General features: G+C 42.2%; 1 protein-coding gene across 7 annotated transcripts; it reads left to right on the top strand.

Moving 5' to 3' along the window:
• Positions 1 to 603: 603 nt before the first annotated feature.
• Positions 604 to 77,724, top strand: ERCC6 (ERCC excision repair 6, chromatin remodeling factor). Of its 7 annotated transcripts, none has more exons than XR_003608367.2 (22): positions 604 to 689; positions 4,148 to 4,583; positions 6,449 to 6,569; positions 8,452 to 8,563; positions 12,114 to 12,831; positions 27,824 to 27,949; positions 32,973 to 33,131; positions 40,063 to 40,198; positions 50,674 to 50,844; positions 51,300 to 51,476; positions 56,221 to 56,337; positions 64,550 to 64,645; positions 66,579 to 66,794; positions 67,238 to 67,348; positions 67,745 to 67,864; positions 68,292 to 68,386; positions 69,908 to 70,053; positions 70,139 to 70,840; positions 72,365 to 72,569; positions 73,165 to 73,243; positions 73,369 to 73,579; positions 74,345 to 74,428. XR_003608367.2 is itself a non-coding variant. In XM_088020137.1 (22 exons), exons 2-21 carry the CDS (start codon positions 4,162 to 4,164, stop codon positions 73,498 to 73,500), a joined length of 4,161 nt encoding a protein of 1,386 aa, XP_087876263.1. In that variant the 5' UTR covers positions 604 to 689; positions 4,148 to 4,161; the 3' UTR covers positions 73,501 to 73,537; positions 74,345 to 74,397. The 7 variants fall into 7 exon arrangements, 6 of the variants coding, with proteins under 6 accessions (XP_087876263.1, XP_027954474.2, XP_027954476.2 ...); XM_088020137.1 differs by having other exon boundaries at positions 73,369 to 73,537; positions 74,345 to 74,397; XM_028098673.2 differs by lacking the exon at positions 73,369 to 73,579 and having other exon boundaries at positions 74,345 to 77,724.
• The last annotated feature ends 52,747 nt before the right edge of the window (positions 77,725 to 130,471 follow it).

A 130,471-nucleotide genomic window follows, 5' to 3' on the forward strand; every position in this document is an offset into this window, starting at 1 on the left:
AAGCTCCAAGCAAAAATTCTCATTTGGCTCAAAATCCTTCTTACCTTTTTGATATGAAGACAGATAGTAAATGACTCACTAATGCAATCAAGACATTCATGTAGGCCCACTACACACACACACACACCATCTCCACCCAGATATGTGTGTAGGAGGTGGAGGGGCAACAGAGATAAATAAGCCCTCTCCCTATTCTTTGCGTGCCAACAGCCGTACCAGAGGACCAAGAGGGAGCAACAACGTCTACCGCACGTGGCTATTGAAATATGACATTCAAGCCGGCTCCCTCCCCAAGCTTATTTTCTTTGGGGTTCACGGAACACATGTACTTCTCTCCCCCTCTCTTTCTTTCTGGAAACACGTCTTTTAATTCTTATGATCGCTTTACTAAAGAGGTTTTTTTGACCAGGACTGAATCGCTGCCCCAAGCCCCACAGCTGGTCACCAGCCCTTACAACACTCACACAAATCGCAGAGAGAAAGGCGGGGCTACACGCATCCCGCCAATCACGTGGCCGCGCACACTGTGCCAGGGCAGCCTGGCGCATGCGCTGTGGTCGGGTCACCCTTGGGGGCGGTGCTTACGGCGGACAAAAGACGCATGCGCCGCTCCGACCCCTGTTCTGCTTCCACGGCTGCTGGCGGCGGTGGCGTCTACATTTCGGTACGGGTGGCCGCGCGGCCCTGGGGTGAGTGTTTGGGCGGCCGGGCTGAACGTCAAGCAGGGGATGTGTGGGCCCCGCTCGGACTCCCGGGCGCCCATGGCCTCGCCTCGGGCATCTGGCCACCTTGAGGAAGCCCATCCGCGGGGCCGGGAGCTGGCCCTCGAATCGGGAGCGCGCCTTCCGTGCCTGCGCACCTGCGGCCGGAAGTGACGAAGCAGCGCGCTCTCACCTGGGGCGGCGGTGGGTCCCCAGCCTCCGGCTGGCGGCACACTGACGTGCCCGCCACGAAACTTCAACTTCTGGGCTTTGTGTCGGCCCCGGAGCGCAGAATCAGCGCGGCCCTGTTTGATTTCGATTAAAAAGCTGGAGTTGTTTGTTACTTGGAAGAGAGAATCGGGGTAAATACCAGTCAGGTGCTTTGGGCATTGTTATTGTCAAGTGGGAGTGTGTAAAGGAGGATTGAGCAGTCCGTATACGAATGCTGTAACATTGATTTCCTACGTAGCATCCATCTTCACCCTGTTCCAAGCTGCAATCATTTTTCACTCGTGTGTCTTCCATCATTTCCTTGTTGTACTGTTTCCTCCAATCCGTTATCCATACGGTAGCCCAGGTGGTCTCTTAGGAACTTGAAATAGGTCATGCCACCATCACCCAGTTTAAAACTCTTAAAAATCATTCCATTGTAATTGGAATAAAATCCAAGTTCATGTTTTCCTAGGTCCTTTGTGATCTTGACTACCCCTCCATCTTCACTTATGCTGCACTCCCTCCCCAGCTAGGCATGTTTACAGCCAAATCTGCAAACCGGAATCCAGCTCCTCCCACAGAAGCCCCAGTGCTCAAAGGGGAGGACAGTGAAGATACTGTTTTTCCAGATGATTACGCCTTGCAGAGTGTTAGAAGGTATTCTGTAAGATTTATACAATGAATGGAGTCTTTATCAGCAACTTTAACTCAGTTATTTGTCTAGGATAAAGTAAAAAATTCTCACCGCGTTCCATCCTTCTTTCATTTTCCCAAGTACACCAGCTCTTACCAGCCTTAGAAATTACACGTTTCTTTGCAAAATGTTCATTCCAGTTTTGGCCTGATTAATCCTTTTCATCCTTCAGATACTGGTTCAAGTATCACTTTATCAGAGAGATCTCCCTTCTCATACCTACCTCTGCACTGTCAGTTAGGTTCCTCTGTTATTTTGTCCTAAAGAATCCTGTATTTTTATAGCAGTTACCATAATTACATTTGTGGGTATAACTTATACATGAATATACATATTTAAATGTGTAAATATATATGGATATAATTCTTAAAATGTATGTCTTCCCCAAGAGACTCTAAGCTCTATGGTGACAGAAACTAGTTAACCTAGTACACTGGCATAATTGACTATCAAGTATTTGTTGAATGGATGATTTATTTCACTTCTGAAACTGTTTAGCTTCTGATGAGAACCTCCTGCTTTTCTGCTCTCATTCCCAGGAGACTTGCCCTTTGGTCCATGGTCATGCTCCAAGTGGCTTTTTGATGTCTCCCTCTCTCCTTCCCTCCCTTCCTATCCCAGTCCCTTCTGGCTTTTTTTTTTTTTTTTAAATCTATCCAGCTTGGACCCAAAGTTCAGTTACTTGAACTACTCTTCTCAGCATTTGTATCCATGCCCTTTTGTCCTTCTGCTACTTCTGCCTGAAAACTCCCAACAGTGACATTTCCCCTGGGGCTGTTAATTACCAAAGGAGGAAATTGTCCAGCCTTGGGGATTGTTGGCAATCCGTGGTTTTGGGGGGCCCTCCACACCTGTCACCAGTGTTTGTTCCCCATCATTTATTCCAGATTCCAGATTCTTACTCTTCTCCAGCCCCTCCTTCTGCTTCCCATCTGCTTCCTTTCTGAGATTCTCATTTTTATGACTGAATTCACCAGTGACTCAGTTGTCCACATCAGATCTGTTATTTTAGACTCTGTGAACCTTACTTCCCTTCAGCATATATGGAGTATCTTTTATGTATCAGATCCTGGGCCAGGGGTTCAGATCTTAGCTTGTATATGTTTCTTTAGCTCCAGACCCAAAGCATTGTCCATTCCTCTGTTTCCAGGTGGCCTCTTGTTGGTGCCTCTTCTACAGGCTTGCCCTGCTGTGTTATTATTGACATGTCTCTCCTCCCCTAGAGAATGAGCTGCTCTGGAATGGATAGTGCTAAGTTCCTGGAGTCTTTGTATCCTAGTGCTTAGTCGCCAGGACCAAGGTTTTATTTAATGAGAAATCAGTGGGGCTTATTGGGAGAACTTCTGGTATTTTTATATAAATAAAGTTGCGGTGGTGAAAGAAACCTTACTCAGTTAAATAAAAAGCAAGGCTGTCTCTTGGTTATTGCATTGCTTTTTAATGTATTTATTGGAGTTACACAGGCAATATAGTGAATACATATTCACTATTTTCATTAGTATTTTCATTATTCCCCCCATTCCTTCTGCTTCCTCCTCCCCAGTGGTTGCAGGTTTAGTGTGTATCTCCAGATCACTTTGAATGCATTCCAGACACACAGATGCAGATATATATTTTTTTATCCAAGATAAATGTGTTCATACTCTGCGATATTTTTTCAGTTTACAAGACTTTTATATCAGTGTCACTGAAAATACTTAATCCCTATACTAAACTATTGGCATGCTACAGTGAACATCCTGTATGTACGTGAGTATTTCTCTGGAATAAATATTTGGTCACATGCATTTTAAATCTTTATAGATATTGTTAAATTGCCTTCCAAAAAAGTTTTAGTAATTTATATTGCCAACAGTATTGTGTGAGGGTGGATCTTCCTTGTCTGTACTGGGTATCATCAGGCCCAACCTGTTTTTGCCAGCCTGATGGGCAAGAAATTGTATTGCACATTGAAATGGGGTTATTTTTGAGAGTACTTAATCTTTCTCAGATTCAGATTTTAGTGGTGATGCTGTGTCTCGTTCAGAGTTTGTTTATTAGAGTAAATGTTCAACCTAAGTTTCTACTGGTCAGATTTGTAGAGAAGCTTGTTCCTTACTTCACTAAATTTGTATATCACAGTTCATCATGCCACGCTGTATTGTGAATCTTTTGTGCCATAATGCAGTGAAGATGTTAACTTGGAAAGTAGTCAAATGACTTCAGTTGATTTGGAGAAGACTCTTAGGGTGTCAGTCAAGATTTTGGTTGCCAGTTTTCTTAGCTGGCTCTCCATATGTCCTTTGTTATTGATACTGTGTTTTTTTCTTGTTTGTCTTTTGTTTCTGTTTTTTTTTTGGTTAATTTTTTTTATTTATTATCAGAACTCAAGAAGATGTATAGCTTGTGCCCTTTTAAGAAAAGTAACACTTGAAACATCGAATTTACCTAATTGGAGGATTATTACTTGATCTTTCGAGAAATCAGTCTTCTTTAGTTATAATAATTTTAAGGAACTATATAAATATCAAAGGCTTATTACATTTTTTTTCCCTTTTAGATAGTCTGTAGAGGATGCAAAATGCGAGAATCCCCCACTCAAGTCAAACTCAGGAACAAGACTGTTTGCAAAGTCAGTATGTCAGTGATAGACAAGAAATGACAATCAAGCAAGAGAATGATGACAATGCAGAGGTGGAGGAAAGCCTCCCCTCTTGTTCCTCTGCTAATGGACCATCCACTTCTGCTGAGGGGTGTTCATCGGAAGTTCCGAGGAGAGGGCCGGCTCTGCTGCACATCGACAGACATCAGATACAGACGGTGGAGCCGAGTGCGCAGGCCCTTGAACTGCAGGGGTTGGGTGTGGATGTGTACGACCAGGACGTGCTGGAACAGGGTGTGCTTCGGCAAGTGGACAGTGCCATTCATGAGGCCAGCCGTGCGGCCCAGCTTGCAGATGCGGAGAAGGAGTATCGATCAGTCCTGGATGACCTCACGTGAGTGTGGACCATCTTCTCTGATTGCAGAGTTTGTGTTTACATGTAATGGAGAAATTCAGATAATAGCTGTGGTATTCCAGAAATTGAGGCGATTTATAGAACCTCTTATTTGGAGGATGGAGTCAATTAGGGCAGTCCTTGACCCTGTGTGTGAACCCCAGCCCTTTCCCTCAGGAGCAGCACTGAACGTCGTAGTCAGGGTCTCAGGCCAGCTCACAACAACCTGTTTATGCATAACGTCCTAGAGAGAAATACTATTCTGAGTACCCTAGAACTCGCAAGCATGTGCCCAAAATGGTTTGGAGGAGAAGTGAACCTAAAGGTGTGACGTGTGCTGCTTGAGATACCAGGAACACATCACCCTCCCTCCCCTCACAGTTTTCTCTTGTCCTGCAGTTTCTTTCCAGTTTCCTGTGTCTAAACCAAGTGTCAGTGTTTTGGTAATTTTTCGATTTGTATTTCTGGAAATAATGTGAAGCAACTCCTTGCTTTTTCTTCCTTCTGTCCTACTTGTGACTCTACAGGAAAGATGAAGTCCCATGGAAACTTCATTTGTGTGTTAGAGGAGAAGCAGGCTCTGGACCTGGGCTAGAAGGCTGGGGCAGGTGAAGATTGAACTCCTTCCCTATTGCCAGTCTGCCCTGTCTTGGCCAGTGTTCCAGGCTGTGTCAGGCAGGCACAAAAGAGGAGAGTAATGAGTGGAGGAATGGTGCAGTCTCAGATGGGGATGGCTGGGGGAGGGGAGGAGGGAAGAATGAGGAGCTATTGGCTACCCTCAGCCAAGGAGACTGTGGTACAGATGGCTGTTGGAACTTAAAGGACATGTTTTCTGCCAGCAGCTTCCTGGTGTGTTCTTTTGGCTGCTTGAGTAGCAGGTATTCTGGAATACTTGTAGTATTCCAGGTGTGAGGAGCTTGACTCCTGATAAGGAACACACTTTTACATTTGACCTTGGAAATGTGCCTACTGCTTGCATAGGTGACATTGGAGTGCTGCAGGATTACCACGGAGATGAACACTAGATCCATGGTGACACATGGTTAGACTGCCAGTAACTTGCATTGATAACATCTTTTGTCCTGAAATCCACAAAGGATACAAAGAGCAGATTATACAAGTGTCAAGATTGAATTTGTCTTTTGAAAATTGGGAGTTACCATTCTGTGGTGTCTGTTTTAGGAGCATTATATTAGAGATTGTTTTTTTTTCCCCTTCAAACTAGAAAATATTATGCTACAGCAAATAAGTCTTCCAGTATTGTGAAAGAAAAATATTGTCACAGATATCTGACTTATATAAAAAAAAAAGTGTCAGCATTTTTAGTACTTTTCCAAACTTTGGGTGACTTCCAAATGAGCTTTAAAAACCCATGTATGGGTTGTTGATAATGGGGGAGGGTGTATGTGTTTGGGGAAGGGTATATGGGAGTCTCTGTACCTTCCTCTCAGTTTTGCTGTGAACCTAAAACTGCTCTAAAAAAATAAAATCTTAAAAAAAAAACAACCAAGCCATGTATATACATTTTTTTCATCTAAAAGGACAACTTATTGCACATTGTTTTAGCACAGTCTCTTGAATCTGGTACACATTTAAAATGCTTGTAGAATGAATGAAACAGCTTACAAATGGGAATGTGCTGATTTCAATCAGCCAGATCAAAGAAAACACTAGCAGTTACCTTGAACTTCTAATAACCCTTCAAGTTGTAGATGTGGCCAACAAGAATATGCATTCTGGTTTAGTGTCTTTTATCTTTTAGTTAAAGAGGTAAAAGGACATCTTTGTAGCATTTCTGTCTTCACATTACACTATTAACAAAATGTTACCAGAGTGGAAAATAGACATTTTATTTTATTTTTCAGGTCATGTACAACATCCCTAAAGCAAATCAATAAAATTATTGAACAACTTAGCCCTCAAGCTGCTACCAACAGAGACATCAACAGGAAACTAGATTCTGTAAAACGACAGAAGTATAATAAGGTGATTCCAAATAACACATCTAAGTATTGCATTTTTGAAAAAGTCATCAGTTCTGTTCATTTAATATTTGGGAAGTATTCTGAAAAGTAGTTAAGACGTGAAGGAAATAGGTATAATAGAAAATTTTGAGTTCCTTTTTTTACGTTTAGTATTGCAGCTATTTCCCTTTAATATCTTCTGTTAAAGAATATCTTTTAAAGTACACACATACACATACATTTGAGAAAAGGTTCCCTTGTTGGCTTTGCATGCCGCCTTATTGATGTTTACGATTATGGTCTTCCTTGCTGTGCCATTTTCTTTTACCCAGCTTAGGCTCCTGTTTGGCATGCCGGCCTCTCCTCAGTCTCTGTGTGTCGTGTGAACTTACTTTCTTTTTTGCTTGGCTCCTGCTTGTCCTGATTATATACACTGTGTTTCCTGTTGCTATAGCCATCACCCCTCACACACTCATGCTCACTGTTCTTAGGTATTCTGGTCGTCACCTGGACACAGTGATGGGTCTGCACTTAGGGTTATACAACTTCAGGGTAGGGAATATCTGTTAGTTATGACACTGTTTTTTTTGAGGTTTGTAACATTTTTTAGAATTTGTGCTTTAATATCAGAGTAGACAGGAATGACTAGTTTTGATCATTTTATTTCTGTCATCCAAAATGACGAGCAGATATCCTTGTGCTGGCAATTGACCCACTGCAGTGAGTAAAGTCCTTGCATCTCTTATTTAAGCTTCACTAATGATGTTTATAGACTCGGTGCCTCCTTTTGCTTTCCACACACCAGTCCATTATCTTCACCATCCCATCTTCTGTCCCCTACCTCCAGAATAGCAGCCCAGAGGTTAGAGCTGGCAGTGGCTTCAGGAAGCTGGGGTCTCCCCAAAGCAGAGAGAGGACATCTGGGCTCTTGTGGGAGCATGTGAATGAATGTTCAGAGACCTCTGACCTTGGGCTTCTGGTGGGCTGAGGTTTCAGCAGTGAGGACCAGACTTTGGGCCATTTTACGTACTAGTCTAAGTCAGTTGTATATTCCTATCTTTCTAAAACAGCCCTTTGATGGTTGGAGATAGAGTATTCAGAGAGAAAGGCTGTTTAAATGAGATGAAATGAGGGAAAATGGAAAAAAAAAGGAATTGCAGTTTAGTATAACATGGCATTTATACTCAGCATTTCTTCTCATCCCACTCTCATATTTGGTGTTTAAACATTCTTGACCTTGGGAAGAAGAACCAGGTACCATAGGCCTAGTTAATTGGAGAGGCCCTGGGAATGGCTGCATAGCTGAACTCTCATGATGTAGAGGGAGACAAGACAAAGAGGGGTCTGAGGTGGGTAGGGTAAAAGGGTATATCCAAATGTATATTCCTTTTAGAGTCTAGTAGTTGGGTAGAATACTATAAAAGACTATAAAGGACAATGGTAAATATGGTAGATGATCAGAGGAGGCTTTTTCAAGTGTTTGAACATTTGTGTTTGTTTCTTATCCCTATAGCCTATTGACCTCATAGCGTGTCGTTTGCTAAGGTCAGAAACAAAAGTTTAATAATTTACCCAGTGTGCAGTGGGGAAAACCAAGTAGAGCAGTTCTACCACCTCCGTGGAGAGTCAGTACATGTGAACTTAAGTGCTCAGGCACATAGAAAGCTGGGCCGCCCAGCCAGGAGAGTGGGTGGGGACAGCGATGCCTGCCTGATGGAAATGCTTTTAGGCCTACATCCTGCTAGAAAAGTGGCAGTTGCTCAAATAAGGTGCTCTATAATAATAACATATGGAATTTCTGTTTTATTTTGCTCTTGATTAAAGTTTTTAAATTTATCTTTTGTATTTAACAATAAATCACTCACTTCATTGTTGTTTTCTGTATTCAATATTTACCACTCAAGGAACAACAGCTAAAGAAGATCACAGCAAAACAAAAACGTCTCCAGGCCATCCTTGGAGGAGCGGAGGTTCAAGTTGAACTAGATCATGCCAGTCTGGAGGAGGAGGGTGTAGGTGAGGATACTGGGAGCAGTGTCTCTTTGTTCTTGAATTGGTGCCTGATGCCTGTAGTGGGGGAGAGTATCTCCTCTGTCCTGGCCTGGGTTTTAAGAAAAATCCCTTTCTTTGCCTTACTGTTAAAACAGATTTAGGAAAATTTTACTCTCTACACCTACAGAACCAAATATCTTCAGTTATATGGGGGGTTTTTTGGAGAATGAAAGTAAATGCTTAACTCCATCTACTAGAGGCTGGTGGTGCACATTTGGTATTATGTTTAATAAATTAGGGAGCTTAACATTCTTGTGTAGTTAATTTTGTAGAGACAACTAACATCTTGATCAAATTATGTTTTTAAGCCCAGCATCATCAGTCAGCATTCATAGAATTGCTTTTACATATGTTTTTGGGATATATTTGGCAGGTTTTTCCAAGCATCACTTCTTTTGTTTAAGAAAAGCTATCTTCATTCAGGTTATATTATGGCTCTGATTTTGTTTTTATTACTGCCCAGGATGGGTGTCTTTTGGAAAATGTTTTGAAAAAACTAGTAAGCTCTGAAACGAAATACCTTTGTAGTCTGTGTGTGTGTATATGTAGGTGCGTGTTTAGAAATTGTTGGTAGCTGCTCAGTCATTTAATACTTGAAATATAGACTAAGGCTTCTTAGCATTTAAGCTTTCCAAGCAAATATTTTCTACTAGCTCCTGAAGTTTATTCAGTAATACAGGAGAATTACTATGAAGAATTAATTGAGGCAATAGAAAAAAAATATCAGAGAGTTGGACTTTTAAATTTCAGTCTCTCAGAATTCGTTTGGCCTGCGACCAAGACTTTCACTGCTGAGGTGCCGTGTTTCTCGTTCCTCTCTGGCTGCCTGAAACCTGCTACTGCGTTTTACCTCCTCTTGCTTTGTTGGTAAAACTTTGCCCAGGATTAATGGTTACTTCCCCAATTCCAGAAGCCCCTTTTTCGTCCTTGCTCCACTTGGCCTGTCTGTAGCAGCTGATACTTCTGTGCCGTCCAGGATCCCAGTCTCTCCTGGTTTTCCTTTTGGCCCTCTGACCGCTTCAGTAGGTTGTTTGTTTGTTTGTTTTTCTTTTTTGAAGGAGAAAGTCTGGCGTGGGAAGTATAGGGTGAGGGTGGGGCCATTAACAAGCTGATTCTAAAATTGATATAAAAATGTATTGGGCCAAGAAAAGTTAATCTTGAAGAAGAACAAAATATCAAGACGTGTTATTAAGCTACAGTAATTAAGACGGTGAGGTATGGGCACAAGGAAAAACAAATAGACCAGTGGGACAGAATATAGGGTCCAGCGAACAGACCCACCCATATGTGGTCACTCGGTTTGTGACAGATAGGGCAGTGCAGCGCTGTGAAGAAGTATCATCTTTTCAGTAAGTGGTGCTGGGTTAATTCACACGAAGGTAAAATGAATCTTGGCCCATTACACCATGTACAAAAATAAATGACAAATAGATTTTAAATACATATGTGAGCGGTAAAACAAAGCTTTTAGAATATAGCATAGGAAAGTATTTTCATGATCTTAGGGCAAAGACTTAATGAGACACAAAAATACTCACTTGTAAAGGAAAAGGTTTGATAAGTGAGCTATATCACAACTAAACTTCTGTTCAAAAGATAGCATTAAGAGAGCGAAAAGGCAAGCTGCAGAGTGGGAGAAGATATTTGCAACACATGTATTAATTGAAGGACAGGAATCCAGAGTGTATTAAAGAACTCTTTGGAAAGGGCTAAAGACTTGAACATTTTCTTCAAAAGAGGCTATTCAGAAGGTCAATAAATCTATGAAGAGGTGCCTTAGTTCATTAGTTTATAGGGAAATACAAATTACAACCACAAAGTGGTACCATTACACACGTACCAGAATAGCTAAAATGGCAAGAACGTAGACCAGTTGAAACTCTCAAACACTGTTGGTAGAACTTAAAATTAATAGGACCATTTTGAAAAACTGTTTGGCAGTGTCTGCTAAAGCTTAACATACCCAAAGAATTATGTATAAATGTATTACTGAAGGATGTGTACTGGAATATTCATAGCAACATAATTCATAGTAGCTAAAACCTGGAAACTACCCAAATGTCCATTAACAGTGGAATGGAAAAATTATAGCGTAGCTATATGATAGAATACTAACAGCAAGGAAAATTAACAACTACAACTATGTTCAACAATAAGGATGAATCTCAAGCATAATGTTGAGCAAAATAAGCTGACGCAAGTGTACAAACATTTCCATTTACATAAAGCTCAAAGCCAGGGACAGCTTGTTTGTAGTGTTAATAGTGTGGTCAGTCATTATTTTTGGGTGGGGTAGACTGGAAGGTGCCATGAAGGGTGCATCTGGCAGTGCTAGTAATTTCAGTTTCTTGGTCTAGATGTTGGTGTACAGGTATGTTTTTTTCTGAAAATACAGTGAGCTGTACACTTAGTATTTGTGCACTTTCCGATGCGTATTTTTCTTCACTGCAAGTTCAGTGAAAAACTGGCTGCGGCATTACTGGACTATAAGAAATGTAGATTTTAGAATATGGATTCCTCGTGTAATGTTGCCAGAGATTAAGTTCATAGATTTCTGGGTGACTTTATATTATTATGACTGAACTTCCAGTTTATGTCCTCTGTTCTGTCAGTTTGCACATCTAACACAGTGCTGTCCAGTAGACCTGTTTGCGTGATGGAAGTGCTGTCTGTGTTGTCTGTTGTGGTTGTTCTTAGCCCCACAAGGCTCATTGAGCACTTGAAATATGGCAAGTGCATCTGAGGAACTGAATTTTCAACTTAAATTTGAATAGCCACATGATGACTATTATATTGGGCAGTGCAGAGCAAACATTTAAGTTTTACCTATTTAGGTACATGTTGATTCTTTATACATTTGCAGGTTTACTGTCTCTTGAATTTTAAGTCTGTGTGGTTGCTGGTATTCGAGGTGACATGGAAACTTGGGAGTTTGCTTCCTTGGGGGCTATTCTTTGATAAGGAAACAGATACATTTGTCTGTATGTTACATATGAGTAGGTCTGTCTTTGGCTGCCCAGAGAGTATATTTATAATGCATTATTTTAGAAAAAGTTATTGAAAATTCACCTTTTTGAATAGGAGTATATTGAATTTGGCATGATGAATGCTATAATAAATTCATTCTTTTCTTTATATACAATATGCTTTCGTATATCCATGATATGTTTTAATTTTTTAAAAATTTTAATTTATTTTTTTTAGAGAGAGAGCACGTGCAAGTGGGGGGCGGAGCAGAGGGGGAGGGAGAGGGAGGGGGAAAGAATCTTAAGCAGACTCTGCACTGAGCATGGGGCCCGCCATGGGGCTCAGTCTCACAACCCTGAGATCATGACCTGAGCCGAAATCAAGAGTTGAAGACCCAAGAGACTGAGCCACCCAGGCACCCCCATCCATGGTATGTTTTTAAAATGTGAGTTAATCGTAGGTGCTGTTCGTTGAAGAAGTGACTGTTTGTGTTGTACTCTTGGAAAGGTTTACACTAGTGCCCACTGCATTGTCATCCCTCTTTCAGAACCGGGGCCGTCCTGTCTCGGCAGCATGCTCATGCCTGTCCAGGAGACGGCTTGGGAAGAGCTCATCCGCACGGGCCAGATGACACCTTTTGGAACCCAGATCCCTCAGAAACAGGAGAAAAAGCCTAGAAAGCTAATGCTCAATGAAGCATCAGGCTTTGAAAAGTATTTGGCAGATCAAGCGAAATTGTCTTTTGAAAGGAAGAAGCAAGCTTGTAATAAAAGAGCAGCTAGAAAAACCGTGGCCTCGGTCACTTCGGAACTGAGCGCAACACTCCCAGAAAACAAACCAAATGAGCGAAGCAAAGTTCTCTCAAAAACAGATAAGCGCTTGAAAAAACACATCAAGAAGCTCCAGAAAAGGGCTCTTCATTTCCAGGGGAAAGTGGGCTTGCCAAAAGGAAAGAAACCTCTGGAGTCTGACATGAGGCCAAAGGCAGAGGGTGACTCTGAGGGTGATGAGTCCGAGTACTTACCCACGGAGGAGGAGCTGGAGGGGGCGGGGGGTGCCGAGCTGCCGGGAGAGGGCACACACTATGACCTGAAGCCCGGGCTCACGCCCCGGAAACGGCAGAGAAAAGTCACGGTACAGGAGATCGAGGATGACTTTTTTCCAAGTTCTGGGGAGGAAGCAGAAGCCGCCTGTGGTGGAGGAGGTCGGAAAGTAGTGAGATGCCGAGATGATGGAGATGAAGATTATTACAAGCAGCGGTTAAGGTCAGTCTGCAGATTGTAAACAGATTGCGCCACTTGCTTTCTCTTAGGCCACAGGTTTATTAAATAAGAGTTCTAAATTCAGCTTAATGTATTAGACCCCCGTTTATCCAAAGGTTGGACTTCCTTTAGCCTTAGCCTCCTTGAACCAGCAGAGCCCCAGTGGAACTAATCCCCAGTGCTTCTAACTTCTGTATCTTCATTCAGATTTGGGGCAAGTCTCAGAAGAAAAGCTTAGGGGAAGGGCTGGGGCAAGAGGCTTGTGGAGGACCAAAGGCGGAGGAGCCGTATGCCTTTACACTCAGGCCACCTGTAGCCAGGGGCAGGAAAAGGCACAGGCCAGTCTGTGTGGTGTATGCTGCGTGGTTGGTTTTTTCTTTTGAAGCAGGAAAGTAATTATCCAGGACGTTCCTCTGAAAAGGAGCTGAAATTTAAGCTTTAGTGTATAAAAGAATAAGCTTGTTTTCTAAATTCTGCCTGCCTTGTCTTGAGAAGGCGGCCCCTCCGGAGTTACTAACTCCTGTCCTGCTGCGGGAAAGGTGTTTCACACGCACCGCCAACCCTTCCTTTTCTCTCTTGGTTTTGAGGTTTTGATGCCGGGCACTGACTTTGGCTTTTCTTGCCATGACTCTCTCAGTAGATGATGCAAATAAGATGAAAAGGAAGGTGATCATGTTCCTTCGGGAAGTCGATTGCCACATTTTTTGTAAGCCCTGAAAAACTGGATGCTGCAGGTGCCCGGTGTGCCCACTGAGCACAACCCTGCCGCATCTCTGGCCTCTCACATGAGCTCACGCAGCACTAAGAAAGTCCAAGGGAAAGGGAATCTGTTTAACAGATTAGTTTTTAAGTATTTGCTCCCGGGATGGCTTTTTCCCAGTCCTTAATAGTTTTTTCTTATTTTCTATGTAGGGAGACCTCATTTATTGTGTTTCTTGCAGCTTTCCACTGACCTTCGTGAATGCAGATTGTCCTGATATTTTTTCCTTCTGTTATTTAGAACTGATGACCCACATTCACACTGTCACATAATTCCCTAACCCTTTAAAAGCAGATGTGGCATAGTTCTTTTCACACAGAGCTTGAGGACCTGTGACCTAAACCCAGTTCTTGAGAGCTGTTACACCCACGCGGTGGTGACCTCTTGTAGCATAGTTGAGGAGTGGCTTACATTTGTTACTTCTCATTGCAACTTTAACTTTATTTTGCACAATTAATATCAGTAGAGCTGTTTGAGGGATATCAGCAGGATACTCTTGAACCCTGAGCAGTGTCAGTCTCTTTCTTAACTAACTGTAGAGAATTAAAAAAGTGTTAATCTCAACATACTGATTGTAAATGGAACAATATTTTCTTCTCATTCAATATTAAATTTATTTTAAATGTATTAGTATCTTGATCAGAAGCAGTTTATTTTGATTGAATTTTAAATACGGGTTTAATTTAAATTCATGGCAACACTTTTTTCTTAATAATCTCAAGACTGTAGAATAGTTATTTCTAAAGCCGTATCAAAGCCAGTTTTTTGCTGAAGTTACAGTAAAATCTCAAATGAATTTCAGAAATATCAATAACTCTAATTGCCACCAAAATACTATAGCTCTTAAAATTTTATGGCCACAGTTATTAAGGCTGTTAAACAGCAGATAACACATTGAAATGTTTGTATTACATCTCCTTTGGTACTCTTTGGATTGGGGGATGGTAAAAGAAGAGGCTCAGGACTGAGAAGCATTATTAAGAACATTTTAGAACTGCCAGTTGCTTTTTTTTATTTTCTTCTTGTTGCTGATCTTTGAATACAGATTGAAATTGTGATGGTATTCCCTTGAGTGAACCAAAAAAAAGACTTTAGTTTCCCTTATCTTAGCAGTGGTTTGATGATCAGAATAAAGCCCCATAGAGTTTGCAACATAGAAAATGAGTTTTTCTTTATGGTTAGAGCTTAGGATTATGTACCTAGGCCAGGTGCCTTTTATTGAGCTTGTATTGGTTATAGCCCTGTGAATTATAAGGCTCATTTAGACTCAGAAGTGAAAGTGAGTCACTCCTAGAGATCTCAACTTCTTTATTCTCTCAGCTGGAGCATCAGAGGTCTTGCCTTAGCTCTAGCTTAGTCCCAACTATGTATCTTTGTTTTTAGCTGTTGCCAAGTGTGGGAATTTCCTATCAAGCCTTTTCTATAGCTTAACCTTTTCTGGAACAGGATGATAGCATTTAGGATCCTACTTTCTCCGACTTAACCCAAGACCTCAGATCAGCCTTGGAAGTGTTACCCGTTTTTAAATGTGCCCGTATGTTTTTTGCCTTTCCCACATTTGTATCCTGCTTCTGTCTCTGTACTAAGTTGCATTTGGAGGCTATCTCCTCAGTGGTGTTCCTTGATTTTCATACCTCTGATAATGTACCAGGATGGATGAGCCAGTTCGTAGACGTACATATTCTGTCGGTTCTTACTCGTGTCCTTAGTATGCAGATCCTAGAAAACATCCCTTATTTTTTAATTTTCATTTTGTAGCAGCAGAGTTTCTATTAGGGTATTGCTTTTAGTTGTGAGGTTCAGCTTTTCTTAAAATACATTGCTGCTTTAGAAAGCTAGGGTCTGGGAGCTCCAGGAGTCAAAGACTTCTTAGGAATGACACATGTTCTGTGTTTGAGCGATAGGTGTCCCTGGTGAACACTTGCGTGTCACTTATCTCATCCAGTATGTACAGCCAGGACAGGTCAGGGTGGCCCAGAAGACCAGACATTTCATATGTGCACCTTTTTCCTCAAAGTGATCAAAGATCAGCAGTCCTTGTTACCTCAGTGTTTCTGATTGATTTCCACATGAGGTAGGAGGCAGCTCTCATTGCTACGTCCTTGCTCTCGCTGCTTGAATTCATGTGTGTGCTCCAGGACCAGGACTAGGGTTTCCGGCAAGGAATTTGCAGTCTTTTAGGGGACATGGGCACCAGTAGGCCCTAACCAGTGTGAAGGGAGTAATGAATTCAGACAGATATTTGGGGGAGACTGTGGAGGAGATTCATCCGAGCATGGGGCCTTGTCTGTTGAGTAGTTCAGATATGTTGAAATAGACCTTAGGGTGCAGGTTATTGAGAAGGAAAATCCTTGCTTTGCTTTGGAGGCACATCATTTCTCATTTGGATTGCCTTGGATAGTGGTGTAGTGGCTGTGGCGTGCAGAGATGCCTGGTTTCTAAGCCATCCGCTGTAGGATAGGCAGGGCACAGGCCCTTGCCTTGCCGGACAACACTTGGGCAGTGGCCGTCTGTTCAGGAGGAGACCGAGGCCCAGTGTGGACTGTCCGGGAAAGAGTGCTGCAGTCCGTTAATGATGTCTACCATGGGCACGGGGGCCTCGGGGAAGCAGCAGCAGCATTCATGCCAGGTGTTTGCCAGTCTTGAGATATAGCACAAACAAAAAATGTCACCAACCCTGGCCTCCTCTGGCAGCAGTCGGCGCTGCTTGGGCCAGGCTTGGGCTGTAGGTCAGTTTACGTCCTGAGTGAGAAGATGCACTTCCAAATAAGTGTCGTCTCCTCCTGGCACAACTAGGGCTAGTGTTAAGACTTTGACTTAAACCCATCCTGAAGCTCTTCTTTCTATTTCTGTTTGCCAGACGTTATTGTTTTAGTTGCTAACCTGACAGGCAGTATTCCCTTGGCAGTGAGCATAAACTAAAGCAGAGGTTCCCAGCCTATGGGCTGATTCTGCAGAATCACCTGGAAGCCCTACCGTTGGAGGTGCTGATTCAAGAAGTCCAGCGTGGGGCTACCAAGCAGTAATTTTTAAAAGCTTTTCTAGGTGGTTCTGATGCACTGTCAAGTTTGGGAACTACTTGATGTGTATAAATAGATTTTATATACTGTTTTTCCTTTTGCGCTTATGGCTTTTGGCAGATTCAGTTTGTGTTTGTTTCTCTAAAATCCTCTTATATATACCCTGCACAAGTGTGTTTATATAGGGGAGGGCTTGAAAAGGAACTTTGAGGTTAGGTCATTCAGCTACATGCTGTACATAATAGGTCATCTGCTTCTTATCAGAGCATATGTGTCAGAATCACCTGGAAAGCATCTTCAGGACTCAGCCTGGAGTGTCTGAGGCAGCAGGTCAGGGGTGGGAGGACCTGGGCACTGCGTGAGTGCTTTGACTGAGCTCCAGCTGATTCTGAGGCAAGGGTGGTGGCATCCCTCATTATTATAGGCCCTTACTATGTTCCCACTTAGGAAACCCTGGAGGTGATTGGAAAGAACTGTGGGTAAGGATATGGGGGTTTGAAAATCAAATGTTTTTTTTTTCTACTCTAGCCCAGAGTCAGCTTGGTATTGCTGCTGCAAAAAACTCCCTCCTGCATTCCACTCCCACCTCAGTGAGTGAAACACAGTAGAATTCAGAAACAGACTCTTGAGTAGGTGGTGCCTGAGTCTCCTCAAATAATCAGGTACTAAGGGCCAAGCTGCTGAGATCACAGCCTGAAACCGATTTGAGTTGCTGCCTGCCAATGGTTTGAAGGCTTTCCACACTCCCCACCTTGCACTTTTGGTGATTTGTTTTTCTCTTTTTCAATGGTGAATTTATGATAACATTAAGATAAAAAAAAACTGCCTACATCTCTGTTTTTCACCTTATTTGTCTACATTTCATTCCAGGCTTTGATCCTGTGCATACATATCTTTCAGTTATTATAGTTATAGTAAGCTGTTCAAACATTTGATCGTGCCCTGTTCAAGTTAATCAACTTGCCTGTGATCTCACTGTTAATAGGTAGAGGTGGGATTTTTTTTTTTTTTAAGATTTTATTTATTTAGGGCGCCTGGGTGGCTCAGATGGTTGAGCGTCTGCCTTCGGCTCAGGTCATGATCCCAGGGTCCTGGGATCGAGTTCTGCATCGGGCTCCCTGCTGGGTGGGTAGCCTGCTTCTCCCTCTGCCTCTCTCTCTCTCTCTGACACTCATGAATAAATAAATAAAAAATAAAAAAAACATTTAAGATTATATTTATTTATTTGAAAAAAGAGAGCACAAGCAGGGGGAGCAGCAGAGGGAGAGGGAGAAGTAGGCTCACCGAGCAGGGAGCCCGATGCAGGGCTTGATTCCAGGACCCTGGGATCATGACCTGAGCTGAAGGCAGACGCTTAACTGACTGAGCCACCCAGGCTCCCCTGGAGCTGGGATTTGAAGCCAGGACAGGGTTGTGTAAATGTCATTTTCCTTCCATTTGTGGAATTGGGTGGAATGTGCAATATCTAGATGTGACCACAAGGTGGCCCCAAGAATCAGCACATACCTGCCTCCACCTCCCTACGATGGAAACCAAACCAAAAACCTAAGCCAATTGGATGGGGACTTGGGGAGATTGTAGGGAGTCTAGAAGACTTGACAGGATGGGGATAGAATTTGCCTCATGTCTTGTATAACCTGCATCTGTAGTTATGATGCCTGTTGGTGTAACTGGTTTCTAATCCATTTAATAAAATACCTTTAAGCCTTAGAGATTTTTCTTTTCTGCCTCCCTCCTCTTCTTTTACGTAACTAACTTTGAATGACTCCATTCATTATGTAAATCTTACACAGTGTCTTCACACTGCAAGGCTTAATCATCTGAGTAAACAGTATCTCCGTTGTCCTTCCCCTTGAGCACTGGGGCTGCTGTGGCCAGGGGCGAGTTGGATCCTGGTTTGGAGGGTTTGGCTGTGTACATGAAGAGAAAAAGAGAAAGAGACTGAGAAGAGAAAGGCTGTCAGCATTTTCAGATGCTTAGAGGGGTCAAGCCAAGTAGGATAAATGTTGAAAAAAAGTCTCTGGTTTTTGAAAATTTGGAGGCTTTGATGGCCTGAGCAAGGGTGGCATATGGGGGATGGAAGGAGGTTCTCTGAGAACTGAATGCATACTACTTGGCAGTGTTTCATGTCAGGTGGTCTCATTGGTTTAATCCCCACAACCCCTGAGGAAATAGGAACTGAGAGCGGAAAGCTGACATAATTTGCCCAAGATAGCATACATGGAGGAGGCTGGGGAAGGGGTCTGAAGGTGGATTGGGGTAGGCGGGAGTGATCTATCACCTTGGTCAGTGCAGTGGACTGAGAAGAGCATTGCTTCAGCAGGAGGTTTCTGCTGTCACTTGATGGGGACCACCTCCACACTTTTTGTGGGTCCCATTCCTTGCCTGAAATGCTGTGGAAGGCCATGCCTCCTAGAACCACTCTCCTAGCTGCCTGTCTCCATCTTATTGTCCTCACAGAGCCTCTTTGTCTTGTTTTGCCCAGAGCTGGCTCCCTTTGCCCTGGGATTGTCTTGTTTATTCTTCAGTTGGATCTTTGTTTGCACTGGATGACGATTCAGCACATTTGGGAAAGTTGCACATAGGAAAAGCCAAATTACATTGTAGAGCTTGTAACTTTTTAAAAAAAATCACTTGATCTCTAAAATCTGAATTTGTTAGAAGTTTAACCTAGATTTGATCAAGAAACCTAAACCTAATTTGATCAAGAAACCTAATGATTTGAAGATTGTTCTTACCATCGGTTTCTGGGAGTTAATTTCTCAAGAAGTAAATCTGTGTTCTCCCTGGCCCCCCCCCCCCCAGGAGTCTGTATTTTAAAGAGAGAAGAAAAAGTTATTCCCTTAAAGAGTTTTCTTAGAGAGAATCTTGGCTTCTTTTAAATGACGAAGCTAAGACACAAATGAAGACTAATTCTGCTTCGTGCTCTGCACACACCTCTCATTCCCAGCTCTTGTGCATAATTGTCTGCATCAGTCTTAATTTACTCTGTGAGATCTGGACTCCTCACTGAGGGTATTTCATCTGCTCAGATGTGCCAATTAAGTCCACCCAGATAGACCATAAAAAGGCAGATAAGAAAAGTAAAACACTGAGTATCTCAATTTAGCAAATTAGACTAATCTGTAAGGGATTCTTAGCTGTCTGAAATAGAAAACCTACCGCACTACAGAAATGCAAACTATATTAAATACCCAGCTTGGTGCCTTGAATATATTTTTAAAAATCAAATTGTACTCATTGTGCTTCTGTTGTAGAATTTCTTTCATGGATATTGCAATAAATGGAGAATGAGCCTGAGATTGAAACTTCACCCCGTATTGAGAATGGTTTAACTATATGGTGTGTGACTTTTTCCTCATAGTGCAGATCCAAACTCTGGGCTTGGTGGCCCTTGCAATGTGAGAATGAAGGCAGAGAAGTTAGGTGACTTTTGAATTTCAAGCAGCTCAATATATATGACTTCCTTGGAGTTTTGGAGTGGGCATGTTCATTTTATTACTATATGACCTGAAGCTACTAATAATTGACAATTCTTATTGATCGGTATCTTTTGCCTTTTTTGTGAGTTGGTGTAGGCATTGGTTTGTTTGTTTATTAAATAAATGTATCCTATGTGTTTGTTCAGCCCAGATTATTTGTAGTGAAAAGAATTGCTAAACTGATTTTACTGTTAAAAGTTGGCAGGTGTACAGTGAAGAATGAGGTTTTTTTTTTTAAGATTTTATTTATTTATTTGTCAGAGAAAGAGAGAGCACAAGCAGGGGGAGCAGCAGGCAGAGGGAGAAGCAGGCTCCCCACTGAGCAAGGAGCCCAATGCGAGACTTGATCCCAGGACCCTGGGATCATGACCTGAGCCAAAGGCAGACCTTAACCGACTGAGCCACCCAGGAGTCCCGAAGAATGAGTTTTGACTCACTCTGTGCAGTATTGAGGTAGGGAAGGACATCTTTTGAGACAAATTTGAATTGAAGCTTTAGAATTTGGTTTGTCTTGTACAGTTGTTTTCATTGTATAGTGCTTAAAGAGGTGATTATTGACTCTTTGGCTTACACTATGAGACAAGAGGTGGTTTTAGGTAGTTTGGGAAAAATATTTTTGAGAGGCGAGATTATGTAACAGGAGTATGGATTCTGGGGGCCGATTATTTGGGTTTGAATCTTCATGTTGGTGATCTTGGCCAGGCTACTTCACCTCTCCCTGCCTACTTTAACTGTGAAAAAGAGATTAAAAATAGTATCTGCCTTATAGGGTTTGTAAGGAGTAAATGAATTAATACAGGTAAATTACTTAAAACAGTGCACAGCACACAGTGAACATCGGTAACTATTCTTGTTATTATTAATATTTGTTTTTTGACTATAAATTAAAAAACCATATACATAATGTGGATGTTTGTATGTGTAATTTCAAAACACAGCTGGTCCAGAGCTGGCAGAGGTTACTCAAGAGGCGATATGTAACATAGGGGTTAGAAATCACAGACCATGGAATCGAATGCCAGAGTCTTACCTAGTAGCTGTGAGATTTTCTACATCTCTTCATCTGTGAAATGGGGATCATAGCAATGCTTTCTTCAGGGATGGTATGGGGATTATAAAAGATAATATATCTAAGCTATTAGGCATATGTCAGGTACTCAGTAAGTATTAGCTATTCTTATTTGCAATGCCCACTAGGTAAAACATTTACTACAGAGATTTCATCGAGCCAGTAGGAGGATCTGTGAGAATCAAGAAGAGCCTATAAATATTGATATATATGAAAAGGTGTCCTCCTTCCAAAGTAAAAGGCCATTTTACAGTTGGTATTAGTATGCATAGCCAGATCATTAGCTATTATAATACTTAAGTTTTGTTGATGTCAGCCTTTTCTCACCTTACACATTTTTTTTATTAATACGATAAGGTCCACTTAGTGATAAAATATCTGTACAAATAGGAGCACATTATCAGTAGTTGTTTGGGGAGAAATAAAAAATTATTTCTCCTTTGAACGCACTAGGGGGCACTAGACCTCTGCCCAGGGGGCATCTTCAAGCTTCACAGTCTGCTCGTCGATTCTAAGTGTGTGTAGGTCAGGATTACACTTTGGTTCCTCATGGTTTTCTGTCCTTAGGTCAGTGTTCCAGATCATTCTGTTGTGTCTTGTAAGGCTTGATTTCCACACTCCTTGCTGACCTAGATGTGTAAGACATCATTCCCCAAGTGGACTGTGATAATCTTACTCTTGGCTGATGGCATGGGTGGACTAGCATGAGGGCCTTCTAGACTTGGGAGCTACATCTAACTCCTGCCTGCCCAAGATTGCAGTAGGTGTTTTCACAGTTGTTATTTTTTATTCATATTTAACCTGCAATTAACTAGAATGTCTCAGTTTTACTTTTTTGTATAATCTCCTGCCAATAATTAATTGTGAGATAGCGTCTGGCATGTATACAGTGTAAAAAAAAAAAAAAGTTTCCAAAGGGTGTAGTACATATATTATCATGTCGTGCTGTGAGAACCTCTTATTTGGCTCCTTCAGTGGCCGAGGAGACAAATGCAGTAATGTTGAATGATATTTCTAAAGTTCAGATCTCCCCTTGCCAGTTACAGACCTGAAATGTAGCTCTCTGCCCACATCTGGTTTTCACTTTTCAGTGGGAATCTGAGATCTGGTTTTTACTGGATTTTCCTCTAGTGGCTGCCACTGAAGTCTGAGGAACTGTTGGAGTTAGAAAATCTCCCCAATGACTAACGTACTTCATTTTATTTGGTTGCAGCTGTGACTGTTACATGGGTGGATTAAAGAAAAAGACGAAGGTGGGACCATCAAAAACGTTATTTCCTTTCTAGTGATGTCAGTGTAGTTTAGGGCTAAACTTTTTTCCCCCTCTGTCAGAAGATGAATTCTTTCATTAAAAAAGGTTGAATCTTTTGCCCACCCTTTTCCACCTGGTCCTAGGGAAGCTTGGACCAAAACCCAGGGCTTCTGATTCTTCCTGAGGACTGGCATACAGAAACCAGTTTTGTTGCAAAGTAAATCTGCTGGAAAACCCAAAAAACCGAACTCAGGACTTGAAAATAACTTACAAAATTTTTATTACTCAATGTAATGAGCTTCCTCTCCTGTCTTTTTTTTCCCTTCTTATAAAATTAAGAATTTCTCTGATTTTGTCCTTGCCATGCCTCATCCTTTGTTGTGTACCTTAACCATGTTTGTCCAGTGGATCAATCTTGGAGTAGTACCTTAACATCATACATGTGGAAAGAGGAGGAATGCAGCAGGAGGTAGGCTGTAAATGAGCTAGAACAGGACTATTCTTGAACCCATTTTTAAATGACCTACTTTGACCATTCTCAAGCCACGCTTCTGTCCCTGGTGTCTTCCTTATCCCTAGCCCAATTCTGAACCTCATTCATTCATGCATCATTTACTGAGTATCTCTGTTGAGGTGGGCCATTGTACTGGTCTCTAGAGGTATGAAAATGACTAAAAACAGTCGCTGGCCTCAGGTGGCTCCTGGTCCAATGGGGCAGATAGATATGGTTTTCAAATGATGCTGAACACTTGGTGAGTGCTCTAGTAGAAACTCCAGGTGTGCCCACAGTGCTGTGGGCTTGGGAAGATACCTAGAGGACAGGACACCTAACTCTGGCTGGTCAGAGAAGGCTGCCTTCTCTGGAGGCCACTGCTTGAGCAGACTCTGAAGAGTCCATGGAGGGTGTGGATGTGTGTGTTTGTGGGAGGGAGGTTGGGCACAGTACAGGAATGCACATGGCACAGGAAGGAGGAAACCACCAGGTAGTGGCATAAGGATAGCTAACTGTGTTTTCCCACTTAAATATTTTGAACATCCTTGGCATTCTGGAAATTCTCCTTTGAAAAAGAATTAAGTTTAAATGGTGGCAGCTAGCTCTCAGGTGTATTCTTAGGGTTCCAATGACAAGGTGCCCCAGCACTTGGAGGAAGTGTTGTTCCTGGTATAGTTCCAACTGGTTACGCCACGCGTTGTTGCCAGCAGCCCAGCCCTGGGTCCGAGTGCTTCTGACAGACCCTTGTAGTCTCAGCCGCAGGCCCCACAGCCTGGGTCAGGTTCTCGTTCTTGCATGAACGTAGCAAAGCCAGGGAGCAGTTTCTCTGCCTGCATCTGATTGGAATTGTCAGTTTATGTTTATTGCTGGGTTCTTTTCTAAGTGGCTGCTGGTGGAGTCGCTAGCAGGCTGCCGGTGGCAGGCGTGTGAGGAGCTAGAAACACTGCCAGGGAACACCGGGCCCACTTGCTTTTATGTGGCTGCAGCTGTGACTATGACTTGTGCGGAGGTTTTTAAATGAGAGCATAGAAAATATGAAAAAGTTCTTTCTTTTCCAAAAATGTAAGTATTGGACTATTTACCGCCCCCTTCAACTTTTAAAATCCGTTATCTAGCTTATTTATTGAAATAACAGAGTTTAGACATTTTGGGACCATGTCTGATTTTTGTAATTTTAAATCACCGGGGTCCAGATCTTAATCTTGACCTACCCCCAACCAATTTTAAGTCATTCTGTATCTGTTTTTTTGTTACTGTCACATAAAAAGCAGCCATACTTCAAACAGCTCCGTGTTTACACATCTGTTACAGAATTTTAAAATTGAGGTATTCCAGCAGGTACCTTCTGATGGGTAGGTGTGTTTACTCATGGTGATCAGTGGTCACATTATTCATAATAATTTTTTGAGCATCCATTTGATTCACAAAGATGGTTTTTGTCCAAATGTATGTGTTCAGGTGGTTCTCTTAAGCCATTGTGGTGCATTGCATTATTGCAGGCGGATTGTATTGTGCTATATGTTGCCTCCACTTCTCTGTACGTGAACAGAGTGACAGTACCAGTGTCTGAGGATCATGTCTGAGTTTGAGGATTTCAGTAAGCAGACATGATTATGTAGAACGGTGTATTTATTTGTTGAGTACTCATGCTCTAGGCTCATGCAAAGTGCTTTACATGTGACACCTCATTTAGTCCTTCCTCAATCTAGGGAAGTTCATGCCATTGTTCTCCCCTCCTCACACTTGAGGAAAGGTAGGTGCCACAGAAGCTAAGTGACTTGCTGAGGGTTAAAGAACCGATAAAAAGCAGTCAGGATTTGATTCTAGACCGTCTGGGTGCAGACTTTTCCTGTTTTGGCCTGTGCTTATTCCATGTGTCAGTCCCAGGTTATTCATAGTACAGAGGTCCCTTTACACCTCCTGGCCAGACAGATTGCCCAGCCTGCCAGGCTGCAGGACAAGCAGGTCAAGCACACAAAAGAGAGCAACTTCAAGACCCTTGGTGGCCTCTAGGATGGGAAAGGCATCTGTTTCTCTCAGTTCAGGTGACTCTGGCGCCCCTCCCCCTCCCTTGTCTGCCCTGGTGTCCTTCTCACCCGTCAGGACTTGGGGCGGCACTGCTTCGGGGGCATTGGGTAGCTGGTCAGAGGTCTGTTTTGGTTACAAGCCACCTGAGGAATTACTGCTTTCTATAACAGAAGGACGTCTTAGCCTGAGCCGCATATGCATGTGGTTTTATAACCCTGGTATTTTCTGTCTTTAATATGTGTATATGATTCTACTGGGGCGATTTGTCTTCACGTGATACAAACGCTTGTAGGCAATAATGATTTTTCCCTTACCACCTTTAGTCATCCTTTAGCCAAACTGAATAAACGTTTGGCTCTTTTCATCTTGATGAACCGGAAGGCACTGGAATGCAATCATTTCTGCAGTGGCTTATGTGGTTTCCTAGGTGCTGTGTTCTGTGGTGACATGATGCCTGTACATTTTAGGAGGGAGGAGAAAGAGGAAGCTGAAGCCCTGTTGACTCAGAGTGATGCAGTGGGAAATTGAACAGCCACAAAGACTTACTGGCCGAGTCTGAGGAAATAGCTATCATCTATCAATGCAGTTTAATATGTGATGCTCTTTATGTAAAATATTTAATGACTTTATGCCAAACTTCTAAAACCAGTATCTTCTGGTGTTTTTCTTTTTCTTCCTGTAAAATTATTTTTGTGTAATTGCAAAATGGAGTATTTTTAAGTGGATATGGTAGTTTTTGTGATTCTTCTGAGTTTTGTATTATTCATAAATTTGCTAAATACAAGTATCTTTTGTTTTGCAGATGTTTGGTTTTGAGTTCTGACAGTAAGGAATTTGGATACTAAGGAATATCTCATGCGAAATTGCTTGCTTACTAAATTTCAGATAGTAGGTAGCAAGAATCCAGATATATACACCAGGAAAATGTATGTACATCATTTTGGTTTCTGAGTTTCAGTAGTGGGTCTACCTATATACCAGGGTCTTTCAGCCTTGGCACTGTTGACATTTAAGACCAGATAACATTTTGTTGTGGAGGACTGGCTTGTACATTGTAGGATGTTTAGCAGCATCACTGGCCTCCACCTGCTAGGTGCTAGTAGTGTATCTCCCTCCCCAAAGTGGTTGTAACAACCAAATATGTCTCTAGACATTGTCAAATTACCCTGGGGGGCGGGGAGGATGGCCAAATTGCCCCTGGTTGAGAACCACTGCTGTATACCATTGCACTGAACCAAATTTGTAGATAATATGAAACTCAGAAGACTAGCAAAGACGATTACAGCCACCGAGAGGTACTTCATTTCATCAGTTGCACAGAGATAATTTTTAAGGAAGAAAAATAAAAAAGAGGAAGAGATTCCCTCTAGAAGTTAAGCACAAGAAGGTCATTAAACATTTTATATAAAAAGACTACCTCATGGTTTTATGACAGCTATTTTTTTAGGCTTGGCTATGTACTGCCTCTTACATTTGCTGTTCTCTGGAAATCACCAACAGTGCTTATTTATAGGTACTTTTATACCCTGAGAAGCAGCTTCATATCGCCAGCTACTTCTTCCTTACTGATCACAGTTAAACCTCAGGTATCCCTTCCTTTTATTACTTCAAAGAGTTGACATTCTCAACAAGGCAAGACTTTATCAGAGGATGTGCTTTAGGGTCCTCCAGCAGCTGCCTTGGTGAGGTTGCCTGTTGCTCTTGTGTTTGGCCTCCTGTGCTGGTGTGGTAATTGATACTGGAAAACACCATTGGTCTAACCAGGCAGCGTGTATGATACTATCCTTCCATTTTCTCATTTACCTTACCCCACACATTCTCTTAGTATTCTTATGTAATCAGTGGCGGTTAAATGTCATCTTATACATGTTGCTGTTCTCATTCGCTTCCTGTGAGCTTTTGACTTTGAAGGCGTTTATCTGTATTGCTTTATTCCATTCCCACCATTTGGTGAAATTCACATTGTGAATATGCATACCGAGAAAGGTCATCCTTTTATTTTGGAAGTAAATAGAATGTGAAGCTATTGAGTTGTGTGTGTGTGTGTACACACACACACACACACACACGTATTAACTCATGACACTGGTGTCCATTATAGAGTTATTTGGATGCAGAATTAGTCTGGTTAAATACTACACCTTCCCAACAACCTTAGTGTGTTATTAAGACTTTCAGATTTTTAGACATTTCTTCTGGTATACATACATGGCATCACTCCTCTGAGATATAAACACTCAGTTTATATCTGAAAAGCATCATATTACTAAATTTATAACTTAGATTTTATTTAGTGAACACATTTTTTCTAAGTTGTTTACTTATCAGTCCTTTGATATTGTTGATGCCCCCATTAAGTAAACAATATGTTAATCTGATATATAGCATATATATATAGCATAAATTTTGACCCAAAATTTGCTTTATGTTCAAAATACTATGCTGTTGTATGCTATGACTATCACATCTTCAGCACAGAAATAGTAATTATAAATAAAATCAATTTTTTGTTACATTGCCATTTTGGAGATACTTAGTTATATTGAAATTTTCACTGAATCTTTTCTAAAATTAAGTTCATATATCTTAGGAAGTAGCAGAGAAATTTCCCCTTAGGGTATGCCAGAAGAGGCACAAGTAGTTTTGATAATGAAATGGGACCTTACAGAAATATTTCTAAAGCAGCTGTAATAATTCAAAAAAGAATTGAATTGAAAAGGAAGGAAAAGAGAATTTTTTTTCTTTGAATATCAGAGTTTTGGGTAATGACGGTAGCAGAAAGCTTAAAAGACCATTCTGATTTCCGTCTTTTTCCTGTGCATTATGTAGAACTGTATTTTAATCTGTCTTGTCACCAAAATAATGGAAATATGACTTTTTTTTCATGGTAGGAGATGGAATAAGCTGAGGCTTCGGGACAAAGAGAAGTGTCTGAAGCTCGAAGACGATTCTGAGGAGAGCGATGCGGAGTTCGATGATTTTAAAATGCCGGGTTTTCTGTTCAAAAAGCTTTTTAAGTATGTGCCATGTGATCTTTTCTTTATATCTGTCGTCAATCCATTGTGTACAAATTAATATTTTAGATATGACTCAGTAGTTACCTGTGGGCCCTTAAGGTACTTGCAGTAGTTTATTGCAAATATAGATACTGTCAAATGAAATTTTAGCCACGTGCTGCTCATTAAAAGTAGATGATAATAAATTGACTAAAGTGCTCATGGGGCACGTTTGTAAGCTGGTGAATCTATGTGGACCTGTCTCAGCTGGCTGAAAGCAACACATTTAAAAGCCATCTACGTTGAATTATTTTTTTGTTCTTAGTAATTCTAAGGGACCAAACCTCTAATTTCTTAAGTCAGATGAATTGAGTGAGAAGAGTTGTATATTAAAATCAATATTGAGGTGTTTTTTGTTTTTGTTTTTTTTTTTACTTCTGTGTAGAAATAAAAACTGCTGTGAGTAGTTTGTTTTATATTGTACCTAAGGGTATAATACTTTTGAGCTGACCAAATGTGCATCTAAATATTTTATGTAGATGTTCTAATGTCAAAAGAGAAGATCTAGGCAAACACCTTCAGCATTAAGTTGCTATTTGAAACTGACTACGTTTCATATGTGAAGTGGCTGAGTGTTCCAGATAACCGGAAGCTGTGTGATAGATGCCTATAGCCTACATGGCCTGGGCCAGTCTCCCGAGATGAATGTAAATACTGAGCCACATTTTCAATCTCATCACTCCTGGGATTTACTTAACAAGATACTTTAGGAAGGCTTCTTCGATGCATATAGGAAGTTAAACCATTAAATAGCTACTTTCTGTTTAGTAGCATCACTTGGTAGTTGGGTGTGGGATGTAAACTTCTTTCTTTGAGATGATTATGCTTAATCTCCTTCATAGATTCGGTTGTCTGCCATGCCTTAAACTTGTGCAGGATGTCTGTTTAAAAATAACATGCTTTTTATATTTCCTCCCAAGGGGCTTATATTATAGTTTTAATTTTTACCTCAATGAGGGGAGGGTGGGCAAAAGGAGTTGGGAGTAGTTATTTTATACCACTAAATATATAGGAAAGCTGAAATCCTAAAAATGTGAAGTATCTTGGTTGGGTTGCCATAACTGGGCAGAAGCCAACGTATGTAGAAATTCAAATCTGAATCGCTCTAGTAATTTTTGCAGACAAATCATTCTTAGCCCAGAGAGGTGGCTACTTTGTTTATTGCTTCTCCTAAATGAAAATTAACTATGGAAGGGTATGTAAACAACATTTATTGACAACTCTTTTTATCTTCTCTAAAGTGATTGCATATTAAGGAACAGTCCAAATAGTATAGTTTGTACTAGCAAAAGGAATACCCAAATTATAAATTAAATTGATTTAATGAAGAAGGATACTTCTGCATGTGTAGTAAGTTGGTATATATCCTCGAGTCGAGTTGAATGTGCATTGTTATATAAGTGTGAAATTTTCTGCTAAAGAAATTTCAGTTACTAGAACCAAACTTTGCTTACTAAGAGTATATAGGCTTCAGTGTATTGACTATTAACCCTATAGTAGTTAATGTAAATACATGTCATATTTGTTTTAATTAGTCTTAATTACATGTTTCTGGAAAGTATCTTGTGTTTCATTTCTCAAAAACAGGTTTTTAAATATTTCGTGTTATTAAACTTCTGTTCCTTTTCTTCTGTATGAAAAAAATTAATAGGATTGATAAGTTTCCATTTTTCTTTTATGATTAAATTTTAGCCAGGCCATTTTAATTTTAAGCCATAGATATATTTTTGCTGTATTTACTGCACTCTGTGGAATTAAATTAACAGGGTATAGTTGTACGCAAGGGAGTCAGAGGTACAATTATCCATTTAAGTGCTATTTTCTGCAAGATCATGTTTAACTTTTAAAATTCTATTTTGAAAGGTTGCCCAGCAAATGCATTCATCTGTATAATTTGGCAATCAAATGACAAACTTCAATCTTTTGACCTTACTTTTAGCCACACTAGCAAATGCAATCTTGGGTTAGTGTGACAATGCCAAGATATACCAATTATTTGTGGTTATTTTGTGATACTTCAGTCTCATGGGGGAAGCAGAGTATGGTCAATTTTTTTATTATTGTACAATAGTTTGTAAAAAATCTTTGCAAGGAATAGTTTTTTATATGCTTTTCAAAGGTTCTGAAAACTATTCTTTCATTTGAAGTATGTCATTGTTTATAGTGTTTATTAGGATATCAAAGCAACAAAACCTAACTTAGTTAGTGGCACTGCTGAAACCAGAACCCAGGTCCCCTAATTCCTCCTCATCCAGCCACACACACCCGCCAGCCAGTGTGCTGATGCAATCTGAGGGCGTTTGTAGAAAGAAAGAGCCACTCTTTGCCATCTTTGTACGATGTCCCAGTTGTTGGGGATTTACATGTAGTGATGTGACTTATAGGGCCACCTAGTAGATATTTTTCCTTAAACCATTTCTTTAGTGTTAATCATTTTATAAACACACAATCATATGCTCTTGGAGATTACATTTGTTGATGAGGAGACACCCATCACACTATTATTGCCTCTCCTGGGTCACATAGGATGCAGTCGTCTTAATGCCCTCCTAAACTCCCTTTGGGATACCATGCAGGTTGCCACTTTTCCTTTCATGGTTTCTCAAGGTCTCCTCTAAGGATTTTCCCTGCCTTAAGTTGATTGGCCCCAAACAAAAAGAGGTGTTGGACCTGTGTTAGGGGGAGGCGCTGTGGTGTAGTGGTGGAACACTAGAATGATCACTGGGAGATTTTGGTCCTTACTCTGCCTGGAGGAGTTGCTCCCATACTTGTTCTCCACCTCAGTAAAAGGAGGTTGATTAACTAGTATTTAGTGCTTCTGATCATACATCAGTTTTTTGCGCCACATCTTTATCCACAGCTGAGATTGGTCCAGTGTAATGGTTCACAGTCAGCTTTTAGTCTAGATCAGGGTTTCTCATCCTCAGCACAACTGACATTTTGGACAGAATAATTCTTTTGTTGTAAGGACTGTTCTGTGCATTGTAGGATGTTGAACAGCATCTCTAGACTCTACCTACTAGATAATAATTGTACTTTACCAGTTTGAACGACCAAAAATGACTCCAGGGATAGCCCAGTGTCCCCTGGGGAGCAAAATAACTCCCCATCAAGAACTGCTGGTCATGATTATCTCTAAAGTAGAGTCACTTTGGAAGGAGAGGTTCTGGATTTCAGTTCAGTCTTGCTCATTTTTTTCCTAGCAGTATGACCTTTGGCACGTTACTTAACCTGTATGTGCTTTCATATCCTAATATAAAATGGGTTGCTCATCTTTATGTAGGGTGGTTGTGAGGCTATATCCAAACCACGTGGACCTCTGCCTCCCCAGCAGTTGGCTTCTTAAGGAGTTGGTTAGCCATTATTCTCTGATTATGTACCATGTATTAATAGAACTTGTCCTTCTTCCTCAATTTAATGATCTTTTATCCACATAAGACTTCACCGTGTTTTGATTTTTAATCCTCTTCTTCAGGGTGCATATTTAGTGTGTATAATAGCAAACTTAATAAGCAACATTCTCATTCAAAGTTTTCCTTATATGATAGATAGTAATAGCAATAGCTAGAGGTAAATTTTTGGAATTGATTCTAGGGGAAGCTACTTCCCCTAGTAGTGATTAAGAGATGAAATAAAACTAGTTCAACAAGGACTAGAGTTCACGGTGAGATTTTAGGTAGACATACCACATATACTGGAGTAAATATTGGGCCAGTAAACCAACAACAAAACCACCTGTGTTTAAGATGGGAAGCTCATCAGCCTTGGTATTTTCTTTGGGGAAAAAAAAAATCTTTAGATTTCATGGTCTTTTTTTTTTTTTTTTAAAGATTTTATTTATTTGACACAGAGAGAGAGACAGAGGGAACACAAGCAGGGGGGAGTGGGAGAGGGAGAAGCAGGCTTCTCGCTGAGCAGGGAGCCTGATGCGGGACTCCATCCCAGGACCCTAGGATCATGACCTGAGCTGAAGGCAGACGCTTAACAACTGAGCCACCCAGGTGCCCCTAGATTTCATGGTCTTTTAAAAACTTTTTGCCTTAGATTGGTTTTTAAACTTGGCATATAATTTTCATACCATTCTATGATGTTGTTCTTCCTTAAATCTCAAAAATTCTTCTTGCATTAATCCTTTTTTTAGCTTCATTTTTTTAGATTATAGATTGAATATGCCATTGATGGAGAAAGGAAAATACCAGCTTTGTTTTTAGAGAGGAACATACTATTTTTCTTTGTCTTGTACTCCTTATTTAAAATTTTAATAGCTCTGATCTCTATATTTATGATAAAGCCCCTGAATCAAGTTCTGCTTTAAAAAATTAAAAAAATTTTTTGTACTGTTGTGTCTTTAAACTGTTCTTTTTTGCATCTGCTAATAATACGAGAGAATCATCTGTCATGTACTAATTTTGTGAGCAGCCCTTTTATTCAGACTTGTTTATGGCCTTAAAATTCAATTAAACTTTTCCTATAAAAGATAATATAATTGGTCAAGTGACTTTTCAACAGTGTATGATGTAAATTGTGGTGTTCTGTCTCTTGCTTTTTGATGCTGTTGAGATAGAAAAAGTAAATGTTAATGCCTCTTTTTTCATAGAAAAATTGTTGGAACTTTATATAACAAAGTATTTGAGTTTTTTTTGGGAAAGATATTGAATAAAATATAATAAATTTATGCTTGTTTACCAAGCTATTTCTAATGTTGAAAAAGAAATGAAATAGTCCCTAATTACCCGGGTCATCTATCAGTTTAATTAGAAATGTGTTAACATGTTCTATAAAGAAAAATTTGTGATTTTATGCCTAGGTAATCAAAAATGTATGACCTTATAAATATAATACTCATGTAAAACACACATCCGGCGTGTTTCTCTGACTGGTACTAGAACCTAGCCAAATGATTAATTCATGAATACTTTCTGTTATGATCTGTATCATCCACCATTTGCCATTTTCTCTTTCTTGTTGGTGTTTGTTGTTGTAGGTACCAGCAGACAGGTGTTAGGTGGCTGTGGGAATTGCACTGCCAGCAGGCAGGAGGAATTCTGGGAGATGAAATGGGATTGGGCAAGACCATCCAGATAATTGCCTTCTTGGCAGGTCTGAGCTACAGCAAGATCAGGACTCGTGGTTCAAATTACAGGCAAGTGCTCCTCTGCAGACTGTCAGTCTGTGGAGCTCAATTAATATTTCATCAGCTGTATTGCTGTGGAGGAGGGTCTTGTGAATTATTGATGACATTTCAATTACAATATTCCTTTAATTCTTTTAGTGGGGGACATCAAAGGAAAATTTTTACGAGACAATGGAGCTGTAGGGCAGGAGAAATTAAACATGTAACGCTTTTAATGAATTCCAGGCATTGATGCTTCATTTTGCAGATGAGCCCCACTAGATATTTTGGGTCAATACAGTGTCTAAGGTTAGCTTCTACAAATGGATTGTTTACAAACTCAATTATGTTAATATCGATAGTTTACACAATATGGAATTTTAAATTGGGCATAATACCTTTAGTTCCATTTATTAAATTTTACATTAAAATCTTTGTTCTGGCAGGAGACCAGGTGAGCATTACAGTAAGTACAAAGTCTGTTCATGGGGAAAGTTGGAGCTTTGGAGAAGCCATTCTCCCGAATTTCTTTTATAATCAGTATGTGTGATAGCATTTACGGATAGTGGTAGTGTTTTTGTTTGTTTGGTTTTTTTTTTACATGACATTGTCTGCTCACTATGCTTTCTTCTCCCTCTCCCAGTCTTCAAGAATTTTATATCAACTCTAAAGCCAAAGCCTAAATGATTGCCTAAAATGATGGAAAATTATGTTCAGATTGTGGTCTTTATTCTCTTTAGGAATTTAAATGAACTATTAAAACTGTGGTATTTGGAAAGAATCAACATTTAAACTGTGTTAGTTCAGTATGTTGGGACTGAAATATTTTATCTTGAAATAGTGAGCATTTATTTACATATTGAAGCTGTAAATTGGCTTTATGTGAATCAGTGTTGGTAAAAATAATACGAGGTGAATTATGTAGGATATTTAATCTTGAACCCAGAAAATCTGAGAGCTCCTTGGATTCAAGTAGGTTTATCTAATGAGTAACAGCAAGATATTTACCAGATGGTTATGTTGTGGCAACCTCAGACACTCACTGAATATGGTTTGGAGACACCTTTAACATAGTGCCAATGTGCCTGAAGCTAACAACTGCAGAAAGTGACTGTCCTGCACTCGGGTTTAGTCCCAGAGAAACGTTTAGTATGGAGCCAAATGCAAACCATAAACTATTGAGTAAACTTTTTTTTTAATCTTAAAAATAGTGCTTTGTTTTTATTCCTTTTCCATTAATTTAACAGATCATACTTTTCATGAGGAGTATTTGAAGTTCTAGAATATTTTAGGAATATTTTATATGATGTAGGAAAGGGAAAAAACATTTAGAGATTTTAAAATACTAAATGTTTTGTTGTTATTACATGGAAGTTGTATTGAAGCAGAGGTTTTCCTTCAAATACTAGAATTCTATTGCATATTTTATTTGGAACCGTGAAGACATTCCAGCCCAAGGGAAAAAGAGTTGAAAATGAGCATTTAGTGTTTTCCTATCTATGAGTGTCATTAGTTTAGCATTTGAAAAAGTGCTTTCTCTGTTTTAAATAAGCTCTTTGATTGACTTGGCTCTGCATCTCTACCTGGGTGGTTTTGTTTGTTTGTTTGTTTCTTTTTGGATAACTGGAATGCCCCAGGCTGCCCCAGATTGTTTCTAGGACTGTCTTTCTTTCCTTAAATGATTTCTGGGATTTTCTTATTTCCCATCTCTTATCTTTCCTTCCCTTCCTATTATCATGAAACTTGTGTGGAGTCTAACACTCTGGGCCTACGAAAACTCAAGTCATCCCTGCAGTGTAGTTTTGATCTAAAAATTAAAACATGCTCTCCAGAGTGGTGGCAATCCTACTAGGAGTGAAGGCAGGGCTAATAATGAGCAGCAGCTGTAATCAATTAACTATCAATGCTCATATCCTCTTTTCCATAATGAAATAGTGTGGCATGTTGGACGATAGCCCAGATTGTCTTTATTAAAATAGTATTGGTAGAAGTGGCTTCCCAGAATGCAGTTATGTTATCAGCCAACCAGGCTCTTTATGAATAGAGGTGTGCTGGGGAGCTTGGTCCCCTCCACTTCCATGTGCCAGAGCAAATTGTATCATATTTTTCTCACAATTTTATAACCTGTCCACCTCTTGCAACTAGATGAACTTGGAGTTCTTCTCTGTGTTTATGTCCTAAAGAAAAATAGACGAATGGTCATATGAAGGTCTCAGTGAGCTGACGTGGCTCATTTTGGCTATTTACATGTTCTTGGAACCCCTGTGAGCTGTAGCTTTGGGGGCCCAGACTTGAGATGGTCTCCATGTTACAATTTCATGGTCTATGATTATTGAAACAGTGTAAATCTCTGGGATACCAAGAAGAAACTTCATGGTAAAGGAGTTTTTTTGGTTTTGTTTTTTAATGTGTTTTGCATGTGTGTTTGTTTTTAAAATGGGGAGAAGCTTATTGCCCGCGGTTATAAAAGTCTGTACTGGTTTTGTGCTCCCAGCTCATCATGTGTATACTGCCTTCTCCTCCCTTCTGCTCCCCTTCTCTGCCGCTCGTACTGCAGTCGGTCCCCTGAATTTCATGATGAGGAAATAAACTGTTTACCTTTCAAACTTCAGTTAACACTTTAAAGCCTTTGATATCATTTACTAATTCCTGGTTACAAACAACATGGCCTGAACAAGTTAATGAACTTTCAGAGGTAAATATTTTACTTTGTAATTCCTCGTAATAAGTTCTACTAGCCTGTGGATAGCTGGATTTCCGTCTTGTAGGTTGAAGTATTTGACCATTGGAGCTATTGGCTTGTCCTAAACTCATTAGATAATCAATGCTAATCAAAGATGAAAGGAATTTTAGCCAGTTTGGTAATTGAGGCTAATCACTCTAGTACATTTAGCCGTTTCTTATGCTCATCTCACTGGTTTTGAGGGTTGGAAAAGGGTGGTTCAGTTGATGTGACTGTTAATGGATTTGATTGCCCCTCCTGTGGTTCAGGAACAATCTAGGTCTGCTCCTAGATTTCCACTCAGCGTGAAAACCTCCGTAGTCTTCTAATAGCGGGAGAATGGCAGAAATGAAAGGGCATCATAATGCCAGATATGTGTTCAACTAGAATAAAGTATTGGCCCTAAATGACACAGCGTGAGTCATCAGTGTAGCTGTTCGCATTAAGCGTGTGATAAAAAGAAAAAATGCTATATAGCTGAATAAAGCATGTGTATATATTTATGCTTATTTGAAAGTGACTTTGTTTGTAAATATTTTAAACAGGTTTTGATTGGTTGTTTCCTAATCCCTGCAAAGTGCATATTGATAATAACTCTTGTTCCCTATGGAGGATATAAAGAAGCTGGTGCATTTAATCCTTTTAGAAAGAAATATTGTCATGGGAGGGGCCAGAGCAGAGTCATGCCATCCCCAGGGAGCTTGAGGGGACGCCTGCAGGGGACCTGCCCTTAGTGAGGAGCAGAGCCTGGCTTGGGAATTCTTTGGGAGATGGAAAGTCTGTGGTAGCCTCTACTTCTTGAGCCCTTAATATGGAGCAGAGGGGCAGGGGCAGCGGCTGTAGCTGAGGGGTGAGAGGATTTAGAAGTGGATGGAGGCATTTTGTCACATTGGAATGTAAGGGTGAGCCTCATTTCAGTTATGGCTTGTTTCTGTATTAGAACTACAGGTATTTTTGAGTTGTGTGGAAGATTATTTTTAATATTTCAAGCACTGTGTGATTTACTCTGAGTGACTTACAAAAAATTTTTTTAAGCTCAGAAATTATTTACTGAGCTGTGGCAAAAAAATAAAAATTACCCATGATTCCCTAACTCACAAATAATCTCTTTTAACATTTCAGTATATTTTCTAACAACCTTTAAGAAAATGTTTTCATTTAATAAAACCAATATTCATTAATTACGTCCTGTGGTCTCAGCATTTGAAGAAGAGGCCATTTCTATCCTCAAGGGACTTAGGAAGGCTCTAATGCACAGTTACAATACGAGTGATGCATGTTATGGTAGGGTTAGTATGGGGTCCTAACTAGTGTGGATATACCAAGGAAGGATGCTTAACTCATCCAGAGAGAAAAAGGAAGACTGTAAAAGAACATCGGGGCTAAGGCACAAGTAGAGGGCGGCTAGGGTGAGGGCTCCGAAGGACACGGGGAATTTCAAGAGATCAGAGGAATCTGTACTTCGTAGGAGCTGAGGACAGTGCTGGCAGTAGGAGTGCTGAACCACAGAGGCAGATGTTGGGGTGGGGGCAGTGAGAGAGGTGAGGCTGAAGGGGTGAGCAGAGGTCAGTCCTTGTGGTCTCATAGACCAGCTTAAGGTGGGTAGATTATTCAAGAGCAGTGGGCAAACATTAAAGCCTTTCAAGCGAAGGGATGAGACACTCAGATTTTGCTTTTTAGAAATGTCTGTGCTAAAAAGTGCAGTAACCTAGGTAAGAGGTGATAGTGGCCAGACCTGGAGTATCAACAGCATCGATGGAGAGCCAGGGTGCCTTTCTTGGAGGTAGACGTGACATAACTCAGTGTAGGTTGAGTAGGTAGAGAACAAGAGGGACAGATCAGTGATGAAGCATGGACTTTGAATTTGGGCACCTCGATAGTGGGTGACCGTTCTTTCCATTGGGTTTGCAAACATGGGAAGAGGGCGAGGTGGGGGAGGATGATGTGTGATGTCATGGGGGCATGTAAGTGGAGAGCCAGTGGTTGGACATCCAAGTGTATGGTACTTTGGAATTCAGGAAAGAGGTCTGGGCTGGGGACCTAGATTTGGTGTCATCTGTGTAGAGGGAGTAATTGCAGCTGTGGGAATTGATGAAGTAACCTGGGGAGAGTATGTGCAGTGTGCACCTAGCTTCAGGTATTCAACATCCTTGTTGGGCTTTTAGAGAAAGGTGGGGCAGGGGGAGAGTGGCAGTGATTCTGCCCCGGAGTGAGTGAAAGGTAGGCCCTGTGGCCTTAGCGTCCTCAGTCAGTCTTGGCTCCCAGTTGCCTCCTGTAGCACAAGCTGAGCGTGAGCCTAGTGCTGAATTGCTGTAGTCAGTCTGACTTTTGCTTAATTTTCATCTCGTGTACCAACTGGTGCCCAGCTCCCAGCAGGACTGAGGAAGAAGTGGGCACAGTAATGGGAGCCGTGACATAGCGGGGCATGGGCCCCGAGCGCAGGCAGAGGGATTGGTCACACAAGAGGACGGACGCCGGTTCCACTGTAACCGGGGAAGGAGGGCAGGGTGGTGCGCGTTCAGCTACCTGCGGTGGCAGCGTATTAGGGTATTGTGGCTGCAAGTAGGCAAAACGTTACGTTGAGTCAGACGTTCACAATATATGTGATACACCTAGGAACCTACAGAGGAGGCGGGGAGTAGACACAGCATGATCCGCAGCCTAGCAAGGGCATCACGGGGACCCGGGGACTTCAGTTTTCTCGGAACGTCAGTTATCGTGGTAGCCATCAGATCTCCGTGCACTGTAGCCCAACTGCCCGGCAGTCACTGGGCTACGCTTCCTTGTTCACATGCAGTAGGAGAGACCAGAGAGAAAACTCTCCCCCAGCCTGGAATGGAAGTCCTTCCTTCCTCACCCTGAGCGAGGCCCCGAGTGGGAGAGTGAACAGTGCCGGGGGTGTGTGTGGCGGGGGGCGGGGGGGCTACTGCGTGCTGACAGCTGTGGATGAACCTGGGTTCCTGCTTCTCCCATCTTTCTGCCAAGCCAGGCAGTGGTCAGAACCCCATCAAGTACGAGTGTGGGAAGGAAGAGGGGACACCCGCACAGAGTCATGGTTCCATTAGGAAGGAGAGCGGGAGAGAGAGATGTTGAGATAGTGGCCACCACCACCAATCTACTGGCGCTCTGTGTGAAAGTGAGTTGGAGTGATTCCATAGATAGTTTTGTTTTTTAAAAGACTTCCTATGAGCATTTTCCCAGGTTTTTAAATATTCTTCAAAAGTGATTTTAATGGTTCTCTGATATTCCATCTTATTTAATAAGCCCTTATAATATTTGCTATATGGCACTGTTCTGAACACTTTACAGGTATTAATTGAATTAAATCTTCATTTCACCTTATGTGATCAGTACTATTATTACTCCCGTTTTAAGATGTGAAACTGAAGTTCAGAGAGGTTAAGTAATGTGCCCAAGATCATGCACACAGTTAATGTGTGCAGAGCTGGGGGGTTCAGACCCAGGCAGCGCTCCTAACGACTAGCTTGTGCTGAATTAAAGAAATGGAATGGTTTGTTCATCCCTTGTCTTTATGGACATTTAGGCGGTGCCCACTTTTTCCACAGTGTAGATAATGCTCCAGTGGATATCCCCATACATCAGTGTTTGTTTGGGACTGCTGGGTCAGTGGGTGACTGCTATTAAGCCTCTCGCTGTGTCGTGCTCTGCTGCTTCCCACAAGACAGCACAGCTGCACTCTTGCTATGGGCTTTCCACAGGAAGTGGTCAGTGTGATGCCCCCCCACCCCTCACCCCCCCATGCAGAAGCGAGCAGGCCGCGGCGGTCAGGAGATTGACTGTAGGCATTGCTGCGTCTGCTGGTAACCACGATGCCTTGGGCATGCCAACCTTCAGAGCCCCCGAGCACGGCAGCATTTCTGTCCTGCTTACTTCCCATGGCTGGGAGGTTGACTGAAATCGTGTGGGTGAAAACTGCTAAGATTCTCTTAGGTTTGAAGAGTTACATAACGGCTTCCCTCACCTGCAATAGAAGAGGAAAGGAAAGTATTTTTGTTAGTAATTTTTGTTTCATTTTCTTTTACTTTACTCTAGATTTCACTTACTGGGTGTTAACCTCAACAGCTTTTTCTTTAAAGAAAATATCGATAAATTTCCAAAGCTAGGCTTTTCTTTTTTAAATGATTACCTTCCTGTTTGTTTATTTTTCTTGTTTTTTGGTGGTTAATCATCCATATATTGTCATTCATGGTTGTGTTTTCTTGGACGTTTTGGGTGCAGGTTCAAGGGGTTGGGTCCGACTATAATTGTCTGTCCAACGACAGTGATGCATCAGTGGGTGAAGGAATTTCATACATGGTGGCCTCCGTTCAGAGTGGCAATTCTACATGAAACCGGCTCCTATACTCAAAAAAAGGTAACACTACAATACTTCAGTACCTGTTGGTTTGCTTGGTTTTAAACGTCTCCATTTTACATATTTGTTTTTCCTTTGATCCCTGTATTTCTCAGATATGTGTTCCTGTGTTTCTTTTATGCATTACTGTTACTGATGTAATTTAGAGCTCTGTATTTTCAAAACAATTATGAATGTAGGCTTTATCATTCTAACGGTTCATAGTGGCCTTGAGACGTGTTTGTTGTCCAGCAAAACACCAACTGGGCACGGACAGTGCACCACAAGCCTGCTAGTGTGAGTGGGACCATACAGTGGGGGCTTAGAGAGCAGTTAACTAGTCGGATTCGGTCCATTAGTGGCTTTCCACAGTTTCAGGAAAGTGTAATGTAATAACTCCTCATTGGTAAATGCATTTAACATGCTTTTCAACATATTTTTAATGAACAAAAGAACAACCTGCCATTTTGAGAATTTCCTAATTTGTTGCTTTTCCTATTGCTTTTTTGTTAAATTGTGTTCTCTGAATCTTTGGTCATCATGTAAGCACAAGCACTGTATTTTGAATTTCTTCACTAATGTGTAATTTTAGTCACATGATTAAAAAGGAGGTTATTTGTGCTCACATGGGTAGCACAGAGAGGTTGTATTATGCTTTTTTAATCCTCAGCTCTGACCATCCAGACTGTGAGCTGTGTAAAGTGCCCATAAGCATTTGCTGAAGAGCTAATAATTGCCCTTCTTCACCATGGGTTTGCAGGTTATTTTATTGACACGAAGTGGCAGTTTGCTGTGAATTCTTTCTTTCCCAAGTCTTTGGAGCTCTTGAGTGAGCTCTCGTGGACTCACACGAGAGCAGCATACCTGAAAGAGCTGCTGAATGTTTGTCTCACTGAGTTAGACACGTGGGCTCCTGAACTCCATTGTTTCTGCAGTTTCGCCCCGTACCCCTTTCCTCCAAACTCCTGTTTTGTTCACGATCATGAGTAAGTGCAACTTTTGATCAAAGTGAATCAGGACTATCTGTAATTTGGTAGCTCAAGTCTGGTGAGATGGGATCTTGCTTATCCTAGCTGCTGTTACACCAACTGACTTTGCCCTGAATTTTAAATGGTAAATGGAAAACAAACTGAGTTAAAATAATTAATGAAGTAGGGTTAATGCTGTGGACAAAACGAAATGAAACAAAACAAAACAGTGATTTTTAACAGCATAAAAATAACCATTTAGGTTGTTTTTCTAGTCAAACCAAATTGTTGTAAATATCTTTTTGTCACCCTCGTAAAACATTTTTGATGCCTTTTTTCATTTCCATCGTCTGTTGACATTTCTTAATGTTTTGTATTGCAAAACCCAGCAGGATTCGTTACTTGATGTTTCTCTTTAAAAGGTACATTTTCCTTATGTTCCTCTTTATCTCTTTCTGGCAACTGAAGGGCATATGTTCACTTTCACCTTTATCATAGCTTACCTGCATTTCCTCTTTTATTATAACCTGAAGAACTATTTTCATGTAAATGAAATGTCTCTGTTGGTGCCCTGCTTCCTTGTTTGGAGGGCAGAGCTTTAGAGAATAGATACTTCACTTTTGTTTGCTGTGATTCCATCTTCGGAGGTTGTTTTGCACACACAAACACATGCATATATGTGATTGTTCATAATTTTTTTGGTGCTTTACAGTTTGCTAAGGACCTTAACTTGAAGTTTCCTATTTAACTTTTGAGGAAAAGCAGTAGACGTGTGTTTCCTCTGACCCTTAATTAACTCTGTTTCTTTTCCATTATAAAGTATCCCCGATCTCTAAAGATGTAAGTTGGCATGCAAAAGACCAAAAAGGTGTTCGTTTGCATCTTACAAACCATACTCTCGACTTAGAAACACAGTTTATTGTTTATCATTGTTAATATCAGTTTATTTGTGATGAGTACACATTAAAAATACATTAAGTCCTTTGCACAGACCTTGTTAGTAACACTTCCAAGATCAGAACTCCGGCTGCTAGATTCAAACACCAAAGTGACATTTGATACCTTTGCTCCTTCCTTTTAATATTTGTTCACGAAGATCTTTGTCACCACCCCATGCACACCTGTTGGCTTGCAGATAATGTGTTAGATTACAGTTAAATATGTTTTTTAATCATGTTTCAAATATTCTGTCTGACCTCTAACCCAGCATCTAATGCTTGACTTCCTTTCTGTCCTTATCAGCTGAGATTCTTTTTCTCCATGGGGGAGCTTTCTGTGCCCACGGGCCTGTCCAGATGATGGCACTCTGACATAGGGACATTCAGTGCTGGAGAAAATATGGAAGAGAAGAGAATTTCTCTTTAGAAAACTTAAAAGTACTAATTCAGTAATTGTTCTGCTTATCATTCAAGTAGATTGCCTTTATTTTCCTAATGATTTGTTGTAGCTGATAGGACATGAAATTTTGAAAATTAAAAAAATTTTCATTTAGAGCACAGGCATCAGATGATCACTTTCTGAATGGAACGCATCCGTCATTCTTCTTTCTTACATTGCCTTTTAGCTTCCTACTTCTCTCACCATGTGACCCTCTATTATCTTTGTTAATACTCTGTTTGATTGACAGCATAATTTAGAATTATCAAATGCAAACCCAGCAACCATGCAGAAAAATACGTGGCTAGTATTTTCAACCAAACAATCAAATCAGATAAAGACGTTTTCAGTCTTCTGGATCTTCTTTTAATGGTCAATTGAAATCTCATTTCATAGGAATCTAAGATTTTCCTTTTCTCATGTTTTATGATCCCTCTTTTCTAACAGAGAAACTTGATACATGAGTTGATTAAAATACATTTCTTGAGTAACTATAAACATGACATTGCAGGTATTTGAGGCTGTCAGGGCTCCAAAATATGGATATGATGTTTTTAACTGACCTTGAAAAGCTAGCCATTTTCTTGGGGAGAGAAAATATCTGAAAAGATAATAAAAGAAGGCAGTTTTGTACTTATCCGTAACTCACAGTGGGTGGTGGTATCTTTAGCACTGTGTTACGAAGTTTATTTTATTATTAAGGACCCTTTTTATCAATTTGTTGGAAGATGTTTAATGAGAAATTTCTTGCTTGTATTCTGAACCAGTAGTCACTTGTCTCTCCCACCTTTTCCTGTTATATCCTACAGATACGGTAATTCTGTGGAGTATTTTTGATAATTCAAAGGGTTTTATCGCATTTTGACAAACTTGAGGCATTTAGGGGCATAAGAGTGGGAAATGCAACAAGAGCACAAAGGTTCCAAAATGTAGCTTTTATCATTACCAGATCAGGGTTTGAATCTTGGATTTGCCATTTTATAGCTTTGTGACCTTGAACAAATCACTTAGCTTCTCTGAGCCTAGTTTGATCTCCAAAAAATGAGTATTTTTTTTGGTAATTTTGTGAAGAGTTGTTGAGGTAATAGGTATGCATGAAAAGCTTAGTGTCGTCCTTGGCAGGTAACATTTATTCAGGTAATTTTGGACGGTTAGAAACAAAGAATGTCATAGACCCATTCTTCCCGGTAGTCAAAAGAAAAGATGCTCTGTTGTTTCTGACTGATTCAATATAAATACTTGCTAGCTTGAAGGTTCACACTTGCTTTATCAAACGTGTTTGTGGGCATTCACGTCTAGACCTTTTTTTCCTCACATCCAGATGCATCTGGCCCCGAGTGGATACGGTGAAATAGCATGCTAAAGTTCTTTTTGCGAAACACAAGGTGTGACTAAAGAACAAACCACAGGAAAACATGGCTGTTTGATGAAACTGCCATCACGTGTTCTTTAAAAAGGCCCGTTTTCTGAACACTAGTCAGAGGACTTGGCTTTTTAAAGAGCTGGAAGGGAGTCAGGCAAAAACATAGCAAATAAAAGTAGAAAAGGGCCACACGGTCCCTCAAGCATCCTAAATATTTCAGGCCAATTCCAAGTACACAAATTATAACACAAAGTGATGTAATTCCTATTAACTTGAGAGACGGTGTATACACCTGATACATGAAATGATAGATGCTATATGCTTGTTCTGTGAGGTAGATTGTAGAATTATGTTGCTGGAGACCCTTTTTTCTTCATTGTCAGCACAAATCCTTGTTTATTAAAGATTTAGCTTGAAGGAAATTTTAATTAATTACAGGTGCCGTAAATCCTGCCCGGGAAGCCGTGCTGTGTTTCCCGTGAATGGCCTTCCTGTGCCTGTGCTGCAGCCCGCTCGCCCCGCTGCCTGACAGTGTGATTTATGGCTCTTGTTTTCTACCGGTCCGCTGTTTGCCCTCTAGGAGGGATCGGTCTCCTGAGCCTCCATAATAACAGCAGCGCTTTCACAGACGTCTTTTAATGACAACCGCACTGCATTCAGTAAGTCAGGCTAATTGCAGATGTACCCTATTAATTGCAAAAACTAGGAGAGGTTACATATTTTACAAGCTTTTAATTTGAAACCGCCCGAGATGATTTGTCTTAAGTGTTTGGATAGAGACGTCCGTAATATTCAACAATTCGCCATTATTGAAACTCCAGTCTAGGCCGTTACAGAATTCTGAGATTGAATCAGGTGAAAACAAATAGTCTTAGATGATGTTTTTACCCAGTGGCCGTTAAGTGGAAGTTACATTGTCAATAGGGACATTAAAAAAAAAAATTCTTACGCTTCTTATGAAAGTGTCTTTTTGATTATTACTCATCATACATCTTTCTGAATATGGTAGAAATTGTGTATTTCTATGGCTTAACGTTACAGAATTTTCCAGATCAACTTCAGTCTTTATTAAACATGCAAAAGAAGCTGACCATGGTGCCAGTGGTGTGTATTTGAGAGGCTTGGCATCTCATTTGCTCAGCTGTGGTGAAGTGGTGTCCAGAATCCAGTTCAGGGTGGCATTCCTTGGTGGGTGGGGGCGTTAAGGGAATGGCCGTGGTGAGTCTTTGCATCCAGCAGTTGCAGGAGTTCCAGGGTCCCAAGCAAGTGGACGCACATTTGCAGGGACTGGCTACGACCCAGTGGACATTTCATAAACGTGGGTGGTAATTTGTCCTCTGTTGGTTTTGAAGCCCCGAACATTGGTAGTTGTTTTCATCCCCCCTTGTCTCTGTGTGTGCACAGAGCTCCAGGCCTAGAGGAGAGTTGGGCACAGACATTCTCAGTTTCGGTCCGCTGCCTTCTTGGGTCCTAGCTGCTTTATGACTTCTAGCAGCCACTGCTCTCCTGGCGGGGAAGACAGGGGTAGAGTTGTGGCAGCTGCCTGTCCACAGTGTCCATGAAAAATTTAGGCGCAGAGGAGCTCTTAGCATCAGCTCTGGCTTCTGAAAGTCCCGGGACTGGCGGGATGAGGCGTGCGAGGTGGAGCAGTGCATCTTTGCACGGCCCGCCTTTCTTCGTGGGCACTACGAGCTGCAGCGGGGCCCGTGGTGGTGGATTAGCAGTGTAGTCAGGGCATAGGGGAGGGAGGCGAGTCCAGGAGAAACCTGGCTGTGTGTTTGGAAAGCTGTGAGCCCTGAGGTTTTTACTGTGCATTCACCGTAAGGTACAGAGTTGGGAAATGGTTAATCAGCTGTGGTCTTCAATGTAGGACTGTGCAGGCATTGAAAACCAAAACGGTTCATGAAAACCATGAACAGGAAGACTGCAAAGGAGTGGTCATAGTAATAATATAGCTCTCCCCGTTGAACTTTTAATACGTACCGGGTACCATAGTTGTTCTCTAAAGCAGTTTTATAAACTCGGAAGTTTTGAGTGGGTATTATGACATGAGAAAGTCATTTCTCCCTCTTTGTTTTTCTCTTTCAAAATGTTTTTGGCTCTTATTACACCATTTTATACTCTGTTGACTTAAAAAATTTTCCAATCCTAGTTTATTAACATAATATTAAAATCATTTTTGAAGATGTTGAATTTTATAAAATTTGCATAATTGTGATTACATGAATGATTGCATTAGGTTTCCTGATACTTCGCTCTTCTTATATTCCTGTGATGAGCCTTATTAGGTTAATATACGGCTAGATTTTATTTGTAAGTAATGGATCTCTAGTAGGGAGTACATGTGTAAGTGTGGTGTGTCTGTTAGTTTTGAAAACAGGGTTTTGCTAGCCTTACAGTAATGAATTGAAATGCGTCCTGTCTTTTCCTGCATTTTGGAATAGTTTAAACAACAGGATGGATTCCTATGTTGCTCGTGAAACCCTTTGGGTCTGGTTGACTTTTGGTGAGAAGAGCATACCATCTTTTTCAAGTTCATCAGTAATTGGTCTCATCGGTTTGTCTCATTTTTCTTGGGTCCATTTTGGTACTTTTTTTTTTTTTTTTTAACAGTTGTCCTCTGTCAAAGTGTTCAGGGTTTTGGCATTAGCTCACTAGGGGCAGTGGTGAGAAGACACATTTGTGTGGTATCTACATCTGGGTTGTGCTCTTTTGACATTCTCACGCTGTGCAGCTGGTCTGTTCTTTGGGCTGACTTGACAGCTTTGTTTTGTTTTTTTCAGTGAGCTATTTCGTTTTATGCTTTTGCAGTTCTACCAGTTTTGTTTTTTTATGGTCCACTGTTTTGTTTTTATCTTATTCTCTCATTTTCCTTTTTTAGCAGATTGCATTGACTGACTGCTCAGCTTGCTTTTAAGCCTCAGTGGCGTGTGAGGAATACGAGTATTCCTTATGTGGTCAGAAACTCTGCTGATAGCTCTTAAAAAGGAGCTCACAGATGGTGGTGCTCAGATCATTTGTATCTTAATTTTTTACCTCTTGTTTTCTTTAATCTTACTTTCTCTCTTCTGGTCTGTCAAACTCTGGGAGGCTGCGCCTGGTCCCCTGCAGGCTGTGGATGTCCTGCTTTGTCAGCACAGCTCTGAGGACTTTGCACCCCTTGTTTGGTGCAGGGCTTGTTGGTTGTTGGTAGTGAAGGTGCGTGGCTCCTCCTCCGGCATGTACTGTCGCCTTTAAAATATAAAATATCCCTCTCTGTTCCTGTTCAGTTCATTTTGTCTGGTATTTGTATTTCTAGTCCTACCCTGTTTCTCTTTGCAGTTCTTGGGTAATTCCCATATTTTCAGCTTTTGGTGCCAGGCTCGTTTTGGTCTAAGGGTTTGGCTGTATGTACCCCCTGGAAAGTCTCACTGCTAATAAACCCACTGTCATTGTGGAGTCTCCTGGTATATTTAGTCTGAAACCAGCGATTGTATTTTCTGTTTATTATATTTTCTGTTTTCCTGATTTTTTTCTATTTTCTATTACTTTTTTCCCCTAGAGTGGTTTGATAATTCTGCAGTCTAATTCTTGTATTTATGTGGAAGTAGCAGCTATGGATCAGTAGATGAGCTTTTTTTTTTTTTTTTTACAAATGTAATCCAACCTGTTTTTCTTTCATAGCTAAAAAGCAGATAGTGTCATAGGGGAAGGGAGGGAGACAAACCAGAAGAGACTCTTAATCTCAGGAAACAAATTGAGGGTTGCTGGAGTGGTGGGGGTGGGAGGGTTGGGGTGGCTGGGTGATGGACATTGGGGAGGGTATGTGCTATGGTGAGTGCTGTGAATTGTGTAAGACTGATGAATCACAGACCTGTACCCCTGAAACAAATAATACATTATACGTTAATTAAAAAAAAAAAGCAGACATTGTCTGTCACCTGTGCTCCTTTCTACCCTTGGGGCAGAATTTTTAGTATACTTTTATTTTCTCCTGTTCTTACTCTAGGTTTTGTTAAATAAGAATTATAGTGACACTTAAAAATATATCCCTTTTTATATTTTAGATTTAATCTTAACGGTTTCATTAATATTTAAAACAATGTTTTAATATTTACTTACTGTTTTAATACAGGTTTCCCTGCTGTCCAAAAGTAGAGCATTCCTGTAAAACCCAAAATGGCTTAAAGTGAAGAAGCTCTTACCATTAATTTATATTGAAAAGTTCTTGAGCTTTCCTAGACCCAAACAATAACCTCTCTTAGGCTTTTCTGATACCTTAGGACACATCTTGCTAACATGCACAAAATAAATCGAGATAATGCATAGGTGTTCATAGATGCAGTTCAAAGCTACGGTGCTTGCTGCCCAGATGCTGGGTGTAGTTCCCGGGGAAGGAGCTTGGTGGCGCCACTTGTGCTCGGGGTGTGCGCTGCCTCTATAATGGCTCACTGCGAAACAAAGACAAAAACACCTTTTTTCATAAAAGCGAAAATCCTTTTTGGCTTTCTTTTGGTCGGCAAAAACAGATACTAATTTGATAGGTCTTTTGTAAAAGTGAAGAAGCTAACTGAACTTTGGAAAAGCAGAGAATACGTGTAATTTTTTTAAAGAACTGGTGTATGTATTACATGTAATTTCCCCTTAAATCTTTTTTTCCTTTCACAGTTAAGTATGAGGCAGCGTTGCCTAAGATTGAGTTAATGATGGCTTTGGAGTTGGCTCCCTTTCTACGTTCAAATCATGACTCCACCACTTCCCAGCTGTGTGACCTGGTATATTATTACAGTTTCCTCCCCTGTAAACCAGGGGTTCATAATAGGACCTCTGTCCTTTTTCAGGGGCTTGCTGAGAGTGCTCTGTCTGTGATGAGCATTCTGGGTCAGGGAGCTCCGCCGTCTGCTGTTCTGCAGGCGCTATGCGTTCCAGGCACACTTTCTTCTGCCCTAGGAGAGGGACCGTGTTCTTTTAGTGACCATACCTCTGCCCTGGCTGGATGTATAGTGTACTGTACCCAGCCTCTCTCTGGCTGGCTTATTTTCTGTTTTTGCCTATCTGGAGGTGGAATTTATTTTTTCCGTCAAGCATGACTGCCAGTTTGGATCAGTGCAGAATTCCAGGGTCAGAGTGTTTTCCCTAGAATTATGGAAAGATCGTCTCTTTGCTTTCTGACAATTCAGAGAAACAGAAGAGATATCCAACTCAGGTGGAGTCTTTTTCCTCTGAAGGGAATCTTTTCTTCCGTTTTGTTCTGACTAGAAGCTACAGCATTTTCTCTGTACTTTTGGAATCCTAGTAGGTATATGCCTAGGTATAGGTCTCTTTTCATTGTTTCTGCCTGACACTTCATTACGTTTTGCTCTATACACTCCTGTTTCTCTTTAGAATTTTTTTCTATCTTTTAAAAAAAAATCATTGTTTTTTTATATCCTTTTGTATTCTCTCCTCCTGGAATTCATGTTCTGTATCAGTAGAGCGCCTGGATTTGTCTTCTTGTCTCCCTGGCTTTTCTCTCATTTTCTTTTTCTGGCTTTAAAATAAAAAAATCACTTCCCATCTATCTTGTTTTAAGTTTAACAAGAATTGACACAAAGAGTATTTTAGAAAAATAAATGTTGGGTAAGTGTTTACATATGATAACTTTTTCTAGTCTTCTTTTGAGGGCCCTCCTTTTTTTTCCTAAAATTATGTTAATCACCATACATTACATCATTAGTTTTTGATGTAGTGTTCCATGATTCATTGTTTGCGTATAACACCCAGTGCTCCATGCAGTACGTGCCCTCTCTAATACCCATCACCAGGATAACCCATCCCCCCACCCCCCTCCCCTCTAGAACCCTCAGTTTGTTTTTCAGAGTCCATAGTCTCTCATGGTTCATCTCCCCCTCTGATTTCCCCTTCTGTGATTCAGCAGTCTTACACAATTCACAGCGCTCACCATAGCACATACCTTCCCCAATGTCTATCACCCAACCACCCCATCCTTCCCACCCCCCACCACTCCAGCAACCCTCGGTTTGTTTCCTGAGATTAAGAATTCCTCATATCAGTGATGTCATATGATACAGATCTTTCTCTGATTGACTTATTTCGCTCAGCAAAATAACCTCCAGTTCTATCCACGTTGTTACAAATGGCAAGACTTCATTCCTTTTGATGGCTGCATAATATTCCATTGTATATATATACCACATCTTCTTTATGCATTCATCTGTCGATGGACATCTTGGCTCTTTCCACAGTTTGGCTGTTGTGGACATTGCTGCTATAAACATCAGGGTGCACGTACCCCTTCGGATCCCTACATTTGTATCTTTGGGGTAAATACCCAGTAGTGCAATTGCTGGGTCGTATGGTAGCTCTGTTTTCAACTTTTTGAGGAACCTCCACACTGTTTTCCAGAGTGGCTGCACCAGCTTGCATTCCCACCAACAGTGTAGGAGGGTTCCCCTTTCTCCGCATCCCCGCCAACATCTGTCGTTTCCTGACTTGTTAATTTTAGCCATTCTGACTGGTATGAGGTGGTATCTCATTGAGGTTTTGATTTGGATTTCCCTGATGCCGAGAGGGCCCTCCTCCTTAATAGTAGATCTAGTAGTCAGTGTTTACCAGTTACAGATTAATGAAACATAAACTTCGAGTGCTGATAATGCATAATTGTAATCGTATGTATTATGATTGTGTACATATTTTAAAAGTGCATTAGATTATATCATTGAAAGGTTGCCATTTAAAGAATCATGCTCATTTAGTTTATTTAAATGAGCTTATTTAAAACTGGCTTTACCATTTTATCATCATTTTAGGAGAAACTAATTCGAGATATTGCTCATTGTCATGGCATTTTGATCACTTCTTACTCCTACATTCGGCTAATGCAAGATGACATTAGCAGACATGACTGGCACTATGTGATCTTGGACGAGGGGCACAAAATTCGAAATCCAAATGCTGCTGTCACTCTTGCTTGCAAACAGGTATGACCTTTTTTATAGCAAGGGAGATTTCCAGGTGGAAAATAGTATTTAATTGAGAATAAACTCTGCTTTTAGTAACACACTTACTGACTCTTGTGCCTTTGCATAAGGAATGTGAAATACACGTTTACCTTAATGCAGAAAATTCTTTATTCTTGCCCATAATCATGGTAAAAATTCTCATTGTTCACATTACTGACTGTCTCTCATTGGGGTCAGTTGTTAGAATGTAACCAAATCCAACTCTCATCCCTAGTATTCAGCTTGAACAATAAGAAAAATTCTTCCCTATTTATTTTTCTATATTGCATAAAATGTATACATTTTGGAGATGATTAAAATGATATGTAAAAGTGTTAAATAACCAGGACTGTATGGGAATATTTTGGGGTGGGGATGGTGATCATCTCTTGAAAAGTGAATTTAATAAAAAAGTGTTTTCTTTCCCCAATTAGTTCCGCACCCCTCATCGCATCATCTTGTCTGGCTCACCAATGCAAAATAACCTCCGGGAGCTGTGGTCGCTCTTTGACTTCATCTTCCCAGGAAAGTTAGGCACATTGCCCGTGTTCATGGAGCAGTTCTCGGTCCCCATCACCATGGGGGGATATTCAAATGCCTCCCTGGTGCAGGTAACGTATTAGGCAGGTGACACTTCTAGGTGTTTTAATATTTAAACTGTTCTACTTAATACTGTACTTTGTAGCCAAGTCATTCATAATATAAGGGAAATGGCCAAGCTTATAAACTGGTATCTGCCAAAAATCACAAAATTATTTTTGCTTGACACCTCATATTTTTCCAGATGAGTTTTAAAAAATCATGTAATGTATTCAAAACCAGTCAGAAATTATGAAACAAGAATGAATTAGTTCTAGACACTATATAATTTAGTTCATCTTATAAGATAGTGTCAAAGCTTAGAAAAGGGGAAGCCAGGGAGGATTGAGTTGTTCAGAGAGAACCCAATTCTGGGAAAATAGGCCAAGAAGAGTCGGGGCATTCTAGATTAGGGCAGTGGTGTGAACACAGCTGTGTTGTGTGGCCACTGGCCAGAAGAGACATGCCTGATTGTACTGGAGATGCTTGTGGGGTAGCAGGGAAGGTGTGGATGCCAGATATGGGGGCCTTGAAAAGGGAGGCAGAGGCACTTAGCCAGCGAAGAGCCACCGAAGATGTCTGAGCAGGAGGATGAAGGAGGGCTGCTCTTGGAGGGTCCCTCAGGCTGCACAAGTGGTGAGGGACCCCCAGGAATTGTTAGGGGTGAGGGTGATGAGGACCTGGACCTGGACTTGGGTGGTGGTTCTGAGAAAGAAGGTGGAGAGCAAGAGTTCCAAGTGGCATCTTTTTCCGTAGAACAAACAAGATGTGGGGGCCGCTAAGATAAAGGAAATGGGGTGGAAGTGGTGAGCTTGCTACAGCTGACCCCTGAGGTTTTAGACCTGGGTACCTGGCAGAAGTTGGGGGAGGGGGTTGTCACAGACAGGAACATCAGGACGCTGACCTCAGGGCGGTCTGTGGCATGTGGAGGCAGACCTCAGCCGTGGTGAAGGGCACAAGCCCTAAGGTGGGGCCTGCACCCACCAGGTCATGACTGAGCCGGAAATAAAGCCATCTACCAAAAGAGGCCTTTACGTGTTTAAAAATACTTAGAGAAAGAATTTTGGACCTTTAAAATTAGGGGATTGTCAAAAATCATTTTAATACTTGAGATGGAATGACTTATAACTAACTTTTATAAGAGCCCCTCTTCCTCCTGCTGTCCTTCATTTATACCATTCTTTTGGAAATTTTATTTTGAAACCCTGCTGTCCTTCATTTATACCATTCTTTTGGAAATTTTATTTTGAAATAATTTCAAACTGAACAGAAGGTTGCAAGAATTATTAAAAAAGTCTTCACTAGATTCACCAGTTGTCAGCATTTCCTAACATTTTGCCACATTTGCTTTATCTTCTTCCTTCCCTCCCTCCTCCTTTCCTACTTCTGTGTACATGTGCACACAAATTTATACTGTTTGTTTTTCCTGACTCATCCGAGAGCAGGTTGTAGACATTATGTCCTTTTCCTCCAAGTCCTTCAGTGTGTATCTCTTAAGAACAAGGACATCCTCCTACGTAACCACAGTAAAAACATCCACATCAGGAGGCAATTTAACACCGATACAATTCTGAGGTCTGTAGTCATTCACATCTTGCCCGTTGTTCAAGTAGTTTCCCTGTCTCTCTAATCCTCCTTTAATCTGCAACAGTTCCTCTAGTTTTGTTTTGCCTCTCGTGACTTCAATATCTTTCCAGACTACTACGGGCCTTGTGTTTTGTAGAATGAGCCTCACTTTGTGTTTGTCTTCCATTCTCTGTGACTTGTCTTTCTCGGTGCTCCACCTCTGCAGGCACGTGCTGTTGGTTTACCCTTCGTGGGTGGTGACAGTTGGTGGTATCTGATTACTGGGGTAAGGTGGTATTTACCAGATTTCTAAACTTCAAATTAACCGCTTCCTTTGGAATTGGTAAATCACTTGTAGGGAGAGACTTGGAGACCCTGTAAATATGGTCTCTTTCATCCTTATGTTAGAAGTCTGTGTACTTACCTATTTTCCCTTTGTAGGTATAGGGCTTTGGGAGCAGAGCTGTTGGGTTGTTTTAAGATTTTATTTGTTTATTTGAGAGAGAGAGAGGGAGACAGAGCATGAGCCAAGGGGAGGAGGTAGAGGGAGAAGCAGACGTCCCACTGAGCAGGGAGCTTGATGTGGGGCTCGATCCCAGGACCCTGAGATCATGACCTGAGCTGAAGGCAGACGCTTAATGACTGAGCCACCCAGGCGCCCCTAAATAAAATCTTTTTTTAAAAAAAACACAGTGAAAATCATATTAAAAGACCCTAAGTATACCTCACTCAACTATGTATACACATATGTGTGTTCACCTTGTGTGTATGTGAGTACATACACAGAAAAAACAGGATTTACTTGGAATAGCAGACGATAACAAGTTCAATTAATCAACAGCTTTTAGTTACAGGTAACCTTGTAAATGTATCATTCAGACACTGATTAAAAATTACCCTTGAGATGATGATCAGGTACGTACTATGATTTGTAATACAGAGGTGATAAATTTCCAAAATTTAACATGACTTTACAGCCCCACCAAGGAAGCAAGTACACTGTTTAAATTCTTCCTAAAAATATATGTAGTATGTTAAGGAAACTATCTCCACATCCCCCCCCCTCTACTCACATATTTCTCCTCCAGAAGCACGAGTGAGCGGGATGATAGTGCTGGAAAACCAGGGCTGGGTTGGTGAGTGGCCTGGCAGCTCACATCTGCTCTCTCTCCTGCCTGTCCACCCCCTCGGGAGAGTTCTTCTTGCACCACCCCTCCCTGTCCCTGGCCCACTGTGGTGAACTCACAGGGGTCAAACTCACAGTGGCTGGGGATGGGCCTGTTTTTCATAACCAACTCTCTTCAGAGGAAGAACTAAAACTCTGGAATGTGGTGGCAATGGGAGAGCAAGGAAGACTCAGAAAGCCAGTTTTAGCCTTGATGTCCAGCCACGTTCTCAGTCCAACTTTCCTAGGCAATCCTGTGCTTTAGGCAATAAAGCTAATTCTATATTTACTTACCATCTGCCTCCCTGTCTCTCTGAGTACACAACATGGTAGGAATCCAACTGTATTTCTCTTAATTATCACTCCCAACTTCCCAGTGCCGTGGAAAATGAAGACCAACTGAGCACGTCCATGTTTCCTTCCTATTCCTGACAAGGCAGAGTGACAATTACTCCCCAGTTCTGCCTATTCCAGAGCTGAGGGACCTTAGGCCAGTCACCAAACCAATGAGTCTCAGTAACCTTGAGCAAGAAAGGAGGTTCTTTCAGTTCTTTATTTTTTTCTTTTCGGTTCTGAAATCTAAGCTTAATATGCAAAGCCAGGAAGCAGACCATATTCTTGGTAGTTAATGTTCTTCCCCCTCACCTTCCTCAGCCTAGCACATTCATTTCTCCCCCAAGAAGCCTTTCTTGACTCCCACAAGCTCTAATACTGGATATCTCCCACTCCGCCTGCTTGTGTTCCCTTTCTTTCTGTCTCTCTCTCTGTCAAATAAATAAAATCTTAAAAAAAAAATTTTTATTTGAGTGAGAGAAAGAGCATGAGCGGGCAGGGAGGGGCAGAGGGAGAGGGAGAAGCAGGCCCCCCGCTGAGCAGGGAACCCAGTGTGGGGCGGGGCTCGATCCCAGGATCCTGGGATCATGACCTGAGCCAAAGGCAGATGCTTAGCTGAGTGAGCCACCCAGGTGCCCCATGTTAATTTTTTAACATGAATTTTTCTGTATGTGTTATCATCATGCTTTTTTTATTGTCATTCATTTTGCAGCTAATTTTGTTAAACTTAGACTTTGGTTGGAGTTTTTCCTGTTCCATTAAATAGTAATTTACTAGGTTGTTAAGCCTATTTAGATTTTTTTTTTTAAAGTATCAATAATTTATTGAATTCTTTGTTTGCCTTTAAGGGAGTTTTTCCTGAGCTGTGGGTCTTTGTTTTTCCTGCGTACAGTTAATACGCATCTCATGTGGCTCTGCTCCATTACAGAACCATATGCTCCATCTCAGGCTAGAGTGACCTTTCATTTCTGGGATCATAGGGCTTTTCTTGAACTTACTCTCCTAAGTCCCCAGTGGGCAGTAATCTCTGCTTATTATCTGGTTGCTCCCATGGCTACAGCTTTCCCCCAGAGTTAGCTTTTGATCTTCAGTCTCACAGAGCAGCAGTTCCTTTGTAGCTTTTGGAGAATGCAAGATAATAAACAGAGATTCATTTGAAAGCCGTTTTTTCCCTAGAGGGTAGTCGAGGACTGAAGAAATCTCTACTTTAGGGTTTAACAATATAATAATAATTAAAGCAAAGTATAGAGGAGGAATAGGGCACAAAATTACCAGTTCTTTTGTTGTACACTTTGGTTAATAAGTTTTTTAACTGATGATATCTTCTGAAAGGTACCACCTTCTGGAGTATATGGAACATATCCTAATTTTTCCATACCATTTTCCAACCATTTCCCGCCAATTTTGTATAACCATAGGTCATTAGAAAAAAAAATTCTTTTTAAAGATTTTATTTATTTGAGAGAGAGAGAATGAGAGAGAACATGAGAGGGAAGAGGGTCAGAGAGAGAAGCAGGCTCCCCGCTGAGCAGGGAGCCCGACGTGGGACTCGATCCCGGGACTCCAGGATCATGACCTGAGCCGGAGGCATTCGCTTAACCAACTGAGCCACCCAGGCACCCTAGAAAAATTTTTTTAACATTGGAATCAATTGAGAAGACAAATGCATTTGCTAAACATAAGTAATTATTTGCCCTTTTCTCTTACTAAAGGTTAAAACAGCCTATAAATGTGCGTGTGTCCTACGAGATACCATAAATCCATACCTGCTGCGGAGAATGAAGTCAGATGTCAAAATGAGCCTTTCTTTGCCAGATAAAAATGAACAGGTCTGTATATCCAGGAGTTACCAACCCATTCCTAATGCGTGGGTATACTTGTCCATTTATTTTGCTTTTCGTATGCAGAATTGGTGAGGCTAACAGGTGTGGTTGCGGGTGCTGCAGGGCCGCTGGTTTCTGTGTACACCTGCATGTGACAGGTGAGCCTGCTGTGGCATCTGCCCTCAGTCCACAGGCTTTGATCTCTCTCGTATTAACACACAGATTCCTGCAACTGCACTTTCTGAACTTGTCCATTTTCCTCAAGCCCCCAACTCATTCATGCCACAAATCAGAGGTGCCAGGCATGTTCGTGGGAGATAGCAGTGAACAAAGCAGCTGCTTGCTGTCCTGGAGCTCACCGTCATTCTTGAGGAGGGGAATAGTCATAGGCACATACGTCACCCAGCAGGCAGGAGTCATGTGGAGGAAACCCTGAGCAGGGTCAGTGGGGTGGGGCATGTAGGGCAAGGATTTGGGGAAGTGGGCTTCTTACAAGGGATGGTGAGAGGTCTCCTTTCTGATAGACATTTGAGCAGAGGCCTAAAGAAGGTAAAGGAAGCGAAGCATGGGGTTTTGGAAAGAAGAGCGTTCCAGGTCAATGGAAATGGGAGGGTGTTGGTACCTCCAAGGACCAGCAAGGAGGGCAGTGTGGCCGGAGGGCAGGAAGAAGGATGAGAGCACTTGGAGGGAGAAGTCACTTAGCTGGCCAGGTCACCACCAGGGCCTGCTGGTCATGGTGAAGACTTCAGATTTTACTGTGAGTGAGGAGGCAGTTCACAGGGAGAGACTGAGCCAAGCAGTGATGTCATCTGACTTAGGTTGTAAAAGGGGCATCCTTTTAAGGCCCATCCTGGTGTTCTGTTATCAACAGGTAACTGCACCCTCTTTTCCACATCTAACAGTAAATACATTGTAGATTCTCAGTGTCGAAACTACAATTTTTTATTGTTATGTTAATCAGCATATATTACATCATTTGTTTTTGATGCAGTGTTCCATGATTCATTGTTTGTTCATAACACCCAGTGCTCCATGCAGAATGTGCCCTCTTTAATACCCATCACCAGGCTAACCCATCCCCCACCCTCTTCCCCTCTAGAACCCTCAGTTTGTTTTTCAGAGTCTATCATCTCTCATGGTTCGTCTCCCCCTCTGACTTACTCCCCTTCATTCTTCCTCTCCTGCTATCTTCTTCTTTTTTTTTCTTAAAATATGTTGCGTTATTTGTTTCAGAAGTACAGATCTTTGATTCAACAGTCTTGCACAATTCACAGCGCTCACCGTAGCACATACCCTCCCCAATGTCTATCACCCAGCCACCCCATCCCTCCCACCCCCGACCACTCCAGTAACACTCAGTTTGTTCCTGAGATTTAAGAATTCCTCATATCAGTGAGGTCATATGATACATGTCTTTCTCTGATTAACTTATTTCGATGAGCATAACACCCTCCAGTTCCATCCACGTTGTTGCAAATGGCAAGATCTCATTCCTTTTGATGGCTGCATAATATTCCATTGTGTATATATACCACTTCTTCTTTATCCATTCATCTGTCGATGGACATCTTGGCTCTTTCCACAGTTTGGCTATTGTGGACATTGCTGCTATAAACATTGGGGTGCACGTACCCCTTCGGGTCCCTACATTTATATCTTTGGGGTAAATACCCAGTAGTGCAATTGCTGGATCGAATGTTAGCTCTAATTTCAACTGTTTGAGGAACCTCCATACTGTTTTCCAGAGTGGCTGCACCAGCTTGCATTCCCACCAACAGTGTAGGAGGGTTCCCCTTTCTCCACATCCCCGCCAACATCTGTCGTTCCCCGACTTGTTAATTTTAGCCATTCTGACGGGTGTGAGGTGGTATCTCATTGAGGTTTTGATTTGGATTTCCCTGATGCCGAGCGATGTTGAGCACTTTTTCATGTGCCTGTTGGCCATTTGGATGTCTTCTCTGGAAAAATGTCTGTTCATGTCTTCTGCCCATTTCTTGATTGGATTATTTGTTCTTTGGGTGTTGAGTTTGATAAGTTCTTTATAGATTTTGGATACTAGCCCTTTATCTGCTATGTCATTTGCAAATATTTTCTCCCATTCTGTCGGTTGTCTTTTGGTTTTGTGGACTGTTTCTTTTGCTGTGCAAAAGCTTTTTATCTTGATGAAATCCCAATAGTTCATTTTTGCCCTGGCTTCCCGTGCCTTTGACGATGTTTCTAGGAAGAAGTTGCTGCGGCTGAGGTCGAAGAGGTTGCTACCTGTGTTCTCCTTTAGGATTTGGATGGACTCCTGTCTCACGTTTAGGTCTTTCAACCATTTGGAGTCTATTTTTGTGTGTGGTGTAAGGAAATGGTCCAGTTTCATTCTTCTGCATGTGGCTGTCCAATTTTCCCAACACCATTTGTTGAAGAGACTGTCTTTTTGCCATTGGACATTCTTTCCTGCTTTGTCAAAGATGAGTTGACCATAGAGTTGAGGGTCCATTTCTGGGCTCTCGATTCTGTTCCATTGATCTATGTGTCTGTTTTTGTACCAGTCCCATACTGTCTTGATGATGACAGCTTTGTAATAGAGCTGGAAGTCCGGAATTGTGATGCCGCCAGCTTTGCTTTTCTTTTTCAAGATTCCTCTGGCTATTCAGGGTCTCTTCTGGTTCCATACAAATTTTAGGATTATTTGTTCCATTTCTTTGAAAAAAGTGGATGGTATTTAGATGGGGATTGCATTGAATGTGGAGATTGCTCTAGGTAGCATTGACATCTTCACAATGTTGGTTCTCCCAATCCATGAGCATGGAACATTTTTCCATTTCTTTGTGTCTTCTTCAATTTCTTTCCTGAGTATTTTATAGTTTTCTGAGTACAGATCCTTTGCCTCTTTGGTTAAATTTATTCCTAGGTATCTTATGGTTTTGGGTGCAATTGTGAATGGGATCGACTCCTTGATTTGTCTCTCTTCTGTCTTGTTGTTGGTGTATAGGAATGCCACTGATTTCTGTGCATTGATTTTCTATCCTGCTACTTGACTGAATTCCTCTATGAGTTCTAGCAGTTTTGGGGTGGAGTCTTTTGGGTTTTCCACATACAGTATCATATCATCTGCAAAGAGTGAGAGTTTGACTTCCTCTTTTCTGATTTGGATGCCTTTGATTTCTTTTTGTTGTCTGATTGCTGTGGCTAGAACTTCTAATACTATGTTGAATAGCAGTGGTGAGAGTGGGCATCTCTGCCGCGTTCCTGACCTTAGAGGAAAAGCTCTCGGCTTTTCCCTATTGAGAATGATATTCGCTGTAGGTTTTTCGTAGATGGCTTTTATGATATTGAGGTATGTACCCTCTATCCCTATACTCTGAAGAGTTTTGATCAAGAAAGGATGCTGTACTTTGTCAAATGCTTTTTCTGCATCTATCGAGAGGATCATAGGATTCTTGTTCTTTCTTTTGTTAATGTATTGTATCACGTTGATTGATTTGCGGATGTTGAACCAGCCTTGCAGCCCAGGGATAAATCCCACTTGGTCGTGGTGAATAATCCTTTTAATGTACTGTTGGATCCTATTGGCTAGTATTTTGGTGAGAATGTTTGCATCCATGTTCATCAAGGATATTGGTCTGTAGTTCTCCTTTTTGATGGGGTCTTTGTCTGGTTTTGGGATCAAGGTAATGGTGGCCTCATAAAATGAATTTGGAAGTTTTCCTTCCATTTCTATTTTTTGGAACAGTTTCAGGAGAATAGGTATTAATTCTTCTTTAAATGTCTGATAGAATTCCCCTGGGAAGCTATCTGGCCCTGGGCTTTTGTTTCTTGGGAGATTTTTGATGACTGCTTCAATTTCCTTAGTGGTTATAGGTCTGTTCAGATTTTCTATTTCTTCCTGGTTCAATTTTGGTAGTTGATACATCTCTAGTAATGCACCCATTTCTTCCAGGTTATCTAATTTGCTGGCATAGAGTTGCTCATAATATGTTCTTATAATTGTTTGTATTTCTTTGGCGTTGGTGGTGATCTCTCCTCTTTCATTCATGATTTTGTTGAGTTGGGTCATTTCTCTTTTCTTTTTGATCAGTCTGGCCAGGGGTTTATCAATCTTGTTAATTCTTTCAAAGAACCAGCTCCTAGTTTCATTGATCTGTTCTACTGTTCTTTTTGGTTTCTAATTGATTTCTGCTCTGATCTTTATTATTTCTCTTCTCCTGCTGGGTTTAGGCTTTATTTGCTGTTCTTTCTCCAGCTCCTTTAGGTGTAGGGTTAGGTTGTGTATTTGAGACCTTTCTTATTTCTTGAGAAAGGCTTGTATTGCTATATACTTTCCTCTCGGGACTGCCTTTGCTGTATCCCAAAGATTTTGGACAGTTGTGTTTTCATTTTCATTGGTTTCCATGAATTTTTTTAGTTTTTCTTTAATTTCCTGGTTGACCCATTCATTCTTTAGTAGGATGCTCTTTAGCCTCCGTGTATTTGAGTTCTTTCCGATTTTCCTCTTGTGATTGAGTTCTAGTTTCAAAGTTTTGTCATCTGAAAATACGCAGGGAATGATCCCAGTCTTTTGGTACCGGTTGAGACCTGATTTGTGACCTAGGATGTGATCAATTCTGGAGAATGTTCCATGGGCACTAGAGAAGAATGTGTATTCCGTTGCTTTGGGATGGAATGTTCTGAATATGTCTGTGAAGTCCATTTGGTCCAGTGTGTCATTTAAAGTCTTTATTTCCTTGTTGATCTTTTGCTTAGATGATCTGTCCATTTCAGTCAGGGGGATATTAAAGTCCCCCACTATTATTGTATTGTTGTCAATGTGTTTCTTCGCTTTTGTTATTAATTGCCTTATATAATTGGCTGTTCCCATGTTCGGGGCATAGATATTTACAATTGTTAGATCTTCTTGTTGGATAGACCCTTTAAGTAGGATATAGCCTCCTTCCTCATCTCTTATTACAGTCTTTGTTTTAAAATCTAGTTTGTCTGATATAAGAATTGCCACCCCAGCTTTCTTTTGGTGTCCATGAGCATGGTAAATGGTTTTCCACCCCCTCACTTTCAATCTGGGGGTGTCTTTGGGTCTAAAATGAGTCTCTTGCAGACAGCATATGGATGGGTCTTGTTTTTTAATCCAATCTGATAGCCTGTGTCTTTTGATTGGGGCATTTAGCCCATTTACATTCAGGGTAACTATTGAAAGGTATGAATTTAGTGCCATTGTATTGCCTGTAAGGTGACTGTTACTGTATGTTGTCTGTGTTCCTTTCTGATCTTTGCTGCTTTTAGGCTCTCTCTTTGCTTAGAGTACCCCTTTCAATATTTCTTGGAGGGCTGGTTTCATGTTTGCAAATTCCTTTAGTTTTTGTTTTTTCTGGAAGCTTTTTATCTCTCCTTCTATTTTCAGTGACAGCCTAGCTGGATATAGTATTCTTGGCTGCATATTTTTCTCGTTTAGTGCTCTGAAGATATCTTGCCAGTCCTTTCTGGCCTGCCAAGTGTCGAAACTATAAAGGATTTTGGAGATCTGTCACCAAGACTGCTTTCATCCCTGCCTCTTCCCTCCCCACAAACTCATTTCCAAAGTCAACCCTTGATCTTAGCATTCTCTCTACAGGTCTCCCTTTCCTGCCAGTGTCTCAGGCCACAGTGCTCTCTGCTATGTCTAATTCCAAATCCATCAGTTGCTGTGCTGTTTTATTGGTTCTTTTTCATGCTCTCGCTTCTTTGCTCCACATCCTCTTAAATTAGGGCAGCCAGTATCTGACTGCTCTCCCAGCCATTGGCACTCTCCACTCCACTCAGTATCTCACAGCGTCACTGGCTTAGTTTTTCCACGGCTTGTCTTCCTGCTGACATACCTTCATGTCCCTCTTCCGAACATCAAGAATCCTGATTTAGCTTATTTGCGCCAATTTATTTTCACTATGGAGTCCCAGAATGTCTCTTCTTTGTAATCCGTGTAGCAGCCAAGGCCCATGGCTTGGAGACAGTTCCTGTTTTCCAGACATGTGCCACTTGTCTTTCCATTTGCATGTGATGTTCCCTCTCCCTGGAGGTTTTCCCCCTCCACGGTACCCACCCATCATACCCCCACAGCTTTCCCACAACAGAAGTTGTAAGATTCCACTAGGCTCTTGACTAGAACTCCTTGAGCTCAGGACTTTGTCTTACTACTCACCTTAAAGTGCCATGTAACACCTAAAACTGATTTGCAGAAACTAAGCATCTGGTGAATAATGAGTTCAGTTAACCTTGTGGTTAACAGAGGAAGGGCTTTTCTCTGTTGCCATTGTATTTAAAAGACTGAAATACAAATTTATGAAATCAGGAATTAGAAATACTCAGGTTCATATTTTCAAAAGATCACTCAGGCAGCATATGAAAGCATTGGAAGAGAAGGAAAATGGAGGCAAAGGGATGAGTTAGGTGGTCCTTCCAGAGTCCACAGAGGGCTGACAGGTGCTTCCCAGGTTTCCTGTTGAGATGCTGGGACAGATCTCCTGCCAGACACTTCAAAAGGACAGAGTGTGGAAGAGGTATTTGTGAGTTGATTTGGGTCGTTCGAAGTGCTCACGGTACATCTGCCTGCCCCAAAGGCAGTTATAAGTGGGCCTCAGGTTCTGAGGAGACAGTTCTAGGCGGGGATGTAGTTATGACCTCTGAGCAGGGAAGGTGTGAAAGTTATGAGCAGGGATGAGGTTGCCCGAGGCTCATACATGGAACGAGAAGAGAGAAGCTGCAGCACTGTGGAGACAGTATCAGGAGGGGCTAGCTGGGAGGACAGGAGGACTAGGCAGAAAGGCAGTAGGTAGGTTAGGGGAACTGGAAACCTGAGGCTTAGGGGCTCGGTGTGGCTGGCTGCTAGGAAGTCATTAGTGAGCTTGTCCACAGCACTTTCTCAGTGGACATGCCCTCCAGGCTTGTGCTGAGACCAGAAGAGGCTGGAAGGTGAAGATGTGGGGATGGTGATTATACATAAATCCTTTTAGGGAATTTTCTCCATTACTTTTTGGAGAGTCTAAGGTGGCAGAGCACTGTCCAGAGGAAGAGGAGAGGGTTTTTAGATCTGGTATGAAGGTCAGAGGGTTACCCTCTTCCCAAACAGGGAGCTGGCTGTTCCCCTGAAAATAAAGGAAAAAAAGTGAGGTTGATAAAGTAGATCAATTTTAGGGGGTGAAATAGGAATCATGACTGATAGCTTTGGTTTCTGTTTTTGATGTTTTTTTGTTTGTTGTTTTTTTTTTTTTAAGATTTTTATTTATTTGAGACAGAGTGTGCAGGAGCAGGGGGGTAGGGGCAGAGGGAGAGGGAGAAGCAGACTCCTCATGGGGAGGGAGCAGGGAGCCTGATGAGGGGCTCAATTCCAGGACCGTGGGATTATGACCTGAGCTGAAGGCAGACATTTAAGGCGTCCCATTTGATTTTTTTAAAGTAGAGATTGAATCAAAGGTGGGTAGGTCAGTAGGTGGCTTGGGGAGAATGAGGAGTGTTGTCACAGCCATTATGGGTTTACAGAAGGGGCTGAGCAGGGAGTGCCTGGAGAATTCTCCCGGAGACCAGGAGCAAGACACTGCCCAGATGGGTGAGGTTCTCCAGCAGTGCTCAGCACTTAGCATAAAAGGAGTAGAAAAGGCAGGTGTTTGAGTCAGTCTTCATTTGGAAGTTTACAAGGCAAATGTAGTGGGTGGCAAAGGGGTAGCTGAAGGAAAATGTCTTGGGTTTATGACTAGCCAAGGAATAGAGTGGACATGAAGAAAGGATTGAGAGGCAGAAAGTCAAGGAACATTCTGGCATGGAGTAACAGGCATAACTGGGCTGGGAGGATGGACAGGTCTGGTAAACTCGTGGACCTGTGCTTTGGCCTCCAGGATAGGGTCTCTGGTCAGGTGTGCTGAAGTGAAGCGTGGGCGAGGGGCAGGGGCAGTGAGACAGTCTGAGCACTTGGAGGCTAGGGTGGAGGAGGGCTTGTGCATCTGGTGCTGAACTTTGTTGTGGGAAGGAAGCCGGTATTGGGGGAGTGTTGGGTTAGTAGGTGGGGACCAGGAGGTGGATGGATGGCAGAAGTGGAGGGGCTGATGAGAAGGGGTAGCTGTGTCTTTGTTTAGCTCTGAGATTTGGCTTTTTAAAATAAGAGTTACATGGTTAAAATTGTACACATTGTACTTTTTTGATTAGAAACTTTGTTGATGTTTTAATTATTTTATTAATTCTCTGGGTTTTTTTTTTTCTATCCCCATAGGTCTTATTTTGCCGTCTTACAGAGGAACAACATAAAGTCTACCAAAATTTTATCGATTCCAAAGAAGTTTACAGAATTCTCAATGGAGATATGCAGGTCAGAAATGAATTGTAGAGCAGGGAAGTGGGGGAGGAAAGGAAGCTAGTACTAGTCATGTTTCACAGTTACCTCTTGGAAACACTTGGCTGTGAACCATCTCTTAATTCAAAGCCCTTCCAGAAGTAAGAGAATGTGCAGTTACATTTGAGCACACTTCCTTTTGTCTGCATTGCAGCATGGTTATACTTGAACCCCACATCACGTGGTCTAGCAGAAGAGTAGTGCTAGACACAGAATCTGTAGTGGTGAGTCCTGCAGGGATGTCTGGTCCTATGCAGGATGCAGGGAAGTGTCCCCAACTGCTGGGGTTAGCAGAGGCATGAAGGAAGAATTGTTATTATAAATGTTTGTGTAAGTAATAACATAAAATAACATTTTATTATTAACAATAATAATAACAGCATTATTGGCAATACTCAGCAAAAGATGTTGGTAAAGGTCTGTTCAATAAGCATATGTAGTAAGTTTCTATCAGCATATACTTTGAAGCTCCATATGAACTATTCAGTTTCTTTGTGCTTCAGGGTCTTAAAGTGTAAATTGTGTTCTATTTATTAGACACATAAAACTTCCTTAGTCTTGGGTCTGTCCTCATGGGAGGTACAGCTGAGTAGCAAGCATCTTACTCTCTCAAACACACTTCCCTTCTTATAAACAGAGGTCGATAAAGAGATGAGTGCGGGTGGCATGGCTGCCTGTGTCCCATCATGTCTGCATGCTTTTTCTTCCAGAGGAAGTCATTTCAGTTCTTTTAGCCATGGCTCACTATTTCTTTTACTTCATCAATCACTGGCCTCAATGAGAGGTTCTTAAATCATTCACATTTATTCATCTCTCCTAAATCTGCCCTTATCTTCACGTGCCTCCAAGTTGTGAAGCGTTAGGTGGTCTAGATTAGCACTGGCCTGTAGATATAGAATGCAAGCTGCATGTGTGATTTTAAATTGTCCTAATAGTCATATTAAAAAAGGTAAAGAGAATTTTGGTAATTCTATTTAACCTGATCTATCTAAAATGTCATTTTAATACATAATCAAAAATTTTAAATTATTCATGACATATTTTACCTTTTTTTTTTAAACTGTGTCTCCAAAATTGGATATTTTACATTTGCAGCACATTTCAGTTTAGACTAGCCTCCTGTGGCTTGTGGCCACTGTATTGGAAGCACAGATCTAGAGGCAGACAGAGGAGTTACAGATGACTCTGGGGGAGTTCTGAAATATTCCTGATTTGTTCACATTTTTTATTATTTAACTTGTTTGTTAGTAGAACTACCATACTTTCTGATTATTGGCTTAACTTACGGTTTATCTTTTCTCCTTGAGCGTTTGTACTCATGAGCTTGATTTGAGTCACACTTGGAAAGCTGTGAAGGATGCCCTCCTGCTGGGGCCTGGAGGGCAGGCACTCCCAATTTCCTGTGCCCTTCTGCTGCGTGAACCACCCCCGTGAACCACCCCCGTATCTCCCATTTGTGTATTTCCCATGCAGATATGTTTTTGTTTCTAGAGAACTTACCTTATCAAGAAAAGATGAATGAAGGTTGATTTCTTCTAGCTCCTAATATGCTGAGAATAGGGAGGAAGCTAAGAAGCTGGTGAAGAATTACTTTTTTTTTTTTTTAAGATTTTAAAAAATATTTATTTGAGAGAGAGAGAGGGAATGGGCAGGGAGAGGAGCAGAGGGAGAGGGACAAGCAGACTCCGTGGTGAGTGCAGAGCCCGTTGCGGGGCTTGTTCCCACGACCCCGAGATCGTGACCTGAGCCTAAATCAGGAGTGGATGCTCAACTGACTTGAGCCATCCAGGCACTTTTTAATTACTTTTTAATCTGTGTTACATATTGAATGGCATTCTTCCCTTCCTTCCCAAGTGAATGTTATTTTACATGGCATAATCCAAATGCACGTAATTCTTTTATACCATAGATTTTCTCTGGACTTGTAGCCCTAAGAAAAATCTGCAACCACCCTGATCTCTTTTCTGGAGGCCCAAAGAATCCTAAAGGTATTCCAGATGATGAACTAGAAGAAGATCAGTTTGGATACTGGAAACGCTCTGGGAAAATGATAGTAGTTGAGTCCTTGTTGAAAATATGGCACAGGCAGGGTCAACGAGTATTGCTATTTTCTCAGTCAAGACAAGTGAGTATACAGACCTCATACAAGAAACAATTTGGTTCTTTAAGACTTATAACCAGTTATTAAGAAAATGGGATATAATCTAAAATAATGATTCTAAAAGCAAATTCACCTGCTGATACTGAGGTGGCAGCCTACAAATCTCTTTGGGAGCTTGGATCTCTCTCTAGAGTTGGTGCCTAGAAGTTGGCTTTTTTAAAAAGTTTACCATGTGATTCTAGGGTGTGAGCAGGTTTGGGTCTGAACTTAGATGCCCTGTAAGAATTAGCAATAGGGAAATACCAAAAATACTCTCGTAGAAGTTATATTTATCTGCCTCAAAGCAAGAAGCCCCTTTTAATTTAAGCCTGTTGGGGAAGGTGTGACTGTTTAGACAAACGTGGACCTCACTGGAGGTGCGTATTTGATTTTTAAAACTCTTATCCCCTTCCCCCTCTCCCAAACAGATGTTGGATATACTTGAAGTATTCCTTAGAGCTCAAAAGTATTCTTACCTCAAGATGGATGGTACCACTGCAATAGCTTCAAGACAACCACTGATTACAAGATATAATGAGGTAACAAGTGAATTTAACAGTAAAGCCAAGTAGTGCCTCTCTGTGCAGTGGAAGGAAGAACTGCCTCACCCACCTGAGCCCTGCTCCATTGGGGATGGGCAGCGGGTAGAGGGAGACTTTCTGCTTTTAACTCAGTGCATTCCTGGATGGTGTGTGTGTGTGTGGGTGTGTAAACAAAGAGTATATATTCCTTCTTGAAAAGCCAACTCTGAGATATTGCCAATATAATTGGTATTAAAAACGAGCCGTGAGATGGCATCTTGACCAGCGGTCTCTGGGACATAACCCATCCTTTGTATTGGAAGAGGTTTCCCTGTGTAGAATATGTAAAGACAGAGGGGAAGAGCTGTAACTAGTCTTAAATGTGCATAATGAATGTTGTGCGTCTTACTCTAGGATACATCCATATTTGTGTTTCTTCTGACCACTCGGGTGGGTGGCATAGGAGTCAACCTGACGGGGGCAAACAGAGTCATCATCTATGATCCTGACTGGAACCCAAGCACAGACACACAGGTAAAGAAGTGTGCAAGTGGCAAACAGTTGAGTGGCCAGCCCTTAGGGGCCTTTGGTGCCCCTGTCAGCTTCCACATGGAGCTCCCATCTTGGTTGTTGCCTAGTCCTCAGCATGGAGGAAGACACCGTCTAGCCTCACAGACAGGAAGAATCTTCAGCAGTTTTATCTGTAGCATGCATCGCTACATCTAGGGTACAAAGAGAGAGTGCAAGGTTACAAACACACATTGTTTTTCAGGTAGAGGTGGCTCAATCTATCTTTGAGATTTGCCTTTTTATCTTCCTTAATGGGCCTGAGGTGTATTTAGTGTCATTAGGCAGAATTTTGGCTCTGGCAGGGGGAGGAAGCAGCTGGCTGTCTCTGTTTCTTTTAGTAAGCGCTTGTCATCAGGAAGGGCGCTCGTTGAAATGCATCTCTCTGCCATAGGCCCGGGAGCGCGCATGGAGGATAGGCCAGAAGAAGCAAGTGACGGTGTACAGGCTGCTGACTGCGGGCACCATTGAAGAAAAGATTTACCACCGGTTAGTGCAGATGGTGGCCCGCTCCGTGACCGGAGACTGCTCTGCTGGCTGCCGCCCGCGCGCCATGTAGCTATAGAAGTATGCCGCCCGGGCTGAGCTGGGAAGGTTTTAAATGTATTGCTTTGAAAAAGTGTTTTTATCTTAGAGCAATAGTTACTGTAACTTAAAGGATATGTGAGGGGGTTTTATTTTTCCTTTTTGTATTTTTTCTTTCTCATTAAAGTAAGCTTAGATGACTTATTGTGAGTTTTTAAAAAATGTCTTTGAACCTGATCATTTTTCTACCTTACTAAACATCAAGGACTGCTTATGTGTAAACTTCATCTTAATTTTTATTTAAGAGAAATGTATATACCTTCTATAGTGTACCGTCTTTTTTTAAGAAGTGACAGAGTTGAGATACGGGAATTTTCACACACCATGCAGCTGTGATCTGCGTGGGTAGCCTGGTGGTCTTTGACTCAAATGCCCCTGAGGGAGAGGTTGACTAGGACACCTGTTTCTTTTTCCATCTCTCTGTACAACGAGTAGGGGTATAGACAAGGGTTCCTTTAACAGTGGGGTGGAGATACGGCCACCTTCTCCCCCTCCTCTGCCGAGACTTTATTCTTGAACTGCACCCCCTCTCTTAAAGGGAGGCTCCCTGCTTTCCACCACGCACTGGGGCACTCCCTGATAGGTGTGTGTTCTTCAAGGCCTTATTCTGAGAGGGCAAGAGACAAGCTGTGTCCTGTGAGGGAGAGCTTCCTCTTAGACATGTTACAGCCTTGGGGTGGGGAGGTGTGGGGGGAGGGGGGAGCAGGCCTGCTTTGTGGCAGCGTGTGGGCAGGAGTGATGATGGTGTGGAGCTTCAGCTAGAGTGTGAATCAGCAGAAGGTGGGTGAGATGGCTCCAAAGGAAAGCTTTGCAAAGGCCAGGTAAGAGCGTTTCCAGAAACCCATCACAGAAGGGTTCTGAGGAGGGCCGGGCAGGGGACCCTTGGTCCAGGAGTCCCGGAATCCAGCTCTTTCCAGCTCAGAGAGGCTGTGAGTCACATGATTGTATGCAGAAAGGTGATCCCTGACATGTGATGGATCTTGGAGATTGAAAAAGCTCACTGGGTATAAATAAGATGCTCTTTGTGATTTAAATTCTGTCAAGCATGGGAGACCACCCGATATTTTACGTACTTTCTTTTTTTTTTTTTTTTAAAGATTTTATTTATTTGAGAGAGAGAGCACATGAGAGCGGGGAGAGTCAGAGGGAGAAGCAGACTACCCACTGAGCAGAGAGCCCGATGCGGGACTCGATCCTGGGACTCCAGGATCATGACCTGAGCCGAAGGCAGTCACTTAACCAACTGAGCCACCCAGGCGCCCTTTTATGTACTTTCTGAATTGTAATTTTCCAAGGAGAAAAGCTTGGGGATGATTTAGACATTTGTTCAGCTATAGTTATCGTATCTCTCATATTGTTTTATAACTAGGATTTTGAGGTGCAGCTAAACATTGTTTTATACCAGTTCAACTTTTATCTTTTTAGACAAATTTTCAAACAGTTTCTGACAAACAGAGTGCTGAAAGATCCGAAGCAAAGGCGATTTTTCAAGTCCAATGATCTTTATGAGCTGTTCACTCTGACGAGTCCTGACGCATCCCAGAGTACTGAAACAAGTGCTATTTTTGCAGGTATTACATAAAATATGTTCACTTAAAATAATAAAGTACAGAAGAATTATGTCATGTAACTTGAGCGTGTTTTTCCCCTTTGCAGGAACTGGCTCAGAAGTTCAGGCTCCCAAGCTCCATTTAAAAAGAAAACTTCCGCCGGCCTTTGGAGCAGACCGTAATGTTCCAATATGCAAAAAGTTTCCTGATTCTAATGTATCCACAAACGAGGCCACATCATCTAAAGAGAAATCTACAGCTATAGGAGCTGAAGTGAATGCAGTAACTTCTGATCCATGCAATCCTTTGAAAGATGCCCCCCAAACCCCTAGAACTCCACCTGGCAGTGATGGGCCTAGAGAAGACATGAACACAGTGTCTAGGCTAGGGGAATCATCCGTGATTAGTGGACATGGGGATTGTTCAGATTCTCTGAGAATCAGCAAAATGGACGGGCTGTCTAGTGAGGAAAACATCAATGAAAAGCAGGGTCTTTCCAACAGAAGAGAAAGCTGCCAGGCTCAGACAGAGCCTCTTTGGGAGAATAAGCCATCGGAAAGTAATTTTTCTAAGCACAAGTCAAAAACGAAACATAGTGCACTGGAAGAAGAGCCCCTGGAGCAGCATCGGACACCAACACAGAAGCTAAAGAGCCCTAAGCATCGCAGAGATGCCAAGTTTGAAGGAACTCGAATTCCACACCTCGTGAAGAAAAGGCGGTACCAGAAGCAGGACAGTGAAAACGAGAGTGAGACCAGTGAACAGAGCCATGATGATTATGTCTTGGAAAAGCTTTTCAAAAAGTCAGGTAATCTTTTTGCTAAATTTGCTGCAGGTGTGCTAGGAACAAGTGGAATAGGCTGTTTCTAGCAGTGGCAGCCTTGACTCACAGGGCAGAGTGGGCTCTCAACTGGAAGTATCTTTTCTTCTCTAAAATTCAGATTTGAAATGTATCGACATTTTGAAAATCGTATTCACCTCTCTTTTCTGAAGACCTAGAGGAATTTGAAACTCTGGAGAACAACAGTCCTTGACTTACAACCACACACAGAAGGGGTGTAATGCTTTAAGTAGGTTTGTACTACTGAACGGGTGATAGGAAGATTTTGTACGTGGTGTATTTACCTGATTTTCCAACCACAGGAGATTAAAGTAACAGCCATGGGGGAGAGGCAGGGGCAGGCCAGGGCAGACACTCTGGAAGTAGGAAAGCTAGCTTGCTCACATCAAGGGAGAAGACTCAGGAAAGCAGACTCAACAGTTGCTCAGAACCGGGGAGGACAGGCAGTCCTGCATAGCTTTGTCATCCTTGGGGGTGTTGTCTTGTTCAGGCCTTGGCACTCACTGGGTTCACAGTGTGATGGCCCCGAGTTACCAGACATCACTGTTCGTGGTTCTCGGTGTGGGAAGGCCAGGTTTCTGTACAGCATTTCAGAAAGAGACCATCTGGGCCTGATACTTTTTTGTAAGGTAGTTTATTGGTAACTCTTTTTTCTATAGTTCCTGGTCTTTTCCTAGGAAATGATCTCTTTTGTCTAGTTTTCAAGTTTTATTTGCACAGAGGCATTGAAAATCTTCTTGTAACAGTTTTTTAAGAATTTGTTTCTGTTTCAAGATAATTTCTCTCTGGTCATTTCTAATTTTGTGTATTTCCTCCACCCCTTTTTTGGTCAGGTTAAGCTAGTGGTTTATTTTGTGATTTTTCTTAAAAACATAAACCAGCATTTTAATTTATTAATTAGATCTATGGTTGTTCTCTACCTCATTAGTTTTTGCTTTTATCTTTATTACTTTCTTCTTTGTGCTTTTGTTGTTGTGTTTCAGTGAGTTTTTTTGGCTTAATTTTTATAAGACTCTTTGACTTGGAAGTTTAATTCATTTGTTTTTATTCTTTCATTTCTATGGATATATAAATATTTAAGGCTGTGAATTTTCCACTCATACCTGCATTAAATTCATTTTCATGATCATTACTTTTTAAAAATTCTATAATTCTGGTTTATATTTTTATATTTTTCCCTTCAATAAAGAATTGATTAATAAGAGGTTTTAAAATTTTCTGGATAGCAGGGATGTTGAAGTTGTGGTGACAAAGGCATTATGCTTCAATTATTATAAAACGGGTAGTGAATAGTCCCTACCTTGTAGGGTAATGATGAAGGTGAGTGGCAACAGCATTTGTAAAGTTCCTGGGTCATGATAGTCACCTTGGTAAATAGCTGAAAGTGTTCATTATTTTTTCTCTACCCACAACATACTAGACTATACAGAAGAAAAATGTGATTGTGTACAAACTGAAACAATATGTCATGGTTTCTTTTGTTCTTGCTAGTCGGTGTGCACAGTGTCATGAAACACGATGCCATCATGGATGGAGCCAATCCGGATTATGTGCTGGTGGAGGCAGAGGCCAACCGGGTGGCCCAGGATGCCCTGAAAGCGCTGAGGCTCTCCCGCCAGCAGTGTCTGGGAGCGGCGTCTGGTGTTCCCACCTGGACGGGCCACCGGGGGGTTTCTGGCACACCAGCGGGAACAAAGTAAGAGATTATACTGCTTTGCCCTGCATGGGAGGAGGCCATACCGTCTAGGCTAGGAATAGAGCCAGGGCAGGTGTGGTAGAAAATCTCTCAGGGAGGGATTGGGTCGGCCAGATTTGCAGGACTTGGGGAAAGACATAGAATCTGACCTCCTTCCTTTACATTGTCCCCTGCTTTCCGAAGCTGAGTTTTCAGGGGAAGGAGACGTGATCTGTTTTGTTTAAGAGTTGATGTTAAAAATAAGAGACACAGGATAGTGATTACACTTTAAGGAGATGATTAGCTGGTGTTCCGCAATCAGTAATGACTGTGCTATTTGGTATACTGATTTAGAATAATCTTCCTACCTGGAATTTGAGGATAGTTTCCATCATATGTTGAACAAGATACTGAGTGGTTCTTACTTGAGATGCATCAGTTACTTCCTAGGAGAGTAAAGTAGAAAAATTGAAGGGGATGAGCGTCATGGCTATCAAAGAATAACCTTGCAGAAGAAAACTTTTCCAGGAAAAGATTAAGTTGTTGAAAGGGCATTTTCATCTCTTAAGTCACAAAAGCAAACATTCTATCTACTGTGATTCTTTTCCTTACTTAGGAGTAGATTTGGTCAGAAAAGGAATTCCAGCTTCTCTGTGCAGCATCCTTCTTCAACATCTTCAACGGAGAAATGCCAGGTAATATGATAGCCTAGCTGCTTTTCATGTCTGAGACTTGCGTGATTGAATTGCCATGAAAATTTAACCTGATTCAGATGGGAGGAAAAACACTGGCATAATGACACCTGGTATTTGTTTTGTAGGCTCTGATTAATGAAGCATTTTCATTTGAAGCTAAAAGGACCAGCCAACTTTGTAAAAGACAGAGTCTTAAACTCAAATCTGTAGCAGAATCTCTGTTTTGCCCCAAGAAAATGAACACGGGGGATAGGTGATGTGAGTTGCTGCCCATGCAGCCTGCTCCATCCGGAGGTGAAGTACCAGCTTCAGAGAGCACTACCCTCTAAAATGAAGGTTGAGAAAACCCCCTCAAATGTTGTGTGTAATTTACTAGCTGCTGGAGCCTTGTGCCCGTCTCTCCCTGTCCTGTGACCCCCTGGGCGCCTTGAGTGCTTCACTGAGTAAAAGATCAGACCAAACTCTGTTATGCAGTGCTCTCTCTTGGGTCTTTTCTGGTCAAGGGTTATGTTGCTGATAAAAGTTGAAGACTCCCAAGTTCAGATTCCTATTTTTTAATAACCTTTTTTGACTTCCCATGTTATGTTCTTTTAGCAGTAGAAATGTTGAAAAAAAGTTAGATTTGTGTTGTTGTTCTAGGGCAACTCACATGAGGCGTAAAGTGGGAAGAGTCAAAAGATTTAAAAGTGAAGAGAAGGAAGCACAGTTCTGCAGTTGTTCCTTGTCCCGCAGTGCCTAGATCGGGGTGGATTTGGGAGGAAGAACGGGAGAAGCCTGCGGAATCCGCACCTCCTGGAACCCGCTCTCCCACCAAAGGGAGGCTTGTTGCCCGCCCTCCCCCCCCCATACACACATAGAATGGTGATGAAGTGAAGAGTGCAGTTTGGGGGATTTGGGTGTTTTCAGAAATGTTCTTTAATGGTGGGTGGATTTCAGTGCTTGACTTGCCCCCTCCCTTTTTCTTCGGCGATCTCATTCTTTCCTGTCAGCCTCACTGCCTTAGGCTCAAGTGTTCGTTTATGGCTCCTCAGGGCTTTGGGGGAAGTAATGGGAGCATGAACTAGAAGCTGACGTGTCACTGCAGTGGTCTTCTTTCTCCAGGATGGTGTCACAAGAAAGGATGGAAAGGATAATGCTTCTGAGCACTTCAGTGGAAAAGTGGAAGATGCAGAGTCTTCACCCGGGTCCCTCTCTTCGTCTTTACTGTTGGCTAAAATGAGAGCTAGGAACCACCTGATTCTGCCAGAGCGGCTGGAAAGTGAAAATGCGCACCAAGAGGCATCTGTTCCACCATCCTCCACCACTGAACATGATGACCTACTGGTGGAAATGAGAAACTTCATTGCTTTTCAGGCCCGTGTTGATGGCCAGGCCAGCACTCGCGAGATACTGCAGGCGTTCGAATCCAAGTTATCAGCCTCACAGTCTTGTGTCTTTCGAGAACTGTTGCGAAATCTTTGCACTTTTCATAGAACTTCTAGTGGTGAAGGACTATGGAAACTTAAGCCAGAATACTGCTGATCAACATTACTTTTTAAACTTTCAGTTTCCTAATGGAAATGTCTGTTGATTATGGGATTAATAATCATGTTCGTCAACAGAAGTTTGCTGCATTTGATGTTTACTTTGAATGATATCTACCTCATAATTTAAAACTTTAAGGAAGAAGAAATTCATCTCTAAAACTTAAAAGTTTTAAAAATATGTGGGTTGATTATTTTATTCTGACACTATGAATTAATGTTGCAAAATCAGGGACCTAACAGTTAATCCTTGGATCACATTTGTTCCTTTACCCAGAAGATGCCGTCAGGGAGCACATTACTGCTCATTTAGATGTTTGTAGACCAGAAATCTCAAGAATTATTTTTACTGGTGCTAAAAACATGTCTTATATTCAGTCAGACCTGTTCAATAAATTAGTTCACCAGTATTTGATAACAGATACTTATTTTTGGTGCGTAGCTTTTAAACGTTTAAATTTATCATTTGCCACCCATAAAAAAATGAGACTTACTGTCTTTTGAATATATTAATTGCCTTTAAATAGTCTTCCTTTTAAGGTACTGTAAATTGGCAGGTATTTTTCATTAGTAAAGCATGAAATAGCTTGGTAATAAATGATGAGACCTGTACTTGCAGAAGGTTGTAGTGTACTCAGCTTATATTGGCTTACCTTTAAGCAAAGGGCATCTTTTTACCCCCTATGGGGACTCTTGGTTTTAGGAAAATAAAATATATTATCTTAACACAAATCTTAAGCAGAACCAAAAGTGGGTACAAATAGAACACACACATGCACAGAAACATCACTCCAGACCACAGCTGATATGCCATGATTGCCATGTAGTGACCACCACCGTGGCCCACTCTCTCTGCTTGTGCGCTGGGAGGTGACTTGGAGCATTTTTAATTTTATTTATTGTTTGCTTTTCTAAGGATGCTGATTACTTTGTATTGGGCACCATTGTTCTCCTTATGTATCATCTTCTTTCCAGTTGTTTTCACCTCTCTTTGTCCTTTGCATTCCGTGACTCTCCTGTACTAGACATTTGGTTTTCAGCTGTTTTCTGGCTGTTGCTTATGTGTTTATAGTTCTATGATGGTGTCGTTTTGATCCTCAGTTTGTTTTCCTAGCTTTGATATTCTTGTTTCCTTCTCTTTGTTGTTTTATCATCTCAGCACTGAAGTCTGGTTTTCTTAAATTCATTACACTGCTTAAATTTCTTCTAGAGCTGTCACAATGCAGTTTGTTTCTTGGGTTTGTTCTCTGTGGCATGTTTTTCCTCTCTGCTTTTTCTGTATCATGCTTGCCTTCCTCCCATGCCATTTCTTTACATCTTGCTTATGTTGCAAGTGAGCAGCTCTGTCCATATCTGTATGCTCTTCCCTGTGACCCAGAGAGAAGGGATTTGGGTTTGGGGGTTGGGAAGAGCCTCTGCTGGGCACCATGCAGCTCTGGTTGGAGGATTTGCATTTTACCCCTCTGTTCGGAGATTTTGTTAAATAGCTCGGGCCAAAGAATCCCTCCCCCTAGGCAGGAGATGTCATAGAGTCATGATTCCCACCAGGATTTTCTGCTGCCTTTTTTTTTTTTTGAATTCTGGCTTACTCATTTTATTCTGTTTTTAGAGTGATTTATGTATTAGAGGAAAAAGATTCTATTATTTTCTTCAGTCTGCTATCATTATCTAGAAGTCATAGAAGGGATTTTTAAACAGCTCAATAAATCCTAAACTTGAGAATTTGGCTCAGAAGGGAGTCAAAACTCATGACAGTTTTGTTTCTGGGAAGTTCTTTTTTTATTTTTATTTTTGTAATCATTAGCCTGTAAGAAAATTGCTTCCCTCTTATTCTCAGATTGAATGCAGTTCATTATCTTTCTGAAATCTGAACTCTACTGAGAGAAGTTTTTTTTTTTTTTAAAGATTTTATTTATTTATTTGAGAGAGAGAGTGAGAGCACGAGCAGGGGGGAGGAAGAGGCAGACTCCCCACTGAGCAGGGAGCCCCATGAGGGGCTCGATCCCAGGATCCAGAGATCATGACCTGAGCCGAAGGCAGACTTAACTGACTGAGCCACCCAGGCGCCTCAAGAGTGAGAGAAGTTGTAGCCTTCTCATCAAATAGAAAATGCCATCAAAAGTTATGATGCAGTACAAGCAGGGTGGTCCTCACTCTCGTTCTTGTCTCAGCTCTGCCACTGGCATGCTAGGACCTTGGGCAGGTCGCTGTCCTGCCTGTTTCTCAGTGTGGGCATCTGTAAGCGTTGTCATACCTCCCAGGTAGAGAGGTTTCGAGGAAGATACTCTAAGTGTAATATTTTTAACAATAGAGAGTAACTTATTCGTTTAGATAGAATCTACTTTTTGGAACTTTAAAAGCTTTGTACAATGTAGACAGATTTAATGTATTTAACGTGTTATATTGGTATCAAGCTACAATAAAGGATTTTAAAATTTTGTGAAATTTTAAAACTTCCTAGTTCATACGTGAATATACTATCACCGTTTAAAAAATTTCAGGCAATTATTGTCTCCTCACTGTTGTTCCTATTCCAGTGATAAGGACTATAGTTAGTGTGTATTTATTCTTCCCAGCTGTTTTTCCATGCATTTGCAAATACATGGTGGCAGAGATTGCTGCTGTTATAGCATTTCCCCCTTCTTCCTTTACTGATGATTTTCTGGAGTTTTACCTGGACGCCTGGCAGGTGAAGACTCAGCTTCCCTGCCTCCCTGATAGTTAATTGTGGCCCTGTGACTGGGCAGTGGGATATGAGTGGAACTTCCAGATTGGGCCCTTAAATAAGGGATTGGGTGTATACTCCTCTTGCTGGCTGAGATTCTGGGGGGACCTTAAGCAGTGATACGGGAGCTACAGAGGTTGTGTGTTGAGGCTGGAGAAGCTGGCCTGCAGCCTTGAACTGCTTTCCTTCTACCTGTTACTTAAGAGCAAAATAAATTCCTGACTTGCTTAAAACCACTGTCTTTTGGAGTCTCTTTATCACAGAAGTAGCTTTGTTTTGTAGGTGTGATTTAATATATAAATCCCATGGACGGGATTATATATTCCTTACTGTTTTGCAGCTAGCTTTTCATTTAATGTTATATGCAAGACATCTTTTCATCCCTGAAATTATAGCTCTACCTTCATGGAACTGCTGGATTAAAAATGACATAGATTTTTAAAATTTTTAGAAATTTTTTAATTTAAATTCAATTTAATTAGTGTACACTGTATTATTAGTTTCAGAGGTAGAATTCAGTGATTCATCAGTTGCATACAATGCCCAGCTTTGCCCATTACTTCAAGTGCCCTCCTTAATGCCCATCACCCAGTTACCTCATCCCCCCATGCCCCTCCACTCCAGCAACCCTCAGTTTGTTCCCTAGAGTTAAGAGTCTTTTATGATTTGCCTACCTCTCTGTTTTCGTCTTTTTCCTTCCCTTCCCTATGTTCATCTGTTTTCTTAAATTCTACATAATTGAAAAAAATGACAGATTTTTAATTTTAATGGATGTAGTGAAACTGCTTCCTTCCATTTACACTCCGTAAGAGGACCCATTCTCCACAACCTTACCAGCAATCAGTCTCGGGAGGTTTTTTTTGTTTTGTTTTTAACCAATCTTATGGTTGAAAAGACCTTGTTTGAACGTCAGTTACCCTGATTACTTACACAACCAAACACCTTCATGTTTTTGGCTATTTGTAGATCTTCTTGAGTGTTGCCTGCTCACATCACATTTGTCTAGTTTTAAAATTGGGTTATAAATCTTTTAGGGTCTCTCCCTGCAAACAAAAATGAAAAGGCGATTACCCCCAATTATTACTGAAGCTTTTCCTTCTTCATTCTTTTCTCTGTTCATTCTTCTCTCTACCCATCTGAAATGCCAAGGTTATCATATGCTAAGTTGTCTCCTCCTGGGCAGTGGATCCAGATATCTATTCTACCAACCACACTCTTCACTGTTGACTTTGAGCTATGTTTCGCTATCTACAGGCAAGTTCCTAGTCCTTCCGGCCTCTGCCCCCATTGTCTTGTGTATTTCCTGTTCTGGGTAAATCTTAGAAGCAGTTTATTATGTTACTAAGATTGTGTTGCTCTTTTGATTGGGATTGCATTTGTTTATTCATTGATTTGAGGATAATAGACTTTTTCAAATTAATACAATTTTTCCCATTAGGATCATGATAGGTCTCATTTTAAAGTATTTTATATTCTTGGATAAAATTTTAATAATGTTCTTCATAAAGGTCTTGCCACATTTCATACTAGGCTTATTCCTAGGTATTTTATAGTTCTTTAGTTTTGGTTGGGGTTCTTTCTTACATAAAAATGTGGAGAATTAGAATATCCATGTACCTACTTTGCATATGATGTCATTTAACATAGAGAAGTTTTAAATTTAAGTATAGTCAAATTCAGTCTTTTCCATGTTTTGTTTCCTTATTTAAGAGTCCCTTTCCTAATCTGAGGTCATGATTACATTCTCATAAATTTTCTTGTAAATTCCATATGGATAGTTATTTTTCCTAACACCTCTAAAAAAAATAGCCCATCCTTTCCCTCTGATTTGTGAAGCTATATCTATGATTATATCAAACTTTCATATAATTATGGGAATATTTCTGGGCTCTGTATTGTTAAATTGGTCCACTTAGCTAACTTTGGCAATAACTCATTGTTTTATTCATTGTAGCTTTATAATTGTTTCTCATATGGTAGAATGATTCCCCTCATCTTCTAAAAGTGCCTTAGTTCCTGGTTCCATGTAAATTTGGGGATCAGGTTGTCACATTTAGATTTTTACTTTCAAAATTGTGATGATTTATACAGATTATTTGGGGAGGATTGCTTATGATCTTGAGTTTCTCATCTATGAATGAGACATATTACTCCATTTTTAGTACATATTTATTATGAAGACATATTTCCACTATATCTTTCACTTATAATAAGGTCATGCACATCTTATATTTATGTTTAATTATCCTACGGTTTTGGTTGCTATAGTAAAGGACATTAAAAAGACATTTTCTAGTTCATAAGAATACTGTTGATTTTACATATTGATGTGTTATCTAGCAGTCTTGCTAAACTATTTTACTGCAGTTGATTCTCTTATATATTCTAGGTATTCTAAATATCATCTACAAATATTGTCAGGATTGTCTCTTGCTTTTCAGTACTATGACCTCTTATTTTTTTCTTACTTAACGTAGTTCCTCTAGCCCAATGTTAGCCAGGAATGGTGAATAGTGTGGCCAACTGTGTCTTGTTCCTACTCGAATGAAGAATACTTCCCATATGTCAAGCATATTTGTGCTGTTTCTGGTTGATAACTTTTATTTTATTAAGATTTTATTTATTTGAGAGAAAGCCCAAACAGGGGAGAGGGAGAAGCAGGCTCCCTGCCAAGCAGAGAGCCCAGTGCAGGGCTCCATCCCAAGACTCTGGGATCATGACCTGAGCTGGAGGCAGAGGCTTAACCGACTGAGCCACCCAGGCACTCCGGTTGACACTTTTTTTTTTTTTTAAGATTTTATTTATTAGCTGCCATCTTGCGTCCCCGCGTGTGTGCACCTAATCTCAGCTGGTCCGCCCGAGACCCCCTGAGCGCCAACCCTATTCCCCCGCGCGGTCCCATCTCCGCTCCAACAAGATGAAAGAAACTATCATGAACCAGGAGAAACTCGCCAAGCTGCAAGCACAAGTGCGCATTGGTGGGAAAGGAACTGCTCGCCGAAAGAAGAAGATGGTTCATAGAACGGCTACAGCAGATGATAAAAAACTTCAGTTCTCCTTAAAGAAGTTAGGGGTAAACAATATCTCTGGTATTGAAGAAGTGAATATGTTCACAAACCAAGGAACAGTGATCCATTTTAACAACCCCAAAGTTCAGGCATCACTGGCAGCGAACACTTTCACCATTACAGGCCATGCTGAGACAAAGCAGCTGACAGAAATGCTACCCAGTATCTTAAACCAACTTGGTGCAGACAGTCTGACTAGTTTAAGAAGACTGGCTGAAGCTCTGCCCAAACAATCTGTGGATGGAAAAGCACCACTTGCTACCGGAGAGGAGGATGATGATGAAGTTCTGGATCTTGTGGAGAATTTTGATGAAGCTTCCAAGAATGAAGCAAACTGAATTGAGTCAACTTCTGAAGAACATAAAACTTGAAGAAGTTACTGGGAGCTGCTATTTTATATTATGACTGCTTTTTAAAATTTTGTTCATGGATCTGATAAAATCTAGATCTCTAATATTTTTAAGCCCAAGCCCCTTGGACACTGCAGCTCTTTTCAGTTTTTGCTTATACACAATTCATTCTTTGCAGCTATTTAAGCTGAAGAAGCCTGGGAATAAAGTTTGAAACAAGGTTAATAAAGTTCTTTGCCTAGGGGGAAAAAAAAAGATTTTATTTATTTATTTGACAGAGCAAGAGAGCACAAGCTGGGGGAACAGCAGAGGGTGAGGGAGAAGCAGGCTCCCCGCCAAGCAGGGAGCCTGATGCAGGGCTCTATCCCAGGACCCTGGGATCATGACCTGAGCCGAAGGCAGATGCTTAACCATCTGAGCCACCCAGGCGCCCCTGGTTGATACTTTTTAATGAGTTAAGAACTTTTATTCCTATTCCTAGCTTGCAAATTATTTTTATTAAGAATGAATGTTTAATTTTTCAGTTGCATTTTCTGCATTTACTGAGATGATAATACTTTCTTTAATCTGCTAGCATTCTGAATTGGATTAGTATAGTAGATCTAGTTTTTGTTGAGTCAACTCATTCAGTCATTCCTGGGATGTTCTCAATACTAGGTTGGAGGTGGGAGATCCCTATTGGGTTGTGATGTATTTTGTGTTTAATATACTGCTGGTTTCAGCTGGCTACTACTTTGATTTTAACCCTTTGGTTCATAAAGGAATTTGTGCTATAGATTTTTTCTCTCATTTTTTGATGTGCTCTCTATGTGTGTATACTTTGTGTTTGTGTGTGTGTGTAGGTTATTCTACTCTTGGAAAATGAATTGGGACACTCCTCATCTTGTTCTAAGAAGAGTTCATACCACATGGGGATTATATGAACATTTGATAGAATGCTTGTAAAACACTTTGGGTTTGGTACCTTTGGGTGAATGTTTCAGCTTGATCCTTAGGCTCAGTAAATTGATTTTTAACAGTGTCAATTCTGTTAATCTGTCTATGCCTTGCTGTGTTTCTTTTAATTTCACAGTATATTGTTTGTCTCTTAAGATTTGTCATTGGTCCTTCTTTCTTAATAGTCTATTCCTTTGTCATGGATGCATTAGGCTCTTTTATCCCTCAAGAGTGTTAATTATCTTTAATATCTCCTTACATTTCCTCTAGTCAGTTCATTTCCCTGAACTCCCATGCTGCAGTTTGGTGTTTTGGTACTTCCTTTTTGTGGTGTTGGTTTTCCTCTTTGATGATTGATTCTTCGTTATGTTTGTATGGATATGTGTGAGCTCCTCCATTGTTCTGCTTAGAGATGCTCTTGTTTATCCTAACCTGCCTTGAGAAGGAGGGAACTGGACTCTGCTGCTGGGGAGGAAGTTCCAAAGCAAGTCTCAGGTGCATATGGGCACCCCATTTCTCTCCCACTGCTTCCAGCAGAGGGCATGGTAAATTCCTCTGTCCAAGTGCTTGCCCTCATGGCAGAACTGAGGGTGCACAAAGGTGGGGGAGGGTGGGCCCAACCTCTGGCTGATCCTAAGACGATGACTTCCTGCTGCCTATGGGCTCAACATCCAGCCACTCCCACCTTGGCAGCCACCACCTGCTCCATGGGAGGTTGCCTTCTCATCCCATTGTGTCTGCCCTTCAGGGATGCTTCATAATTTCTGATTCACAGTGGCCCTCCTTTACTCATCTTCCAACACTCATTGATATCTGTCTATCTATCTACCTATCTATATCTCATACAACTATATATGACTATTTTTATATGTGTATATATATTTTGTCTGGAAGGGGTGTCAAGCATTTATGCTCAGTCTACCATTTGATTCAGTCTTCATATAATGACTCTGATTTAACTTCTTTAACCTAAGTGTATTAACACTTAATTCATGAGAGTAATTTTAGAACATATTATTTATCTGAATCTTAATTTACTGCCCAAGTGGGAAAGGTTCTTTCGAAGTTGAATTTCACTTTCCCATTCAGTGTCCTCCACTGTTAAATCTCTGGGAACTTCATTTATGCAGAGAGGGGAGGGAAGGTAACCTCCTGATGATCGAGTCACACCAAGGGGACATTTTATACCTCCACTGGCACAAGTGTCTGAAGTGAATGCAAACGAAGTAACTATGCACAGGCGAAGAATGTCACTAACATTTTTAGTCTATTGAATATGTTTTCATCCTCAAATTCATGGTTGGAGTATAATTTTGAAACTTTTTTTTCTGGAGAGTAAAAATTTCATTTTGCTGAGCAAGTAGCCTGAGAGTAAATGGAAAATATTTTTCACTAAATATAGAAATGAAATTTTGGAGGTGAAGAATCTAACAGGACTGTAATCTCAGTCCATCTTAACAGAAGAAGCTCTTCATAGTTCTATGACCACCTGTCCCCTAGCAAGACCAACCCAGCAAGAGTGCTGGAAACCCTCTGCCCCAAACCTTATGGTTTGCACATTTCCTCTTCTGTGTATTGTAGATTTCAGATTTGAAAACCTTTGTTCCTGCCTATTTCCTTTACCTATATTGTGGATTTCAGATTTGAAAAAAAGGCTGGAACCCAGCTTCAATTTAGATTATTGCTTTGGATAACCCTTGTACGTTGGTTTGAGAAACTGTATTTGAATATTGGCCACCACCATTTATCGTTTTCTTTTGCACAGTGAATTTGGTGCCCTCAACTTTGTAAGCATTACACATGGAAGTCTACAGACATGCTTGCTTTTTGTTTTTTCACAGCAATCAGGGTAGACCAGGAGGACTCCCACTGGGCAGGCGGAGGAAGGAGGCCCGGAGAGGGGCGTGGTCCACATCTGGTACCCTTGACCACAGAGTTGCAAACTAGGAAAACTAGGCGTTTAACTCTTCTGCCTGGGGGATTGGCAGGAGAAAGTTGGACATTAGCAACTGTGGCTATTCACTTTAGTTTTCCCTCAGAGGTGGATACCTCCAGGGCAGGGGTCCTGTTTGGATACAAACACCCTGGAGTGGGAGAAGATCTTCCTGAAGGGGACTGAGGTGCCTTTTTTTTTTTTTTCACAATGTTTCCCAATTTTTTTTATTTTTTCCCCTCTACATTTAACTATTAAAAAAGTTTTTTATTAATAAATGTGCTCCTCTGTGGTTCATATACAATCATAAGTGAACTTTAAATTCCATTTTATACAAACATCTCAAAAAATATTGGGAGTGAAGTATGGTAGGGAATATTGCTCACATTGCTAATTAACATGCGTATATGAAAGGAGGAAAATGTTTTGTTAGTGCATATACCTCCAGAGCAGAAAACCCACCCAAAACAAAAGATTTCAAATAAAACATACAGTAGCTGATTACAAAAAAAGGTAATGTCCACAAAATTAAGTTTTTCATGCTATTCTACTTTCCAGTACTACGGTTCAGTCTCCTTGCTCCCAGGAGACTTTCTGGACTTATCTCACAAGATGAAGTTTTACTTTAAATTTGGAGCACCAGCTCTCCCTCTCTTCACCTGTTCTTTCCTCATTCTCTCACATTCCCACCTCAACCCCTTTTGGTTTTTAGCAGCTCATAACCAGTAATCAAAGTAACCAAAGCTCCGTTTTTAAACACACGAAATCGGGAAAACAGCTTTGTAAAGCTGAGCCAGAGTTGGACAGGCAGCTGGTGCTGTGGGCGGAACTTAGCCCTGGGGCACCCAGGGGTGGAAAATCCATGCCCAGGTGACACTGGCAGTGCACAGAACATCCCTCCCCCCCACCATGTGGGACAACATATTTTACTGTTAAGAAATCAGGATGGAAAATTGTACACCGTGTATAATGAGTTTGTATCATGGTAAAGAGGCAAAGGAACAGGGAAAGATGTAAATAGCTGTTCTGACTTTAAGAGGACAAAATGGGTTTAAAATTCTTTTTCATTAGTAGTACTTTTATAATAGTCACATTTTAGAATAATTTTAATTTGCATTAAAAAAGAGGTGCCCTCGGGGGCGGAGCAAGATGGCGGAGTAGGAGACCTAGATTTCGTCTGGTCTCAGGAATTCAGCTGAATAGGGATCAAACCATTCTGAACACCTACGAACTCAACAGGAGATCAAAGAGGAGAGTAGCAACAACTCTCTGAACAGAGAAGCGACCACTTACTAGAAGGTAGGACGTGCGGAGAAGTGAATCCGAGGCGATATGCGGGAGGATAGACAGCGGGGGAGGGGCCTCCGCCGGCCGCTTCTGGCAAGTGCTAGAGCCGCGGAGCACAAAACCGGGACTGTTAGAAGTCGGCTCCGCTGAGGGACGTCGCTGCAGTGGCTAAGCAGGGGGTGGAACCCTCCCGGGACAGTGTGGTCTCAGGACCCTTGGGGTCACAGAAAGACCGGGGGGAGCCTGAGTGCGCCAGAGCTCCCAGGTATCGGAGCGGGAAAGCCGGCTGCAGAGATGTGGCCAAGGCGCGGGCTCTCAGCTCGGGGTTGCCATAAACTGTGATCCGCGGCCCAGTCGGGGCACGGCTCCTCCAGCAGGGACCCAAAAGGCGGCAGATCCGGGGAGACTCCCCTTCCTTCCCGGGGAGGAGCGGCGCAGGAGCGCACCGCAGAGATCTGCTGGGTTTGGTGACTCCACACGGGGTCGGGAGCCAGAGATAGAAACGCTCAGTCACAGGCCGGGTGAGCACAGAGTGCGGCCGGAGACCGGGACAAGGGAGTGACTGCTTTTCTCTGGGGGCGCACTGAGGAGCGGGGCCCCGAGTTCTCAGCTCCTCCAGGTGGAGATTGGGAGGCCACCATTTTTGCCCTGGTCCTCCAAAGCTGTACCGAGAGATTGCAGGGAACAACTTCTGAGATCAAACCCGAGCAGCTTGCTTAGCCCGGACTGACAAGGGCGGGGCAATTCAGCCTCCGGCAAAGACTTTTGGAAACCACAGCAACAGGCCCCTCCCCCAGAAGATCAGCCCGAACAGCCAGCAAGCCAAGACCAAGTTTACCGATCAAGGAGAATGGGAGAACTCCAGCGCTAGGGGAATACTGCACATAGAATTCATGGCCTTTTTTTTTACCATGATTCATTAGTTCATCAAAGTTAATTTTTGTTAACTGTTTTTTTAATTTCTCTTTTTCCCTTTTCAACCAACATCTTTCAATCTCTTTTTAAAAAAAAATTTTTTTTTATTTTTCATTTTTAGAGTCATATTTTATCCCTTCATAGTAGTTACCCTTATTTTGGCATATATATATAAGTTGTTCTCTCTTTAAAATTTTGAGATACAATTTCTTCTAACAGATCAAAATATACCCTAAATCACTAGTGTATGGCTCTGTTCTAGTCTCCTGCCTGATCACATTCTCTCCCTTTTTTCTTTTTTTTTTAAATCTTCTTTCTTTTTTCAAACAACTTCTTATCTTATCAAGTCCTTTTATAAAATCTTTTATAATTTTCATCTTTACAGTCATCTTCCATCCCTTCATTGTATCAACCCTTATTTTGTACATATATGTCTTTCTTCCTTTAAAATTTTAGGAGGCACTTTTTTCTAACAGACCAAAATACACCCAAAATCTAGTGTGTGGCACTGATCTATGCACTAGCCTGATCATATTTGATCACATTCTGCTTTTTTTGTATTGTTCTGTTTTTCTTTTTATCTTTTTTTCTTTTTTTTTTTCTCTTTCTTTTTTCTTTCTTTCCCTTTCTTTTCCCCTGGTTTCAGGTCTTTTCTGATTTGTATACAGTATATTTGCTGGGGACGTTGTTAACCTGTTAGCATTTTGTTCTCTCATTCATCTATTCTCCTCTGGACAAAATGACAAGATGAAAAAAATCACCTCAGCAAAAAGAACAAGGGGTAGTACCGTCAGCCAGGGACCTACTCAATACGGACATTAGTACGATGTCGGACCTAGAGTTCAGAATCATGACTTTAAAGATACTAGCTGGGCTTGAAAAAAGCATGGAAGTTAGTAGAGAAACGCTTTCTGGAGAAATAAAAGAACTAAAATCTAACCAAGTCGAAATCAAAAAGGCTATTGATGAGGTGCAATCAAAAATGGGGGCACTAACTGCTAGGATAAATGAGGCAGAAGACAGAATCAGTGATATAGAAGACCAAATGATGGAAAATAAAGAGGCTGAGAAAAAGAGAGAGAAACAACTACAGGATCACGAGGGCAGAATTCGAGAGATAAGCGATACGATAAGACGAAACAACATTAGAATAATTGGGATCCCAGAAGAAGAAAGAGAGAGGGGGGCAGAAGGTATATTGGAGCAAATAATAGCAGAGAACTTCCCTAATGTGAGGAAGGAAACAGGCATCAAAATCCAGGAGGCACAGAGAATCCCTCTCAAAATCAATAATAATAGGTCAACAACCCGACATCTAATAGTAAAACTTACGAGTCTCAGGGACAAAGAGAAAATCCTGAAAGCAGCTCGGGAGAAGAGATATGTAACCTACAATGGTAAAAATATTAGATTGGCAAGAGACCTATCCACAGAGACCTGGCAGGCCAGAAAGGACTGGCAAGATATCTTCAGAGCACTAAACGAGAAAAATATGCAGCCAAGAATACTATATCCAGCTAGGCTGTCATTGAAAATAAAAGGAGAGATAAAAAGCTTCCAGAACAAACAAAAACTAAAGGAATTTGCAAACACGAAACCAGCCCTCCAAGAAATATTGAAAGGGGTCCTCTAAGCAAAGAGAGAGCCTAAAAGCAGCATAGATCAGAAAGGAACACAGACAACGTACAGTAACAGTCACCTTACAGGCAATACAATGGCACTAAATTCCTACCTTTCAATAGTTAGTTACCCTGAATGTAAATGGGCTAAATGCCCCAATCAAAAGACACAGGCTATCAGATTGGATTAAAAAACAAGACCCATCAATATACTGTCTGCAAGAGACTCATTTTAGACCCAAAGACACGCCCAGATTGAAAGTGAGGGGGTGGAAAACCATTTACCATGCTAATGGACACCAAAGAAAGCTGGGGTGGCAATCCTTATATCAGACAAACTAGATTTTAAAACAAAGACTGTAATAAAAGATGAGGAAGGACACTATATACTACTTCAAGGGTCTATCCAACAAGAAGATCTAACAATTGTAAATATCTATGCCCCGAACATGGGAGCAGCCAATTATATAAGGCAATTAATAACAAAAGCAAAGAAACACATTGACAACAATACAATAATAGTGGGGGACTTTAACACCCCCCCTGACTGAAATGGACAGATCATCTAAGCAAAAGATCAACAAGGAAATAAAGACTTTAAATGACACACTGGACCAAATGGACTTCACAGACATATTCAGAACATTCCATCCCAAAGCAACGGAATACACATTCTTCTCTAGTGCCCATGGAACATTCTCCAGAATTGATCACATCCTAGGTCACAAATCCGGTCTCAACCGGTACCAAAAGATTGGGATCATTCCCTGCATATTTTCAGACCACAATGCTTTGAAACTAGAACTCAATCACAAGAGGAAAGTCGGAAAGAACTCAAATACATGGAGGCTAAAGAGCATCCTACTAAAGAATGAATGGGTCAACCAGGAAATTAAAGAAGAATTAAAAAAAATTCATGTAAACCAATGAAAATGAAAACACAACTGTTCAAAATCTTTGGGATACAGCAAAGGCAGTCCTGAGAGGAACGTATATAGCAATACAAGCCTTTCTCAAGAAACAAGAAAGGTCTCAAATACACAACCTAACCCTACACCTAAAGGAGCTAGAGAAAGAACAGCAAACAAAGCCTAAACCCAGCAGGAGAAGAGAAATAATAAAGATCAGAGCAGAAATCAATGAACTAGAAACCAAAAGAACAGTAGAACAGATCAACGAAACTAGGAGCTGGTTCTTTGAAAGAATTAACAAGATTGATAAACCCCTGGCCAGACTGATCAAAAAGAAAAGAGAAATGACCCAACTCAACAAAATCATGAATGAAAGAGGAGAGATCACAAAGAACACCAAAGAAATACAAACAATTATAAGAACATATTATGAGCAACTCTATGCCAGCAAATTAGATAATCTGGAAGAAATGGGTGCATGCCTAGAGATGTATCAACTACCAAAACTGAACCAGGAAGAAATAGAAAACCTGAACAGACCTATAACCACTAAGGAAATTGAAGCAGTCATCAAAAATCTCCCAAGAAACAAAAGCCGAGGGCCAGATGGCTTCCCAGGGGAATTCTATCAGACATTTAAAGAAGAACTAATACCTATTCTCCTGAAACTGTTCCAAAAAATAGAAATGGAAGGAAAACTTCCAAATTCATTTTATGAGGCCACCATTACCTTGATCCCAAAACCAGACAAAGACCCCATCAAAAAGGAGAATTACAGACCAATATCCTTGATGAACATGGATGCAAACATTCTCACCAAAATACTAGCCAATAGGATCCAACAGTACATTAAAAGGATTATTCAGCACGACCAAGTGGGATTTATCCCTGGGCTGCAAGGCTGGTTCAACATCCGCAAATCAATCAACGTGATACAATACATTAACAAAAGAAAGAACAAGAATCCTATGATCCTCTCAATAGATGCAGAAAAAGCATTTGACAAAGTACAGCATCCTTTCTTGATCAAAACTCTTCAGAGTATAGGGATAGAGGGTACATACCTCAATATCATAAAAGCCATCTACGAAAAACCTACAGCGAATATCATTCTCAATGGGGAAAAGCTGAGAGCTTTTCCCCTAGGGTCAGGAACGCGGCAGGGATGTCCACTCTCACCACTGCTATTCAAAATAGTATTAGAAGTCCTAGCCAAAGCAATCAGACAACAAAAAGAAATCAAAGGCATCCAAATCGGCAAAGAGGAAGTCAAACTCTCACTCTTTGTAGATGATATGATACTGTATGTGGAAAACCCAAAAGACTCCACCCCAAAACTGCTAGAACTCATACAGGAATTCAGTCAAGTAGCAGGATAGAAAATCAATGCACAGAAATCAGTGGCATTCCTATACACCAACAACAAGACAGAAGAGAGACAAATCAAGGAGTCAATCCCATTCACAATTGCACCCAAAACCATAAGATACCTAGGAATAAATTTAACCAAAGAGGCAAAGGATCTGTACTCAGAAAACTATAAAATACTCAGGAAAGAAATTGAAGAAGACACAAAGAAATGGAAAAACATTCCATGCTCATGGATTGGAAGAACAAACATTGTGAAGATGTCAGTACTACCTAGAGCAATCTACACATTCAATGCAATCCCCATCTAAATACCATCCACTTTTTTCAAAGAAATGGAACAAATAATCCTAAAATTTGTATGGAAGCAGAAGAGACCTCGAATAGCCAGAGGAATCTTGGAAAAGAAAAGCAAAGCTGGCGGCATCACAATTCCAGACTTCCAGCTCTATTACAAAGCTGTCATCATCAAGACAGTATGGTACTGGCACAAAAACAGACCCATAGATCAATGGAACAGAATCGAGAGCCCAGAAATGGACCCTCAACTCTATGGTCAACTCATCTTTGACAAAGCAAGAAAGAACGTCCAATGGAAAAAAGACAGTCTCTTCAACAAATGGTGTTGGGAAAATTGGACAGCCACATGCAGAAGAATGAAACTGGACCATTTCCTTACACCACACACAAAAATAGACTCCAAATGGTTGAAAGACCTAAACGTGTGACAGGAGTCCATCAAAATCCTAAAGGAGAACACAGGTAGCAACCTCTTCGACCTCAGCCACAGCAACTTCTTCCTAGAAACATCGCCAAAGGCACGGGAAGCCAGGGCAAAAATGAACTATTGGGATTTCATCAAGATAAAAAGCTTTTGCACAGCAAAAGAAACAGTCCACAAAACCAAAAGACAACCGACAGAATGGGAGAAAATATTTGCAAATGACATAGCAGATAAAGGGCTAGTATCCAAAATCTATAAAGAACTTATCAAACTCAACACCCAAAGAACAAATAATCCAATCAAGAAATGGGCAGAAGACATGAACAGACATTTTTCCAGAGAAGACATCCAAATGGCCAACAGGCACATGAAAAAGTGCTCAACATCGCTCGGCATCAGGGAAATCCAAATCAAAACCTCAATGAGATACCACCTCACACCCGTCAGAATGGCTAAAATTAACAAGTCAGGGAACGACAGATGTTGGCGGGGATGTGGAGAAAGGGGCACCGTCCTACACTGTTGGTGGGAATGCAAGCTGGTGCAACCCCTCTGGAAAACAGTATGGAGGTTCCTCAAACAGTTGAAAATAGAGCTACCATACGATCCAACAATTGCACTACTGGGTATTTACCCCAAAGATACAAGTGTAGGGACCCGAAGGGGTACGTGCACCCCAATGTTTATAGCAGCAATGTCCACAATAGCCAAACTGTGGAAAGAGCCAAGATGTCCATCGACAGATGAATGGATAAAGAAGAAGTGGTATATATACACAATGGAATATTATGCAGCCATCAAAAGGAATGAGATCTTGCCTTTTGCAACAACGTGGATGGAACTGGAGGGTGTTATGCTCATCGAAATAAGTTAATCAGAGAAAGACATGTATCATATGACCTCACTGATATGAGGAATTCTTAAATCTCAGGAACAAACTGAGTGTTACTGGAGTGGTCGGGGGTGGGAGGGATGGGGTGGCTGGGTGATAGACATTGGGGAGGGTACGTGCTACGGTGAGCGCTGTGAATTGTGCAAGAGTGTTGAACCACAGATCTGTACTTCTGAAACAAATAACGCAACATATTTTAAGAAAAAAGAAAAAGAAGAAGATAGCAGGAGAGGAAGAATGAAGGGGAGTAAGTCAGAGGGGGAGACGAACCATGAGAGATGATGGACTCTGAAAAACAAACTGAGGGTTCTAGAGGGGAGGAGGGTAGGGGGATGGGTTAGCCTGGTGATGGGTATTAAAGAGGGCACATTCTGCATGGAGCACTGGGTGTTATGAACAAACAATGAATCATGGAACAGTACACCAAAACAAATAATGTAATATATGGTGATTAACATAACAATAAAAATTAAAAAAAAAAAGAGGTGCCCTCCTCCATTTAATAACCATAGTTTGGAACCTCGAACACTCAGAGATGTCAAGGTGGGAAAGTAATATTTTAATAGGTTTTCTGCTGCTCCCCCCTCCCTGCTCACCTGTTTCTTCAGATATGACAGCCCCTGACCCTCAAGCTTCTCATTCCTGAGGATAAATCTTCATTTGTATGGTGCTTTTCTCTGCTGCATTTCCCCTATTTCTAAGTTACTAGTTTTCAATGAAGTACCTTTTAAGTTATGCTCTTTCATGAAGGCAGAATTAAATATTTTGCCCAGCTTTTGCAAATATGAAGATTATGCAAAATTTGTTTTAGATTCTTTTTTCTTAAAGAAATAAATGTGACAAAATGAACCAACCGTCTCAATTCCTTTTCACTTCCCCTCCCTGAAGTAACCAGATACCTAATGTTGACAATACGTTAATCTTTTAAAGTTGACATATGTTATTCTAGGCATATTTTTATTCATTGACTATATACCTAGTCATACACTAAATAGAGTATTTTTTAGAAAAAAAAATTAAACAGGATAGTGTCATTCTGTGCAAGTCACTTTTTCACATACCATATGATTTTGAGATTAGTTCTGTGTTGGTAATGCATTGCTCTTGGTTGTTCATTTTAACTGCTGTATAATATTCCATTGGGATCTAATTCCTTACTGATAGACATTTTTGCTATCATTAGGAATAATGGTATGAACAGCTCCGTTCCACATTCTTTGTGCACAAGTGCAAGGGCTTCTCTATGACAGACGTCTAGTTGTGGGGTTGCATTTTCAGCTTCTTAGGAACTAACAAATTGCTCTCTACAATCATACTGATTTACTTTCCTGCCAACAGTTATGAGAGCTACACCCTTGCCAATATTAGATTTTGAGAACCTTTATACATTCAAAAAAAAATATTTCTTTTTTTTAAAGTATTTCTTTTATTTGTTTTTACTTTGATATTAAAACATTAAAATATGTCTTAGTTTTTCCCTTAGAACTTCAATATGTCAAAAGCCATATTGTCTCAATGTGATTCTTAAGCAAATACCAAGTAGTGGTTTTTTTTTCAAAGATTTCATTTATTTATTTATCTGAGAGAGATAGAGCATAAGTGGGGGGTGAAGAGGAGCAGAGGGAAAGGGAGAAGCAGGCTCCCCACTAAGCAGGGAGATTGTTGTGGGGCTGGATTCTGGGACCTTGGGATCATGACCTGAGCTGAAGGCAGACACTTAAGCAAGTGAACCACCCAGGCAGCCCCCAAATAATGTTTTAAACTCGGAAATAGAGCTTTATGATGAACACATAGAAATGATGAATATTCTTTTTAAAGACATTTTTTCTTTAAATAATACAGTCAGGAAATATCTTCATTTCATGGTTACAGAATGGTGCTAAGTAATATCTGTCCTCTCTCTTCTCTTCTCACTCAAAGGAGATACTATTTTATTTGTTATAGCAAATGCCTAAATGAAAATTAGGCAAGTAATATCATATCTGGCCAGCTGCAACCTCTGGCCTTGACCTGTATACTCAGGGTTTCTTCGTCGTTGTGAGACTCTTGATTACGTGGCCTTGAGGTCATTTTTGCTAGTCATCAGCAAATTCACTTGTATGACATTACTGCCAAATGCAAAGACAGTTGAATTACTGTGAGTCATTTTGTTGGAGGGTTGTGCCTTATGTTTGTGGACATTTACCATGTTCATTGACTTCATCTTGTTAAGTGGCAGTACATATTTAAGTGTATTTTAAGTGGATAGAGAGTGAAATTGTATCTCATTGTTTTATTTTCATTTCTCCAATTACTAGAAAAGTTGAACATCTTTTTATTTGCTCGAGACTGTTCATCATAATGAATAAAAAAGATGTGGTATATATACACAATGGAATATTATGCAGCCATCAAAAGGAATGAGATCTTGCCATTTGCAACGACGTGGATGGAACTGGAGGGTGTTACGCTGAGTGAAATAAGTCAATCAGAGAAAGACATGTATCATATGACCTCACCCATATGAGGAATTCTTAATCTCAGGAAACAAACTGAGTGTTGCTGGAGTGGTGGGGGGTGGGAGGGGTGGGGTGGCTGGGTGATAGACATTGGGTAGGGTATGTGCTATGGTGAGCGCTGTGAATTGTGCAAGACTGTTGAACCACAGATCTGTACTTCTGAAACAAATAATGCAACATATGTTAAGAAAAAAGAATAAGAGGAAGATAGCAGGAGGGGAAGAATGAAGGGGAGTAAGTCAGAAGGGGAGACGAACCATGAGAGACGATGGACTCTGAAAAACAAACTGAGGGTTCTAGAGGGGAGGAGGATAGGGGGATGGGTTAGCTTGGTGATGGGTATTAAAGAGGGCACATTCTGCATGGAGCACTGGGTGTTATGCACAAAGAATGAATCATGGAACACTACATCAAAAACTAATGATGTAATATATGGTGATTAACATAACAATAAAAAATAAAATAAAAAGAGACTGTTCATCATGTTCCTTTTCTGTGAATTGACTGTTTATATCATTTACTTATATCCATTACCCTCCCCCCCTTTTTTTTTCACTGATTTTAGGACTTACGTAGTCTAGATACCAATCTTTTATCTGTACGTTGCAAAAGTTGCCTCTGAGTGGCTTGTGTTTTTACTTTGTATTAACCTGTCTCTTATCAGAGAAGTTTTCAGCCGTCAGTCTCTTTATTTATGATTTGAACATACTGTGCTACGTTCATGAACTCATTCCCTCTCCCCAATGTCATAAAGATCATCTGTATTTTAAAGTTTTATTTTTCATATTCATGTCTTCAATCTGTGTGTAATTTGTTTTTGTGGATGATGTGAGTTAGATATCTAATTTTATCTTTTCCATCTAGATAGCTGATTGACCCAGCACTATTTATTTATTTCTCCTCTGACTTATAATTTTACCTCTGTCAGAAGACAGGTTTTGTACATATACATACATACACACACACACAATGTATGTGTATATGATTTTATATATATATGACATATATATTTATCATATTGTTCCAATTTCTGTAACATTATGGTAATATTTGATATGTGAAGTAGAAAGTCTATCATCTCAGTCTTTAGAAAAGGCTTAGCTTTTTTCTTTTCCATTGGAATTTTAAGATCAACTCTTCAGGTTCTATGAAAAATCTTGTTTAGGTTTAAATTAGAATTGCATGGAAGTTATAGATTATTTTAGTGAGAACTACTCTATTTATGGTTTGAATAGACTATTCAAACATGGTATACTCTCCATTTATTTTTTTTAATTTTTTTATTGTTATGTTAATCACCATACATTACATCATTAGTTCTTGATATAGTGTTTCATGATTCATTGTTTGTGCATAACACCCAGTGCTCCATGCAGAATGTGCCCTCCTTAATACCCATCACCAGGCTAACCCATCCCCCCACCCCCCTCCCCTCTAGAACCCTCAGTTTGTTTTTCAGAGTCCATCGTCTCTCATGGTTCCTCTCCCCTCCAACTTACTCCCCTTCATTCTTCCCCTCCTGCTATCTTCCTCTTATTCTTTTTTCTTAACATATGTTGCATTATTTGTTTCAGAAGTACAGATCTGTGGTTCAACAGTCTTGCACAATTCACAGCGCTCACCATAGCACATACCCTACCCAATGTCTATCACCCAGCCACCCCATCCCTCCCACCCCCCACCACTCAGCAACACTCAGTTTGTTTCCTGAGATTAAGAATTCCTCATATCAGTGAGGTCATATGATACATGTCTTTCTCTGATTGACTTATTTCACTCAGCATAACACCCTCCAGTTCCATCCACGTTGTTGCAAATGGCAAGATCTCATTCCTTTTGATGGCTGCATAATATTCCATTGTGTATATATACCACTTCTTCTTTATCCATTCATCTGTCAATGGACATCTTGGCTCTTTCCACAGTTTGGCTATTATGGACATTGCTGCTATAAACATTGGGGTACACGTACCCCTTCGGATCCCTACATTTGTATCTTTGTGGTAAATACCCAGTAGTCCAATTGCGGGATCGTATGGTAGCTCTATTTTCAACTGTTTGAGGAACCTCCATACTGTTTTCCAGAGGGGTTGCACCAGCTTGCATTCCCACCAACAGTGTAGGACGGTGCCCCTTTCTCCACATCCCCGCCAACATCTGTCGTTCCCCGACTTGTTAATTTTAGCCATTCTGACGGGTGTGAGGTGGTATCTCATTGAGGTTTTGATTTGGATTTCCCTGATGCCGAGCGATGTTGAGCACTTTTTCATGTGCCTGTTGGCCATTTGGATGTCTTCTCTGGAAAAATGTCTGTTCATGTCTTCTGCCCATTTCTTGATTGGATTATTTGTTCTTTGGGTGTTGAGTTTGATAAGTTCTTTATAGATTTTGGATACTAGCCCTTTATCTGCTATGTCATTTGCAAATATTTTCTCCCATTCTGTCGGTTGTCTTTTGGTTTTGTGGACTGTTTCTTTTGCTGTGCAAAAGCTTTTTATCTTGATGAAATCCCAATAGTTCATTTTTGCCCTGGCTTCCCGTGCCTTTGGCGATGTTTCTAGGAAGAAGTTGCTGTGGCTGAGGTCGAAGAGGTTGCTACCTGTGTTCTCCTTTAGGATTTTGATGGACTCCTGTCACACGTTTAGGTCTTTCAACCATTTGGAGTCTATTTTTGTGTGTGGTGTAAGGAAATGGTCCAGTTTCATTCTTCTGCATGTGGCTGTCCAATTTTCCCAACACCATTTGTTGAAGAGACTGTCTTTTTGCCATTGGACATTCTTTCCTGCTTTGTCAAAGATGAGTTGACCATAGAGTTGAGGGTCCATTTCTGGGCTCTCGATTCTGTTCCATTGATCTATGGGTCTGTTTTTGTGCCAGTACCATACTGTCTTGATGATGACAGCTTTGTAATAGAGCTGGAAGTCTGGAATTGTGATGCCGCCAGCTTTGCTTTTCTTTTCCAAGATTCCTCTGGCTATTCGAGGTCTCTTCTGCTTCCATACAAATTTTAGGATTATTTGTTCCATTTCTTTGAAAAAAGTGGATGGTGTTTAGATGGGGATTGCATTGAATGTGTAGATTGCTCTAGGTAGCATTGACATCTTCACAATGTTTGTTCTTCCAATCCATGAGCATGGAATGTTTTTCCATTTCTTTGTGTTTTCTTCAATTTCTTTCATGAGTATTTTATAGTTTTCTGAGTACGGATCCTTTGCCTCTTTGGTTAAATTTATTCCTAGGTATCTTATAGTTTTGGGTGCAATTGTGAATGGGATCGACTCCTTGATTTCTCTTCTGTCTTGTTGTTGGTGTATAGGAATGCCACTGATTTCTGTGCATTGATTTTCTATCCTGCTACTTGACTGAATTCCCGTATGAGTTCTGGCAGTTTTGGGGTGGAGTCTTTTGGGTTTTCCACTTACAGTATCATATCATCTGCAAAGAGTGAGAGTTTGACTTCCTATTTGCTGATTTGGATGCCTTTGATTTCTTTTTGTTGTCTGATTGCTGTGGCTAGGACTTCTAATACTATGTTGAATAGCAGTGGTGAGAGTGGACATCCCTGCCGTGTTCCTGACCTTAGGGGAAAAGCTCTCAGCTTTTCCCCATTGAGAATGATATTCGCTGTAGGTTTTTCATAGATGGCTTTTATGATATTGAGGTATGTACCCTCTATCCCTATACTCTGAAGGGTTTTGATCAAGAAGAATCCTGTACTTTGTCAAATGCTTTTTCTGCATCTATTGAGAGGATCATATGATTCTTGTTCTTTCTTTTGTTAATGTATTGTATCACGTTGATTGATTTGCGGATGTTGAACCAGCCTTGCAGCCCAGGGATAAATCCCACTTGGTCGTGCTGAATAATCCTTTTAATGTACTGTTGGATCCTATTGGCTAGTATTTTGGTGAGAATTTTTGCATCCATGTTCATCAAGGATATTGGTCTGTAATTCTCCTTTTTGATGGAATCTTTGTCTGGTTTTGGGATCAAGGTAATGCTGGCCTCATAAAACGAGTTTGGAAGTTTCCCTTCCATTTCTATTTTTTGGAACAGTTTCAGGAGAATAGGTATTAGTTCTTCTTTAAATGTCTGATAGAATTCCCCTGGGAAGCCATCTGGCCCTGGGCTTTTGTTTCTTGGGAGATTTTTGATGACTGCTTCAATTTCCTTAGTGGTTATAGGTCTGTTCAGGTTTTCTATTTCTTCCTGGTTCAATTTTGGTAGTTGATACATCTCTAGGCATGCACCCATTTCTTCCAGGTTATCTAATTTGCTGGCATAGAGTTGCTCATAATATGTTCTTATAATTGTTTGTATTTCTTTGGTGTTGGTGGTGATCTCTCCTCTTTCATTCGTGATTTTATTGATTTGGGTCATTTCTCTTTTCTTTTGGATAAGTCTGGCCAGGGTTTTATCAATCTTGTTAATTCTTTCAAAGAACCATCTCCTAGTTTTGTTGATCTGTTCCACTGTTCTTTTGGTTTCTAGTTCATTGATTTCTGTTCTGATCTTTATTATTTCTCTTCTCCTGCTGGGTTTAGACTTTATTTGCTGTTCTTTCTCTAGCTCCTTTAGGTGTAGGGTTAGGTTGTGTATTTGAGACCTTTCTTGTTTCTTGAGAAAGGCTTTTATTGCTATATACTTTCCTCTCAGGACTGCCTTTGCTGTATCCGAAAGATTTTGAACAGTTGTGTTTTCATTTTCATTAGTTTCCATGAATTTTTGAATTCTTCTTTAATTTCCTGGTTGACCCATTCATTCCTTAGTAGGATGCTCTTTAGCCTCCATGTATTTGAGTTCTTTCCAACTTTCCTCTTGTGATTGAGTTCTAGTTTCAAAGCATTGTGGTCTGAAAATATGCAGGGAATGATCCCAATCTTTTGCAACTGGTTGAGACCTGATTTGTGACCTAGGATGTGATCAATTCTGGAGAATGTTCCATGGGCACAAGAGAAGAATGTGTATTCCATTGCTTTGGGATGGAATGTTTTGAATATGTCTGTGAAGTCCATTTGGTCCAGTGTGTCATTTAAAGTCTTTATTTCCTTGTTGATCTTTTGCTTAGAGGATCTGTCCATTTCAGTCAGGGGGATGTTAAAGTCCCCCACTATTATTGTATTGTTGTCAATGTGTTTCTTCGCTTTTGTTATTAATTGCCTTATATAATTGGCTGCTCCCATGTTCGGGGCATAGATATTTACAATTGTTAGATCTTCTTGTTGGATAGACCCTTTAAGTAGGGTATAGTGTCCTTCCTCATCTCTTATTACAGTCTTTGTTTTAAAATCTAATTTGTCTAATAGAAGGATTGCCACCCCAGCTTTCTTTTGGTGTCCATGAGCATGGTAAATGGTTTTCCACCCCCTCACTTTCAATCTGGGGGTGTCTTTGGGTCTAAAATGAGTCTCTTGCAGACAGTATATTGATGGGTCTTGTTTTTTAATCCAATCTGATAGCCTGTGTCTTTTGACTGGGGCATTTAGCCCATTTACATCAGGGTAACTAACTATTGAAAGGTAGGAATTTAGTGCCATTGTATTGCCTGTAAGGTGACTGTTACTGTATATTGTCTCTGTTCCTTTCTGATCTGTGCTGCTTTTTGTCTCTCTCTTTGCTTAGAGGACCCCTTTCAATATTTCTTGGAGGGCTGGTTTCGTGTTTGCAAATTCCTTTAGTTTTTGTTTGTCCTGGAAGCTTTTTATCTCTCCTTTTATTTTCAATGACAGCCTAGCTGGATATAGTATTCTTGGCTGCATATTTTTCTCGTTTAGTGCTCTGAAGATCTCATGCCAGTCCTTTCTGGCCTGCCATGTCTCTGTGGATAGGTCTGTTGCCAATCTAATATTTCTACCATTGTAGGTTACATATCTCTTCTCTTGAGCTGCTTTCAGGATTTTCTCTTTGTCTCTGAGACTCGTAAGTTTTACTATTAGATGTCGGGGTGTTGACCTATTTTTATTGATTTTGAGAGGGGTTCTCTGTACCTCCTGGATTTTGATGCCTGTTTCCTTCCTCACATTAGGGAAGTTCTCTGCTATTATTTGCTCCAATATACCTTCTGCCCCTCTCTCTCTTTCTTCTTCTTCTGGGATCCCAATTATTCTAATGTTGTTTCATCTTATCGTATCACTTATCTCTCGAATTCTGCCCTCGTGATCCTGTAGTTGTTTCTCTCTTTTTCTCAGCCTCTTTATTTTCCATCATTTGGTCTTCTATATCACTGATTCTGTCTTCTGCCTCATTTATCCTAGCAGTTAGTGCCCCCATTTTTGATTGCACCTCATCAATAGCCTTTTTGATTTCGACTTGGTTAGATTTTAGTTCTTTTATTTCTCCAGAAAGCGTTTCTCTACTAACTTCCACGCTTTTTTCAAGCCCAGCTAGTATCTTTAAAGTCATGATTCTGAACTCTAGGTCCGACATCGTACTAATGTCCATATTGAGTAGGTCCCTGGCTGACGGTACTACCCCTTGTTCTTTTTGCTGAGGTGATTTTTTTCGTCTTGTCATTTTGTCCAGAGGAGAATAGATGAATGAGAGAACAAAATGCTAACAGGTTAACAACGTCCCCAGCAAATATACTCTATACAAATCAGAAAAGACCTGAAACCAGGGGAAAAGAAAGGGAAAGAAAGAAAAAAGAAAGAGAAAAGAAAGAGAAAAGAAAGAAAGAAAAAAGAAAAAAGAAAAAGATTAAAAACAAAAACAGAACAATACAAAAAAAACCGAATATGATCTAATATGATCAGGCTAGTGCATAGATCAGTGCCACACACTAGATTTTGGTCGTATTTTGGTCTGTTCGATAAAAGTGCCTCCTAAAATTTTAAAGGAAGAAAGACTTATATATGTACAAAATAAGGGTTGATACAATGAAGGGTTGGAAGATGACTGTAAAGATGAAAAGTATAAAAGATTTTATAAAAGGAATTGATATGATAAGAAGTTGTGTGAAAAAAGAAAGAAGATTTAAAAAAAAAAAGGGAGAGAATGTGATCAGGCAGGAGACTAGAACAAAGCCATACACTAGTGATTTAGGGTATATTTTGATCTGTTAGAAGAAACCGTATCTCAAAATCTTAAAGAGAGAACAACTTATATATATATATATGTCAAAAATAAGGGTAACTACTATGAAGGGAGAAAATATGACTCTAAAAATGAAAAATAAAAAATGTTTTTTTAAAAAAAGGGATTGATAAGATGTTGGTTGAAAAAGGGAAAAAGAGAAATTAAAAAAACAGTTAAAAAAATTAACTTTGAAAAACTGATGAATCATGGTAAAAAAAGCCATGAATTCTATGTGCAGTATTCCCGTAGCGCTGGAGTTCTCCTGTTCTCCTTGATCGGTAAAGTTGGTCTTGGCTTGCCGGCTGTTTGTGCTGATCTTCTGGGGGAGGGGCCTGTTGCCGTGGTCCCCAAATATCTTTGCCGGAGGCGGAATTGCCCCGCCCTTGTCGGTTCGGGCTGAGCAAGGTGCTCGGGTTTGCTCTCAGGAGCTTTTGCTCCCTGCAAGCTCTCGGTACAACTTTGGAGGACGAGAGTGAAAATGGCGACCTCCCAATCTCCGCCCCAGAGGAGGCAAGAACTCGGGGCCCCTCTCCTCAGTGCACCCCCAGAGGAAAGCAGTCACTCCCGTCTCCCCGGTCTCCGGCCGCACTCTGTGATCACCCAGCCTGTGACCGAGCGTTTCTATCTCTGGCGCCCAACTCGGTGTGGAGTCTCCAAACCCAGCAGATCCCTGCGGTGCGCTCCCGCGCTGCTCCTCCCCGGGGAGGGAGGGGAGTCTCCCCGGCTCTGCCGCTTGTTGGGTCCCTGCTGGAGGAGCAGTGGCCCGACTGGGCCGCGGATCACAGTTTATGGCAACCCCGAGCTGAGAGCCCGCACCTCGCCTCCGTCTCTGCAGTCGGCTTCCCCGCTCTGATACCTGGGAGCTCTGCCACACGCAGGCACCCCTGGTCTTTCTGTGACCCCAAGGGTCCTGAGACCCCACTGTCCCGTGAGGGTTCCACCCCCCGCTTAGCCACTGCAGCGACGTCCCTCAGCGGAGCCGACTTCTAAAAGTTCCAATTTTGTGCTCCGCGGCTCTTTCACTTGCCAGAAGCGGCCGACGGAGGCCCCCTCCCCCGCCGTCTATCCTCCTGAATATCGCCTCGGATTCACTTCTCCGCACGTCCTACCTTCCAGTAAGTGGTCGCTTCTCTGTTCAGAGAGTTGTTGCTACTCTCTTCTTCGGTCTCCTGTTGAGTTCGTAGGTGTTCAGAATGGTTTGATCCCTATTCAGCTGAATCCTTGAGACCAGACGAAATCCAGGTCTCCTACTCCTCCACCATCTTGCTCCGTCCCCTATACTCTCCATTTCTGTAGGTCTTTTATATCCTACATGAAGTTTTATACTTTTTTCTTAAGATTTTATTATTTATTCATGAAAGAGAGGCAGAGGCAGAGGGAGGAGCAGACTCCCCACAGAGCGGGGAGCCCAATGCAGGACTTGATCCCAGGACGCTGGGATCATGACCTGAGCTAAAGGCAGAAGTTTAACTGACTGAGCCACCCCACCATCCCTGAAGTTTTATACTTTTACAATAAAAGTTCATATATATCTTTTGTTAGATTTAGTCAAAGATACCTATAGATTCTGTTGCTATTGGAATTAATACCTTTTAAAAATTTACATTTTCTCATTATCAAGTGATTGGATCCTCTGATTAGATCTTTTAGTTTTATCTGCAAGTTCTCTTGCTTTTTCCTTAGCAGAAAATTCTTATTCCTTGTTTGAAAGGTAATAATTTAAAAGTTTCACTATTATGTATGGTATATGCATTAGGTTCTGATAGCTGGCCATTATCAGAGTAAGGAAATTTCCCTCGCTGATTTTACTAATAATCATAATCACAAATGGGTGTTAAATGTTATCAAATGCTCTTTCTACATCTGTTGAGGTGATTATGATTTTATTTCTTCCTTTGATCTTTTCATGTGATGAGGCCCACTGCTCTATTGTCATTGTGTTCCTGTGATAAATCCTACATTGCTATCTTTTTTATTTTTATTTTTTTAAAAGATTTTATTTATTTGTTTGACAGAGACACAGCGAGAGAGGGAACACAAGGAGGGGGAGTGGGAGAGGGAGAAGTAGGCTTCCCGCGGAGCAGGGAGTCTGATGTGGGGCTCGATTCCAGGACCCTGGGATCATGACCCGAGCCGAAGGTAGACACTTAATGACTGAGCCACCCAGGCGCCCCATACTTTGCTACTATTTTTGAATATACTGTTAGATTCCATTTGCCACTGTTTTATGAAAGGTAGTTGCATCTGTGTTCATAAATGAATCTGGAGTATGACTTTCTTTTTGTGTACTCCTCTTTTTTTTTTTTTTTAAGATTTTACTTATTTATTTGACAGAGCGAGCACAAGCAGGGGGAGCGGCAGGCAGAGGGAGAGGGAGAAGCAGGCTCCCCGCTAAGCAGGGAGCCTAATGCGGGGCTGGATCCCAGGACCCCGGGATCATGACCTGAGCCGAAGGCAGACACTTAACTGACTGAGCCACCCAGGCGCCCCTTTGGTGTATTATTCTTGTTTAGAACATATGTTGAATTAGGAGAGTTTTCCTGCTCTTCCGAGTCTTTGGAGAAATTTGCATAAGGTTGTCTGTTCCTAGAAATTTTGAAAGAACCCACCTGTTTTCCTGTGTATGTCTGTATTTGTGGAGGAGTTTTAACGATTGATTCTGCTTAAAGAAATAGATATGAGGGGCACCTGGGTGGCTCAGATGGTTAAGCGTCTGCCTTCGGCTCGGGTCATGATCCCAGGGTCATGGGATCGAGCCCTACATTGGGCTCCTGGCTTAGTGAGGAGCCTGCTTCTCCCTCTGCCTCTCTCCCTGCTCATGCTTTCTCTCTCTGTATCTCTGTGTCTCAAATGAATAAATAAAATCTTTAAAAAAAAAAGATATGAGTCTATTCTGCATTTTCATTCCTTTTGTGTTACTTTTGTTGTTATATTTCTGTAGAAAACGTTTCATTTTATCCAGGTTTTTTTTTAAAGACTTTATTTATTTGAGAGAGAGAACGAGAGAGAGAGAGAGAGAAAGAGGGCATGAGATGGCGGAGGGTCAGAGGGAGAAGCAGACTCCCCGCTGAGCAGGGAGCCTGATGTGGGACTCGATCCCAGGACTCCAGGATCATGACCTGAGCCGAAGGCAGTTGCTTAACCAACTGAGCCACCCAGGCACCCCAGGTTTTCTAATTTATTGGCATAAACTTACTCATCTTATTTTCAAATGGTTTTCAATTTTGATTGTATAATTTTGTTCCTTTATGTTTTTAAGATTGTTTTTGTGTTTTTTCCTTTTATCTCACTATCATGCTGGAGGTTTGTCTCTCTCTCTCTTTTTTTAAAGATTTTATTTATTTACTTGACAGAGAGGACACAGCGAGAGAGGGAACACAAGCAGGGGGAGTGGGAGAGGGAGAAGCAGGCCTCCCGCTGAGCAGGGAGCCCAATGTGGGGCTCGATCCCAGGACCCTGGGATCATGACCTGAGCCAAAGGCAGACGCTTTAACGACTGAGCCACTCAGGCGCCCCGAGGTTTGTCTCTTTTATGAGTCTCTTCCAAGAACCAGCTTTTAGGTTTTGTCATTCTATTATTTCTTTGATTACTATGTTATTAACTTTCTAATGGACCTCAGGTGCTCAGAATTGGATAAGTGAGAATTCTTGGCTCAGGATGCTCATCATTATGCTGTCATGGTCTGTTTCATTGGTTTATGTATGTAATAATAAGCGTGTGGGAGCCCACTGCTCACTATGAGCGAAAGGACAACTCCAACAGTTCACACTTACCATTTATTCCTCCCCCTCCCTCAGCTTTCTCCTCCAACTGACTATCATGATTCTCGATCTTGTGCTTTTCATTTTCTTGCTTTGTGTATTTGTGTGTATTTCCGAAAGTAATTGTTTAATTTTAGGTACTCTTAATGTAATAAAAAGGGCATTTTGTAGTACATGATATTCGGGAATTTTATTTTTTTTTGAGAGAGTATGTGGGCAAGTGGTGGGGGTCAGGGGAAGGGGGAGAGGGAGAGGAAGAGAGAGAGAATCTTGAGTAGGTTGCATGCTCAGCGCGGAGTCCAACACAGGGCTCAATCTCATGACCCTGAGATCATGACCTGATCCAAAATCAAGAGTCGGATGCCTGACTGACTGAGCCACCCAGACATCCCTGGGACTTGTTCTTTAAAGTCACTATTGTGCTGCTGTGTCTCATCCACGTTGGTGCATGTAAGCTGTACTTCAGTTTTCACCATTGTGTGATATGCCATTTGGTGAAGATTCTGTAAGTTATCTATTCACTTATTGAAAGGCATTTGGTTATTTCCATGTTTTTGTATTATAAATACAGTGGCTGTCAACATTCTGATACATGGTCCCTGGTATTCCATGAGTAAGACCATCTCTGGGACATATTTTACTGCACATAACCAGGAATGCAATTATACCAGTTGTTCCAAAAATCACCCTTTCAAGCCAAGTATAAGAAATCCTGTTGATTCATATCCTTTTCAACAGCTGATGCTATTGACCTATAGCTTTTGTGAATCAAATGAATATAAAATCTCCCCCTAACCTTTTTGTTTAAGTTTTATTAAATAATCTCAACACCCCATGTGGGGCTCCAACTCACAACCCTGAGATCAAGAGTCATATGCTCTTCGGACTGAGCCAGCCAGGCACCATTCTCCTCCTAATCTTAATTTGATTTTCCCTTGCTCATTGATTCACAAATGATATTGAACATTTCCTAATATGTGTTTTCTTCTTCATTTCTTTCTCCTGTTCATTTTTGTTGGGTTGTTTGTCCTTATCATTGATTTGTAGGGGTTCTTCATATCCGTGATTCTCACCTGGTGTAGGTTATACATGTTGCAAATATGCTGTCCCAGTCTATAACTTGTCTTCGCTCTTTCTTTAAGGTGTTTATTAAACACAAATTCTTAGTTTGATACAGTCAAATTTATCAAAATTTTAATGCCAGTGTTTGCTGTCTCCTGTTTAAAAAATCTTTTCAGAAATTCAGAAAGATGTTTACTTCTATTTTCTACTAAAAATTTCACTTCACCATTTAAGTCCTTAATCCACCTGGAATTCATTTTTATGCACAGTGTGAGGTAGAGGTTCAATTTCATTTATTTCCCCAAATGAACATTTTTTTTAAAAATCATTTTTTTCCCTCTATGGTATTGGAGTTTTAGCCTATTATACTTTTAATAATGTCTTGAACTGGGCTCTTGTTTCATGATTCTTCCATCTTCCTTATATTTTATTTTATTTTATTTTATTTTTTTAAAGATTTTATTTATTTGTCAGAGAATGAGAGAGAGAGAGAGAGATCACAAGCAGGGAGGAGTGGCAGGCACAGGGAGAGGGAGAAGTAGCTTCCCCGCCAAGCAAGGAGCCCGACGTGGGGCTCGATCCCAGGATCCTGAGACCATGACCTGAGCAGAAGGCAGATACTTAACGACTGAGCCACCGAGGTGTCCCTCTTCCTTGTATTTTAATACAGGCATTTAAAGCTATAAATTTCCCTTTAAATGCTTCTTCGGTGCATCCTATAGTTTCTAAGCTTATGTAGTCATCATTATTTGGTTATAATTTCTAATTTCCAATACGATTTCTTCTTCACCTCATAAACGGTTTCTAGTGTTGAACTTTCTTTCTTTCTTTTTAAGATTTCATTTATTTATTTGAGAGAGAGACAGAACATGAGCAGGAGAGGGAGGGGGAGGAGCAGAGGGAGAGGGAGAAGCAGGCTCCCCGCTGAGCAGAGAGCCCGATGCGGGACTCGATCCCAGGACCCCGGGAGCACGACCTGAGCTGAAGGCAGATGCTTAACCGACTGAGCCACCCAGGCGCCCCAATCAAGTGTTGAATTTTCAAATACATTTGCAAGGTTGACTCTCTTTCTTTTATTGATTTCTAATGTTATTTTACTATGGTCGGAGAAAATGGTCCATGGGGTATTGATTTTTTATATTTGTTGAAGCCAGTTTTGTTGTCCAGAAACTGGCCAGATGATGCTGATTATTAGGTGTACTGTAAATGTTTGTTGGGCCAAACCTGTAAACTGTGTTGTTTAAATGTTCTGTGTCCTTACTAACCTATTCTTTCTCTACTTTATCAATTACTTTGTAAGGTTTTATAAAATTTTCTATTATGATGTGGATTTTTAAATTTTCTTTTTATAAGTCTATTGATTTTTGCTTTATCTGTTTTCTGACTGTGTTGTTAAAACATACAAATTTGGATTTTTTATATCTTTATGGTGAATTGTTTCCATTATCTTTCATGTATGATCTTATTGACTCTAATAATGCTTTTTGTCATAATGTCTATTTTGTCCAATGTAAGTAGAGCTTCAATTGCTCTTTTGATTAATATTTGCCTTCTCATCTTTTTACATTCATCTGTTTTTGTGTCTGTCATAGTGTTTACTGCATCTCATAAAATAGCATATGGCTGGATTAAAAAAATCCCATCTGAGATTGTTGTATTTCAATGGGAAAATATAATCAGTTTATAAATGAGATTACTAATAAATCTGTATTTACTTCTATCTTTTTTGGGTATTTTTTATCATGCTTAATTTCAATCCTCAACTTCATTTTTGTCCCATCTTCTGTGAATTGTTTTTTTCCCTTTAACTTTTTTTTGTTGTTGTTAAAAAGTTGAATATGCATTTTTAAAAATCAACATTTTTATCCTTTTTCTGAAAAATGAAAGAACCACAGGACCCTTGCACTGTTTTTTTTTAAAGTTTTTATTTTTATTTATTTGACAAAGAGAGACACAGCAAGAGAGGGAACACAAGCCGGGGGAGCGGGAGAGGGAGAAGCAGGCTTCCCGTTGAGCAGGGAGCCCAATGCGGGGCTCGATCCCAGGACCCTGGGATCATGACCTGAGTCAAAGGCAGATGCTTAACGACTGAGCCACCCAGGCACCCCAGGACCCTTGCACTGTTATTGTATTGTTTCCACCAACCTGCATGCATGTTGTCTTGCTTTTAGGTCTGTCTTGCTTCCAGTGATATCTATTGATATAGTGTTGTTCTGTACAGTTTGTGCTCCCTTAGATGTGCCTAGAGTTCCCTCATTTCTTTGTTCGTTATTGCTGGGAACATCTCTCTCCTTACTTCTAGGTGCAGTTTCTTTGCTTTGGAAGTACATTCCTAAATAGTCCTCTCAGTGGGTGAGCGAGCGAATGAGTGTAAATGGCACCCTCTACTTGAATGAACATTACTCCATCTCACCTCTGGGATGATTCTTCAGGAGGGTATGGAATGCTCGTTTATCAGGTATGCGTTTTCAATGTATTGAAGATGTCCTTCTCTTGTCTTTTGGCTTCTTCTATTGCTCTTTAGACACCTGCCATCAGTCAGATGGTCATTGCCTTATAAGGTTATTGACCTCTTCTCTCTTGTTGCTCTCTAGATTTGCTTTTTGTCTTTGCTTTTCTAATGATTTTTAGTGAGGTATAGCCATGGGTTCATTTTTTATTTTTCCTGCTCGGGACTACTTCTTCCTCAATCTGAGGATTCATATTTTTTATAATTTCTTAAAAATGATGAACCTCTCAAAAATGGCCTCCCCTCCCTCTTTCTTCCAGAATGCCTACCGGGTGTGTCGGCGCATCCCATCCTAGTCTGTAGCTCTTGAACTCCTCAGAGAGTTCCTTCTGTTTCTTTCACTGTGATGCATGCTGGGTGATTTCCTCAGACCCTCCCCCACCCCCTCACTCATTCTCTCCTCAGAGGCATTTAACTTACTCTTTAACCTATTGGGTTTTTAATTTCAGTGACTTACATCTTTAAATGTTTTGTTTTGTTTTTCTTAGCTAATCTTTTCACAGTTCCTTGTTCTTACAGGATTTCCTTTTTAAGGGTTTTTATTTATTTATTTGAGAGAGAGAGACAGAGACAGAGAGAGACAGAGAGCACAAGAAGGGAGGAGAGAGAAGCAGGCTCCCCCTGTGGGGCTTGTTCCCAGGACCCATGACCTGAGCTGAAGGCAGACGCTTAACTGACTGAGCCACCCAGGCGCCCCTTTTACAGGATTTCTAATCTCTTTAATTATTTAAAATAGTCTTACCTTATAAACTTTTTTTTCCTTATAAACTTTTTCATGTTTTGCTCACTCAAGTTTGGTGGGGGTAGGAGAAGCCAATCCTCTTGTTTCACATTCCTGCTAATTTTTACTCATCTTGTCTTATTTCCTGTATAGTTTGGAATTTTTAAATTGGGACCTTCTGCATAGCAGGGGTTTCATTTGTTTGTTTTGAATGTGGGAATCTTTGGGCTAGGAAATTATTCCTAAGGATTGGTTTTGCTTTTGTTTCCTCTAGGATGCCTGAGGTCTCACCCAATCATAACCAATTCTCATATTATTTTTTGCAGTTTAGGGATTTCCATGTTTCCCTGATTGTGTACATGGGGACTACAAGCCTATGTGTGATGTAAGCTTAGGTTTTCACTTTCCCTTGGGACAATCCTCCCTCTTCCCCGGCCTGCTCCGCACTTCAGAGCCCTGTGCACATACCAGCTACTCTGACCTCATTTTCGCTGCTGGGCAGAATTTTCCTTGTTCCCCTTTCATGGTAGCCCCCACACTGCTGCAAATCCTAGCTCTGTGCCATGGTCTCAGTTCCGGCGCTTGGGCTTGAGTGGGCACAATGAGTTTTCTCCTGTCTCTTTTTGGGAGGTTAAAGCATAGGGGTAATTGTCTCTAGCCAGCAATAGAAATATTCCAAATACAGGTATGAATCGTTTTCAATATTAAATCAATGGTGATGTGAAATGTACACTCAGTCAGAATGAAGTCTTTAGGCCAGCAGCATGGGCATCACCTGCGAGAGTGTGAAAAGTGTAGGACCTCAGGCCTCAGAACATGCATTTTGACAAGATCTCTATGATTCATGTGCATGTTTGAGATCAGTGGTTCTGAACCTTGGGTGGGCATCACTGTGTCCTGGAGGGTTCCTTAAATCAAGAGTGCTGGGCCCTACCCCCAGAGTTCCAGAGTCAGTAGATTTAGGGTGGGGTCTAGAATAGCTTCTCTAACAAAATCGTGGGTGATGCTGAGGCTTCTGAGGACCTCACTTTGGGAGCCACCTACTCTCTATATATTCTGTAGGATAACAACCAGATATGTCCTTAGGACCTAAATTAGGGGTCAGAGCAAAGTTCTGGGGATTTGTTATTTTGGAACTTATCTTCCAGGAGTGGGATATTGTCTTCTTTCTGCTCCTTCATACCAGGCCCTCTGAGAACCATTCCCAAATCCCTACTCTTTCAAATGGATTGGAGCAAAAATCCTTCAAAGGTGGATATGAAAATTACAAGAATGTGAAAAGTCTTTCCTTTGCTCAGAGATGGGAAAGAACTTCCCAGACTCCATTCATCATCTACCACTCACCTCTCTTCTCCATTCATCATCCACCTCCACTCACTTTTATTCACCTCCATTCACCATCTACCACCACCCACCTCCATTCACCACCCACCATTTACCTCCATTCAGCATCCACAATCCACTTCCATTCACCATCCACCATTCACCTCCACTTACCATCCACCACCATCCACCTCCACTCACTTTTACTTACCTCCATTTCCCATCCACACCATCTACCTCCATTTACCTTCATTCCCTTCCATTCACCATCTGTCATCCACCTCCACTCACCATTCTCCATTCATCACTGATGTCCCTTCACTCTCTTGGTCTTTACGGCCTGCATGTAGGTTTACTTCTTAACAGAAGGATGAAGCAGCTGAGGCTACAGGAGGTAAGCGACTCGCCTGGTGTTGGGGCAGAGTGGGCAGGCTTTCTTTCCCTCTTTTTAGAGCCTCCTTTCAGCAGCAGCATCAAACATTAGTGCAGCAACTTCACACCATGCTGTCATTTCCTGTACCTTCTTCTACGACGAGTAAGCAGTTGCTGTTCCAAAGACAGAGCTGAATCCTGCCTATACCACACACCCAGGAACTTGGGTCATCAAGCAATTTGAGATCTTAAAGATGCTTGAAAGTCGTCATTCTTGGCTTTCAAAGGTGGTTATGCCCACTTCTCATGTCCAGAGAAGTTAAGAAACATTCTTCAAAGCAATATAACAACTTAGAAAATGGACCAGAGACCTCTAGTTAAAAAGTGTGGCTGAGATCACAGCTAATCTCCCTCCCTTCCTTCCTGAACCATGGTGTAGACCCACAAGGGCATGAGAACAGAAGAGGAAAGAGTGGATGAGAATACCAAAAATATTTTCAAAAGACAGTGCAGATGAAGGAGGGTAAGTAATCTAGCAGAATAAAGCTGAAGGGGGAGGAAGACAATATGCTGAGGAAGGCCAGAAAGCCTCAGAATTAGAAGCCCAAGGGCCCGCTGGAGGCTGAATGCAGCAGAATCTCCTCCAAGTCTGGAAATGCCAGATCCCTTCTGCTACCCAGACAGTGCAGGAATGTGGACCCTCTGCAGAAATGAATTAGGGGAGCTGTGGGCTTTGGGCACCAGGCACAGCAGAGAGTAGGGGTACAGAGATGTCAGCAAGGTAGAAATCAAGTGGATGTCTGCAGAGATGGTGAGAGCCAAGCCACTCTCTCCATCCTGGGCCTTGAATCCTAGTGCCCAGACTTCATCCCCTAGGTAAGAAATTTGCAGATTCTTCTGGAAAAACTGAATGACCAAGAGAAAAGGCTTCACTCTTCAGGTCCTTCAGGATGGAGGGGACTCCAAACAGTGGGGGCCCCCCAGGAAGGTCATCAAGCTGCCAGCTCTGTTCTTGCACATGGAGCTTTCACTTTTGATGCCTCTTCATGCAATAAGAACAGCAGGGAGGGAGCCAACATTTGAGGACAATGTGTATACTTGTGTAGTTCCACCCCAATCAAGGCATAAGGTACATTTGGTTAATGACCAGCTTTAGAATAGCATTCGACTTTTAAAACATATGCATATATTGCTTTGTTAAAAAAATAAAAGGAAGACAAAAGAGCCCCATTGCTCTGAGGAGCTTTCATCTCCTCCAATATACACATGGACTCCCTCGAGTGAGTGGCCCCAACACAGCTTCAGATCCAAGTCACATGTCCTCGGATGTGAGCTCAAAGTGAGCTGAATATGCTAGGAGGATGGAGAAAGGATGGGGTGTCTGCAGTCCCACTTCCTGTGGCACCCGGGTTGGGTCTCATGACTTTGGCTGGGCTAGTGGTGAGGGTTGTAAGGGAAACCCAGGGCCCAGGCCTTGCTGGTTTGGTTATATTCCCAAATGAGGGCTGACGGTGCATGGAGAAGCCAAGGGAAGCCCCAGAAGACGGAATTTAAGGTACTCCAATGGTTGCTTGGTTTTCTCATCAACAGGCCCTTTCCACCTGCAGTGAGTAGGGCCTGCGCTGGGCTCTTGGGAAGAGCTGAGAGGCTGAGTGTGTTTCCCTTCCTCTGGAGCTTGTGGTGAGATAGTTGGGTGAGGGATAGGATGGAGAGGAAGGGGCCCAGGCTGACTTCAAGGGTCCCCCTTGTGTGGCACATTAAGGCTGGGTGAGGGGATCTGTGAGGGTTTCCTTATAAAAGAGTGTGCTCTGGGAACAGCCATGAGAGGAGCAAGCTGAGTAGAGCAATTATCACAGGGTGAGCAGGGTCTTTGGGGGAGATACCTACCAGTGAAAGGCTGGGAGACTGCTTCCTTCTCTGCACTGGTCCCAGTTGAGCCTGAGAGAGCATGCCTGGGAAGGGGATGACCAGCCTTGGCCTGTCCGAATACATTTCCCCGAGCTCTCAGATTGCCCACAGCCGGTGGGCCCAGAGGCAGGTTGGGACTGAGGTTTCTGGTCCCAAGCCCATCTTAGGGAATGCCTTCACTCTCAGGTTGACTGGGAGGCCTCTGGGGAGATTTTGGAGTGAAAGAAGCCATGGAGGGTCTCCTGAAGGAGACAGGGTGGACATCCTCAGCAGCAGGAATCGAGGTGGCACAGGGTGGACACTCTGTGTTTCTGATGTGAATTTAGCAAACCCCTAAATGCACCTTTCATTTCCTTCCTTATACCCCCCTCTCTCTTCCTTCCTCTCATTTGGTCATGTTTATTGGGTGTCAACTGTATGTACCATTAATCCATTCTCTAAGGGTAAAGACCGTTCTCAGAGACCCTACTCCTAGGGGAGACGGGCTCTCGGTAAACTATCAAGAGGCTGGACAAAGCAACGCCCTGGTAAGAGTCTCAAGCAACAGGTGGATGGATTGCAGCAGGGATGCCAAGGGAGCTGGTGGCGAAGCTGGCGCTGTACTCATGCAGTCTCCAGCCTTCTCTCAGAGAGCGTCCCTGCGGAGGTTCCTGCTGTCTGGGCTCTGAGAAATGCATAGGTGCTGCTAGCCAGAAAAGGGAAGGTATTATAGAAGGGGGGCAGGGAAGGCTGTGTGGAAACGTGAGTAATCGTAGAAGGCCTGGAATGAGAAGAACGGACTGGACTTTATTCCATAGGTAACAAGAAGACATTTGCTCCCTGGAAGAACTTTGGAAGTTATGTGATGTGTAAAGAAGAACTAGTAACAGTATCCATAATCATACTTCTCATGGGCAGCTATCACTAATTTCTAGATGTATTCACATCCAGTCTTTTTCTCTCGTGACTTTTCTTTGATGATAGATTATATTTTATAAATATATATATATTTTTAATTTTTTTATTGTTATGTTATAAATATATTTTTCATTTGATGTCTTCACTAAATTATTTTCCCATGTTAAGAATTCTCTTGGTCACATAATGTTGTATCATGCAGATGAGTCATAATTAACATTACTTCCCCATTTTCTCCTGTTACAAGTAATACTGATGGACATTTCCAGGCACAAAGGTTTTTTTCTCCCCTCTCGTTCTGGATTAGTTTCTTGGAAGGATTCCCAGGTCAGTGGCCCTTCAACTTCCCCAGAAAGGAGGCAGCCAGTTTCCTGGTGGTCAGTGCTGTGGCGTTTCTTGGCATCTGGGTCTTATTTCTTAATGGTGCCCAGGGCAACTTTCCTCCTTCTCTTTTAGGAATGTGAGCACTGCTCACAGCGGGATGTCATGTTCTCACGTGTAAGACCACGAGGGCCTGAGATCCACCCCAGAGTGGGAGCGAGGGAGCCTCCTTTCAGCCTGGGACTTGCCTCTGACCTCGACTGGTGCTTGATGTCCCCTGGACAGGAAGGGGACAGGGCCTCCACTCTCTGGGCTGGAGGGGTTTGGGGGCAAAGGAGGCAGCACTGTTGAGCGCTACACTCCCACTCTTCTGTACGCATCATCTCAGATGCGCCTCCCCCAGCCCTCTCCACCCTGAAGCCCAGCTTCTCTGGCTCCAGCGCCCAGGTGGTGCGGTCAGGCTTGGGGGTCCCTGGACGCCGAATGCGGGTGCTGGGCCACAGGGTGCCTGTCGGCCACACCCTCCTTCACTTTTTTTTTTTTTGGAGGGGGGACCCGGATCTGAACCGGGGACCTCGTGATGTGCAGCCTCTTTTCACTCTTTCAAGGATGCCCAAAGCAGAGAATCTGGGTCAGTACACAAATACCCTTAATTTAAAAATACTTCTATTTTGAAATGATTTCCAACTAACTGAAAAGTTATGAGAATGGCAGAAAACTCCCATGTGCCTTTGACCCAGATTCACCAACTGTTTATATTTTTGTCCCATTTGCTTATGCGCGTGCGCGCGCATGCACACACACACACACACACACACACACACACACACGCACGCACACACACACTTTTGCTCCTGAACATTTGAGAGTAAGTTGCAGACTCATGCCACTTTGCCCCTAAATATGTCCGTGTGTTCTTCCCAAGAAAAAGGAAAATCTCTCAGTTATCTGAAGTATACTTGTCAAGGTCAAGAAATTTCCCATTGATATACTACTGTCACCTGATAGAAAGTCCATCTTCAAATCTCATCAGCTGACCCACACTGTCCCCTGCAGCTCCCCCTGCCCACCTGTTCAGGACCCCGCACTGCCTTGGGTCCACCGGCCTTTTAATTCCCTTCAACTGGGAAGTCCCGTTTTCCCTCTGCCGTCATGATCTCCCCAGCCCAAACTCTGGAGGGCTTCTCTCCGTTGGAGCCTGTGGGGTGTTTGCTCACGGTTAGGGGCACAAGGAGCCTCTGGCCCCGTGTGGTTGTGCTGACCTTGACTGCCGTGGGATGGTGGGCTCCTCCACTCTGCATTACTCTTTCTTTCCCCCTTTAGGCTAAGTAATTTGTGAGGAAATTCTTTGATATTATGCAGCTGTTTGTCATCAAACTTTTGCCCCATATTTTTAACCTTCATTGATGTGTTTGCTTGAGTCTGTGATTACTCTGATGCTTGCCAGAAGATGTTCTAACTCTGCCCTTCCCTCTACATTTATTATTGGCATTTACTGGAAAGAAGAGCTGTCACTGCTTAGGTATTTATTTTCAGCAGAACGGACTCCTAGAATTTTATTTTGTTCAGTAGATTGTAATCCATTAGTATCCTCATTTAGTTTGATGCTCAGATATTCCCAGTCTTGGCCAGGATCTGCTTTAAGTGAGCTCCTGTGGCCTTTTGACATGTTCCCATCATTTTTGGTCAATTCCTTACCTCCTGCCATAGTGAGATGGTTCAGGCTTATAGTGTACTTTCCCTGCCTGAGCTGGAATCAACCATTTCTCTGAGGAGTTCTGCTCCTCTCTCTCTCTCTCTCTTTCTCTCTCTCTCTCTCTCGCGCGCGCATGAGCATGAGCAGGGCTGATGCGAGGTTCGATCTCATGACACTGAGATCATGACCTGAGCTGAAATCAAGAGTCAGATGCTTAATTGACTGAACCACTCAGGTGCCCCTCTCTTTCTCTCTTTTATTTTTTACTTTTTATTCCGAAATAACTTCAAACTTACATAGGCGTTTGCAATCTGGCTCCTGTTTTAGTTGGGAATGTTATTTAGAAACCAAGTACTATCTGTGCTCATTGCTATTGGAGTATTGTTTTTATTCTGTCCTCATGAACAGAAAGATAATGGGTTTACGACAGTGTTTTAAATTGTTCATTTAAAATAAATTTGGGGTTACCAATATAAAGCAATTTATAGACAAAAAAAAAAAAAGAAGTTGATAGTAAGCCCTGGATTTGTTGTACCACCTTGTACAGGTGGGATATGAGTCAGTGAAGTTAGGAAAGCCCCAGACCATATAGTCATGGACTTGGTTTTGAACACCAAGGGGCACTTTAAAGTATAACCCCCAAAACACTGAATATTGAGAATGCCCTGCTCGTGGGAAAGTTGGGTTAGGCTAAGAAAAGCAGCTCATTTATACCAAGTCATATGAGTTAATGCTCTCAGTATCTCATGAGCTTTAACGCTTACTATTGTACAGAGGGAGAAACTGAGGCACAAAAGGCTACTGAGTGAGGCAGGTCTCCTTGGTGCTGTAGTAATTCAAGTCTATAATGGTGACCAGGGATGCTGATCTCTGCTTTCCTAATTTGGGATGTTGGATGTGGCACTGCATGAAATTTAAGGTCTCTTCCATTGCTCATATTCAAAGATAAAATGTTTATTGGGGTTGTCTTTCCATTAAAAACACACCCTGGCTTGGGTCTGTTTAAGCAGAAAACCATGACTTGCCCTCTCGGTTTGCCTTAAGGGGAATTGGTACATATTATGGACTTTTTACTTGTCTCTACATACCTTGTAAGTCTCAGATTCTTTATATATAAAATGGGGATAAATATAGTTCTTACTTCTGAGGCTATTGGGAAGATTGGTTTCAGATAATGCACATAAAATATCAAGTGTCTGGCACGTAGTAAGTTCCCAGTAAATGTTAATCATTAAAAAAAAAAAAATCATTCTGCTAATAAGGGCCAGAGTCAGAGTTTGGACCCCGGCGGTGTGGCGGAAGGACCAGCCTGTTTAACCTCTCCCTACCTGTTTGGCCCCTGGCACCTGGACGTTGTCCCCTGGTGACCGGCCGGATCCAGAGGAAAGCCTAGGTCAGGAGCTCTCTGGTCCCGGCCACAAAGAATGTGGGCGAGTCGTGGGGGCAGCAACGGCAAGATTGACCAGGAGGGACAGGAAAGGGAATGGGGACTTTCTGCAGGTTGTGTACACCAACAGGAGAAGCAAGAAGCTCCTTGGGGGAGACTGCCTGCCCCTGCCCCTGCCAGCTGGGGAGGACGACCCACGCTCAGCCTGGGTAAGCGAGAGTTCTGTTGTCAGTATCCTGGGCGTCCCGGGGCCCCTCTGACAGGCAGCGGGGCATCAGACAGGAAGGGGCCTTGGGGGGCCAGGAAGGAGGCCTGGCATCAGCGGCAGGGGGCTCCGCCATGCTGTCCGGCCGCACTCTGTGGACGGCACCGTGCATTAACAAGGCCCTTCAAGATCCCCTCTTGGGTCACGCTGGCATGAAAACTCTGCCAAGAGGTGGTGCTGTGTGCATTCTACACTCTGAAACAGAGGCACCAGGCAGCCATTTGTAGGATGCAGCAGTTAAGAACGTGGGCTCTGAAGTTTCACCCCCTGGGTTCAGATTCTAACTCTGCCATTTACCTCCTGATGACGTGGTTCATCCACTCACCCGCTCTAAACTTCATTTCCTTTTGCATAAACTGGGGTCAGGTTGGAGTCTTGTAGGGTTGAATGAGTTATTTAATTAAGCCCACCCATACCAAGTCAAATGAGTTTAATGTTCCCAGCAGGACTATGAGGTCTATGCTATTATTATTGCGATTGTATAGTGGGGGAAACTGAGGCACAAAACACCACTCAGCTAGCAAGAGCCAGAGCCAGAGTTTGAACCCAGGAGGTGTGGCTGTAGGAAGATCCTATTTAACTCCTACCCATCTGGACCCCAGCATGTGGGTAAAACCCAGGGATCACGTCTGACACTTGACTGTTGCTCACAACTGCCCAGCAGGCAAGACGTGGGCCAGCACCTGGGAGGCAGTAAGAGTGCTTGGTCACAGGTAAAGCCTTACCTGTATGTACCATGCCCTGGAGAACAGAGGGGGAGGCTGAGGGGTGGGCGCAGGGAGGTGAGGCTCCGGCCACCGCTGGGTGCGCACGCCTCCACTGCTCTGCAGCTGCCCAGCGGGAGCCACCTCCTCGTGTCACCAGCGGCTGCCCCGGTGGCTGTGGACTGTGAGAGGCAGCTCAAAGGGGCCTGTGGCTTGCCAGAAGCACCTCCTCCCTGTGGACTTCCAGGATATCAGCGAGTAGGGGCTGGGTCCTCCTGCCCCCAGCTACCAGGCCAACCCTACAAGACTCCAAGTGTCTGTCCACTGGGCCACAGGATCAATGATTCTCATCACACCTCCTTCATGTCCTTCCCCTCCCACTATAAGGGGAACCCCTACATCTCCAGCCCCTCCTGTGTCTCCAGCAAGTTCAATGCTGTCAGCTTCCTCTACGTCAAGGAGCAGAAGACAGTTGCGCTGTGGCAGTATGCAGACACGTGCGTGGAGGGCTGGGGTTGCCGGTAAGGCAGGGGTGGGTGGCAGTTCTTCCTGGGGCCTCGCCCTGGCACAAACTCGGCTCCATTGAGTAGAGGGAGCAGGAAGCGGGTATGGGAAGAAAAAATCCACTTGGAAGCCCAGAGCATCAGATCTTGTGTAAGGATGCATTGAACTTCCTTTGTGACCGATGGGGCACAGATGCTCCCTAAGCCTTGGTTTATCCATCTGCAAAGTGATGCTGAATCTTGATTGACCTCACAGGATGAGCCGAGGACTTGGGAATGGCACTGGCTGGGGAGGAAAGTGTGGCTGGGTCCATTCTGTGGGGCTGTTATTGCTTGTGTCATCCTCTCCTGCAGGGTCATTCACTGCTGAGTCCCTGTGGACCACACAGGCTGGGCACAGAGTCAGCCCTTGATAGTACTGAATCAATAATAAATGAGCTGGAAGCTTCTGTAGTCATTCTTCTCACAAGGCCATGTCTGGAGGAAGCAGGAGGAAGAGTTTCATGTCTTCCTTGCCTTCCTCCTCTCCCCCACTGCTTGGGTCCTGAGTCTTAGCTTGGGGCCTTCCCCTCTCCCAGCTGGCTGGATGGTGGGTGGTGGGGGCAGTCAGCCTTAGAAGGTGGGTCAGCAGTGGTGTTTATGAAGCTTAGGGAAGTAGGTCCCTGGCACAGCTGAGACTTTGCATTGCCAATGAGCCAGGGGCACCTGCCTTCCCGTGCCGCTGAGACAGAGCAGTAAAGAAGAAGCTGTCTCTGATCCTCACTCTTCTCCTTGATATACTCACCTGAATCCCAGGTGAGATCTCCAGAGGTCTAGTGAAATCAGAACAAGAACTCTGCCTTGTTAGTAAGCTACCACTGTCAACCAGGTAGTGGAAAGAGAAGGAAGTCTTCCTCTGTGGGCCACTGTAGATGCATAGTGTTGCTTAGATAAAAGTGAAGCAAACAAGAAAGAAAAACTCCTGCCAGCAAATTCTTTAGTATGTTGTCAAGGAGAAACCATTTATTTGAAAATAGATGTGAACTAAATGTCCATCTATAGGGAACTAACTGGTGAAAGGATGACTTTCCTTCCTTCCTTCCTTCCTTCCTTCCTTCCTTCCTTCCTTCCTTCCTTCCTTCCTTCCTTCCTTCCTTCCTTCCTTCTTCCTTCCTTCCTTCCTTCCTTCCTTCCTCCCTTCCTCCACCTCCCTCCCTTTCCTTCCTTCCTTCCTTCCTTCCTTCCTTCCTTCCTTCCTTCCTTCCTCCATCCATCCATATTCCATCCACTTTTCTAAGTTATGGAGAAGACATTGAAGATGATGTTCATGGCAAGATGTTCACATCATTGGATGAAAAAAATTGGTTATAAAACTTTACAAAAATTGGTTACAAAATTGGTTCGTGAGATCTTGTGCACTTTTTGTTTTCTTCTCAGTTCTGTTTTCTAACTTTTCTACAATGAAGATATTAACAAGAGAAAAAAATAACTATTTTTAAAACAAAGCAGATGTGCTCTCTGACTTGGGCAGCATGGAACACTGACCTGGGGAGATGTGTGTCTTGGCAGGGGGAAGCAGGGAGGGCCAGGGAAACAGGGACATCTCTAGGCCTTGCTTACATGCCTGTCATGGGCTCCTGCCTGGTACAAATGAGGTTCTGGTGACCCCTGAGGCCTCTCACAACTTGGGGTTCCCAGATCAACTTAAGATCCCATTCAAGGATTATTTCTCAGTGTTCTGCAGACTTACAGATGAAGACTGTCGGCTTCCAGTCCTTTGCACACTGAGAATGTGGTCAAAGTCCTGTGTTTGACCTGGCTCTGCCCCTGGCTGCCTGGCTGTGTGACTTTAAGAGAGACATCCAAGTTTTCTGAATGGCAGACTCCTTATCCATAAAGAGTGGGAAATGCCACGTCTCTCAGAGTTAGTGGAGTAGTAAATGCACAGTAAGAAAATAAAAAGTAAAAAGACACTCTAGTGAGGGAGACGAAATAAATACTATTCACTCAAGGGGTGGCAGAGAAGATGGTGCCGGGCCAGGCTAGGATCATCTAGGAGAAGCTTTCACTGGACCCTCTTCTGTAGGACCAAGCCTGGTCCAGAGCTGGTGTTTGGGACTTGCTGCTACATAATGAAGACACGGGGGAGATCATGGGGTGGAGAGGAGAAAGAGACGGGACCTACGTGTGCCTGGGGGAAGGGAGGAGTGTCCGCAGAGGGGCCATTAAGGCTGGTCCCTCTTGGCACTCAGTGACTATGTGCTGGATGAACGGATGGATGGATGAGCAACTGGATCTGGACCAGGGTTTCTCGGGTACAGTACTGTTGACATTTGGGGTCAGATGGATGATTCTTGGTTATGTGTGTGGGAGCCCTCTGCATCGCAGGAAGTTTAACAGTATCTCTGGCCTGTCTCACTAGATGCCAATAGCAAACCCTCACCCCAACAGTTTGTGACAACCAGAAACATCTCCAGATGTTTCCAAATGGCCCCTGGGAGTAAAGTTGCCCCACTTGAAGACTACAGGTCTAGAGGGATGAAGAGGAGCTCTCAAAGGTAAGAAGGGAGTGGGTGCTGTGGAAGGAGTGCTCAGAGTCTTCCTCTGACCGCCCCCCTCCCCGGGCTTGGTCCCTCCCCACTCTCCCAGTCACCTGCCTACCCCACCCCATGAAGTCCTGCCTGCAGGGCCCAGCTTCCAAGCTGCAGAGCCAGGGTTCCAGCCCTGGCTGCTTTCTTGCCAGTCCATCGTGATGGGGCCGGGGGCCACTGGTGGTGCCTCACCCTGGCCCAGCTCAGTCTCTACACAGTCCTGTGCTTTTACCCTCCTGTCCCGCCTTCTGTGAGTCTGGGGCCAACCACAAGTATCCCTGAGCCTCCACCCCAGACGGAAGCTTCATGATCTTGCCGTGAAAGCCCAGCTGCTCAGAAGGGAGTCTTTGGGAACACTGGCCATTTGCAGAGCACAACAGGCACAGACTCCTTAGCAGAGCTCCGGAGCCTGCTGCTGCTTCATCACATGGGCCCAGACAGCTGAACACGTCTGAGCATGTCTAGGCCCCTCTGGCCTGGTCCAGATTAGTGATTGGTTAGATGGCGGCACGCACAATACCCACTGTCTTCAAATAATCCCCTGGCCATAGTTAGGAGCCAAACAAGTCCCTGACTTGCTTCTGTGCCCCTTCAAGGTTTTGTGTGCTCTGGACCAGGCCAGAGGGCTTCCCCTGGAAACCCTGTGTGAAGGGGCCTGCCCTTGCTCGTAGGACTCCAGCTCCAGGGCCGGGGTGGCTCTCTAGAGCCCAGTGTCTCCTGAGGCCTCGGCTGTTTCCAAAGTTCACCACTTCCTCTGCAGCTGATGCCTCCCAGATCTCACCCTCAAACACTGCCCTGTGGGACAGCAAGAGCTGAAATGCGGCCGCACTCTTGCATTTGCTGACGGGCCACAGGGTGCAGAGAAGTCTTTTCTGTGAGCACACACAGCAAGCGCAAGCCATCATGCAGGGTGCTTCCAGGGCTCCTGGGTGTCCTTTTTCTGGATGTTTCCTTTCCCCTTAATTCTCTCACAGAGCGGTTGGTTGGGACTGTGAGTGGACACACCACCCACCACTGGCTCATGATAAACCAAGAAAAATGTTTGCAAGTGGATGTCAAACAGAAGAGTAAAATCTTAATTGCATCTTGAGTTCTTACAAATTATTAATCCTCCAGTAGAAATTATGAACCCTCCATCAGAAAAACAGGCACAAATGAGAAAACCCCTCTATAAAAAGAATCTCAAAAAAATACAATACAGAATAAGCAATATGGATATGGTAAACTAACCCCACAAAATGATTAAAAGAGAGAGAGAGAGAGAACATAGAAAAAGATGTCTTTTGTGTGTGGTTTGTCAGATGGTCAGAAATTATTTTGAAAGTTGCTTGCTGCCTCCGTGACTATGGGGGATCACATCCAGGCACCTGGCCGTGGGGACTTCCATTGTCCCCTTGGTCCCTGGGTTCCAGATTGCTCTCCATGAGGGCCGGCATCCTGCTGGGGCGGCGGGCTCAGAGCCAAAGGCAAAGAGGGATGAATAAGTGATGGGTTTCTGGGCACAGGGAGGCAGCCGGGATTACAGTAAATGAAATCTGAACGGCAAGGCCCTCACTCCCCAGCAGCTCTGCACCGGCGCCTTCTCTAAATGATCTCCTTTTGTGCACCCTCGCCATAGTTTCATTATGGCCCATTAAACAGCAATAATTAAAACAGAATATATTGGATTTGTTTATCCTGGACTTCATAAGGATATGAGGTTTGCCATGGTGCCCGTGCAAAGCTAGCACTGTGAGGACTTATAATTAGCAGGATAATTAAGGAGAAGTTGTCTTTGTAGCAAGAAGGTGCATTTCTCAGGGGCGACAAACTTCTGGTGGTGGAGAGTCCTGCCTGGGGGTGGCCCAGGGGACCAGGACCTGCCGGAGGCTGGTCCATCCCCGGGGACGAGCCGGGGTTTTTCAGTCAGCAAAATGCTGTGTGTGCCGGGTACTGTTCTAGAGGCTGGAGGTGCCATTAAGCTCGCATGCTCTCAGGGAGACGACACTAAGCACATGCCATTAAAACTTGTGGAAGGTGTTGATGGCTAGAAAAGGAAATTAAAGCAGGAGATGGGTGGAGAGTTGGGCAGATTGGGGCCGTGGTGGCCCTGGAAATCTTGTCTGGAAGAGATGACTGAGCTGAGGATCGATGAAGTGCGGCTCAGAGCCCGAAGCCTTCCCAGTCAGAGACAAGGGCAACGACAAGGGCGGGAAGGCGACTGGCCAGGCTGGGGCTGGGAGGGTTTCAGGAGGGGCTTTGCTGATGGGCCAGGAAGCTACTCCCGGGTGGGTATTTCCTGCCCAAGAGGAATGAGCTCCCCACTCTGCGGTTTGGCGCCACCTGGTGGCCGCTGTTGGCTCTGGCGGACATGGGGGGCAATTCTGGGTTGGGGGGCTCCATATGACTTCAGGACAGCAGCCATTTCAGAAGTTCCCCACTTGCTTGGTAATTCTCAAGGAAAGCAGAAACCTGAGAAAACTGGGCTGGAAGAACTGGGGACACAGAGACCCTCCCCATCTCCTTCCCTGCTTCCTAAGCTGGGGCTGTCTGGCTTTCCTCCACCCTCCTTCCTTCCACTTTCCCAGTCTCCTTTGGGGGCACCAGGGTCTAATCTGTATTTAGATTTTCATGGAATTTACTGGGCTGACCAGTGACCCAAGAAGTATGGGTATAAACAGAGAGCCCCATCTGCTGGTGGCAGCCCCCTCTAGGACTCACCAGAGTTGTGCAGTGGGTTTAGGGGAGGTCCTCAAGACCACTGCTACATGAACCTGTCTTGGGGAGAAATCGGCCAGTGGCCTGGGGTCTTGACTTCCCTGGTATTTGACCTTGTAAATATCTCTTGCCCCAGGAAAGAAAGCTCTAACTTTGTGCCTCTTCCAGGACCTGCCTCCCCAGCATTCCAACCCACATCCCACTGTCCTTTTGCCTAGGGTTTCCTGACTGTGACCTATGCCTCCAACCAGACTCTTTACCTAAGAGCCTGTCCAGGGGGATCGGGGCTCCATTCAGACTTCCATCCCCTGGCCTGGGGCTTCTCCCCAGGAGTACCTGATATTCCAGACTGTCCCTGAGACCCTGCCAGCCTCCAACTTTGCCACCCCTGACTAGAGGGGGCTGATGGATGCGGTTTTTAGTTGGGGGCTGTGCTCACTGATGTTTATCACCCGTGCAGACAGTTCCCCTTTTAAAGGATGGTGACCTGAAGTGTACTCAAGGCAGAAGGGAAGCCAAAAAGCAAAATATTTTAGTGAGTATGACCTTTCACTGAAATGGGAAGAAGTGTGAATGGCTCTTATGAAACTTAAATATGCTTATTCTTTGATCAAAATAGTTTACCTACTGAAAATTTATCTTGAGAAAATAACAATGAGTGTGGATATTCTGCAATAGTCCCCAAAGTAAGATAGTGGCAGTAATTGACAATTATCCCCCAATATCTATTCCCAATGATAGAACCTGCGATATTTTATCTGGCACATGGATGTCAAGATAAGAACTGTTTCTAAGTCTCCAATCAGTCGGGTGTGTTCTGGCCAATGGGATGAGAGCCGAGGTAACAAGTGCAACCTGCAGACCCTGGGCCTCCAGTGAAGGCTGTGTTACCTGCTCTCCTTTTCTAGCCTCCCTGGTGGCTGCACAGCCAGTGTGGGGAGGGGTCCTCCTGGGCCATGCAGACAAGGGCCACACTCAAGCGATAGTGGAGAAAGCAGATTAAGGGAAGTCTTGCTACCTCCTGGAGCATAGCCACTATACCAGACTGGCTGTCCACATAAAAGGGAAAGAAACTCTCTTGTTTCAGCCACTATTTGGGGTCTCTATTACAGCACCTGGACATATGTCCTAACTACGTATAAAACCTCTAAGAATATTGTGAAACCTTCAATGACATGGAAAGATATTCACAACAGATTGCTAAGTGAATAAGAAAATAAAAAACCAGGTAATGGTATGATGCCATTTTTTTTCTTTAAAAAGTATGCATACAAGAAATTCATGTAAAATATCATAAGCTATAGAATAACATGTTAATAATGGTTATCTTTAGGTTGTGAGATCATTGATGGTTTTAGTTTATTGTCTTATGTGCTATTTAAAAAACATTTTAACATTTAATTTATTGATGGATTGAGTTTTTCCTTTAGAAAACTTTTTCTGAAGTGCACAATAAAAGGCAAGTCAGCCATAAGCCCACTATTTAAAAAAAATCTATCCAAGGGCTGTAAATTCAGATGCCTTCAGGGGTCAGACAGAAATCATCATTGTGTGAAGGGGTGAGATGCTACAAAGGGGGCAGCGTCTGGACCTTGGCCAGTTGGGTTCCATACAGTTGTTTTCACATTTTAAATAATATAAAGTGTAATATAAAATAAAGCCAATGTCAGTTCTGGTCAAACAGAAAAACTCTTACAGTGATAGCCAGATGGCAACCTCTGCATCAAGTATGACATGAGGGTTCCCCTCCCCTAAACCCATTCTCCACCGCCATCTCCCCCCCAGCCCCCCAGCCACTCTTTACTGCGGAGAGGGAAGGAGGTAGGCATCCCTTGGACAGGGCGGAGTTTAGCAGGAGGGGGCAGAGGTAGGAGGGAGAGGGAGGGAATGGGAATACCAGAGCAAGGCAGGCATGCTGGGATCTTGACAGAAGTGCAGGAAGGGTGGGCTGTGACTCACTCCCCTGCCCATCCCCCTTTAGCTTTATGAAAGGGAGCCCACGTGTGCTGCCACCACCACAGCCACGGAGCACTTTACCACTTCATAAATGACTTCTTCTGCGATGGGAGGAGTCTTTTCTCTTTTGCAGATGGGGACACCGATGTTCAAAAAGGTCAGATGACTCGAGAGTTGGAAAGTAGCAACAGGAATTTTGGACACGGAATGCCATATCCATTCTACTACTTCAGGCTGTGCAATGGGGAGGCAGAAGGCTCTAGAAGGGCATGTGAATGAAGTTTGGCAACATAGCATAGGAGAATGCTTTCATAGGGTTGTAGCCTTTCCTGCAAGACGGGACAGTGTGTCCGCCTTGCTCTGCAAACCATGAGTCACTTATGACCACCTTGGATGTGGCCGCTGTGACTGCTGAGAGGTTTGCAGCATCGTTTGGTAAGAGATTTGAGAGAGAAGAGACGATTGATTGGCTCTTGATTCATGTACTTATTTATGCCCCGACTTGTCCCAGAGAGCATCGAAGGACATAAGACTGCACTGCGGGGAAAGGCATTGATCGCCAAATGTCTGTTCATGTCTATGCCCTCTAGACTTGAGCCCACAGCTCTTGCCTTATTCATTTATGCACCCAACAGATCTTTACTGCATGTCTGCTAGGTGCCTGCCATTGGGCTAAGTGCTGAGGCTATCATGATGAGCCCACACTGGCCTGCTCTCTACCTTCATGGCATCTACTTGGGGAGACAATAGTAGCAAATACAAAACAAAACAACAACACACACATATATTATATTAAAAGGTTTTAAGAACAGTGAAAGAAAAGACATCTCTTCTCTTGCCCCTAGCATCAGACTGGCACAAACATGGTTCTCAGTGAGCATCTGTTGAAGGAATGTGAAGGAGAACAGGAAGGTTTGAGCTACAGGATGAACACCTGGGGGGGTGCTGTGCTGGGGACCTCCACCTTCCCAGCAAAGGTGAGACCTGTCCATCCCTGCTTCAGCTGCCCTTCTGCAGCTGCTGGAGCTCATTCCTTCTGGCTGGGACTTCCTGGGCCAAGCTGCTGGGGGGCTGTGGGGGCAGTCATGGACAGCTGGGGTCCTCTCCAGGGGTGCAGCCTGTCTCTGGAGACCTGGTTTTGGCAAGCTCTGCTACAATGCTTATGAGAGGCTTTCCTGACACACTAATCTCCTAGGTCTTAGGGGTCTTGTTTACAGGTGCATTTCCTGAAAGCTACTTGGCACAAAGCTCATGCTCCATGGTTATTTGTGGAATGAATGAAGAAATGAATGACTAGACAGGTAAACAGTGAAGGCTCCTAGTGTGTCTCAGTGCGTGGTGCCCCTTTCTTGGCTGGCCTTCGGGCCACTGGGGGCTACTTGGCCCCGAGGCTGAGAGGTGGAAACTGCCGGCACCAGCCTTGCTCAGACATCGGTCAATTTCATTCAATAAATATTTATGTTGGGATTTAGGTATACTTTGAGAGCCTGCTGTTGGATGAAGCTGAGGCTGGCAAGAGAAAAGGGAGGCAGTGAGTGCCTCACTGGTGTGTGCAGAGAAGTACACGGGCATGCACACACGTGGCCTGGACGTGCTAGGCAAGATGATGGCAAACCAAGTCACAAAGAGAGAACCAGACAGTACAAGTAGAACAGTGGGGTGGGCAGGTTGCGGATGGGGGTCAGCATCCTGGAGGGATGGGTTCTGATCGTGGACAGGAGTGGGCTGGTTGAAAGGGAGAGGGAGAGTCCGACAAATCCCGGTTTACAAGGGTATCACAGAGAAGTCACAGTTATGAAGTACTTACTTTGTCTCAGGGGGTGGAAGGCCGAGGAGAAGCTACTGATGGCTGGGACAGGTAACGACCTGCAGGGTTGGCATTGTCAATCCCACTTTGTAGACGAGGAAAGGGGGGCTTAGGAAGAAGCCAGCTTTGACCCCCAGTCCACCTGATCGAAAACCCACTTCCCTCCCACTGGAAATGTTTACATAATTCAAGTCTATTAGAAATTGGAAAGCTTTCATTGTGTTTACTAATCATTCATGTAGCAAACTTACTTCATTTCTTCAATAGTCATTTCAATTAAATTCTGCACATTTACTGAGCACCTAGCATGGGCGATCGACTGTGTATTTTGTTTCAAGAGAAGCCTGTCTTATTAAAGAGAGTGTAGTGACCAGCGCTGGGCTTGGGCTGGGAGGGTGGCTTCCAGTCATGTTTCTGCTGGTTGCTAACTGCATGTTGTTCTCTCTCTGCTCCCACTCTTCACCTTCTACAGCTCTGTTATTTCATTCTTACGGAGAATTGTTTTGCACCAAAGAGCTGACCTTGAAAGTTATTTTTCCTAGGTTTATTGGTGGATAATGTAGACTTGGAGACTGAGATCATTCTTCTATTTTTGGCTGGATCTTATTTGAGATTTCCTTGGATTGGTTTCATTTTCTTGTTTGCAATTCATTATTACATTTTTAATAATAGTCAGTTAGGCTTACCAACCAAATGTCTATTAAATGATTTTGCTCCAAGCCAGTGACTCCAGGAGATCCATCACAGTAGTCCTGGATGTTGGGTTCTTAGAAATTGAAACTGTAGGTGCACCTGTAGGACAAATCCCAGACTGATGTGTGATCTAGTCCCCCAAGGTTCTCACTGCAGCTGGAACTGGGAAGCAGGGGGTAGGAGGCTGATGCTGAGCCTTGTCAAGACTTCTGGTCCCCCAGAGGACAGAGGGGAGACTGTGGGCTTTGGGGAAGGAGGGCATTTCTCCATCTCAAGCTGCATGAGGATACATGAGTGTGGAGATCCTCCCCCAGTTTGGGGTAGGCTGTATTCTGAGAGCTGCCTTTCCAGAAAGCTTTCTAGGGCAGTGGAAAGAAGGCCCAGTGAATCCAGTGGCTTTTCCTGTGGTACCAGATAGTGCCAGATTCCTTTCTCCTTGCTATCTCATCTCTTTTCCTAGCCAGAATCTCTGGAGCCTGGCTCCCAAGGCGAAAACCTCAGGTCTGTGTCCTCTGCGCCTAGCACAGAGTAAATGCTAGATATAGGTTTGTTGAATTGGACTGAATCTCCAGAGGCTATGGACTTTGTCTACCCTCCCATCCTAACACTTGACAAGAAGTCGTTATCAGTCTGAAAATTACGATAGACTCATGCAGAATTTATGTGAATGGTAGAAAAGTCAGATGCCTGCAGGAACCAGGTGGGTCACACAAATGCAAAAAATGACATAGAGGAAAGTTGTGTGGAATAGTGGGGTTTGTGGCTAAGCAGGGTTGACATGCTCAGTCTAAGGGCAATCCATTTGAATTTTTAAAAAAATTTCTGTTGGCCAAATAAAATACCTTTGTTCCAGATTCAAGGCCCTTGGCTTAGGTTTTCTAGTCAAATAGCTGTGTACAGAGTGCAACTCAACAAACCTGACAACGAAGCATGAAGAAGGAAAAAATATAAGGAGGCAAGCATGGCAGACTGGCAGATAGGAAGGATGAGGAGCCGCAGAGAAGCTCTCCCCAGGGTGGTGCTTCTTTGGCCCAAAGTGGGCTCATCCTGGAGACAGCCATAAAAGGCATGTGCCATCTATAAGTAGCAGGACCAGGTAGCACCTGCCCAGGCATATGTCCCCGAGTGGACTATTAGTAGTGGTAGGGCGGTAACAATAATGATAGAACCATCATAGCTGGTGTTTACTGAGTGGTTGCTATGTGCTGGGCATTGTTTTCAGCACTATCTTATTTCCCTTTATTTAAAAAAATAGACTTTATTTTTTGAGCAGTTTTCAATGCACAGCAAAACTGAGCAGAAGTATAGAGAGTTCCCATGTACTCCTTGCCCCTACACGTGCACAGCCTCCTCGTTATCAACACCCCTCGCCAGAGCTGTGCGTTGACACGTCATAATCGCCCAGAACCCATAGTTTGTATTAGGGTTCATTGTTGGTGTTGTCCATTCTATGGGTTTGACAAAAGTGTAATGGCATGTACCCACCGCTGTAGTATCAGTCAGGATAGTTTCACTGTCCTGAACATCATCTAGCACTGTTTTGAATCCCCTCACCAGCACTTGATATAGGCATTTTCAAACTCCTTTCTCAGAGGAAGTCAAGGAGTTTCTGAAAGAATGAGTGGCCTTCTCAAGTGTATCCTGTTTATGAAGCTAGTATGCACAGACTCTGCAGGGATTCTGTAAGTGGTGGGGCTGTCAGGTGCCAGGTGCATGCTTTGTTATCTTGGGAGGATTAGGCAGCTTTGAGCTGAGCCGCAAGACTCAATGGGAACCACATGGGAATACACTTGGTCCTGTGGCTATTGCAGATGAAGCTATTGGAAGTTGGCTTGCATTTTAGTAGCTGCTATTACTTTTACATGACAGTAGAACTAATGAATGATAGGAAATTTCCAAGATAATAAAATGCATATCTATCCCTTGTTGTATATATATTGTTTCTGTTCATAGTTCCCTGTTCATCTGGAATTTCAATTAGCTGCTGGGTTTTTTTTTTTCACATATCCGATCATGTTTAGCTAACTCAAGTGTTCTTGGCAGTTTCCAAAACTACAAAATGACAATAGATTAGCTGACAATTAGAGAATATGTGGTGTCCGTACTGAGCATGCGTATGCTTCACCTTCTGCCTTGGGAGAGCTGTGTGACCACTGGGAATTACACCAGGGAGGCTTTAAAAAAAATTTAATAACAAAACAACATTACAAATCACCCAGTCCCTTCTAAAACACATAATTAGGAATTCAGTG

The sequence above is a fragment of the Eumetopias jubatus genome, unplaced genomic scaffold (genome assembly GCF_037043125.1).
Source record: "Eumetopias jubatus isolate StellerSeaLion01/CBP00866 unplaced genomic scaffold, mEumJub1_p1.0 scaffold_17, whole genome shotgun sequence".
In the NCBI taxonomy this organism is placed as follows: domain Eukaryota; kingdom Metazoa; phylum Chordata; class Mammalia; order Carnivora; family Otariidae; genus Eumetopias; species Eumetopias jubatus.

Coding starts and splice junctions, on each gene's coding strand:
- ERCC6 (XM_028098673.2), top strand. CDS start 4,162: ATGCAAAATGCGAGAATCCCCCACTCAAGTCAAACTCAGGAACAAGAC. Junction 50,845..51,299: donor TCACTCTTGCTTGCAAACAG/GTATGACCTTTT, acceptor TTCCCCAATTAG/TTCCGCACCCCTCATCGCAT. Junction 72,570..73,164: donor GGCACACCAGCGGGAACAAA/GTAAGAGATTAT, acceptor TTCCTTACTTAG/GAGTAGATTTGGTCAGAAAA.